The sequence below is a fragment of the Amblyomma mixtum genome, chromosome 4 (genome assembly GCF_055824585.1).
Source record: "Amblyomma mixtum isolate Tamu chromosome 4, ASM5582458v1, whole genome shotgun sequence".
NCBI classification, from domain to species: domain Eukaryota; kingdom Metazoa; phylum Arthropoda; class Arachnida; order Ixodida; family Ixodidae; genus Amblyomma; species Amblyomma mixtum.
Genome location: NC_143015.1, coordinates 160,795,998 through 160,940,176, shown reverse-complemented (window position 1 = coordinate 160,940,176; position 144,179 = coordinate 160,795,998). Strand labels below are relative to the sequence as shown.

Sequence of the window (144,179 nt, the reverse complement as noted above, 5' to 3'; positions counted from 1 at the left end):
ACGTGGTCGCGTTGGTATCAGCTGTATCAGCAGGTCAACGAATTTCAGAAACCGAAATGACGACGTCGTCTTGCGGCCGCTGCCTCGCTCCTTTCCTTCAGCTGGTTTATTTCGTCGCCGTGGCCTGGCCCAGGATTCCAGAGATGGCTGCAAAAGCAGATTCTTTTAGTTGCGTTCTCGAGGTGCACTGCTGCCGAAATGCCCATGCTGAAGCCCATGCTCGCTATCTGTCCACACCCCGGGATTCCTTCCTGCTGAGCTGGCCTTTTTCTTTTCACAGTTTTGCATGTCAAGCGGATAACCAGATTCAGCAGCCATCATGTCTAGACAAGATCGCCCTTCCCAATACAACCTTCTTACCCTGCACTGGGTCTTCCTGCTCGGAGTGAAGACCGTATTTAAACCTCGCCAATTTTGAACGTTTTGCCTCAGCGAAGACAAGTCCTCTTGTCGAAACGTTGGCAGGCATCCTGAAGCTTTTCCCTTCCTGTTAACTTTGTGATTATTGAGAACCATCTACCCGACCTCTCTCTACCCTGGTTTAGCACTGGTTTTTCCCCATCCTCTGCTACCGCCTGAAATGATCGCGCTTACAGGTCCAAGGGGTTCGGTCCAGGGGGAGTGTGTGAGGAAGAGCATTCAATTTTCTGAACGTAGCGCGGGTATTTGATTTCTGCCACGGTTCTGTGTAACGCCGTTGTTATGACCGCCTAGTTTCGTAATCGAATGTGTCGTTTACACGGGCTTTGCAAGGAGGGTAGCCTGCGCGAAATTGGTTCGCATAATTCGTACACTTTGCATACTGACAGAGCTATGCAAGTTATGTACAAAGTTAGCACTGTTATGATTGACTGCCTTCGGAGCAATGTGGAGCGAATGCGCCTGACAAGGTATCTTCTGGGACAGAAAAGTCATATCTGCAGCAAGATGCGCTCCATTTATCAAATAGGGATGTTGGAAGAAACGTCCCCGGAACATACATCTCAGGAAAAAAGGTCCCCTGAGGAAGCACCGTCTAGAGAAAAATGTCCTTAAGTGAGTAATAAGAATGTTTCCGGAAGCCACTTGACAGAAAATTGCCCTCTTTATTAGACTATTCTTTGGATATCAGAATACATGTAGGCTTCAAGTATTTTGTAGTACAAGACTCCGCCATGGTCATGCAGTACAGGTCATGCAGGCGACTTCGCAGAAGCGCGGAACGATCCAGAGACGCACTTGCTCTGGATCACTTCTGTTTCACCGCCATCATTGTTCTTCATGGACGCCCCGTATCTGTGCGTTCTTTAGTCGCTTCCGTGCCGACATCTGTAATCGTTGTAGCTTGCAATGTTACAGCTTGCCAGTAAGAAACGCAGTCCGAGCCTTGATATCCCGGTGAGAATGATGATGTAACATAAAATCAGTGAAATGCGACGACAGTAAAAGGAAATGAGTTGCTGGGTGAAAACCAATGCAGTTTAGCTTGTATTTAGTTTGCTTATCAAAGTGTCCTTCTCATCATGTGTTTTGTTGCAAACCTTCCAAACGTTGAGCGATAAACCACTGCCACACTGGCGTTTCTCTGACCATGCCGTTGCGTTTACGGGTCAGTGACTCGTTCCACCTTCAAACAACTTGTATCCGCCTCAAGCGAGCCGTACATGCATGCGAGTTGCATGCATGTCACATGCAAGGCGGCCGCATGATCAAATATGGCGGCTTACGATAGGTTTGATGTCACCCATTTGGGGACATTTTTTCTTACTTAGCAAATCAGGACGCGTTTTCCGGGGACGTTTTTTCTGGGGACATTTTTTTCCGACTCCCATCAAATAGCTGCATTCGTTCAAGAAAATTTACCACTTTCGCCCTTCTGCACTGTTCGGGAGTTGCGTTCGCCTGAACGGATTAAGCTGGAAGGTGACTCAGCGACACCTACATTCCAGAGAAAGTCAGAGATGTCACCTTCCAAGATTGCGCAACTGGTAGCGGTGGCCGGTTGCTGCCACCTCTCTTTGTGGAGTGGCACCACCAGTTTCCTTCTCTCGAGGCAAGCAAAAAAAGAATGTTAAGATATCTCAATCCTTTTTTCCACTTAAAATGCAGTATACATATCGGATAATGTGAAATCGAACGAAAAATTGACACCTTCGCTGCAGTTAACGTCACTTCTGAACTGACCGTTTAACATTACATGAGCAACGCCATTACATGACGTCACCATCTCAGCTATCTACACGGCGCGGAAGCCTACATCCTGTAACTGTCTAGTCGGCGACGGAGAACACGATTTGCATTCAGGGTCTGTCATGCCACATCTTCTTGTGCACCGATACTACTCGCTGCTTTCTGATCAAATTCATTATTAAGCCGGCAGCCAAAACATCTTGATGCAGCTGTCAAAGGCGTGTTGTTCTGCTGTCGATAAACACAGCCGTCAACTGCATATTGGCAATGAAAGCTTACAAAGCATGAATCGATGATCACTTTAACCACAAAGCTCATTTCGGCGCTTTCATCACTTTCTTAACGCAGGATGCCCTTTTTTTTCTTTTGCAATGAACTCTGCATCCAGCTGCGCGGTACCCGTGTGGCTCCGTAATGAGTGGGTTCAGAATGGCGGACGCCGTAGCAGACGACGCGGTTGTCCTCACCCTGCACTGCGGTTGGGTGAAATGCGCGCATCGAGGCACCCCATTTAATGGCGAACTGAATTCGCCTGGCGTGTTTGTTTTAGAGATCTGCCGATATTCTTCGGCAACCTTGGCGAGCGCAATGGTCGCAACTTAATAATTACCTTTTCGCACATGCACTAATGCAGAAAAGAACACTTCATAGCCACATGCGCAAGCTCGCTTGGTTCTGTCGATACAATTGCGGACGAATTCTAGGATATTAAGTCTTCGTACTTGTTGTATGTGTAAAGTGGCGAAGTTAAGAATATCGGCATCTAGGGGAGCATTTTTTTTTTCGGTCCCCCTTGTAGCTGTATACCGGCCTCGTTTTTTTTGTCTGTTGTTTCCACGCGTCTTGAGCGTTCGCATCGAATAATTATCAGACCAGAAAGGGCGGTGCATTAGAATGTGAACACTGGAATGACAGATTAGAACGCGAAAAAGACAGCACTCGACGGAAAGAAGCATATGTTTGCATACTGGGTACAAGCGATTCGATTATTCTCGGGCATTATACTCTGGGACAGCTTCCTGTGGCTATGCAGTGGAAGCTCCGAGTTCGCGCCGCCAGCTTTAATGTTTGTCTCTGTCCCTGGCGAGAGCATTATAAGAGCGCGCGTGTGGAAGCCTCGCCCTCGTACCTTGCATTGCACAGTCACAGAAAGTTGTCCCCGAGTATAGTTTATCTCGGAATGCAACATTTGGGCCGATATCTGCTTGGTCCGGAGACAAATCAGAGAGAAAATTCTGATACCGTAACTTAATTCTTCATGGTAGATTGCTTGCAGCAAGAGACATGCGCGTTTTTTCCCACCACTGCCATGGTACTGAGGTGCCCTACTTTAACTGGGTGTCGGCGCTGTGTTAGTCACAATCTATTTCACTATAAGATCCAGGCTCTCGCCGTATGAATCACGTGATTTGGGGCGTAGAATGAATTGCCGCTGGTTGCAGGGGGAAAGGGGTCTTGGACGAAGCTTGGACGAAGAGAGCCAATGACAACGCATGCAGCAGCCTTGGCCAATGGGGTCATAGCATTCCCGCTCTGGTGGGAGAAGGCGTAGAACACTCGCTTGGAGGTCGCGTTTTTTTCTTCTTAGTGCTATTCGCTCATCAGTGCGTGCGGCTCGTACAGATTGTGTCACGGTGTTCCCGCTTGTGCGCTACGATATTCGAAGATGGCACTCTGCCCCAAGGCGGCTGCAAGAAGCAGTCAAGGGATGCGCAAGCTCGAACGTCTGCGACATCTGCGTCCACGCTTCGGTTCAGTTGCTGTGCCATCAACCCCCGGGAATCAATATGACGGAACCATGCTGCCGGACAGGCATCAAGCTTTGCCTGCGGAGTTCGGCGCCTTCGTCGATGAACCTGGTGCGTACCAAATCGATAACATCTGCAACCTGTTCAAGGAAAGGGGCGCCAGGTTGGAAAATGCCTTCAAACAGCAGCTGGATAGGTTATTCGGCCTGCTGCGCAGCGAGTGCCGGAACGGTGGGCTTAGCGACGCCGCGCGAATGAAGATCCTCGAGATTGTCGAACTGCGGGCCATGGGTTGGAAGCTTAACTACGGCGCGGATGAAGTCCTCGGCCAGAATTCTGCAGGAGCGGAGAGTGACCAGTCGAGGAGCTTCTCTGCCCGCCAGCTGTCCAGGCCTCGACCGCTGAGAGCCATCCCACCAGCAGTGGCACCATCGCGGGCGCCGCTGCGGCAGCCAAGAGAGCCACCGGAAAGCCTCTGCAGCAGTCGTGATTAACGGAAGCCTCTGCCGGTGCCCAACTGGAGTGGGGATGACTCGAACATCATGCTTCACGGCCAGACGCCACGAAGAGCTTGCGGGTGCAGACCAGCTTCTAGCAGACTAACGCGGATACAAGACAACCGGAAGCTGACAAGAGTTCTGAAAAAGCCTGGATCAACTCAGTCAAGTACCTTCTGATCCATCGTTTCGTGCAGTCAAAGGGCAAGTGCTACACTCTTGATTTTCGTGACAATATTCATCACTCGCCGCACAGGTGCCCACCGACTCTCCGCAACACAGTGCTGGGGTAAAGTCGCATCACAGCATGTCTGACAGCAAGGCTAGGAACTGGCGCTGAGGCTGAAATTTTAATATTATGTAAAGAACCGGCCCGTTACGATACCAATAAATTGTGTGCTGTGTTCATACGATGCTGACTTGTTTTTCTGCTATTGAGGCATTGTATCATGCTGCCAATAGCTACTCCGATGGTTGTCATAAGCTACACTGGGGGCTGTGAGGGAGGCTGTGGTGGGGGGGCTTTGGAACAGTTTCAAGTACTGAAGTTCTTTAATGTGTGCTGAAATCTCAGTACAGCAAATGTTTTCGCCTTGAAGGGGTTCCCAATAAAGTTGCCGTATGCCTAGGATGTTAAAGATCCTTCAGCAAGAATGCGTTTTGTGGAAGCTATGTCCCGTCCAAATCTCCCTCGGTGGCCTGTACTCAATATAATGCAAGCGTATTATCGGCAACCTCGAACGCCCTTTTCAGGGCCGCTTTAATACATCTATAGCATGCACGCATGGTCGCAAGCCTATGTGCTCGACGCAGTCACTTGCCCGGAGGGGTGACCCCATCCCTATTGTGTTTGTTTTTCCGAATGGTCACAAGCGTATGTGCTGGACGCAGTCACTTGCCCGCAGCCAGGAAAGGTACATCCCTGTAGTGTTTGTTTTGCCCTCATAAAGATGTCTATCGTATTCGGATAGCGTTACTGCATAATCTTAAAAGCCACTCTCTTTTTGCAAGCAGATAGGCACGTAATTTTTTAGCGGTTATCACCACGGGTGTGCGAATATTACAATACGAATCGAGCATGTTTGATATTTGTATTCGAGGATTTGGGAATACTCGGAAATTACCCAATAGTCCGTTGGTACACCGCTCCGACATTCATAATATCGACCGGGGTTCAACGACATTATCTAGTCAGATCATCCGTCGATTATCCGTTCCAAGAAAACAATAAAGAGGCCTGTTCTCTTCCTTCGCCCTCATTTATATCGCGTGGACATATATTGCATTTCGAGGCCATTAGGGTTGACCTCGTGCGAAATTCCGCAAGTGGGCTTTTCCACATCACGCGTGCTGGGAACAAAAAGGCCGGCGACCTGCCTAGCACACTCGCAACTCGAAAACGCGTTTTTTTTCTATGCTTATATTTGCTTTAATATGTTATAAATTTAATGCCTACACCCATGGCATTCGTCTTTTAGCATTCATAACTATCTCAGTGGGACCTGCGCTGTCCCAAATTTTAGAGCTACGCTTTGCGGGAAAGCTTACAAGCGGAATTTCGCGTGAGGCTCCCGAAGGGGCGAGTCGAGCTGTCACAACAGGGCAAGCGGTACTGCAAAAAACCCGCGTGTTGCTTGGTGCATTGTAACCCGTGCACCTCTTAAATGCGCTTAACGGCGTGCGTGACGACATTCGGAGGCCCTTGTCGCTAGGCCAAAAAACGGCCTGGTCGCATAGTTTCAGATTCTGATCTTCGCCGCTCATCCGCGTCGGCTGCACCGGTCTGGCCATGCTTTCGCCGGTAATCCAATCCCATCTCTGCGTCCCTTTCGGATGCCGACTGGCGCGTCGCTGGTATTTTTTTTTTTTTTTTCAGTTTTAGAAGCAGTCTCGCCGTTCAAACGCCAATGTCTATCCCCCGCACCACCCTCCGATTCTTTCTTTTCTGCACCGTTTTTTATCTCTCTTTGATAAATTTATCCTTACACTATGTCCTGCATATCACGCTGTTATTTCTCACTAACCGTTGATTTCGTCATTTCTCCCCCCCCCCCCCCCCCCCCCTTTCATTTCATGCTTTCTCTGAACTCACTCTGATGTTTTCTTTTGTTCCTTCATTTTTTTTTTCTTGGTATTTCGTTCCGTCATGCTACCTAATTCCTTTATCGGTGTATTCCAGGCCAATGCAGCCAGTCATGCAAGGCACCTGTGGCAGCTGAACGCACAGCTTTTCAAGCCCCTGCTCGCTATCTCTCCACACCCCGGGATTCCTTTGTGCTGAGCTGGCCTTTTTCTTTTCACAGTTTTGCATGCCAAGCGGATAACCAGCTTCAGCAGCCATCATGTCTAGACAAGATGAGCCTTCCCAATACAACCTTCTTACGCGGCAATGGGCCTTCCGGCTCGGAGTGAAGAGCGTATTTAAACCTCGCCAATTTTGAACGCTTTGGCTACACGAAGACAAGTGCTCTTGTCGAAACGTTGGCAGGCATACTGAGGCTTTTCCCTCCTTGTTAACTTCGTGATTACTGAGAACCATCTTCTCGACCTCTCTGTACCCTGGTTAAGCAGTGGTTATTATTCCCCATTCTCTGCCACCGCCTGAGATATCGCGCTAACAGGTCCAAGGGGATCGGTCCAGGGGGAGGGTGTGAGGAAGAGCATTCAGTTTTCTGAACGTAGTGCGGGTATTTGATTTCTGCCACAGTTCTGTGTAATGCCGTTGTTTTGACAGCCTAGTTGCGTAATCGAACGTGTCGTTTTACACGGGCTTTGCAAGCAGGGTAGCCTGCGCGAAATTAGTTCGCATAATTCGTACACTTTGCATGCTGACAGGGCTATGCAAGGTATGTACAAAGTTAGCACTGTTATGATTGACTGCCTTCGGAGCAATGTGGAGTGACTGCGCATGACAAGGTATCTTCTGAGGCAGAAAACTCATATCGCAGCAAGATGCTCCATTTATCAATTAGGGGTGGAGGAAGAAACGTCCCCGGAACACACATCTCTGGAAAAAAGGTCCCCTGAGGAAGCACAGTCTAGAAAAAAAATTTCCCTAAGTGAATGAAAAAAAATTTTCCGGAGCCCACTTGACAGAAAATTGCCCTCTCTATTAGTCACTTCTTTGGATTCGAGAATAGATGCAGGCACGAAGTATTTTGTAGTACATGACTGCGCCATAGTCATGCAGTACCGGTCATGCAAAGGAAAAGCACTTCTGCAGGTGACTTCGCAGAGCGCCAAACGATCTAGAGACGCGCTTGCTCTGGACCACTTCCGTCGTTGTTTAGTCGCTTTCATGCCAACATATGTAATCGTTGTAGCTTGCAATATTACAGCTTGCCAATAAGAAACGCAGTCCGAGCCTTGATATCCCGATGAGGATGCAACACAAAATCAGTGAAATGCCACGACAGTAAAAGGAAATGTCTTGCTGGGTGAAAACCAATGCAATTTCGCTTGTATTTAGTTTGCGTATCAAGATGTCCTTCTCATCATGTGTTTTGTCGCAAACCTTCACACTTGCCACACTTGCGTTGCTCTCACCATGCAGTTGCGTTTGCAGGTCAGTGACTCGTTCCACCTTCAAACAACTTGTATCCGCCTCATGCGAGCCGTACATGCATGCGAGTTGCATGCATGTACACATGCAAGGCGGCCGCATGCTCAAAGATTGCGGCTTACGATACCTTTGATGTCACCCATTTGGGGACATTTTTTCTTACTTCGCAAATCGGGACGCGTCTACCGGGGACGTTTTATCTGGGGACATTTTTTTCCGGCTCCCATCAAATAGCTGCATTCGTTCAAGAAAATCGACCACTTCCGCCCTTATGCACTGTTCGGGAGTTGCGTCCGCTGGAACGGATTAAGCCGGAAGGATACTCAGCGACACCTACATTCCAGAGAATGTCAGAGATGTCACCTTCCAAGATTGCGGCGAGGAAGGACTTCCCCGCAACTGATAGCGGTGGTCGGTTACAGCAACCTATCTTTGTGGAGTGGCCCCACCAGTTTCCTTCTCTCGAGGCAAGCAAAAAAAGAATGTTAAGCCATCTAAATCCTTTTTTCCACTTAAAAAGCAGTATACATCTCGGGTAATGTGAAATCGAACGAAAAATTGACACTTTCGCTGCAGTTTACGTCAACGCTGAACTGACCGCTTAGCATTACATGAACAGCGCCATTACATGACGTCACCATCTCAGCTATCTACACGGCGCGGAAGCCTACATCCTGTAACTGTCTAGTCGCTGACGGAGAACACGATTTGAATTCAGGGTCGGTCATGCCACATCTTCTTGTGCACCGATACTACTCGCTGCTTTCTGATCAAATTCATTATTAAGCCGGCAGCCAAAACGTCTTGACGCAGCTGTCAAAGGCGTGTTGTTCTGCTGTCGATAAACGCAGCCGTCAACTGCATATTGGCAATGAAAGCTTACACAGCGTGAATCAATGATCACTTTAACCACAAAGCTCATTTCGGCGCTTTCATCACTTTCTTAACGCAGAATGCCGCTTTTTTTTTCTTTTGCAATGAACTCTACATCCAGCTGCGCGGTACCCCGTGTGGATCCGTAATGAGTGGTTTCAAAATGGCGGACGCCGCAGCAGACGACACGGTTGTCGTGAATGCGCGCATCGAGGCAGCCTATTTAATGGCGAACTGAATTCGCGTGGCGAGTTTGTTTTAGTGTTCTGCCCATATCCTTCGACAAGTTTGGAGAGCGCAATGGTCGCAACTTATTAATTAGCTTTTCGCACGTGCACTAAAGCAGAAAAGAGCACTTCATAGCCACGTGCGCAATCTCACTTGGTTCTGTCGATACTATTGCGGACGAATTCTAGGATATAAAGTCGTCGTACTTGTTGTATGTGTAAAATGGCTAAGTTAAGAATATAGGCATCTAGGGGAGGAATTTTTTATGTCCCCCTTGTAGCGGTATAACAGCCTCGTTTTTTATCTGTCGTTTCCACGCGTCTTGAGCGTTCGCATCGAATAATTATCTGAGCAGAAAGGGCGGTGGATTAGAACGTGAACACTGGAATGACAGATTAGAACGCGAGAAAGACAGCACTCGACGGAAAGAAACATATGTTTGTTTAGTGGGTACAAGCGATTCGATTCTTCTCGGGCACTGTACTCTGGGACAGCTTCCTGTGGCTATGCAGTGGAAGCTCCGAGTTCGCGCCGCCAGCATAAATGTCTGTGTCTGTCCCTGGAAAGAACATTATAAGAGCGCGCGTGTGGAATCCTCGCCCTCGTACCTTGCATTGCACAGTCACAGAAAGTTGTCCCCGAGTATAATCCATCTTGGAATGCAACATTTGAGCAGATATCTGCTTGGTCCTGAGACAAATCAGAGAGGAAATTTTGATACCATAACTTAATTCTTCATGGTAGATTGCTTGCAGCAAGAGACTTACGCGTTTTTTCCCACCACAGCCATGGTACTGAGGTGACCTACTTTAACTGGCTGTCGGCGCTGTGTTAGTCACAATCTAGGTCACTATAAGATCCAGGCTCTCGCCGTAGGAGTCACGTGATTTGGGGCGTATAATGAATTGCCGCTGGTTGGCAGGCGGAAGGGGGTCTTGGACGAAGAGAGCCAATGACAACATATGCAGCAGCCTTGGCCAATGGGGTCATAGCATTCCCGCCCTGGTGGCAGAAGGCGTAGAACAGTTGCTTGGAGGTCGCGTCTTTTTCTTCTTAGTGCTGTTCGCCCATCAGTGCGTGCGGCCCGTCCAGATTGTGTCACGGTATTCTCAGCCCGTACGCTCCGATATTTGAAGATGGCACTCTGCCCCGAGACGGCTGACAGGAGCAGTCAAGGTATGCGTACGCTCCAGCGTCCTCGACCTCTCCGTCCGCGCTTCGGTTCAGTCGCTGTGCAATCACCCCTCGGGAATCGATTCGACGGAACCATGCTGCCGGACAGGCATCAAGCTGTGCCTGCGGAGTTCGGCGCCTTCGTCGATGAACCTGGTGCGTACCAAATCGATAACATCTGCAACCTGTTCAAGGAAAGGGGCGCCAGGTTGGAAAATGCCTTCAAACAGCAGGTGGAGAGGTTATTCGGCCTCCTGCGCAACGAATTGCGCAGCGATGGGCTTAGCGACGCCGCGCGAATGAAGATCCTCGAGATTGTCGAACTGCGGGCCAGAATTCTGCAGGAGCGGAGAGCGGCCAGTCGAGGGACTTCTCTGCCCGCCAGCTGTCCAGGCCTCGACCGCTGAGAGCCATCCCTCCAGCAGTGCCATCATCGCGGGCGCAGCTGCGGCAGCCAAGAGAGCCACCGAGGAGCCGCGGCAGCAGTCGTGATTAACGGAAGCCTCTACCGGTGCCCAACTGGAGTGGGGATGACTCCAACATCATGCTTCACGGCCAGACGCCACGAAAAGCTTGCGGGTGCAGACAAGCTTCTAGGAGACTAACGCGGATAGAAGACAACGGGAAGCTGACAAGAGTTCTAAAAAAGCCTGTATTAACTCAGTCAAGTAGTAACTCCTGATCCATCGTTTGATGCAGTCAAAGGGCAAGTGCTACACTCTTGATTTTCTTGGCAATATTCATCACTCGCCGCACAGGTGCCCACCGACTTCCCGCAACACAGTGCTGTGGCAAAGGCGCATCGCATTATGTCTGACAGCGAGGCTAGAAACTGGCGCTGAGGCTGAAATTTTAATATTATGTAAAGAACCGGCCCGTTAAGATACCAATAAATGGTGTGCTGTGTTCATACGATGCTGACTTGTTTTTCTGCTATTGAGGCATTGTATCATGATGCCAATAGCTACTCCGATGGTTGTGATAAGCTACGCTGGGGGCTGTGAGGGAGGCTGTGGTGGGGGGGCTTTGGAACAGTTTCAAGTACTGAGGTTCTTTAATGTGTGCTGAAATATCAGTACAGCAAATGCTTTGCCTTGAAGGGGTTCCCAACAAAGTTGCCTTATGCCTAGGATGTTAAAGATCCTTCACCAAGAATGCGTTTTGTGGAAGCTATCACCCGTCCAAATCTCTTTCGGTGGCCTGTACTCTAATGCAAGCGTATTATGGGCAACCTCGAACGCCCTTTTCAGGGCCCCTTTAAGACACCTATAGCATGCACGCTTGGTCGCAAGCCTATGTGCTCGACGCAGTCACTTGCCCGTAGGGGTGACCCCATCCCTATTGTGTTTGTTTTCCCGCATAAATACGTCTATCTTATTCGGATAGCGTCACTGCATAATCTTAAAAGCCACTCTTTTTGAATGTCAACAAAATAGCTCAGAAACAAAACAAGGACAAGAAAGGACACACACGAGCGCTTACTTCCTCGTGTGTGTCCTTTCTTGTCCTTGTTCTGTTCCTGCGCTATTTTTGTTGACATGTGTTACCAACAAGCTAAAACTGCCACCTTAATAGATCTCTTTTTGCAAGCAGTTAGGCTACTTATTGCACGTAATTTTGGAGCGGTTACCACCACGGGTGTGCGAATATTAGAATACGAATCGCACATGTTTGATATTTGTATTCGAGGATTTGAGAATATTCGGAAATTCCCGAATAGTTCGTTGGTATACCGCTCCAACTTTCATAAATTCGACCGGGGTTAAACGACATTATCTAGGCAGATTATCCGTCGATTATCCGTTCCAAGAAAACAATAAAGAGGCCTGTTCTCATTCTTCGCCCTCATTTATATCGCGAGGGCATATATTGCATTCCCAGGCCGTTAAGCTTGACCTCGTGCGAAATTCCACAAGTTGGCTTTTCCACATCACGCGTGCTGGGAACAAAAAGGCCGGCGACCTGCCTAGCACACTCGCAACTAGAAAACGCGTTTTTTTTTCTATCCTTATATTAGCTCTAATATGTTATAAATTTAATGCCTACACCCATGGCATTCGTCTTTGAGCAGTCATAACTATCTCAGTGGGACCTCGGCTGTCTCGAATTTTTGAACTACGCGTTGCGAGAAAGCTTACAAGCGGAATTTCGCGTGAGGCCCCGAAGGGGCGAGTCGAGCTGTCACAACAGGGCAAGCGGTACTGCAAAAATCCCGCTTATTGCTTGGTGCATTGTAACCCATGCGCCTCTTAAATGCGCTTAACGGCGAGCGTGACGACATTCGGAGGCCCTTGTCGCTAGACCAAAAAATAGCACGGTCGCATAGTTTCGATTTCTGATCTTCGCCGCTCGTCCGCGTCAGCTGCACCTGTCTGGCCATGCTTTCGCCGGTAATCCAATCCCATCTCTGCGTCCCTTTCGGATGCCGACTAGCGCGTCGCTGGTCATTTTTTTTTTTTTCACTTTTAGAAGCAGTTTCGCCGTTCCAACGCCAATGTCCGTCCCTCGCACCACCCTCTTACTGAAATTCTTTCTATTCTGCACAATTTATCCTTAGACTATGTCCTGCATATCTCGCTGTTATTTCTCAGGAACCGTTGATGTCGTCATTTCTCTCCCCCCCCCCCCCCCCCCCGCTTTCCTTTCATGCTTTCTCTGAACTCACTCTCAGGTTTTCTTTACTTCCTTCATTTTTTTTTCTCGGTATTTGGTTCCGTCATGCGGCCTAATTCCTTTATCGGTGTAATCCAGGCCAATGCAGCCAGTCATGCAAGCCACCTGTGGCAGCTCAACGCGCAGCTTTTCAAGCCCATGCTCGCTATCTCTCCGCGCTCCACACCCCAAGATTCCTTTGTGCTGAGCTGGCCTTTTGCTTTTCACACTTTTGCATGTCAGGCGGTTAACCGGCTTTAGCAGCCATGATGCCTAGACAAGATCGCCCTTCCCAATTGAACCCTCTTATTCGTCACGGGGCTTTCCTGCTCGGAGTGAAGACCGTATTTAAACCTCGCCAATTATGAACGCTTTGGCTAGACGAAGACAGGTCCTCTTGTCGTAACGTTGGCAGACATCCGGAGGCTTTTTCCTTCCCTGTTAACTTTGTGATTATCAAAAACCATCTGCCCGACCTCTTTCTACCAGGGTTAAGCAGTGGTTATTATTCCCCATTCTCTGCCACCGCCTGAGATATCGCGCTAACAGGTCCAGGGGATCGGTACGGGGAGGCTGTGAGGAAGAGCATTCAATTTTCTGAAGGTAGAGTGGGTATTTGATTTCTCGAACGGTTCTGTGTAACGCCGTTGTTTTGACAGACTAGATACGTAATCAAATCTGTCGTTTTACACGGGCTTTGTAACCAGAGTAGACTGCACGTAATTTCTCCGCATAATTCGCGCACTTTGCATACTGATACGGCAATGCACGGTAGTACTAAATTAGTACTGTTATGATCAACTGTCTTCGGAACCACGTGGATCTACTGCGTATGACGGTGTTTCTTTTCAGACAGATAACTCAACGCAGCAAGATGTTGCGCATATCAAATAGGGGTGTAGGAAGAAACGTCCCCGGAACATACATCCACGGAAAAAAGGTCTCCTGAGAAAAAAATGTCCCCAAGTGAATAAAAAATTTCTTCCGGAACCCAGTTGACAGAAAATTGCCCTCTTTATTATTCTCTTATTTGGATTTGAGAACAGATGTAAGCATGAAGTATTGTGTAGTACAAGGTCGCGCTGTGTTCATGCAGTACAGATCATGCAAAGGAAAAGCACTTCTGGAGATGACTTCGGAGGAGCGCCGAACGATCCCTCAAATACATCAATAGCATTTGGGACTGGGAGAGCCCTCTCCCTCTCGATTGGAAATCGGCTCTTGTGACCTTCATCCCGAAGGCCGGCAAACCTATCGATGTGGAGAACCTTCGCCCCATCTCCCTCACGTCTTGTGTCGGCAAGCTGATGGAGAAGATGGTGCGCGACAGACTCTCCTATTCTCTCGAAACAAACATTTTTGCGGACACCATGTTCGGTTTTCGTCCTCACAAGTCAGCACAGGATATACTTCTGCAGCTCCACCACGACATTTTAGATTCTGTCGAATGTCCCCGCAACGACAAGGTGGTCCTGGCCTTGGATCTTAAAGGCGCATTCGACAACGTCAAATATGAAGTAATCCTGGACCACCTCAGTTACAACAACTGTGTTACTGTGCCACAAAACATTCCATTACATAAGTAAATTTCTTACAGACCGTCAAGCCTATATACGCATACAAGATGCGGAACACGGGCCATACACCATCGGCTCGAGGGGAACACCTCAAGGCGCGGTCCTGTCTCCCCTGCTCTGCAATTTGGCAATGCTTCGCCTTCTCTCCAAATTGTCTTCTCTGCCCGGGATACATCACGCTCTTTATGCGGATGACATTGCAATCTGGGCCCCGCAAGGTAACCTGGGCCACATGGAGTCCTGCCTGCAAGCAGCGGCGACCCTAGTCGACGACTACGCGGCCTACTGCGGACTCCAGTGCGCCCCAGCTAAATCAGAATTTTTGAACTTACGTCTCTCCTCTCGGGACACAACTCCGCTTCGCATCAGTCTCCCCTCGGGACCGATCCGGGAGGCCAAGGAGATCCGCGTCCTTGGCCTCTTCATACACCACCAACGCAGAGTCGAGACCACCCTAGCCAAACTTCGCACGGTGGGAGACCAGGTGGGCCGAATGGTCCGCCGGGTCTCCAACAAGCGGGGCGGATTACGAAGCAAGGATGCACTGCGGCTTGCCCACGCTTTCGTAACGAGTAGAATCCTCTATTCAACTCTCTGTTTGCACCTGCGCAAACACGATGTTGACCAACTGGAGGTCATCCTGCGGAAAGTCATCAAGCGGGCTCTCGATCTCCCGGTCACCACGTCCAACCAGAGACTTCTGGCCTTGGGCGTGGTGAAATCATTCCGGGAGCTTCGAGAAGCCCACTTAGTCAACCAATACATGCGTCTTGCACAGACCACGTCCGGTCGCCGCCTCTTGGACCGGCTACACATCAAACACGACTACCACATTGAGGAAAGGGAGAGAGTGCCAGAACCCTGGAGACGCGCCCTCCGGGTCCGACCCCTTCCCCGCAACATGTCCATAGAAGACCATAGCGGTCGACGCCAGGCGCGCGCGGAAGCGTTGGCGCGATACTAAGGTAACCAAGAACATGTGTATTACGTGGACGTTGCCGGCCAACACCACGGGGGGTGGTACACGGCCGCAGTCGTACACAACACAAACACAGTTAACGGGCTCACTTTCAAAGCCTACAGCGCAACACACGCGGAGGAGATTGCCATTGCTCTGGCTCTCACGAATCCCAAGTCAAAACACATCATCACCGACTCGCGAGGGTCCTGTCGGAACTACGAGTTGGGCTGGGCTCCCCCGCTTGCCTGGCGCATACTGGAATATAGCTGTCGATCTGAAGATCCAACTCCACGCAACCTGATTTGGGCCCCCGGTCACCAGGGACTCCAGGGAAACGAACAGGCCGATCAGTCCGCCCGCGCGCTCTCTCCCCGGGCTATCTCCCAGTCCTTGGAAGGGTACTCCCAATCAGACAATCTGGCCATTACATTCAAACAAATCACCGATAATACAAGGAGGAGTACGGAGGAGAATAGGGGCTCCACCTAGTACAGTGAGGGGAAAGGGCCAATAGGGTCCTACCCCAATCACCTTTCTGTAAAAACTTAATTGCCCATAAATGTTTTTCACCACCACCGAACGATCCAGAGACGCACTTGCTCTGGACCACTTTCGTTTCGCTGCCAACATTGCTCTCCATGGACGCCCCGTATCTGTTCGTTGTTCGGTCGCTTCCGTGCCAACATATGTAATCGTTGTAGCTTGCCAATAAGAAACACAGTCCGAGCCTTGATATCACGGTCAGACTAATGTAACATAAGTTCAGTGAAATGCGACGAAAGTAAAAGGAAATGAGTTGCTGGGTGAAAACCAATGCAGTTTAGCTTGTATTTAGTTTGTGTATCAAGATGTCCTTCTCATCATGTGTTTTGTCGCAAACCTTCCAAACTTTGAGCGATAAACTACTGCCACACTTGCGTTGCTCTGAACATGCCGCTGCGTTTACGGGTCAGTGACTCGTTCCACCTTCATAAAACTTGTATCGGCCACATGCGAGACGTACATGCATGCGAGTGGCATGCAGTGGCGGTCCTAAGGGGGGGAGGCCGCCCTCCCCCTCCCCAATAGCCTTTCCACATTTTCCCGAACGTCCGTTTTCGGGCTCTCATGGGGCGAGATGTAATTTTTGACGTAGAACTAGAAAGCTTTTTCGTCTGTGATGCATCAAGAAGTCCCCTACTTTGCACGTTCACCGTGTTAGCGGCTGTCTTATTTACGATATGCGAAATGCGCAGCGCCATCTCTCGGCGCTCCGAGAATTAAGTCCTCCATGTTGGTACGGTACAGAAAACGAAACCGCGGCCCTGCGTTGGGTTAAAACGACTGCGCTTCGTTTGAAAAGTGGAATGACGATGCGCTCTTACGCTATGCTGTCCACTATGCAAATAAACTACGATGCGTGCCAGAACTAGGTGCGTTCCAGCTTTTCGCTTTTCTATTTTTTCTTTACTCTGTCCCAACGTTTTAGTAACAGCAAATGCCATGTGAGGTATCGTGTGTCAGCAAGCCATTCAGTGCACAGCTTGTGCTTTCTGCGCTGATTTTTCACAAAGCTTTCAAGGTGATTTGCGTTTACATTGAGATACGTACCACATTCTTTGTTGCCTCTGATCAAAATTAGAAGCCGATTTAGTACATTTATTAACTCTCCGGTTGGGCGCGAATATATGTAGACGGATACTTGAGCAACGTAATAGAGAAGGTAATTTTTTTGAGCGAGCCTACGCCTCTGTTCCTCAAGCGTGTATTCCAGTCGCGAAGAAGCACGTTCATTAATGTGCAGGTAAATCGCGGCCATGGGCACTCATTGCGCTCCATCTAAAAACCTCGATTGCTCATGCCGTGGCGTACTAAGCGCACTCGAAGAACCACACGCACATTACTGCTTTTGTTACGTGTTCAATTAAGTTTTTCCCGTGTTCTATTAGTTTTGGAAGGGCCAGCAATCTCTCTGGACCATGGGGTTGTTGCAAGATCCCACACATTGTTTTCTTATAATGTCGTGCGTGATCGCACCCGCATGTTATGCGCGTTAACGCGTCTTTGTGAGGCAATACATTACGTATAAAAACTGAGGTGCGAATGCTTTATTTTTTGAGGATTCCTATAAATTCGATATCTCCGGCGGCGAAAGTCTAAAAAAAAAAAGCTACTTTATTGTGAAGGCGGGACGCATTTCCAAGCTAGAAAGTACGTGCAACATTGTACTCAGAACTCTTGAGGCCATCAGATTTTAACGTTGTGGCAAGCTGCAACAGCTGGCTTCGCAACGAAGATATTTGTGTAGGTTTGGGAGGAAGCGAATTAAGTGTCGGAGGCAACCGAACATGCGAATTTCACCCCGCATACACAGCTTGACCAGCGTAACGAGTCCGTGCAGGCGCCTACAGCTGTACGTTCTTTCTCTAATCAAGCCGCCGCGGTAGCTCAGTGCTTATGTGAAAAAAAAAAAAAACTGCATCTTTGCTTACAATATTTTGAATTATATGTGCCCACTTTACTCTTGTTAATATCGACTGACAACATCACAATACTCGCTTCAACTGCGTCTTAAGCAAGACGCGGTTTCAACGAATTGCGGCGAAAACCAGCCGGCGCCGGGCTCTGAAACGGTGACGTTGAAAACCGCGGATGTGCATTGTACATTGCACTAAAGGAATCACATTACGCAGCTGGTCGAGGGTCCTGTGTGAATATAGTGCAATGCACGAAGCTCCTGCCGTCGGCGCGAACGAAAGTTCACACTGTCACAGAAGTTTGTCAAGACATCTGTGCACTCAGCGCAAAATAACCGCTCGCTACCCCACCAGATGAAATCGCGTTCACCTGGGAATGAAATAGCCGTGATAATGCGTGATGCTTATGGGGGTTTTTCTTGTAGTAACGCTCAAAGGGCTAGAAGCAGTTGTCGCTCTCTAGCACCAGCGTGCCAGCCCAAGCAGTCAGAGCTGTGACCCCCAACCCGCGGTGCGGTGAGTCGCAACCACGGCGGGTTCGGGCCAGAGGGGACAAACACGAGCATGCTACTCGGAGGAGCGTTTATTGCTCACGAGCAATACAGTCCAGCAGCAACAATACAACCGCCGTAACGAGGGAGAGTGTTCCGCTCGCGTACGGGGGTGAAAAGCACAAAGGAAAGAACGCACGCAAAATGTGGGGGAAGAAGGTTCCGCTCACCTCGCGTGGCTCCTCGCTCACGGCCCGCGGCGGTCAAGTCACACACGGTGGCCGGGCGATAAGGGCAGCGGTCTCCGTGGCAGATCTCTGATCCATGCGTGTGCACGGCTCCCGCCAGAAGACAAGCGAGCCTCGGGAGAAACGCGTCTCCTCCCGGGCTAGAGTACCCGGGCTGTGGAGAGGAGGTCTCTCCGTTGTAAGAGAGGAAAGAGGGAAAGTCTCCGCGGCGGCGTCGCGGCGGGGATCGAAAGGAAGCGGGGGTGGCGAGAGTGCCCTCCCTCGCAAAACCTCCCGAACGGCGCGCGCATATCATCGCGTGATAATTACGCGCGGCCGTTACAATGAGGCAGGGGATTCATGTGTATCCCCACATGCTTGAACCGGTGCTTTAATGCGCGAATTAAAATGACAGTGGCGCAGAGTTCGACTTGCCAACACACTTCCCAGTGCCGATTCTGGCTATCATCAACGCCAGACTTCAAGCGAAGCTCAGGACGCGGTAGGAGGAAGTTGGCGCTTACTGAAAGTACGTACATTTGGTAAAAGATCGGCAGTGAAAACAACGAAGCAGCTGAAGCTTGCCTGTTGAAATTTCACACGCAAGATTCATGACAGCTATACCGATATCAAGAATGTAGGCATAGCAAACGATGCACGACGAGCTTGCCCGAATCAGGATGGAAACCGGAAATTGTGGGCGCCGTGGCGGTTTTTTTTTTCTTTTTTGATGTATGGAACTCTGCACCCTCCCCCCTCCCCCACCCCGCTCCCCCTAAAACCATTCTCTCGGACCGCCACTGGTTGCATGCATGCACAATGCGAGGCGGCCGGATACTCAAATTACGGCGGCTTTCGATACGTTTGATGTCACCCATTCGAGGACATTTCTTCCGGGGACGTTTTTTCTGTGGACATTTTTTCCGGCTCCCATCAAATAGCTGCATTGGTTCCAGAAAATTGGCCACTTCCTCCCTTCTGCACTGTTCGGAACTTTCGTCCGCTGGAAGGGATTAAGCCAGTAGGTGACTCAGCGACACCTACACTCCAGAGAAAGTCAGTGAGGTCACCTTCCACGATTGCGGCGAGAAAGGACTTCCCCGAAACTGATAGCTGTGGCCTGTTCTGTTACCTCTCCTTGATGAGTGGCACCACCAGTTTCCTGGAACTAAGACCTTCTCACGAGGAAAGAAAAATAAAAAAAATGCTCAGCTATCTCAATCCTTTTTCCTAGTTAAAATGCAGTGTACATCTCGGGTAACGTGAAATCAAACGAAAAAGTGCAGCCTTCGCTGCAGTTCACATCACCGCTGAATTGACCGTTTAACATTGGCAGAGCACCACAAAGACATGGCACAGCCATTACATGATGTCAACATCTCAGCCTTCTACTCGGCACGACCGCCTAGACCCTGTAACTGTCTAGTCGGTGACGGTGAACATGATTTGAATTCATTATCTGTCATGCCACATCTTCTTGTGCACCGATACTACGCGCTGCTTTCTGGTCAAATTCATTATTCAGCCGGCAGCCAAAACGTCTTGACGCAGCTGTATACGACGTGTTGTTCTGCGGCCGATAAATGCAGCCGTCAACTGCATATTGGCCATGAAATTTCAGAGAGCGTCAGTCTATGACCATTTTAACCACAATGCTCATTTCAGTGCTTTCTCCGCATTCTTAACGCACGATGCCCCCCCCCCCTTTTTTTTTTCTCTTTTGCAATAAACTCTACATCCAGCTGCGCGCAGTCCCTTAGGATCCGTAATGAGTGGTTTCAAAATGGCGCACGCCGTAGCAGACGACGCGGTTGTCTTCACCCTGCTCTTCAGTGGGGTGCAACGCACGCATCGAAGCAGCCTATCTAAGGGCCAACTGCATTCTCGTGTCGAGTTTTTTTTAGAGTTCTACCCATATTCTTTGAAAAGCTTGGAGAGCGCAATGGTCGCAACTTGTTAATTAGCTATTCGCACGTGCACTAATGCAGAAAAGAGCACGCGCAAGCTCAATTGGTTCTGTCGCTTCTCTTGCGGACAAATTTTAAAGATATTAAGTTCTCATGCTTTTTTTATGTGTGAAATGGCGAATTTAAGAATATAGGCATCCAGGCGAGCATTTGTTTCGGTTCCCCCTTCTAGCGGTTAACGGTCTCATTTTTTGTCTGTCGTTTCCACGCGTCCTCGTTCGCATCGAATAATTATCAGCGCAGAAAGGGCGGTGAATTAAAATGCGAACTTTGGAATCACAGATTAGAACGCGGGAAAGACAGCATTCGAAGGAGAGAATCATATGTTTGTATAGTGGGTACAAGCGATTCGATTATACTCAGGTGCTATACTCGGCGACAGCTTCCTGTGGCCAGTGGAAGCTGCGAGTTCGCGCCGCCGTGCTTAAATGTATATCTCTCTCCGTGGTGAGGGCATTATAAGAGCGCGAGTGTGGAAGCCTCGCCCTCGTACCTTCCACTGAATAGTGACAGAAAGTTGTCCCCGAGTATAGTCCATCTTGGAATGTAACATTTGGGCAGAAATATGCCTGGTCGAGAGGCAAATAAGAGAGAAAACTCTGATGCTATATATTAATTCCTCATGGGGTGACCTACTTTAACTGGGGGTGGGTCGCCGCCGTGTTAGTCACAATCTAGGTCACTATAAGATCACGGCTCCTTCCAAGAAAGGTACGCGCTTTATCTCACCACTGCCACGGCACTAGGGTGACCTACTTTGACTGGGGAGTCGCTGCTATGTTAGTCACAATCTAGGTCACTATGAGATCACGGCTCCTACCAAGAAAGGTACGCGATTTATCTCACCACTGCCACGGCACTAGGGTGACCTACTTTGACTGGGGAGTCGCTGCTATGTTAGTCACAATCTAGGTGACTATGAGATCACGGCTCCTACCAAGAAAGGTACGCGCTTTATCTCACCACTGCCAGGGCACTAGGGTGACCTACTTTGACTGTGGAGTCGCTGCTATGTTAGTCACAATCTAGGTCAGTATGAGATCACGGCTCCTACCAAGAAAGGTACGCGCTTTATCTCACCACTGCCACGGCACTAGGGTGACCTACTTTGACTGGGGAGTCGCTGCTTTGTTAGTCACAATCTGGGTCACTATGAGATCACGGCTCCTACCAAGAAACATAGGCGCTTTATCTCACCACTGCCACGGCACTAGGGTGACCTACTTTGACTGGGGAGTCGCTGCTTTGTTAGTCACAATCTAGGTCACTAGAGATCACGGCTCCTACCAAGAAACATACGCGCTTTATCTCACCACCGCCACGGCACTAGGGTGACCTACTTTGACTGCGGGGTCGCTGCTTTGTTAGTCACAATCTAGGTCACTATGAAATCACGGCTCCTACCAAGAAACGTAGGCGCTTTATCTCACCACCGCCACGGCACTAGGGTGACCTACTTTGACTGCGGGGTCGCTGGTTTGTTAGTCACAATCTGGGCCACTATGAGATCACGGCTCCTACCAAGAAACATAGGCGCTTTATCTCACCACTGCCACGGCACTAGGGTGACCTACTTTGACTGGGGAGTCGCTGGTTTGTTAGTCACAATCTGGGTCACTATGAGATCACGGCTCCTACCAAGAAACGTAGGCGCTTTATCTCACCACTGCCACGGCACTAGGGTGACCTACTTTGACTGCGGGGTCGCTGCTTTGTTACTCACAATCTAGGTCACGATAAGATCGCGGCCTCCGCCGTATGAGTCACGTGATTTTGGGCGGGGACTGAGTTGCCGCTGATTGGCAGGGTGAAGGGGGGCTTGGACGAAGAGAGCCAATGACAAACCATGCAGCAGCCTTGGCCAATGGGGTCATAGCACTCCCGCCCTGGTGGCAGAAGGCGTAGAACGCGTGCTTAAAAGTCGGGCATTTCGCTTGTTCGTGCTATTCGTGTAGCAGCACGTCCAGATTGTGTCACGGTGTTCTCAGCCCGTACGCTCCGATATTTGAAGATGGCACTCTGCCCCGAGACGGCTGACAGGAGCAGTCAAGGTATGCGTACGCTCCAGCGTCCTCGACCTCTCCGTCCGCGCTTCGGTTCAGTCGCTGTGCCATCACCCCTTGGGAATCGATTCGACGGAACCATGCTGCCGGACAGGCATCAGACTGTGCCTGCGGAGTTCGGCGCCTTCGTCGATGAACCTGGCGCGTATCAAATTGACAACATCTGCAACCTGTTCAAGGAAAGGGGCGCCAGTTTGGAAAATGCCTTCAAACAGCAGGTGGAGAGGTTATTCGGCCTCCTGCGCAACGAGTGCCGCAACGGTGGGCTTAGCGACGCCGTACGAAGAAAGATCCTCGAGGTTGTTGAACTGCGGGCCAATGGATGGAAGCTTAACGACGGCGCGGCTGAAGTCCTCGGCCAGAATTCTGCAGCAGCGGAGAGCGGCCAGTCGAGGAGCTTCTCTGCCCGCCACCTGTCCAGGCCTCGACCGCTGAGAGCCATCCCACCAGCAGTGGCATCATCGCGGGCGCCGCTGCGGCAGCCAAGAGAGCCACCGAGGTGCCGCGGCAGCAGTCGTGATTAACGGAAGCCTCTACCGGTGCCCTATTGGAGTGGGGATTAATCTAACATCATGCTTCACGGCCAGACGCCACGAAGAGCTTGTGGATGGAGACCAGCTTGACTAACGCGGATAGAAGACAACCGGAAGCTGACAAGACTTCTCAAAAAGCCTGGATCAACTCAATCAAGTACCTCCTGCTCCATCGTGTCATGCAGTCAAAGGGCAAGTGCTAGAAACAATCGTTATTTTCGCGAGCAGACTCATCACTCGACGCACAGGCACCTGACTTCGCGCAACACCCTGTGGAGGTAAAGGCTCAGCATGTCTGACAGCAAAGCTAAATCTGGCTCTGACGCTGAAGTTTGAAGATTCTGTACATGTTCTTCTGTGTGCATACGATGCTGCCTTCTTTTTCTGCTATAATGCTACCAATAGCTGCTCCTAGCTTGGGTATTGTTTGCTGAAAAACACAAGGGGGACCTCCCATATTTTGCTTTGCAGTGGGTGTACGAGGTTGATGGGCATCAATGGCGTTAACACTACGGTGGGGGTTGTGAGGGACGCTGTGGTAGGGGGCTTTCTAATGATGAGGTTCTTTAATGTGTGCCGAAATCCTAGTACAGCAAATGTGTTTGCTTTGAACGGGCTCCCGATAAAGTTGCCGTATGCCTAGGATGTTAGAGGACGCCGCTTCACAAATATCCTCCAGCAAGAATTTTCTTCATGCGTTTTGTCAAAGCTGACCTATCTCCCGTCAGAATTTGAGCTTGCGAGTCTTCGCGCCTTTCTCTCGTCACTTTTTGCACGCTGGCATGTCGGCGCTTTCGACGCACGCGGGAGGAGGGTGAAGGGTGCCGATGTTGCGGCTGCGGGAGTGCGTGACGTCAGAGAGAGGAATCGCGGCGAACCAATGGCAGCCCTTTATTTTATTTTTATTTTATTCAATACTGCCAGCCTCCATTTGGTGGCCAAGGCAGGAGCGGTACAAGGATACATCGTACATAGCGACAAAACAAAGCAAGTAAAAATGCGAATAAAGAAGCAAAAGCTAACACACAGGGTTTTATAGAAAGACAAAGAGCAAGGTTAAATGCACTCGGTTACCTAAAAATACAAAAGAAAGCAAACAAAAGAGCATGAATGAATACACTGCGCTTAAAATGACGATATGACAGCAGATAAAAAAGACTTCTGATCTGTCAAACGGACCACGTCACACGGAAGCCCGTTCCATTCCAATATCGTTCTTGGAAAAAAAAAAACTGATACGCTTTCGTTCGGCACCGTGGCACCATGATTGTCAAACTGTGTTTATTGCGCGTTGGTCGTGAAGTGTTGTATGCCATGTAGGTCTCAAAATGAATATTTGTTAAGTTATTAACAATGCCATGCAACATTTTTAGACGGTGCAACTTGCGACGAGATTGAAGTGTCTGCAGTTCAGATTGCCTTAATAGATTAGTAACCGAAACGTGCCTTCCATATACGTTGTAGATAAATCTAAGCGCCTTCCTTTGAACGCCTTCAATGCGCTGTACATCTACTTGGGTATGCGGATCCCAAACCACATCTGCGTATTCCAGTAATGGCCGTACGAGTGCAGTGTAAGCTGCCAATTTAGTTTTAGATGTGCAGTGCCTTAGACGATTTTTTAACAGCCAAAGCCTGTTGGACGCCTTTGAGACTATATGCCCGATGTGCGAACTCCAACTCAAGTTACTATTGAATACTACCCCCAAGTATTTGTATTCGTTTACGGGGGAGACAGCTGCACCGTTAATTGTGTATGTGTAATTAAGAACGCACTTTTTACGCGTAAATGTCATTTTTGAGCACTTAGACGTGTTTAGTGACATTTGCCAGACTAGGCACCACCTTGAGACCTCTGAAAGGTAGTCATTCAGCACATGGTGATCCTGCGCATTTTAAATAGGCAGATATACAACGCAGTCGTCAGCGAAAAAACGGCACCGTACAGGGGCGTCGAAGTTTAAGTCGTTTAAGTAAATAAGGAACAATAGTGGACCGCGAACGGAGTCCTGGGGTACTCCTGAGAGAACTGGAGCTGGCATAGAATTGGAACCTGAGATCTGGACGTACTGGTGCCGTTCAGAGAGGTAGGAATCGAGCCATTGAACAAGACGCTGATTTTGTAATAGATGTTTGAGTTTTATTATTAGATTACAGTGCGAAACGCGATCAAAGGCCTTCGCAAAGTCGAGAAATATTGCATCTACTTGCCCACCCTGATCAATGCATGCCAAAAGTTCATTGGTTGTGTGAATTAGTTGTGTTACGGTGGACAGGCCACGCCGAAACCCATGCTGGTTACTAGAAAAGAAGTTACTGCTTTCTAGAAAAGAAATCAAGTGCTTGAAAATGAAATGCTCCATAACCTTACCCGAGGTACACAGGAGTGAAACTGGCCTGTAGTTGTTTACACAAAGTTTGTCACCCGATTTGTGGATAGGGATGACCTTTGCAGTCTTCCAGTCAGCCGGAACTTCTGAATTTAAAAGACTTTCATTGTAAATGATGACAAGATATTTCGCGCACCATTGTGCGTAGCGGGAGATAAACGCATTTGGAATGCCATCGGGCCCAGGAGACTTCTTTTTGTCTAAACTGAGTAGAGCTGAAAAAACTCCTTCGACAGATATTTGTAGGTCTGGTAAGATAAGGCACGTGGATTGAAATTCAGGCTCCTGCCTACTGTCAGTAGAAAACACTGAAGTAATTATTGAAAGCTGATGCAATGTCGTAAGGATCCTTACTTTCTCTGTAATTCAAACGAATTTTACTAACTGTATCCTTCTTCTTTGTTAAGTGTATCCAAAATTTGTGTGGGTCTGCGGTGAGAAAGTTATGCATTTTAACGTTAAAAAAAGTGTACTTAGACTGTTTAATTTTCATGCGCAACTCTGTGCGAAGTGACTGTAGGGAAATGTTCCCTGTTTTAAATCGCTTGGATCCTAGACGCTTGATACGACGCTTGAGCTGGAGCAGTTCGCGAGTAATCCAGGGACTACTGCGATTCATTTTTCTAAGTTTAGTCGGCACGTATCTTGTGATACATTTGTGTACAATAGACTTGAAGTGCACCCATAGGTCATTAACTTTCATGAGACCAGCCGCGTGTTTCTCAACGAATTCATCGTAGTCTTGTTCCAATAAATCTAAGATACTTTCGTCTAGGGCATTGTTGAAGTCAAGAAATGGTTTTTTTAACTCACGGACAGGCGGTCGCATCATGTTACTTTTGAAGAGTACAGCTTTGTGATCAGAAATGCCTGGTATGATTTCAACGGAGAAGCCAAGTTTTTCAATAGTATCGGTAACAAACACAAGGTCTAGAAGGGAGCTTGAACCCGATGCAGTACGTGTCGGCCCCTGCACGACCTGCTTTAAATTAAATGCAAAGGCGATATCAAGCAAAAGATCAGAATGTTGACATGAAGCTACAGTACGCAGAAGTTCCCAGTTGATTTTTGGTAAATTAAAGTCACCACACATCATTACATAAGCATATTTTTACCATGTTCTAACAAAAATTCGTGCAGTCGTTCTAGAACCGAGACGTCTGCATCCGGTGGCCTATACACAGAACCAATAAAAATGTTCAAATTGTTAAACCGAAGCAATATCCAAACCATTTCGATGCCTGTATTATGAGGAATAACTGTGTAACCTAGTCCCTTTTTTATAGCTATGGCTACGCCCCCTCCCCTTCTGCTACGGTCGTGCCGTACTATCTCATGAGTGTTGGGTATTACTTCTGAATCAGGAATAGCTTCGTTCAACCAAGTCTCGGTTATGATTGTGATGTCTGCGTCGTGTGTGATAAGAAGACCTTCTAAGTCATGGCATTTATTCCATATGCTTCTGGCATTAATGTTCAACAAAGAAAGAGAGCCCGAAGTGGGGCGGACTTTGAGGCATTGGCTGGGTAACTTCACAGTCTGCGCATGTCTGTGACATTTGCGACCGTCCGAACAGGCTGGTCAGGGATCATTTACGGGCACTCTTTCCTCGAGAGTTTCATTCCATCGGAACAGTTTTCCGTTGATCTTTATCTTGTCAAAAAAGAGCCCGACCTTCGCACCATTTGCTTTTTGCTGTTGGGCGCTGTCCCAAAGCTTCTTACGTATCAAGAATTTTCTTCATGCGTTTTGTCAAAGCTGACCTATCTCCCGTCAGAATTTGAGTTTGCGAGTCTTCGCGCCTTTCTCTCCTCACTTTTTGCATGCTGACATGTCGGCGCCTCCGAAGCACGCGGGAGGAAGGTGAAGGGTGCCCTTCTCGCAGCCGCGGTAGCTACGTGACGTCAGAGAGAGGAATCGCGGCGAACCAATGGCAGCCCTTCGCTGCTGACGTAACAAGCCCGGCATGACGCGTTGCGCGCGAGGCGCGAATCCTTAAAATTATATTGTAAATGATCGGTTCGCTTTTGAGCGACCTCTTGCCAAGCTCTTCCCGGCGAATAAAATGTTTTACAATCAATCGCTTTTGAGGTCCAGTACGCGGCATGAACGCTAGGTGGTGGCCTGTACTCTACATAATGCAAGCGTGTTATAAGGCAACCTCAAAAACCCTTTTCAGCGACCCTTTAAAAGATCTGTAGCATGCAGGCATGGTCACAAGCGTATGTGCTGGACGCAGTCACTTGGCCGGAGCCAGGAGGGGCACGTCCCTATTGTGTTTGTTTACCCCTCATAAAGACGTCTATCGCATTCGGAAAGCGTCCCTGCATGATCTTTAAAGCCACTCTTTTTGCAAACAGTTCGGCTTCTTATATCACGTCATTTTGGAGCGGTTATCACCAGGGGTGTGAGAATATTAGAATACGAATCGAACATGTTTGATATTCGTATTCGAGATCTTGTGAATACTCGGATATTCCCGAGTAGTCGCTAGCGTTCGTATACCGCTCCGACTTTCATAAATTCGACCGCGGCAAAACCATATTATCAAGGAAAATTATCCGACGATCGAGCTTAATCTTCCACGAAAACAATGAGAAGGCCTGTTCTTTTACTTCGCCCTCGTTTATATCGCATAGACATATATTGCATTCCGACGCCATTAGGGTTGACCTCGTGCGAAATTCCACAAGTTGGCTTTCTCACATCACGCTTGCTGGGAACAAAAAGGCCGGCGACCTGCCTAGCACACTGGCAACTCGAAAAAGCGTTTTTTTTTTTCTATCCTTATCTTACCTCTAATATGTTATAAATTTAATGCCTTCACCCATGTCATTCGTCTTTTAGAATTCATAACTATCTCAGTGGGACCTCCGCTTTCTCATATTGGTGAACTACGCTTTGCGGGAAAGCTTACAAGGGGAATTTCGTGTGAGGCTCCCGAAGGGGCGAGTCGAGCTGTCACAACAGGGCAAGCGGTACTGCAGAAGTCCAGCGTATTGCTTGGTGCATTGTAACCCGTGCATTTCTTAAATGCGCTTAACGGCGGGCGTGTCGACATTCAGAGGTCCTTGTCGCTGGGCCAAAATATAGCCTGGTTTCGGATTATGAGCTTCGCCGCTTATCCGCGTCAACTGCACCTGCCTGGCTGCGCTTTTGCCGGTTATCCAATCCCATCACTGCGTCGCTTTCGGATGCCGACTGGCGCGTCGCTGGGCATTTCTTTTTCCGTTTTAGAAGCAGTCTTGCCGTTCCAATTCCAATATCCGTGCCCCACACCATTCTCTCAATGAAATTCTTTTCTGCAGCGGTTTTTTAATCTCTCATTGATCTTTTTTCCTTCATTTCTTTTATCGATATTTGGTTCCGTCATGCTGCTATAATTCCTTTATCGGTGTATTTCAGGCCAATGCAAGCAACCTGTCGCAGCTGAACGCACAGCTTTTCAAGCCCATGCTCGCTATTTCTCCACACCTCAGGATTCCTTCCTGCTGAGCTGGCCTTTTTCTTTTCACACTTTTGCATGTCAAGCGGATAACCGGCTTTAGCAGCGTCATGCCTAGACAAGGTCACCCTTCCCAATTCAACCCTCTTCACCGTCACGGGGCCTTCCTGCTTGGAGTGAGGACCGTATTTACACTTCGCCAATTATGAACGCTTTTGCCCCACGAAGACAATACCTCTTGTCGAAACGTTGGCAGGCATGCTGAGGCTTTTTCTTACCCTGTTAAGTTTGTGATTATCGAGAACCATCTTCCCGACCTTTCTATACCAGGGTTAAGCAGTGGTTATTCCCCTCTGCCACCGCCTGAGATATCGCGGTAACAGGTTGAGGGGTATTTGTATTTCTTCTGTCCTCGTCCAAGTTCGCGCTGTTTTTCAGAAGAACACTCATATCGCAGCAAGATGCTACCCATATCAAATAGCTGCATTCGTTCAAGAAAATTGTCCACTTCCGCCCTTCTGCTCTGTTCGGGAATTGCGTTCGCCTGAACGGATTAAGCCGGAAGGTGACTCTGCGACAGCTACATTCCAGATAAAGTCAGAGATGTCACCTTCCAAGTTTGCGATGAGAAAGGACTTCTCCGAAACTGATAGCGGTTTCTGGTTACTGCAACCTTTCTTTGTTGAGTGGCACCACCAGTTTCCTGGAACTAAGTATTTCTCACGAGGCAAGCAAAAAAAAAGAAAATGTTAAGGTATCTCAATCTTTTTGGCCACTTAAGAAGCAGTATGCAACTTGGGTAATGTGAAATAAAACGAAAAAGTGCAACCTTCGCTGGAATGACATGCCCGTTTTACATTGGCAGAACACTACTAAGACTTGGCAGAGCCATTACATGACGTCCCCATCTCAGCTTTCTGCTCGGCGCGGCACGGACGACATGATTTGAATTCATTGTCTGTCATGCCACATCTTCTTGTGCACCGATACTACGCGCTGCTTTCTGCTCAAATTCATTATTCAGCCGGCAGCCAAAACGTCTTAACGCAGCTGTGAACGATGTGTTGTCCTGGGGCCGATAAATACGGTCGTAAAGTGCATATTTTCAGTGAAGTTTACAGAGCGTCAATCAATGACCACTTAGCCACGATGCTCATTTCAGTGCTTTCTTCGCATTCTTAACGCACGATGCCTTTTTTTTTTTTTTTTTTGCAACGAACTCTACATTCAGCTGCGCAGTGCCCCTTGGATCCGTATTCAGTGGGTTCAAAATGGCGGACGCCGTTGCTGACGACGCGGTTGTCGTTACCCTGCTCTGCGGTGGGGCGAAACGCGCGCATCAAGGCAACCTATTTAATTGCGAACTTGTTTTTGAGTTCTACACATATCCTTTGAGAAGCTTGGCGAGCGCAATGGTCGCAACTTAATAATTAGCTTTTCGCACGTGCACTAATGCAGAAAAGAGCATATCGTAACCACGTGCGGAAGCTCAGTTGGTTCTGTCGCGGCTTTTGCGCACAAATCCTAAAGATTTTAAGCTTTCAGGCTTGTTTTATGTGTAAAATGGCGAATTTAAAAATGTACTCATCTAGACGAGCACTTTTTAACCGCCTCGTTTTTTTGTATATCGTTTCCACGCGTCTTGAGCGTTCGCATTTAATAGTTATCAGCGCAGAAAAGGCGGTGCATTAAATGTAAACACTGGAATGACAGATTGGGATGCGAGGAAGTCAGCATTTGAAGGTGAGAACCATAATGTTTTTATAGTGGGTACAAGCGATTAGATTATTTTCAGGCACTACACGGGGTCAGCTTTCTGTTTCTGTGGCTATGCAGGTGAAGCTGCGAGTTCGCACCCGCAATGATTAAATGTCTATCTCTCTAAATGGTGAGAGCATTATAAGAGGGCGAGTGTAGAAGCATCGCCCTCGTACCTTCCACTGCATAGCCATAGAAAATTGTCCCCGAGTATAGTGCATGTTGGAATGTAACATTTGTACAAAAACCCGCCTTTTCGGGAGACAAATTAGAGAGAAAACTCAGGTACCATTGTTCAATTTTTCATGGTTGATCGGAATACTATATCTTAATTCACCGTGATTGATTGGTTGCACCTAGAGACGTACGCGCTTTTTCTCACTATTGACAAGGTGCTGGGGTGACCTACTTTAACTTGGGGGGGGGGGGGGGGGGGGGGGGCTATCACCCCCGCCGTATCAGTCCGGCTTGAATCCTGCGTCTGATCTGTCCAGAGGGAGTGATACCCCCCGCCGTATCAGTCACGTGATTGTGGTACTGCCACAGTACTAGGGCTAGGGTGACCTACTTTAACTGGGAGTCGCCGTCTATAGTTAGTCACAATCTAGGTCACGACAAGATCGCGGCTCCCGCCGTATGGGTCACGCGATTTGGGGCGAACAATGAGTTGTCGCTGGTTTTCCAGGGAAACGGGGGCTTGGACGAAGAGAGCCAATGACAGCACATGCAGCAGCCTTGGCCAATAGGGTCATTGCATTCGCGCCCTGGTGGCAGAAAGCGTAGAACAGGCGCTTGGAGGTCGCGTCATTTGCTCCTTCCTGCTATTCGCGCATCAGTTCGTGCGGCTCGTCCAGATTGTGTCACGGTGTTCCTGCCCGTACGCTACGATATTCGAAGATGGCACCCTGCCCCAAGTCGGCTGCAAGGAGCTGTCAAGGCATGCGTACGCTCCAGCGTCCTCGACCTCTCCGTCCACGCTTCGGTTCAGCCGCTGTGCCGCCACCCCTCGGGAATCGATTCGACGGAGCCATGCTGCCGGACAGGCATCAAGCTGTGCCTGCGGAGTTCGGCGCATTCATCGGTGAACGTGGTGCGTACCAAATCGATAACATCTGCAACCTGTTCAAGGAAAGGGGCTCCAGGTTGGAAAATGCCTTCAAACAGCAGGTGGACAAGTTATTCGGCCTCCTGCGCAACGAATGCCGCATCGATGGGCTTAGCGACGCCGTACGAATGAAGATCCTTGATGTTTTCGAACTGCGGGCTATGGGATGGAAGCTTAACGACGGCGCGGCAGAAGACTTCGGCCAGAATTCTGCAGGAGCGGAGAGCGGCCAGTCGAGGAACTTCTCTGCCCGCCAGCTGTCCAGGCCTCGACCGCTGAGAGCCATCCCTCCAGCAGTGCCACCATCGCGGGCGCCGCTGCGGCAGCCAAGAGAGCCACCGAGCAGCCGCGGCAGCAGTCGGGGTTAACGGAAGCCTCTACCGGTTCCCTATTTGAGTGGGGATTACTCCAACATTATGCTTCACGGCTAGACGCCACGAAGAGCTTGCGGGTGCAGACCAGCTTGACTAACGCGGATAGAAGACAACCGGAAGCTGACAAGACTTCTCAAAAAGCCTGGATCAACTCAATCAAGTACCTCCTGATCCATTGTCCCACGCAGTCAAAGGGCAAGTGCTACACTCTTGATTTTCGTGGCAATATTCATTACTCGCCGCACAGGTGCCCACCGACTGCCCGCAATACAGTGCTGTAAGGCGCATCACAGCATGGCTAAAAACTGGCGCTGAGGCTGAAGTTTTAATATTATGTAAAGAACCGGCCAGTTACGATACCAATAAATGTTGTGCTGTGTTCATACGATGCTGACTTTTTTTCTGCTATTGACGCATTGTGTCATGCTACCAATAGCTACTCCTATGGTTGTGATAAGCTACGCTGGGGGCTACAACCCCAACCCCACCAGAGAGGACTGGGAGGCGGCCCTGCTCGGCTGTCAAGACCTAAAGAGCCAAAAGGCTTTTGTTGAACGGACGCGGGCGGCGTTGCTTGCCAATGGGCCCCGGAATAGGGGCTCCACCTAGTACTGTGAAGGGAAAGGGCCAATAGGGTCCTACCCTCATCACCTTTCTGTAAAAAAATTTAATTGCCCATAAACGTTTTTCACCACCACCACCACCTATGGTTGTGATAAGCTACGCTGGGGGCTGTGAGGGATGCTGTGGTGGGGGGGCTTTGGAACAGTTTCAAGTACTGAGGTTCTTTAATGTGTGCTGAAATCTCAGTGCAGCAAATGTTTCTGCCTTGAAGGGGCTCCCAATAAAGTTGCCGTATGCCTAGGATGTTAAAGATCCTTCAGCAAGAATGCGTTTTGTGGAAGCTATGTCCCGTCCAAATCTCTCTCGGTGGCCTGTACTCAATATAATGCAAGCGTATTATCGGCAACCTCGAACGCCCTTTTCAGGGCCCCTTTAAGACAACTATAGCATGGTCGCAAGCCTATGTGCTCGACGCAGTCGCTTGCCCGTAGGGGTGACCCCATCCCTATTGTTTGTTTTCCCGAATAAATACGTTGATCTCATTCGGATAGCGTCACTGCATAATCTTAAAAGCCACTCTCTTCTTGCATGTCAACAAAAATAGCGCAGGAACAAAACAAGGTCAAGAAAGGACACACACGAGCGCTAACTTCCTCGTGTGTGTCCTTTCTTGACCTTGTTCTGTTCCTGCGCTATTTTAATTGACATGTGTTACCAACAAGCCGAAACTGCCACCTGAATAGATCTTTTTACTAGCAGTTAGGCTACTTATCGCACGTAGTTTTGGAGGGGTTATCACCACGGGTGTGCGAATATTAGAATACGATTCGAACATGTTCGATATTTGTATTCGAGGATTTGGGAATATTCGGAAATTCCCGAATAGTTCGTTGGTATACCGCTCCGACTTTCATAAATTCGGCCGGGGTTAAACGACATTATCTAGGCAGATTATCCGCCGATTATACGTTCCAAGAAAACCATAAAAAGGCCTGCTCTCATTCTTCACCCTCATTTATATCGAGATGACATATATTCCATTCCGAGGCCGTTAGGGTTGACCTCGTGCGAAATTCCACAAGTTGGCTTTTTCACATCACGCCTGCCTAGCACACTCGCAACTCGAAAACGCGCTTTTTTTTCTATCCTTATCTTTGCTCTAATATGTTATAAATTTAATGCCGACACCCATGGCATTCGTCTTTTAGGGTTTGGTTTGGTTTATGGGGTTTAACGTCCCAAAGCGACTAAGGCTATGAGAGACGCCGTAGTGGAGGGCTCCGGAAATTTCAACCACCTGGGGTTCTTTAACGTGTACTGACATCGCACAGTACACGGACCTCTAGAATTTCTCCTCCAAAGATCTTTTAGCATTCATAACTATCTCAGTGGGACCTCCGCTTTCTCATATTGGTGAACTACGCTTTGCGGGAAAGCTTACAAGCGGAATTTCGTGTGAGGCTCCCGAAGGGGCGAGTAGAGCTGTCACAACAGGGCAAGCGGTACTGCGAAAATCCCGCGTGTTGCTTGTTGCATTGTAACCCGTGCACCTCTTAAATGCGCTTAACGGCGGGCGTGACGACATTCGGAGGGCCCTTGTCGCTAGGCCAAAAAATAGCCTGGTCGCATAGTTTCGGTTTCTGAGCTTCGCCGCTCAACCGCGTCAGCTGCACCTGTCTGGCCATACTTTCGCCGGTAATCCAATCCCATCTCTGGGTCCATGGAGGAAGAAAAACTAGGAGGGAGCATGACGTCACAATCTTGAAGCCTAGTCATAAAAAATATAATGGAAAGAATCATGGGAAATAGGCCCTCGTGTGACAAAAAGGCAGCGGTAGCTCTTAGCCGGATTTCGGTTTCGCTCGCTCGCTGTACGAGCAACTGCGCGACCATCTGCTTGTGTTCACTGACGGCTCCGTGGTGAGCGTAAACTGCTCGCTCGCCGCAGCGGCTACCGTCCCCGAGCGACACGTGCGCTGACTGGGGCGCAGTGGAGACATTGGAGCACATGCTCCTTCTCTGTGCCACTTCTGCAGTGCCGCGTCGCGAGATTCTCGCGGCCTGCAGGGCGCTGGGAATCATCCCGGACAGTCTCGAAGCGCTCCTGTGGCCGCGCGGCAGTGCGCGCACCCGTGACAGTGAGCCTCTGTCCGTTCGTCGAGCAGGCGGGCTTGACTTCCCGCTCGCTCTCCGCCAGGTAGTGCACGCGTGACACGAACGCTCCGTGGGTGCTACCTCGTACGGTATACGCGGCCGGGAGCCCCACCCCGGCCGCTAGTGCAGTGTGCCGCGCGCGCGATTAGTCCGAGACAGGACGCTACGAGCGCGCGGCTATGTATATGTCGTGTCCGGTCGCTGTGTTGAATGCAGCGAAAGACGCACACGGTACTTTAAGACTTCGTTTATTTAAAGCCGATGAGGGTGCGACCAGCGTCGACCGAGGCAGGAGCCGAACTGGCCGCCCGAAGAAAGGAGGGAGCGGAGAAGCGTCCACGGGAGGGAGTGGCTTCCCAAAACAGGAGGAGGATGCGGGGGCGCACCATGGGGGGGCATCTGGCGACAGCGTGCGACGAGGGGCAAGTGGTCGTTAGGAGGAGGATGCGAGTGGTCGTTAGGAGGAGGATGCGAGTGGTCGTTAGGAGGAGGATGCGGGGGCGCACACACACAAAAGCAATAAGGGGACACAACACTTCCTTCCCCCTTAGAAAGTTGCCTGGTATCGTGCAGGGGGTCGGCGCTCACGCGTGGAGGCGCGCTGGCTTTGTGCGCTCGGGGGAGAAACACTTGTAGGCTGGATGTTGTTCGCTGTGTCTCCTAGGTCTGTCCTGGGCGAAGTCTCTTCTTCCGGGAAGAGGTGCCAGGCTATGTGGGAAGATGGTGCACGTGCTCTCTCCGCTGGCGGACAGCTCTCAGACGGCGTCGTAAATCTACGCAGCTGGTTGAGATGTCGGCGTGCTACTGTGCCATGTATGTTGACGAGCCAAGAGCGCAGGCCTATGCGTCTGACAATTGTAGCTTCCTCCCAGCGTGGCTTTTTCAGAAACTGTCGGGCGAGGACGCGCTGCCCCTCATTAAGCGTGCCGCAGCGCGGAATTGCTTTTTCTTCCCGGAACGTCTCTGCCTTTGGCTCGGGGAGGATGGCTGTGAGCTGGGTTCGCATTTCACGCTCGAACATCATTTTCGAGGGGGTCTCGCCTGTTGTGCTCTGAACCGTCGTGTGCTGCTTGAAGAGAAAGCGCGCAAGGCGGCGCTGCAGCGAGCCTGTCTGATCTCTTTCAAGGGCGCGTTTTAGCTCGGCTACGTAGCGCTCGGCTTGTCCGTTTGTCGCTGGGTGGTAGGGGGCCGATGTAACTGATGAGATCCCGTTGTCGCGATAAAACTTGAGGATCTCCGCAGACACAAACGGTGTTCCGTTGTCAGATACTACCTTGCGTGGCAGGCCGAGCGTTGCAAATAGTGATCGGAGGATGGTGTGTCTGGCTTTTCCCATTCTGGGACAGGAGCTTTCGGCGGGGCGCTCCGGCTGCTCTGGCAAGGCTTGCATTCTCGCACCACTGTTTCGATGTCGTTGTCAATGCCAGGCCACCACATGTAGCTTCTGGCACACTTTTTCATTGCAACGATGCCCCGATGTCCGGCGTGGATGAGAGACATAGCTTGTGCGCGTAGTTCTCTCGGCATCACAACTCGGGACCCAAATATGATGCAGCCGCGATGGGTGCTCAACTCTGTAGCTCGCCTGCGGTAAGCGTCGAAGTTGTCCCCTTTGAGTTTATGCACGTTGCCTTGTTGAACAGCTGTGTAAACTAGCCGGAGAGCTGCGCACTTCTGCGTAGATGCTGCAACTGTGCCTGCTGTAAGCGGAGGTTCTGGCAGTGCTTCGAACATCAGAACGTCTCCTGGTGGAAATGGTTCGTCAACAGTTGCGTCTAGTGGCAGACGGCTTAGCGCATCGGCGTTTTGATGTTTACTCCCATTGCGGTAGACCAGAACGTAGTCGTACGCTGAGAGTTTGATGCACCAACGTGTCATTCGCGGAGACAAAGTTGGTGGCATAGGCCTTTGTGGTCCCAGAATGCCCAATAGCGGTCGGTGATCGGTTATAAAGGTCACCTTCCGGCCGGCAATGTACTGGTGAAAATGTGTCGCCGCGTAGACGATGGCTAGCCCTTCTTTGTCAAGTTGCGCGTAGTTGCGTTCTGCTTGCGACAACGTACGTGAGGCGAAGGCGATGGGAGCTTCCCTTCCTTGCTCGTCAGTTTGCGATAGAACCGCGCCGACTCCGTACGGTGATGCGTCGCAAGCCAAAAGCAGAGGCTTCCTTTCGTCGTAGTGGCGGAGGACTGTACATCTTCGAATCAGGTCTTTCAGGGCATCGAATGACTGCTGATGGCGTGGCGACCATGTCCATGTCACATCTTTCCGAAGGAGTTGGTATAAGTCGTTGGCCACGGTAGCTCTTTGTTCCAAGAACCGGTCGTAGAACGTCAAGAGTCCGAGAAAAGCCTGTAGCTCCTGCTTGTTTGTTGGAGCTCGTGCTTCTGTGATCGCTCGCACTTTGTCCTCGGTAGGGTGAATGCCTTCCGCATCAATTCGATGTCCCAGAAATTGCACCTCTGGCACCGCAAAACAGCACTTCGATTTGCTTATGCACAAATTAGCGTTTGCTAGCCTTTCGAGAACGAGCTCTAGGCGCACTGCATGCTCTTCAGTGGAAGTGCCACTGATGATGACATCGTCAAGGTAGACACAAACTCCTGGGATGCCCTGAAGCACTGTCTCCATGAATTTTCGAAATATGGCCGGGGCTGCAGCTACGCCAAAAGGCAGTCGCTTGAGTTTGTACAAGCCTTTCAGTGTGTTAATTGCCAATAATTCAGCAGTTGACTCGCTCACCTTCAGCTGCTGATACGCCTGGGTGAGGTCCAATGTGCTGAAGACTCTTGCGCCACGCAGTACACTGAATACTTCTTCAGGTGTCGGTAGCGGGTAAGAGGACGCTTTAGTCGCAAGATTGACGGTGCTCCGGTAGTCTCCGCAGAGGCGTATGGTTCCGTTCTTCTTGCGAACTACGACAAGTGGTGTGGCCCATTCTGAATGCTGCGTCGGCTCGATGACACCTTGCTGCTCCAGTTTGTCCAACTCTTTTTCAACTGAATCTCGGAGAGCAAACGGCACCGGCCTGGCCTTCAGAAATTTGGGTTGCGCGTTGTCCAACAACTCCAGTGTGACCGGGGGCCCTTCGTTTCCTGGAATCTCTTCCGAGAATACTCTTTCGTATTTCTCTTGCAGTTGCTCAACCATGTTCTGGCTCGGCGTCTGGTGTATGCCGCATATCATCACGCCTAGTGGAGAAAACCAGTTTCTCCCTAGAAGGCTTGATCCTGTGCCCTTCACAACAAGCAGAGGTAGCGTATGGGTCTGGCCGTTGTAGTTAACCTGCACGTTGGCAGAGCCCAATAGTGGCAGATTCTGTCCTGACCACGTTCGCAGGTGCGTGTCGTCTTGTTGCAGGGCGGGTGCGTCAGATGGCCATGAAGTTCGGAACGTGTCCTCACTGATCAGAGTACAGGCTGCGCCGGAGTCCACCTCGAACTTAATCAGCTGGTGATGTACGCTTACTTCTGTAAAAATCTTCGGTCGCGTGCCGAGATTCATGGTGTTCAGGTCGTACAACACAGATGGTGTTGCTGATGTTGTTCCATGGAGATCAGATAGCGGCGTATTCTCTGAGGCGTTGACGCTGTGATTAGGCTGGGAAGGTGACTTTATCTTGGCAAGTCTCCGTTTCGTAATGCATGCTCTTTCGATATGCCCTCGCTTGTGGCAAAAATTACACGTGGCTGACTGGAATCGACATCCCTGGGGGTTGTGTTGGTCGTCACAACGCCAGCAGCGTTGTGCCTTTTTGACCGATTTTACAACAACAGAAGGCTTGCGCACCTGGTTGCTTGTCTGGTGTACCGGCTCGGTGTTCCGGCGAATCCCTCTCTGCTGGTGACCGGCGCTCTCCGCTCGAACGGCGATGTCGTAAGCTTTGCTGAATGTGAGGTCCTTCTCAGCGAACAGGCGCTGCTGCAGTGACTCGTCACTCAGTCCGCACACAAATCTGTCGCGTAACATCACGTCCAAGGGAAGCATGGTGGTGTTAGCAGAAGAAGCTGCGTCTCCCTCCTGCCCGGTAGCTGTTGTCGACAGCGTTCCAAAATTGCAGTCGGCAGCGAGCTTCTTGAGCGCGGCTACGTAGGCGCTCACAGTTTCTCCTCCCAGTTGATCTCGTCGTTGGAAGCGAGCCCGGCTGTAGACCTCGGATGGCCTTGGGTCGTAGTGCTTTTGCAGCGCTTTGACGGTGTCGTCGTAAGACACTGCCGCTGGTGTGCTTGGCTGAATAAGGGCGCAGACAGTATCGTAGGTCTGCTCCCCGCACAGCGTCAGCAGGTTGGCCCTCTTCAAGGCTGGGTCTGTGATGTTGTTAGCTTCAAAGTAGAACTGAAGGCGTCCAACCCACGATGACCACGATGAGCCGTTGAACTCTGGTATCTGATTGGGAAACCCTCGCGTAGCCATGGCTTGTCAATAGCGTTGCGTAGCGCGGGTCGAATCCACTTTCTCGTCGCCACTGTCGTGTCCGGTCGCTGTGTTGAATGCAGCGAAAGACGCACACGGTACTTTAAGACTTCGTTTATTTAAAGCCGATGAGGGTGCGACCAGCGTCGACCGAGGCAGGAGCCGAACTGGCCGCCCGAAGAAAGGAGGGAGCGGAGAAGCGTCCACGGGAGGGAGTGGCTTCCCAAAACAGGAGGAGGATGCGGGGGCGCACCATGGGGGGGCATCTGGCGACAGCGTGCGACGAGGGGCAAGTGGTCGTTAGGAGGAGGATGCGAGTGGTCGTTAGGAGGAGGATGCGAGTGGTCGTTAGGAGGAGGATGCGGGGGCGCACACACACAAAAGCAATAAGGGGACACAACAGTATACATACAGTTTACTTCTTTTTGTAAGTGATTGTGAGCAGTGGCCGGGAGACCCCGCGCAGGGGCTGACGTAAAGCCGCCGGCACTCTCTCTCGACAGCGAGAGAGAGAGAAATATTTCACTGCTGCATATCACGTCGGAACCGCGTATGTGTGCGAGCGTATTCGGACCGACTTGTGCCGGGCCCATGGGCGGGCCGAAGTCCGCCTGAGAAATAGAATCTTGCGCAGCGCGCCGGAGCGCGTCCTCCGTGAGTGCTCTGGAAGCCGCTGCGCCCTTTTTTAGAGGCTCGTTCCTTCGTCTACTCTCGAGTTCTCCGCTTATAGCGTGCGCTGAAATAAACGCTCCGTATGTGTGTATAACGACGAAAGGAATTCCTCTCCATTCTCTTTATGAACCACAGTTGAACAGTGACGAGGTCGCGGCCGCACCCTTTGATGAAAAGTTTACCTGCAGTTTTATACAGTGCACCCAAAAACTCAAGAGTGTAATCAACAGAAGTGTTAAGACGCGGAGCCTTCAGACAACCTCGAGCTCGGTACGCATTCCGCCAAAGCTCCAACACAGGCGCTGCGCTTCTGCGCTACATCGGAGCACGGACGTTCACTAAAAAGCACCGCTGGTTGGCAGTCTGGTAACTGTGGAGGGCCTATTTCCCAAGAGTCAGTGCGCAAAAGGGCCCTCGGCAGCGGCGTCAGAGGAGGATGGCTTGAAGAGGCTGAGCGCACTCTCTCCTAGTTTTTTTTACCTCCATGTCTGCGTCACTTTTGGATGCCGACTGGCGCGTCGCTGGTAATTTTTTTTTTTTTTCAGTTTTAGAAGCAGTCTCGCCGTTCCATCGCCAATGTCCATCCCCCGCACCACCCTCTCAATGAAATTCTTTCTTTTCTGTACCGTTTTTTATCTCTCTTTGGTCAATTTATCCTTAGACTATGTCCTGCATATCTGGCTGTTATTTCTCAGGAACCGTTGAATTTGTCATTTCTCCCCCTCCCCCCCCCCCCCCCCCTTCCTTTCATGCTTTCTCCGAACTCACTCTCAGGTTTTCTTTACTTCCTTCATTTTTTTTTCTCGGTATTTGGTTCCGTCATGCGGCCTAATTCTTTTATCGGTGTATTCCAGGCCAATGCAGCCAGTCATGCAAGGCACCTGTGGCAGCTGAACGCGCAGCTTTTCAAGCCCATGCTTGCTATCTCTCCGCGCTCCACACCCCAAGATTCCTTCCTGCTGAGCTGGCCTTTTTATTTTCACAGTTTTGCATGTCCGGCGGATAACCGGCTTTAGCAGCCATGATGCCTAGACAAGATCGCCCTTCCCAATTGAACCCTCCTATTCGTCACGGGGCTTTCCGGCTCGGAGTGAAGACCGTATTTAAACCTCGCCAATTATGAACGCTTTGGCTAGACGAAGACAGGTCCTCTTGTCGTAACGTTGGCAGACATCCGGAGGCTTTTTCCTTCCCTGTTAACTTTGTAATTATCAAAAACCATCTGCCCGACTTCTTTCTACCAGGGTTAAGCAGTGGTTATTATTCCCCATTCTCTGCCACCGCCTGAGATATCGCGCTAACAGGTCCAGGGGATTGGTACGGGGAGGGTGTGAGGAAGAGCATTCAATTTTCTGAAGGTAGAGTGGGTATTTGATTTCTCAAACGGTTCTGTGTAACGCCGTTGTTTTGACAGACTAGATACGTAATCAAATCTGTCGTTTTACACGGGCTTTGTAAGCAAAGTAGACTGCACGTAATTTCTCCGCATAATTCGTGCACTTTGCATACTGACAGGGCTATGCAGGGTAGTACTAAATTAGTACTGTTATGATCGACTGCCTTCGGAGCCACGTGGATCGACTGCGCATGACGGTGTTTCTTTTCAGACAGATAACTCATCGCAGCAAGATGCTGCGCATATCAAATAGGGGTGTAGGAAGAAACGTCCCCGGAACATACATCCCCGGAAAAAAGGTCTCCTGAGAAAAAAAATGTCCCCAAGTGAATAAAAAATTTCTTCCGGAACCCACTTGACAGAAAATTGCCCTCTTTATTATTCTCTTCTTTGGATTTGAGAACAGATGTAAGCATGAAGTATTGTGTAGTACAAGGGCGCGCTGTGTTCATGCAGTACAGATCATGCAAAGGAAAAGCACTTCTGGAGGTGACTTCGGAGGAGCGCCGAACGATCCAGAGACGCACTTGCACTGGACCACTTTCGTTTCGCCGCCAACATTGCTCTTCATGGACGCCCCGTATCTGTTCGTTGTTTGGTCGCTTCCGTGCCAACATATGTAATCGTTGTAGCTTGCAATGTTACAGCTTGCCAATAAGAAACACAGTCGGAGCCTTCATATCACGGTCAGGCTAATGTAACATAAGTTCAGTGAAATGCGACGAAAGTAAAAGGAAATGAGTTGCTGGGTGAAAACCAATGTAGTTTAGCTTGTACTTATTTTGTGAATCAAGATATCCTTCTCATCATGTGTTTTGTCGCAAACCTTCCAAACGTTGAACGATAAACTACTGCCACACTTGCGTTGCTCTGAACATGCCGCTGCGTTTACGGGTCAGTGACTCGTTCCACCTTCATAAAACTTGTATCCGCCACATGCGAGACGTACATGCATGCGAGTTGCATGCAGTGGCGGTCCTAAGGGGGGGAGGCCGCCCTCCCACTCCCCAATAGCCTTTGCACATTTTCCCGAACGTCCGTTTTCGGGCTCTCATAGGGCGAGATGTAAGTTTTGGCGTAGAACTGGAAAGCTCTTTCGTCTGTGATGCGTCAAGAAGTCCCCTACTTTGCACGTTCACCGTGTTAGCGGCTGTCGTATTTCATACAATTGCACATTCAACACGTTGGTAGTTATACGAGCACAATACGTAGTGCTTGTCGAGGTGTCGTGCTCTTGTCTTGCCTTATCGCCGGCGCGGCAACCACGGCGACAGCGGTGCCATTCACCTGTGGTTGCGGTGACCAGCAACCTCGTCGGGGCGAAAGGGAGCCACCTATCCCACAATGAGACACAGGTACGCCAGCGAGGGGATCATCACTTTTGTTGGCTTGACAAGTAGCGCCACCAGCCGCCTTGTCGGAGGGGACTGAGGGCAGAACAAAGCCACTTCCCAGAGCTTGGTAATGAAGGCCGCTAATCCCACTGGTGAAATGTCCGGGCAGGTGCTTCGACCTTCGTGGACATGCCGTGGCGGGATATGTCAGCCGTCGGCTTGTTTCCCCTTGTATCGAAATGAATACTGCTCGCGTAAACGTTAACATTCAAATATTGAGTAATAGAATAACATCTATACCGTTCGCCATTCATTCCTCAACAACAAAACGCACAAAACTTTTTTGTGTAAAGAAAAAAAATAAAAAAATTGTTTTCTATTTTTTTTTTTTTTGATATACGGAAGTGTGCACCTTCCCCCCTCGCCCACCCCGCTCCCCCTAAAACCATTCTCTCGGACCGCCACTGGTTGCATGCATGCACAATGCGAGGCGGCCGGATACTCAAATTACGGCGGGTTTCGATACGTTTGATGTCACCCATTCGAGGACATTTCTTCCGGGGACGTTTTTTCTGTGGACATTTTTTCCGGCTCCCATCAAATAGCTGCATTGGTTCAAGAAAATTGGCCACTTCCTCCTTTCTGCACTGTTCGGAAGCTTCGTCCGCTGGAAGGGATTAAGCCAGTAGGTGACTGAGCGACACCTACACTCCAGAGAAAGTCAGTGATGTCACCTTCCACGATTGCGGCGAGAAAGGACTTCCCCGAAACTGATAGCGGTGGCCGGTTACTGCCACCTCTCCTTGATGAGTGGGACCACCAGTTTCCTGGAACTAAGACCTTCTCACGAGGAAAGCAAAATAAAAAAATGCTCAGCTATCTCAATCCTTTTTCCTAGTTGCAGTGTACATCTCGGGTAATGTGAAATCAAACGAAAAAGTGCAGCCTTCGCTGCAGTTCACATCACCGCTGAATTGACCGTTTAACATTGGCAGAGCACCACTAAGACATGGCACAGCCATTACATGATGTCAACATCTCAGCTTTCTACTCGGCACGACAGCCTAGACCCTGTAACTGTCTAGTCGGTGAACATGATTTGAATTCCTTATCTGTCATGCCACATCTTCTTGTGCACCGATACTACGCGCTGCTTTCTGGTCAAATTCATTATTCAGCCGGCAGCCAAAACGTCTTGACGCAGCTGTCAACGACGTGTTGTTCTGCGGCCGATAAATGCAGCCGTCAGCTGCATATTGGCCATGAAATGTCAGAGAGCGTCAGTCTATGACCATTTTAACCACAATGCTCATTTCAGTGCTTTCTCCGCATTCTTAACGCACGATGCCCCCCCCCCCCCTCCCCCTTTTTTTTCTTTTGCAATAAACTCTACATCCAGCTGCGCGCAGTCCCTTAGGATCCGTAATGAGTGGTTTCAAAATGGCGCACGCCGTAGCAGACGACGCGGTTGTCTTCACCCTGCTCTTCAGTGGGGTGGAACGCACGCATCGAGGCACCCTATTTAAGGGTGAACTGCATTCTCGTGTCGAGTTTTTTTTACAGTTCTACCCATATTATTTGAAAAGCTTGGAGAGCGCAATGGTCTCAACTTATTAATTAGCTATTCGCACGTGCACTAATGCAGAAAAGAGCACATCATAACCACATGCGCAAGCTCAATTGGTTCTGTCGCTTCTCTTGCGGACAAATTTTAAAGATATTAAGTTCTCATGCTTTTTTTATGTGTGAAATGGCGAATTTAAGAATATAGGCATCCAGGCGAGCATTTGTTTCGGTCCCCTTCTAGCGGTTAACGGCCTCATTTTTTGTCTGTCGTTTAAACGCGTCTTCGTTCGCATCGAAATATTATCAGCGCAGAAAGGGCGGTGAATTAAAATGGGAACTTTGGAATCACAGATTAGAACGCGGAAAAGACAGCATTCGAAGGAGAGAATCATATGTTTGTATAGTGGGTACAAGCGATTCGATTATACTCAGGTACTATACTCGGCGACAGCTTCCTGTGGCCAGTGGAAGCTGCGAGTTCGCGCCGCCATGCTTAAATGTATATCTCTCTCCGTGGTGATGGCATTATAAGAGCGCGAGTGTGGAAGCCTCGCCCTCGTACCTTCCACTGCACAGCCACAGAAAGTATTCCCCGAGTATATTCCATTTTGGAATGCAACATTTGGGTAAAATCTGCCTGGTCGAGAGACAAATAAGAGAGAAAACTCTGATGCTATATCTTAATTCCTCATGGGGTGACCTACTTTAACTGGGGGTGGGTCGCCGCCGTGTTAGTCACAATCTAGGTCACTATGAGATCACGCCTCCTACCAAGAAACGTAGGCGCTTTATCTCACCACTGCCACAGCACTAGGGTAACCTACTTTGACTGGGGAGTCGCTGGTTTGTTAGTCACAATCTGGGTCACTATGAGATCACAGCTCCTACCGAGAAACGTAGGCGCTTTATCTCACAACTGCCACGGCACTAGGGTGACCTACTTTTACTGCGGGGTCGCTGCTTTCTTAGTCACAATCTGGGTCACTATTAGATCACGGCTCCTACCAAGAAACGTAGGCGCTTTATCTCACCACTGCCACAGCACTAGGGTGACCTACTTTGACTGGGGAGTCGCTGCTTTCTTAGTCACAATCTGGGTCACTATGAGATCACGCCTCCTACCAAGAAACGTAGGCGCTTTATCTCACCACTGCCACGGCACTAGGGTGACCTACTTTGACTGGGGAGTCGCTGGTTTGTTAGTCACAATCTGGGTCACTATGAGATCACGGCTCCTACCAAGAAACGTAGGCGCTTTACCTCACCACTGCCATGGCACTAGGGCGGCCTACTTTGAACGAACAAACGTAGCGTTTAAAACAGGACACAGAAAGATGAGGACAGGACGGGGCCGTCCTGTCCTCATCTTTCTATGTCCTGTTTTAAACGCTACGTTTGTTCGTTCAGATTATGTATGACCAACTGGCCCCACAGTGTACTCTGTTAAACTTCGGCCTACTTTGACTGGGGAGTCGCTGCTTTGTTAGTCACAATCTAGGTCACTATGAGATCACGGCTCCTACCAAGAAACATACGCGCTTTATCTCACCACCGCCACGGCACTAGGGTGACCTACTTTGACTGCGGGGTCGCTGCTTTGTTAGTCACAATCTAGGTCACGATAAGATCACGGCTCCTACCAAGAAACATAGGCGCTTTATCTGACCACCGCCACGGCACTAGGGTGACCTACTTTGACTGCCGGCTCGCTGCTTTGTTGCTCACAATCTAGGTCACGATAAGATCGCGGCCTCCGCCATATGAGTCACGTGATTTTGGGCGGGGACTGAGTTGCCGCTGATTGGCAGGGTGAAGGGGGGCTTGGACGAAGAGAGCCAATGACAAACCATGCAGCAGCCTTGGCCAATGGGGTCATAGCACTCCCGCCCTGGTGGCAGAAGGCGTAGAACGCGTGCTTAAAAGTCGGGCATTTCGCTTGTTCGTGCTATTCGTGTAGCAGCACGTCCAGATTGTGTCACGGTGTTCTCAGCCCGTACGCTTCGATATTTGAAGATGGCACTGTGCCCCGAGACGGCTGACAGGAGCAGTCAAGGTATGCGTACGCTCCAGCGTCCTCGACCTCTCCGTCCGCGCTTCGGTTCAGTCGCTGTGCAATCACCCCTCAGGAATCGATTCGACGGATCCATGCTGCCGGACAGGCATCAAGCTGTGCCTGCGGAGTTCGACGCCTTCGTCGATGAACCTGGTGCGTACCAAATTGACAACATCTGCAACCTGTTCAAGGAAAGGGGCGCCAGCTTGGAAAATGCCTTCAAACAGCAGGTGGAGAGGGTATTCGGCCTCCTGCGCAACGAGTGCCGCAACGGTGGGCTTAGCGACGCCCTACGAATGAAGATCCTCGAGGTTGTTGAACTGCGGGCCATGGGATGGAAGCTTAGCGACGGCGCGGCTGAAGACTTCGGCCAGAATTCTGCAGGAGCGGAGAGTGGCCAGTCGAGGAGTTTCTCTGCCCGCCACCTGTCCAGGCCTCGACCGTTGAGAGCCATCCCTCCGGCAGTGCCACCAGCGCGGGCGCCGCTGCGGCAGCCAAGGGAGCCATCGAGGAGCCGCGGCAGCAGCCGTGATTAACGGAAGCCTCTACCGGTGCCCTGTTGGAGTGGGGATTAATCTAACATCATGCTTCACGGCCAGACGCCACGAAGAGCTTGTGGATGGAGACCAGCTTGACTAACGCGGATAGAAGACAACCGGAAGCTGACAAGACTTCTCAAAAAGCTTGGATGAACTCAATCAAGTACCTCCTGCTCCATCGTGTCATGCGAGGCGCGAATTCTTAAAATTATATTGTAAATGGTTGGTTGGTTTATGGGGTTTAACGTCCCAAAGCGACTAAGGCTATGAGAGACGAAGTAGTGGAGGGCTCCGGAAATTTCGACCACCTGGGGTTCTTTAACGTGCACTGACATCACACAGTACACGGGCCTCTAGAATTTCTCCTCTAAAGAAATTCAACCGCCGCGGCCGGGATCGAACCCGCGACTTTCGGGCCAGCAGCCGAGCACCATAACCACTGAGCCACCGCGGCGGCTTATATTGTAAATGATCGGTTCGCTTTTGAGGTCCAGTACGCGGCATGAACGTTAGATGGTGGCCTGTACTCTACATAATGCAAGCGTATTATAAGGCAACCTCAAAAACCCTTTTCAGCGACCCTTTAAAAGAACTGTAGCATGCAGGCATGGTCACTAGCGTATGTGCTGGACGCAGTCAATTGACCGAAGCCAGGAGGGGCACGTCCCTATTGTGTTTCTTTACCCCTCATAAAGACGTCTATGGCATCAGTCACGTATCAGTCACGTCGTATCAGTATCAGTCACGTGATTGTGGTACTGCCACAGTACTAGGGCTAGGGTGACCTCCTTTAACTGGTAGTCGCCGCCCTGTTAGTCACAATCTAGGTCACGAGATGATCGCGGCTCCCACCCTATCAGTCACGTGATATGGGGCGGAGAATGAGTTGTCGCTGGTTGGCAGAGAGAAGGGGGACGAAGAGAGCCAATGACAATGCATGCAGCAGCCTTGGCCAGTGGGGTCCTAGCATTCCCGTCCTGGTGGGAGAAGGCATAGAACACTCGCTCGAAGGTCGCGTCTTTTGCTCCTTCGTGCTGTTTGCGCATCAGTACGTGCGGCTCGTGCAGATTGTGTCACGGTGTTCCCGCCCGTACTCTACGATATTCGAAGATGGCACCCTGCCCCAAGTCGGCTGCAAGGAGCTGTCAAGGCATGCGTACGCTCCAGCGTCCTCGACCTCTCCGTCCACGCTTCGGTCCAGTCGCTGTGCCGCCACCCGTCGGGAATCGATTCGACGGAGCCATGCTGCCGGACAGGCATCAAGCTGTGCCTGCGGAGTTCGGCGCATTCATCAATGAACGTGGTGCGTACCAAATAGATAATATCTGCAACCTGTTGAAGGAAAGGGCCGCCAAGTTGGAAATTGCATTCAAACAGCAGGTGGACAGGTTATTCGGCCTCCTGCGCAACGAGTGCCTCAACGATGGGCTTAGCGACGAAGTATGAATGAAGATCCTCGAGGTTCTCGAACTGCGTGCAATGGGATGGAAGCTGAACGACGGCGCTGCTGAAGACTTCAGCCAGAATTCTGCAGGAGCGGAGAGCGGCCGGTCGAGGAACTTCTCTGCCCGCCAGCTGTCCAGGCCCCGACCGCTGAGAGCCATCCCTCCAGCAGTGCCACCATCGCGGGCGCCGCTGCGGCAGCCAAGAGAGCCACCGAGGAGCCACGGCAGCAGTCGTGATTAACGGAAGCCTCTACCGGTGCCCAACAGGAGTGGGGATGACTCCAACATCATGCTTCACGGCTAGACGCCACGAAGAATTTGCGGGTGCAGACCAGCTTCTAGCAGACTAACGCGGATACAGGGCAACCGGAAGCTGACAAGAGTTCTCAAAAAGCCTGGATCAAGACAGTCAAGTACCTCCTTCTCTATCGTGTCATGCAGACAAATGGCAAGTGCTACACTCGTGATTTGCGTGATTCACCACTCGCCGCAAAGGTGTCCACAGCTTCACAGTGCGGTGGTAAAGGCTCATCACAGCGTGTCTGACAGCAAAACTAAAACTGGCTCTGATGCTGAAGTTTCAAGATTCTGTACATTTTCCGGCTGTAATTGCAATATCAATACATGTTCTGTGTGCATACGATGCTGCCCTGTTTTTCTGCTATTGACGGATTTCATAATGCTACCAATAGCTATTCCGAGCTTGGGTTGTTTGCTGAAAAACAAAAGGGAGACCTCCCATATTTTGCTTTCCAGTGGGTGTGCGAGGTTGATGGGGATTAGTGGTGTTAACTCTACGCTGGGGGTTGTGAGGTACTGTTTAGTAGGGGGCTTCAGAACAGTTTCGAGTTGTGAGAACGTTCTTTAATGTGTGCTGAAAGCTCAGTACAGCAAATGTGTTTCCTTTATAAGGGCTCCTGATAAAGTTGCCGTATGCCTAGGATGTTAGAGGACGCCGCTTCACAAATATCCTCCAGCAAGAATTTTCTTAATGAGTTTTGTGGAGGCTGACATATCTCCCGCCAGAATTTGAATTTGCGTGTCTTCGCGCGTTTCTCTCGGCATTTTTTGCATGCTGAAATGTCGGCGCCTCCGAAGCACGCGGATGGAGGGGGAAGGGTGCGGATCTTGCGGCCATGGGAGCTGCATGACGTGAGAAGGAGGCATCGCGGTGAACCAATGGCAGCCCTTGGCTGCTGACGTAACAAGTCCGGCATGACGTGTTGCGCGCGAGGCTCGGAAGCGCGAATTCTTAAAGTTATATTGTAAATGATCGGTTCGCTTTTGAGGTCCAGTACGCGGCATGATCGCTCAATGGTGGCCTGTACTCTACCTAATGCAAGCGTGTTATCAGGCAACCTCGAAAACACGTTCCAGGGACCCTTTAAAAGAACTATAGCATGCACGCATGGCCACAAGCGTATGTGCTGGACGCAGTCACTTGCCCGCAGCCAGGAAGGGTGCATCGCTGTTGTGTTTGTTTTCCCCTCATAAAGACGTCTGTCTCGTTCGGATAGCGTCACTGCATAATCTTAAAGGCCGCTCTTTTTGCAAACAGTTCGGCCACTTGTAGCGTGTCAATTTCGAGCGGTTATCACCAGGGAAGTATGAATAATCGAAATTTCGAATACGAATTAAACATGTTTAATATTCGTATTCGAGAATTTGTGAAAATTCGAAAATTCCCGAATAGTCGCCAGCGTTCGTATACCGCTCCGACTTTCATAAATTCGACTGGGGCAAGCCCACATTATCTAGGCAAATTATCCGGCATTCGAGTTTAAGTTCCAAGAAAACAATAAAAAGGCCCTGTTCTCTTTATTCGCCCACGTTTATATTGCGTTGACATATATTGCATTCCGACGCCATTAGGGCTGAACTCGTGCGAAATTCCGTAAGTGGGCTTTCCCACATCGCACGTGCTGCGAACAAAAAGGCCGACAACCCGCCTCGAACAATCGCAACACGAAGGCGCGGTTTTTTTTCGATCCTTTTCTTTCCTGTAATATGTTACATATTTAATGCCTACACCCATGGTTTTCGTCTTGTCGCCTTCATAACTACGAGGGGGTACCGAAAAGAAACCGGACTTATTTTTGTTTGAACTTATTTCTTCACATTTTAAGCACAGACCTTCAATGTCCTTCAAAGTACTCTCCACTTACAATGATACGTTTGTCGAATCTTTCATTCCATTTTTCAAAACATTGTTTAAATTCATCTTTTGTGATGCTTGACAGTCCCTCCGTCGTTTTTTTCTTCACCTCAGCAACATCAGCGAAACGCTTTCCATTCACCTGTCCTTTCATTCTACGAAACAAAGAAAGTTGTATGTGGCAAGGTCGGGTGAGTATGGAGGTTGAGGAACAGAGGTCATGCCATTTTTGGTCCGAATTTGTCGTAGAGACAGGGCTGTGTGAGCAGGGGCATTGCCATGGTGGAAAAACCAGTCACCCGTCTGCCACAAATCAGGCCGCTTCCACCAAACACTGTTGCCCAATCTTATCAAAACATCCAAACAGAAAGCCTGGTTAACTGTCTGACCCTGCGGAACAAATTCTGAATGGACGACTCCTCTCAACTGGAAAAAACAAATCAGCATTGTTTTGAGGTTTGGTTTCACCTGACGAGCTTTCTTGAGGCGAGGTGAATTTGAAGTTTTTCGTTGGCATGACTGTTGCTTTGATTCAGGATTTAATTCAGGAACACTTGAGTTGTTCCCATAGCATCGTCCTTGAACGTCTTTCTGAATATTTAAAGAGTTTCCGTTTCACTTTTTCCGAGAAAAAATCAGAATTTCACCGGCGCACGCTGTTCACGAAAATCAGCCATTGCAAAAACGACACTCACACAAAACAGTCGTCACTCTAAAACTCTGCCTAAACTAGTCTGACCTCCTTGAGCGACGGCACTCGGCTTACTGACTCTGAAATGTTCGTTCTATGCGCTCCCAGCTGCAAAACGCGGTACCACAGAAGCTGTGCCGATTCAAAAAATTAGTCCGGTTTCTTTTGGGTACCCCCTCGTATCTCAGCGTGACCTCCGCCGTCTCATTTTAGTGAACTATGCTTTGCGCGAAAGCCTACTAGCGAGTTTCGCGTGAGGCTCCCGAAGGGGTGGGTCGAGCTGTCACAACAGGGCAAGCTGTGCTGCAAAAATCACGCGTATTGCGTAGTACATTGTAGCCTGTGCATTTCTTAAACACTTTGGAAATTCTAAATTGTGCTTGGCAATAGCCTTGTGGTCACACACTGCCGCTTCCCCGAATCGCTTGGGGCGGAATCACTGGGCCGCTTCGGAGCCATGCATCTCACACACTCGACTGCAACGAGAGGTCTGGCGAAGGAGCGGCGGTGCAGCTGCCACCGCCGACGCGCGCGCGCCCATTCCAGCGTTACTGCGTGACGTCACAGTTGCTATGCACAGCTGCGTCCCCCACCGGCGCGCCGGTTGCTAAGGAGGGGAGGAGGTTGCGCCGCTGCGCGGAGAAGAGGCCACAGTTAGCACGATTCCAGCGCATGGATGGACACCGCGAGCATGATCCATTAAAGGCATTCGCCAAAAGATAGCCTGGTCGCATAGTTTCAGTTTCTGAGCTTCGCCGCTCATCCGCGTCAGCTGCACCTGTCTGGCCATGCTTTTTCCCGTAATCCAGTCCCAGCTCTGCGTCGCTTTCGGATGCCGACTGGCGCGTCGCTGGGCATTTCTTTTTCCGTGTTAGAAGCAGTCTCGCCGTTCCATCGCCAATTTCCGTCACCGCCCCACCACCCTCCTCGCTTGCGGTCGCATCGAAATATTTTTTTTTGTACTGAACAGATATTCGACATTCGAAGCCATTTTCTCTTCATAATCGCATTCGAAAATTACAATATTCGCATACCCCTAGTTATCATGCCCATGCGTGGATCGGCGCAGCATACTGCCTTTTAACAGCTACGGTGACTGAAGCAGGCGTCTGCTAAGAAGGACTACAAGATGGCCGCTCATCCACAATGCACCGCGCCGCCGGCTTTCGTGCACTTCTTGAAGCGCTAGCAGTTACTATGAAAGCAAGAATGATAACTTAAAGGTGCGTAAACAACGGTGGAAGACCGGTAGCTCAAAGAAACTGAGCTATACCTCTCATAAGGCACGGTTCTTTCGTAATAAGGGAAGCTGTCGACGAGCCCGGTCAACAGTTTTTATGCGAAGCATACTACTTTAGCTACCACTTCAGCCCTTCACCGTGGTTATGCGCCTCCAAATCACGTGATACATGACGTCACACCACGTGACACGATGACGTCACGACAGTAGAGAAACAGGGGCCCACCTCGCGCCATCGCTGTGGTTGTGCGCCTCCAAATCACGTGATACATGACGTCACGACAGTGGAGAAACGGGGGCCCACCTCGCGCCGTCGCTATGGTTGTGCGCCTCCAAGTCACGTGATACATGACGTCACACCACGTGGCTTGATGACGTCACGACAGTGGAGAAACGGGGGCCCACCTCGCGCCGTCGCTGTGGTTGTGCGCCTCCAAATTACGCGACACGATGATGCTTCGCATTCTCCAGGCTTAACCAAGTTAAGCCTCAGCCATTTTTTTTTTGAAGCTGGAGTTAAGTTTGTTTTTTTAGGAATAGCGGTTGTAATGTGCAAGGCACTTTTACTGCAGACGTCTCCCGTGACGTCTGAAAGAATCTTACCAAAAGCCTTTCTTTAACAGAGATACGCGCGAAAGTTGGCTCGCAACTACGTATACAAATTGAGAGGCGGCTATTGGTTAAATTCTTTCTGACGTCAGCTAGCTACCATGTCCGCGGCCCATAAGCCGCGTAGCTCTGGTGGGTCAGGAAGCCCCGCCCCCGGAGGCGGGGCCGGCGGAGGAGTGCCGACCTTCCATCGCGCAAAAAGTGACGAGAGGAGAGGGAAAGGCGCCAAGACGCTAAAATTCAAAATTTGACTACAGGTAACTTAGCTCCTACAAAGCGCATCAAAAAAAAAAAAAAATTCTTGCTGGACAATATTCGTGACGCGGCGTGCTTTACCATCCCAGGCAGCCCCATCCAGAGCTCCTTTAATTGTGCCCGGCGGTTGTGTTTACATGTATTTTTTAAACTTCAGTTTAAATAAATTGCTGTTCAGTTAAGCAAGAAAATAAAAGTGCTGCGTGATCCAGATTGGATCCCATAAAGATATTTTTGGGATAAGCGGTCACGTACTTTTTTGAGAATTTCGCAGCACTTTTTTGAGCAGTACTTTTTTGAGAATTTCGCGATATTCAAGAATTCAAATCTATATAGGCTGTAGGTGATGCATGCCAAGTGTTTTTGCACTAGCGTTTAAAATAGTGACGTAATCGACGATTGGATTTTGCGCTTCTCCTCAATGCACCGGACGAGTGCAGGGAAATTCAGCATGACGTCACGGAAGGTATGATTTTAAATTACCGCTGTCGTCAGCCACGCCCTGCCGTGACTCGTTAGACGCTGCCAAACAACTCTAGGCAGGGTTTGCCTTCGGTGGCTTGGGTTTTTTTCTTCAAAACAGGTGTTTGTGCTTTGGAAATGTACCTATACCTTCGACGACGCTATCATGCCCCCCCCCCCCCCCCCCCCCCCACTTGGCGTTGTGCGATGCGGAGAAGCTTGAAGGGTGTCCGGATTTTAATCGGCGATTACTTCACTATTTCAAGTGCTAGCCTAAAAATACTTCGCATGCTTTACCTGCAAGTTTTACACATTCGACCCTCTTTAAGCTCGTTCATTTCTAACACCTATGCAGTTTCCCTTTAAGCAAATCTGCAGTGGATCCTGGACATTTTGGGCCATATATATTTGAGTTTATCCTAACTGATTTTAACTGTGTTTTGAAATTGCTAAATTTATGTGTAAATGGATGGGCTTATCTACGGGGCTGTAGGTTAACAAAGACCTTAACAACAAACGCAGTCTAATCATACCACGCCCAGTGAGAAAAAAAAACCCGTTGGGAATCATACTTGGTACCAATTGATTTTTAGACACTATTGGAACAGATTAGATTTAAAACCAATTTAACTCCAATTGGTTGCACATCCAGTTGATTCCAAATGGTTTCAATTGTGTGCAAAAATAATTTGGTTCCAATTAGATCCTATTAGATTTTCTCCAAGGACTGCAGTGGGACACATGTGCCTTCTGCCAGCATTTTTACACGGGGACTGAAATTATGAGAATTGCACACTTTTAGGGAAGTGAAGCCAAACTAAGCCCGCATCACACCGATGGAACATATTTTTTACTCCCACTTATACAGGGTGTTTTACCTAAGACTTTAAACAATTTTAAAAATACGCATTTTGAGTTAGAAGAGCGATTTTTTCGGCATAGTATTATTAGCGGTAAAATACATCAGAATACAGATAAGGTGTGCTAACTAGCACGCTGGTTAAATAATGTTGAATGGTTAACTTTTTAACTATAACTGTTAGGCTCCTTATCTATTGCGAGGAGTGTAGCCCACCGTAAGTATTATACGTATCAGTTTTTAGAATTTCGAAAACGCAGTTACCCTCGGCGTTGTGGCATCGCACCAAAATACACGCGCTTTCGAGAAGCTTGCAGGCAAAGCAACCTCTCCAGTGCACCTAACTCGTCAAAGTAGCCAAAATTTGTTGGGCCACAGCGCCGAGGGTAATCGCGTTTCGAAATTTTTAAAAACTGATATGGACATTACTTACGGTGGGCTACGCGCCTCTTAATAATTGAGTAGCCTAAATGTCATAGTTAAAAAGTTAAGCATTCAATACTAGTTAACCAGCCTGCTAGTTAGCACGCCTAAGCTGTATTCTGATGCACTTCACCGCTGACAATGCTATGCCTAAAAAATGGCTTTTATAAATCAAAAAGCCTATTTAAAAAAAAATTGTGTACAGTCTAAGATGAAACACCCTGTATATACTACCTTCATGGGACCCTTGCGCTGGAGCCACTGGCGCTTGTTCGTTGAACGATCGATGCATTTCACTGAATCGCGCCAGCAGTGATGGAGAAAGCAATTCAGCTGTTAATATCTTTTCCAATAGCTAATTAGTCAGCTGTTGTGTGTTAATAGACCCAGGTAACACCGAAACATGTGTTAAAAGTAATGTTACATTTTTGTTTTGTTCAAACGTTATTTCAGTGTTCTTAATTAATTAATGTCCTTCTTTTCAGACGTTTTTGTAATGTTACCAATAAACGTTCCTTCCCTTCCCATTAATGAAACATTTCAACAACATAAATGTATAACATGCATGTAACGTAATTGTAACCATCTGGAAAATGATGAAGCAGCTCTGCACAAGCATGCAGGCTTGCCAGTTGTGATAACGCACATGTTACATTAACAAGAACGACTGCGACATTTGAGCCATTGTTTCTCTGTGCTTGAGCTTCACTATAGAGATCGACATGCAACTCGTATTCACCCTCTCCGAAGGGATACCATGCAGTCAAGCTTAAAATACCCATTACTCAGGGGTGTCTCATGAGCGATAGTGGTGAATGGGTAATAACCAAGGTTTTCTAAAATAGTGGGGCTGTGCATGTAATCTATGGCGAGTATACTATCCAAGAGATGTTGTTGCAAAGCATTGCTACTTGAAAAACATCTTTATCGTAAGAACAGTGGGAAAAGATCCGGGAACCAGTGCTTGAAATATATTTGCAATTTGCATAGTTGACTCTGACATTAAAATAACGTTTAGCAGAGTATGTTAAAACGATGTTTATAATTTAATGTATAACATTATTTGTTAGTTTTTAACATTATAATAACATTCAAAATTCACCATTATAATAACATTTACTTTAAATGTTAAAGTAATGTTTTCTATATATTATAACTTATATGTTATATGTTAGTCTTAAACGTTGATGAAATATTACTGCAACATATAATACTACTGCAACTTTCATAACATTTTTATAACATATTGCTCTATTTGGGGAGAGCAATATATGCAGATCCTGTAGTCAAGGCAGTCATTGGCTTCTAATTAGAAAATTTCGCATTGCTATTTGAAATCCAGCTTTTAGAACGTCGAATTGGGCCTACCAATTGGAATCACTTGCAGTGCTCAAGACATATTCGAAAGCCTTGGACCCATTCCGGAATTCCAGTTGGAGCTCCAATACACAATTTTCTAATTATAGAAAGTCTAATTGGCACCCTATTTCTTCTTTTTACTACGACAGTACTTGAAACTCAAGCAAATGGAATGGCCAATTGGAATTACCCAACTGGTTTAGTGAATTCCACTTAATTGGTTCCTAATTCAATTGTTGTTGTCAGACATGGCACCATTGTAAATTTGTAACAGTTGGATAATTGGACCAATTAGTTTGCTGTGTCTAGTTCATTCTACTGGATCCATTTGGCTGTCCAATTGATTCCATTTGGATCCAGTTGAGAGTTGCGGCCTGCTTTGTACGCGTACGCGCGACCCAGGAAAACAGAGGCCTAGTTAAAAACAGCTACCGGCCACAGCCTTGCTGTTGCAGAGGCATTTGTTGTTTACGTGTTTTACCCACTTAAAATGTACGTGCTTGTTGATTCTGCATGCCGGTTCTATCATGCGCGCCTTTTTAAACAGGAATTGGCGCGTCACGGCCTACAAACAGTACTGGCCACGGCGCATAACGGAACTGAGCCTTTTAAGGCAGTGCAGTGCGCGCTAGCACTGCTTGTACTCGCTAGTTGGGCGCGACTCTGACTCAGGTCAACAGCAGAAATGCGCGATGCCCGGAATTGGTCTACCGCGGCGCGGTTTGTGGCACGCGAAGGGTTTCCGGTTGCTGCGATATGTGGGTTGTACGACTGCACGCACACGGCGTTTCGCCTGACTGGTTTGTCCGCCGCCGCTACTCAGCAGGCTGGAATTTAAAGAGCCAATGCTTTTATTGTTTTCTGAACTTTAGCCGCCTCGCCACCGCAATGCGGCGACCATTTCCGTCTGCTACTGGTCCTGCAGGTTGTCGGCCTCAACGCGCGCATCACGTGATCTAGCGCTGGGCGCGTTCGATTAATACGTTGCACCTCCACGGCTTGCGGGTTCGAAAGCGGGTAACGTTACGAGCGCAACGTCACAAAAGTTTTTTGCGACAGTTGTAAGTGACCCTAGAGAGTGTATAGGAGCGAGCTACATGGTCACGTGCTCGTAACGCGTCGTCGTTGCTCTGTTTGTTGCCTACGTTACGCGCTACAAATGCCCGTTGTCAAGGTGGGATACGGCGACCCTGCGAGATACCGAACAGGAACCAACTCTTCACGTGCGAGCACGAGTGATACTCTCAGGTTGTGCCTGCGGGTCTTGTGAAGTGCCGTGTCTGTTGTGGACGGGGCGCAGAACTTTGCTAATGATCGGCTGAAAAGTTTCGGGAGAGTTTTGCAACATGGCGGCGCACTCGAGTGCAATAACAATGGTGTTCCCGACCAGTGGCCCGATGCGCGACCGCCTTTCACGACGTCTATGAGGCGTCTGATTGCGGGTCGTGCTGGTGTGGAAGTGTCGCTCCACGAGTGGCGGGCGGGCATGCGAGACGTCGTAAACGCTTTGCCAACTTGCGACTACATATCGACTCCTCTCCGGGACCGTGTCGTGGTGATGTTTCTCAACGGCTTCGCCTTGGATGAAAGTGTGGACTGGTGTGCGCAAGCACATAGTACGGACGTTGAAGCCCACGCATGTTGACGGACGGCTCGAGCCGTTATTATGCAAGCCCTGGCTTTGAAACGCGGCGGCAACAAATCCCTAGCCATGATCTCCAACGACCTCCGCGCTATCTTCCTATGCACGTTGTTATGCAGCACGCTGCGGAGTGCCGTTTCACAGAGTGGTAAGTGAACTCGCGCGTTTCTTGCTTCAACATAAACCTCTCATAGGAATTGTTTAAGAGCAATGCCGATCGGTGTTTATCTGAGCCGGTTGAGGGGCCGGCACATCTGGCTACAGTGGATTGGATATGCTGCCACAGCGAGCACATGGTAGAGGTGAAAGTATCGCAGAACAGAAACATTTGCTGCTGCGCGAAGGACTTAGTCTTTATTTCGTGCGATCTGACCATCTGGTGCAGTTTCGCTACCGGCATTCATGCGGGCGACGACTATTTTTGGCAGCCGGACCGCGGAGCTTAGGGAGCGCGGTGCTCCTGGCTTCGATAGCGCCTGCGCCCAGCGCCTTGAAGCTTCCGCGCACCGAAGTCGAAATTTCGGTGTAGGCGGTATTCGAAGCAAGGGGGCAAGGAATATATGAAGTATTCATTCGAAAGACGCGTGCGGCTCGCGGAAGGGGATGTTACCTCAGGTCTGTTCGCTGAAGCGGGAAGTCGCATTGTTCAAGCGGCGGCGGTAGTATGCTTGACCACACTCGATCTTCCGCGTCTGGCGCCCAGACTTTTCATATGAGGCTGGCTCCCCGCTTTAGCAACGAAGGCTACTGCTTATTCATATTTTCTACTTATTTCGACATAGCAGAGCAGAAACGGGGGAACTGAGATATCTGACAGTGCTACTTTCTCGCTTGTTTTTTGCCATGCGTATGACGTTGTATAAAAACCAGTCTTAACGTCGGGTCGAGCGAAGCCGTGGTGGTGAAAATATTTTATTGAAATTGTAGCTTTGCTTGCAATAAAGCCTGCAGAGATTAGGAAGGTACTAAGAAAATTAGCGAAAAATTTGTGAAGTACGACTTGTACGGCTTGGAAGGTATGGAAAAGAAATACTCCAAAATTAACAATAATGAAACTATGAAACTTAACATGGCAGAAAGAAAAGCCTTGCAAAAAAAACATTTTGGTGAAAACGGCGCTTACACAAGGTAGAACATAAGTAGGGACTCAACGCGATTTGTTATGTTGTCTGCGATTTCTAGACTTCACGCTCACGTTTTCAGAGAGTCAGGTATGCTTTGCGAAGCAGGAAGGGACTACTCCCATATATGTCTTCTCGTTCCAAGATAATCAAGAGGGGAGTGGTGAAAGCAAGAATGAAAGCGCCCTTGAACCGATGTTGCTCCCATCAGTTTAAAGCTAGTTTTGATGCTCAGAATTGTCGGCTGAAAGCAGCAGGCTTCCTAATGTGGCTGATATCCAGTGCCGCAAGAGAACTTTGGAGCAGAAAAAAAAAAGCCAGCTTCAGAACAAACAACTAGCAAAAAACAGTACTACACAGTCATACCATATATTCACGGCATTTCACGCAACATTATGACAGCGTCGTGTTGTGTCTCTAGCCCCGTCCTATGAGAGTGCTGTTTTTGCCAAAAGGTTATGCACCATCCAGCTACACTGTTTTGTATTGTTAAAAAAAAAACAAAACAGGTTTTTACGCATCTTTTAGTGAGCTTACAATTATCTATTAGAGAAGCCAACAGCTACAGAAACCAAGGAGCACAGGGGATTTTTTTTTATTTATTTTTTTTGTGTGTGGTGTTGATCAAGTAAGAATATTACTGAATATGTTGTCGCTTAAAGCTAATTGATTAGAAAAGCAGAAGAAAAAACAACCACATGCCACCGGTGGGATCCGAACCCACGACCTCCGAATTACGCGTCCGGTGCTCTACCTCTGAGCTACGGCGACGGCTGTCAAACCTTCTGCTTTCGGGGGTATTTATGTTTACAAATAACCTAACCTTGAGAGTGTTCATCAGCGCCACCCACGTTCGTAAGCGGCGGACATGGAACGTCCTGAGTTACCGCTGGTGTGACGTAGAACGCCATCGAACGGCGAGGGTGGAAGCTGCGTGAGAACCCTCTTATGCTTCCTATGGCGTCAAGGCTGCCAGAACCGAGGCCCTCGCTAAGCAAACAAGGGAAGGGGAATGAGGGGCTCGTTATAAATTAGGCAAAACATTCCATCTTTTTCTCCAGGCAAAACATGCTTTCAAGGAGGTCAGTTCCTGAGTAGATTGAACCTTGTGCGATGGAGGTCAACCATGATGCATGCTACATAATTGGTGCACAGAGTGGCTCATCTTTGCTGCTGACTTGCACACATTTAGCTCCAGGCTTCTGCTTGGAGCATAAGCTGCAAGCAGTGGTCTCGATAGTCAGGTTTCGCTGGGTAGTAATCGCAAAAGTAATGCAATAATAAGCAAGCATGTAGAAGGAAAACATCTACTATGGACTGTCATATTACTGAACCATCTTTAGGGAAGCTGCGTCACATTTTTTTTATCTTCGTAATGGCGGTTGTGGGTGTTCATTTGATTCAAGTCCCTGAAATGTACTTTGGTCTGCAAACTCCGCCGCTGTGTGGCAGTTGTTCAGTGCAGTGCATAAATGGGCATAGATGTGCTTGCTCGCATTGGACACATGGGACCCGTTTTATTTCCTTGGTGATTTCTTTCTCCCACAGTCTGATACACTGACCCGGGTTGTGTTTTATTAAAGGAAAAAGATTGTAAACCACATGGCATTGTAGAGTTTGGGCAAGACTAATTGCCTTCATGGCCACAACACTTTAGTAAACTCATGGGCTCAGTGCTTTCACAGATGAAAAATTGATCTGTGCAATGTCAAAGCACAGCACATCTTGGAACTACCAGTATCATGCCGTTATGGATGTGCAGAGATAACCGTTGTTATGACATTATTTAGTTTGAACTCTTGCCTTATCTAAAGTTTGTCGTGTATCTGAGTGTTCATTTTCCATACCGGGTTGTTCAATGTTAAGCCGTGGTTTAACTTGAATTCACAACAACACTTTGGTAAACTCATGCGCTCAGTGCTTTCACAGATGAAAAATTGATCTTTGCAATGTCGAAGCACAGGACATCTTGGAACTACCAGTATCATGCGGGGAGCATGGATAGGTCTTAACTGTTATGCATGTGCAGAGAGAACCGTTATTAGGGCGTTATTTAACTTGAACACTTGCCTTATCTAGAGTTTGTCGTGTATCCAACTGAGTGTACATTTTCTACACCGGGTTTTCAGTGTTAAGTTGTGCTTTAACTTGAATTCACAGCGCAGTGGATGCATTGATGCACGTTCTTAAGAGCGCAGGCACTGAAACATTGTTCTGTCTCTTGTGTTCCTTTCACTTGAGGCTACAAGCAGCAGCATTGAAAATGTTGCACTAGAGGTCTACGCTATCTTCTTTGGCATGTGCACCTTATCTGACAGCCGGCTGTGTGAGTGGACGCAGGTGCCTTTGAAGGGACACTGAAGATAGCTCCATCCAGTATTTGCTCTTAGTGAAAAATTGATTCTACAGATCTTTCTGGATATGTTGCTGTTTGTCTGGCAGCAAAAGACACGTTTATCATTTAGAAAATTGAATTTAGAAACTTTCCCACCGCTTGTTTCAAGCTCATGACATCTGCAGCTAAAAGGACTCCGGGATTCCCTTTTGGAAGTGAATGACAGTGTAGTCACTAGGGATTTGTGAACTCGGCCTACTTGTCTACTTGTGAACTCGGCCTCTGATGGTGACACTTGTACTTCATTACCTTACAAAAACTCCGTTCTAAGTGAAGTTAGTGTCTTTGTCATTAGAATGGGGCAGTTTGTCCACACAGATCAACCTCAGTTTGTCCTTCATGTCCCTTTAACATTTGAGAAGTGCGTAGTGCGAGCAGGTATTAGTGGGACAACTTAAGAAAGGACGATGCCAATGGTACAGTGAAGTAGAATATGTGTAGTGTGCACTGCTGTGCCCCCCCCCCCCAATAGGTGCAGTGAAGCTGTGTGGTTTCGTAATAGTTTGCAAACACTGGGGTACTATTCATGGTGTGTGTCTGTTCTGGCATTCTTTGCTCCCCATTGTCCTGTGTACTGCCTGCGCTGGCGAACTTGTTACTGATGCAGGTCTGATCATCTTGTTGGCTTGCAAACTTGTGAGGTAGGGATGCAGTGTGCACATGTTAATGGTGCACGAGTTCCAGAAAACGGTTACAAAAAAAACAAAATACTCACCAGATTGCTGAAAAAAACCTTTGCAATGTGTGCTGGGCTGCAGAGTTGCATACCATCGCTGGTAAAATAGCACGAAGTTGCCAGCGTGCCAAAAGTTGTTCCTCTGTCGGGGGCAGCCCATTAAGGATCCTCAGGGAGTCTTCTGTCAACAGTGGGAACCCGACACAGATGATTTCTTTTTAATCATAGAGAGACAGTAGCAAGCAGCAATGGGACATCCCGCCAGTAACGAAAGAGCTTAGGAGCAATGGAAAGGAGGAAAGCAGCTGGTGAGGATCAGGTAACAGCAGATTTGTTGAAGGACGGAGGGGAGATTGTGCTAGAAAAACTAGCCACTCTGTATACGCAATGCCTTGAGACCTCGAGTGCACCAGAGACTTGGAAGAACGCTAACATTATCTTAATTCATAAGAAAGGCGACGTCAAGGACTTGAAATATTAGACCGATCAGCTTACTGTCCGTTGCCGACAACGTATTTACTAAGGTAATCACTAATAGAGTCAGGAAAACCTTAGACTTCAAACAAATGATCAGGCACACTTTTGTAAAGGATGCTCAACCGTAGACTATATTCATACTATCAATCAGGTGATATAGAAATGCGCAGAATATAACCGACCACTATATGTAGCCTTCATCAATTACGAGAAAGCATTTGACTCGGTGGAAACCTCAGCTGTCATGCAGGTGTTGCGGAATCAGGGTGTAGAAGAGTGTTATGTGCAAATATCGGAAGATATCTACCATGACTGCACAGCTACCATAGCCCTGCATAAAGTCAGCAATAAAATTCTAATAAGGAAGGTTGTCAGGCAGGGAGACAGGATCTCACCAATGCTACTCACCGCCTGTTTATATAGGAGGTATTCCAAGGCCTGAATTGGGAACAGTGGGGATAAGAGTTAATGGAGAATAATAGAATTATGGAGATGACTACCACCAAATACGCCTTCCAAGCACATAACATTGTTCGCGTTGATTTTTTATATAATTTTAAGTTATTGCAAAAAATGTATTTTTCCACGGCATCAATTGTCAATTTTTACTCGGCCCTATCATCTTTGGATACGCGTCGTGCTAACATACATACAAGAAGTACTAACTCGTGGAACATACCACGTTTTCGCACCGATTATAAATTACAAATGTTGTCTTATAATCTTCCCCATGTTTTAAACACATATCAACATACAACGGGATATAAAAAAGCTGAGCTGCGGAAATATTTTGTTCATATGCCATTCCATGCCTCCACTTCTTGATTTTTTTACGTTTGATTGAGTGTTAATCTACTTTTCCCTTCACCATATGTATGACCATTTTCAGTGTTCTCATCTTTTTTTTTCTTTTTTTTATTATTCGAGTCAATGTATATATGTGTCGAGTGTTTTCTGTATTTAATCTACTATTTTATGTGTGACTGGTTTTTGTAAATTTCTTGTGCTGCTTGTGTGCTACTGCTTGTAGGGGTTTCCTGGACCCAGTCAAGCTGCCCATGCAGCTTTTAGCCAGGAAACCCTCCAGTTGAAACTGGAAAATAAACTTATTGACTATTGACCTAAGCCATCTGCAATTCACTGATGACATTGCTTTGCTAAGTCACTCAGGGTATGAACTGCAAAGCATGATCAATGAGTTAGAAAGGCAGAGCAGAACGGTGGGGGTCTAAAAGTTAACATGCAGAAAACCAAAGTAACATTCAACAATCTAGCAAGGCAGCAATTCGCAATTGGTGGCGAGGTGCTGGAAGTAGAAAGAGAATATGTCTGCTTAGGGCAGGTAGTGACCGCAGATCCGGATCATGAGAGGGAAATAACTGGAAGGATAAGAATGGGATGGAGCGCATATGGCAGGTTTTCTCAGCTCATGAATGGCAGTTTACCTGTATCCCTCAAGAGAAAAGTATACAACAGCTGTATCCTACCGGTACTCACCTATGGGGCAGAAACGTGGAGGCTAACAAAGAGGGTACAGCTTATGTTGAGGACAACGCAGAGAGCTATGGAAAGAAATATGATAGGTGTAACGTTAAGAGATCGGAAGCAGGTGGATTTGGTGAGGGAACAAACGCGGGCTAATGACATTCTAGTCGAAATCAAGAGGAAGAAATGGGCTTGGGCAGGGCATGTAATGCGAAGGCAAGATAACCGTTGGTCCCTAAGGGTAACGGAGTGGATTCCAAGAGAAGGCAAGCGTACCACGGGGTTGCAGAAAGTTAGATGGGCGGATGAGATTAAGAAGTTTGAGGGGACACGTTGGGTGCAGCAACTGGCAAAGGACAGGGTTAACTGGAGAGACATGGGAAAGGCCTTTGCCCTGCAGTAGGTGTAGGCAGGCTGATGATGATGATCATGATGAAGAAATGCATTTTTCAAAGAAATTGTGAGAGCTATGCATTGGCTTTCTGGCTAAATGATAACGTAAGAACTCAGCTGAGGTAGCGGAACCACTTTTGTCGCCTGAGAGCAGAGGCTACAACGAAAATGACAGGTGGTCACTGCAGTGTGGTCGCTGCAGCCTGCATGTGGTCAAGACCCTTCACTGCTCTTCCACATTTCAGGCTTTGTGGCACAAAACAAGTGATGGTGATGACGGATCTATTGGCGCGTAGCTAAAGCATGTTTTTCTTCTTGGCTGAGATATGCTTAAATGGCACAAGGATGTATTTCCCTGAGGAAGTGCTAGTGTGGATAGACAGCTCATGGGTGTCCACTGATCCAGGGAGCCAGTTATGCGCGTTTCCTTTCCTTTTATGACTTTTGTGCACAGGTGGAAGTTGATGATGACAACAATGTGCAATGCATAGCTTGAGACCGTTGCAGTTTAACACGATGCGTGATCGGACTGCCAAGCAAATCTGGGAGTCGAACCTGTGGAAGTATCTGAATACGCACTACATGTAAAAGCACTTGCCAGAAATTCCATGGGTGATGCCAGTGCCGAAGTTTTTCACTTCCGATTGTTGCATGTGAAATGGTCCTGTGATGTTGAGAGTCAAAGGTTGGCACTTGTCACACGTCTAAGTCCTTGTCAAGCTGTGCTAGTCGTTCTAGTTGTCATGCTGATGTAAAGAGGAAAAAGTTGCAGCCCGATTCACTCCTGGGCCCTTACCCCAGCTTGCATCCCTTTTGAAAAAGTCCCTTTTGAAAATGTTGCCGAAAGGGACGCACATTGTGATATGGGCCTTGCTATGCTGCCCACTGAATCTATTGGCTGCAGAACACATTTCGTTTAGATGAAGTCATCGACGATCTCATAAACAGTGTTTGGTGCACGAACCAGTCGAACAGTTGCTGCATGAGTAGCCGAGTGAGGAGAGAAATGGGAGGAAGCAGGTGCTGTGGGGTCATGTTGTGCACTTCCACAAGCTTCCAGCAGTAACACTGATGATGGGTGGTGGGGCCCGTCATTCTTTGTGGTCCAACCGAGTTCATGGGTGAGCCATTGTCTAAAGAAGGTTGATACGCCTTGTTTAAATGAACAAACCAAAGTAATCCAAATGATGACTTCCATAACACATTCTTTCCACCTTTTTGCAAGGGTTCAAAGTATGAACACTAGGGGTGTGCGAATATTGGAAATTTTCGAATACATTTCGAATATTATATTTTTAGTATTCGAATTCGATTCGAAATCGAAGTATTTGTGTTGTTTCGAATATTCGACCCGACGCGAATATTCATATCTAGCCGAATATTCATTGTGAGCACCGGCGTTCATTTCGGTCCGCAAGCCCTATCGACAGATACATAACAACATGGCGGCGCCTACACGGAAGGAAAATTCTTTCTTCCTCCAAGGGCCATGCCGTAGCTGACTGCACTGGTGAGCTTTTTTGTGGCTATACCTGCGAAGCTGGTATAGTCAGAGCTGTGCACGAAGTACCTCGCAATACGTGCCAGGTCAGTGCCAAGTGAGAGGGCATTTTCAGTGGCTGGAGGAGTCGTTTCAGTTAGAAGGGAACTACTTCTGCCTGACCATGTGGTGCAGCTGGTTTTTCTTCACGACAACCTTTTACGTCATCCAAGCAACGCGTTTTTGTGCTGATGGCAAGCTAACCTTAATCAATGCTGTGTACTAGCCATCTTCTCTGATATTTTCACTGTTCGAAGAATAACGTTCGAGACTGATACTTTTTGTGCAGCCACACACACCTTTTGTGTTCATTTAATCATCAATAGTTGAACTGTGATGTTCTTGGGTCCCCAAATAAATGTTTTGTAGTGATTAAATGCGTCTGTCCTTGATTATTCGGTATTCGATTCGATATTCGGAACTGAGTATTCGTATTCGATTCGTATTCGAAAATATTGATATTCGCACACCCCTAATGAACACTCTTTTTCTTAAATTTGTCGGTACAGAGCACCAGCTGTCACCTCGCTTCCTCGTGGAGCCCGCGGGCGGGTATGCGGGGCTGGGCGAGCGCCGGGCGCTCCGCTGCGAAGCGGTGGGGGCGCCTGCACCACGCCTGCAGCTGCTCAAGGACGGGGAGCCCCTGACCAACTGGACCACACAGCGCCTGGTGCATGTGCTGAGCAGTATTAGCCACTCCCAAGCGGGTTCCTACCAGTGCCTGGCCGAGAACGCAGCCGGTGCGCTGCTCAGCGCCAAGGCCCGGCTACGTGTGGCACGTGAGTGTACCTCTTGTACAGCTAAGCTCATCCATGCAGCACCTAGGCTGTTTGAGAGTGGTCAATGAGACCAGCTCTTGCATGACTCACTGGACTTGGTGGTGTGCTATTGTCAGATACTGCTTAAGAGTGCACTGAAGAGGAATCTGAACTCGTCTTTTTGCCGCGGGAACTCGATCTACACGTTCCGAGCATTCTTAGAAACTTCGATTTATTGCCCTGTGTGGCTAATTTTCCTAATTAAATCGAATTAACGTCCGGCTCCGGCCTTTTTTTTTTTAATTCTCCCTCTTACGGTGGGCGTAGTCGACCAACGCGTGGAGTGCCTTTCAGCCAGTCCCACGGCGGCTTGCCGCTCTGCCATCGGTGGAGTAATACGTAGTAGTCCGTAGAAGCAAATAGTCCGCGCGTATTTTTATGTCTGCGGGCTTATTTTGCGGCTATATTATCTGCGAATGAAACAATTTATTCACGGAAACCTAAAAAACAAAATAAAGCGAAAGCAAAGCCTCCACAGAGTTGGCTGCAAGGCACTCCACGCTTTGGTAGACTCCGCCTGCCGTACGAGGGAGAATTAAAAAAAAAAAAAGGCGGGAGCCGGACGTTAATTCGATTTAATTAGGAAAATCAGCCACACAGGGCAATACATCAAAGTTTCTAAGAATGCTCAGAACGTGTAGATTGAGTTCCCGCGGCAAAAAGACGAGTTCAGATTCCTCTTCAGTGCACCTTTAAGAGTGCAGGGGAAAATGCCCTTCAGAGGCCTCATTCCAACTAATACTAGCGTTAGTCCATTGTCGTGGCACCTTGGTCAGTTGCTTCGCAGCTGCCAGCCACCTGCGATGCTACACTAAGAGGTGCATTGAGTAGATTGAGTTCCCGCGGCAAAAAGACGAGTTCAGATTCCTCTTCAGTGCACCTTTAAGAGTGCAGGGGAAAATGTCCTTCAGAGGCCTCATTCCAACTAATACTAGCGTTAGTCCATTGTCGTGGCACCTTGGTCAGTTGCTTCGCAGCTGCCAGCCACCTGCGATGCTACACTAAGAGGTGCATCGCAATTGACCATGACATCATGACAAAAGGTCAGTGCTGTGGGTGGAGGGCCGGCCTCCTTTGGGGGCATTTGCCTCTGCATTCTTTAGTTGTGTCCGTCTATAGTCGATTTGTTTCCGTGATTTCCTTATCTCCACACACGCCAAGACAAAGGACACTTACGGACCATACACCTATCCAGACAGGCTCAATCAAAGTTTAGATAACATTTCTCAAAAAGGTGCAAGCAGAGATAGCTTTCAATGCGACAACACTTAGCGGCACATTTCCTGATTCTGCTGTGTCGGTGGCATTGGCGTAGAAAAACGAAGGAGTGCGAAGAATAAAGCTGAGCAGTGCTGCACCACCAAGTTGACTTAGTGCTAAGCTTTGATTGGTGGCGCCCTCTGTAGGCAGCAGGGAAAATTAACATTTCTGCAGACTGTCGCTACTTGGACTAATGAAGTCCTTCGAAAGAGTGAGAAAATCTTGCTTTTGTGCCGCGATAGCTCAGGCGTAACAAAGATGATCTTCTCTGGAGGACAAAAGGTTGGGTGAGTTGGTTCGGGTCCATATTTCATCAGTGTGAAAAATGAAGGCAAAAGAAAACGCAGTGCTTGTCTCACCCTGTTTTCTTTTGTCTCCATTTTTTGTGCTGCTGAATTATGGAAGATGATCCCACTAAGTGCTGTCGCAGAATGTCGTGTCACACAGGTGTGGCAACCTTAAGCAATCTTTTCTGTACTGTAAGGAGCCAGTAACTTCTGTCATAGAGTGGTAGGATGGATCTTAAGTCCAGTGCTTGGTGGGGGTGCATACTACTCCGGGCCCATCAGTGAGAAAAATGAATGGTTCTTTCTTTGAGAGACAATGACATTGACTCAGATACACAAATGGGCATGTGTTCGTCAAGTGAAGGTGAGAGGGAATGTGTTCATGCTCAGTGTTTCTGACCGAGGAAAGTATGGGGCTCTGAGGCAGCATGAATATGGTGCAGCAAAATTGAGTTGGACATTTCTCTAAACCCCATGGTTGACTTTGCCGCAGTACTGACCGCTCAGCTATTGAACCACTGCTCAGAAATTGGCATTACTCAGATGATGGGCTCCCGTCATTGACGGCAGATACGAGCAGGTAAAACACCAAAGGAAATGTTATTGTACTGCAGTCTTGTGAAGTTTGTGTTTGGCACATCACACTGTCAGCCAACACAATTCTTAAGTTTTGATTACTGTAAATTGCTGTGTACAAGCCGACCTCTGCTACTTACAGCCGTCTCTGGTCCCCTCCCAAAAAAAAGACATCAAGTACAAGCCAACGCTCCTTCCCGTGCACCCCACTGCGCTCTTTATTGTGTAGTTCCCCTCATGGAGTTGAATAAATGGGATGATGTGCTCACAGGTGGCATTAGAAGTGACTCACATAGGTTAGGAAAGTTGTCGTATAAGGCATTGTCATAAGTGAGAAAGTTTGCATTTAAGGGCTAGTGAACTGAAACTTAGAAATGTCTGAAAGAGGCTCTGAAACACCTTTTGCCGCTACATTGTGTCGAATAAACACCTGATCCAAATAATACACTTCTACATGCAGCAGAGAAGCCACACTTGCGCGTGAAAGTTGGCGAGCCCTTTCTGATGACTTTTTCATACTCGCACCCTCTGCCATCTCATGCTCCTGCTTATGTCGGTTAAGAGATGACTGTTGGTTAGATTCTTTCAGGCATCACATAACTACCATGGCTGTGGCTAGTCAGTCACATTGCTCCGGCAGGTCAGGAAGTGCCATCCCCCTGGGACTAGGCCTTCCTGGCCTGAGTTATCAGAGAACAGAGCTCCATTGTGCGAGGTTGCTGTGGTTGGTGGTCCCTGCAAAAGTTCGTCTTAATGAAAGCTCACACAAAACAGTTTAGATGTTGTTTAACATTCAGTCCTATGGGAAAGCAGTTACATAGTCATACTTTGTTCATCTTATCTGAGGATTCGTATTAACACAGAGTTCTCGGTCTGATCCTGTTGTCTTGGTCCTACTGTCTGTCACATCTATCCTGGTCTTGTCTGTTCATCTTATATGAGTGTTCAAAACTAAACTTCTACTGCCACTTTTTCGTGTGGCCTCTCCGTGTAGTATACCGTATTTACTCGCATAATAGGCGCACCCCTAGTTTGGTTGTGAAAAATCAGATTTTTTTATTTCCGCGCATAATAGGCGCACCCCGAACTTGGCACTGTGATCAATACTGTATTTACACGATTGCAAGCCGACGCCTTGCCCCCTGCCCCCCAATCTTTATTTTAACAAAGTTTTTGCATAACTGACTACTAGTCCCTACTAGTGCTGCTGCCGTCGCAGCTGCTGCGGACCCACAGCACGTACAACGACATCACGCAGAACAGCCGCACACAGTTTTCAGGGATGCTCACTTTAAACGTCTGTTTGGAAAGCTTCATCTCCGGCCGGAAACGTTCTCGACTTAGGCCCACGAAAAGCTCGGCGCTTGGAGTCGCGTACGAAAATTTAGGCGTGCCGCAGTCGCAACTCCCGCACTTCTCGGCCACGTCGAATTTCCGACCTGTCGCACGCTTGCCGTGTTCGAGAGCAAACTCCCAGCCGTGTAGCTGTTAAGGTGCTTGCCCGTCAAGCTAAAACAGCAACGCTCGGCGGCAAAGCCACAACCACGATGTTCAATTTTGCGAGTCGAAAAATTTCCGGAAATTTTACCCCGCGTAATAGGCACACCCTGAACTTTGAGCCAGATTTTCTGGAAAAAAAGTGCGCCCATTATGCGAGTAAATACGGTACATCTAGCTTCTTAGTGGTGTTTGCTATGGTGGTGTTCATTTCAAGTGAATGCTGCAAGACAGTGCTCTTGGGGCCTCAACCTGATGGTCATTTCTTATACTCACTCAATTAAACTACCGGTGCGCAAGCTCTCTGAACCTGGTTATGCAGTGCAAGGTAGTATGTGAGAAGAGGGTTGTAAGTGGCGGGCTGTGGGGCAGTGGCAGCTGATGTGGCTGATGTTGCATCACTTGATGTCCATACCCGAAAGCTTTCTTGTTCGGTCAGGTATGGGACGCAGTTTGTTGAGGAGAAAACTGCTTGGTGTACATGGGCTGAAGCAGTTCTACCCCAGATATGATTCCTGTCATGCATGCATTTTTTGACGGACATTCCTTCGCATTCTTGCACAGACCTAACACCAGCTGAAGAAGTCCCTGAAACGGTTCCCGTGAACGCTCGCAAGGGTGGCGACGTGATCTTGGCACCGCCGCTTGTCGACAGTGTTCCGCCAGCGACTGCGGTCTGGACACGGCTTGACGGCAAAAGCTTGGACAGCAGAAACTTTGCACCCACACAGGTATGGCTTGATGTTCACTTGTCGCTGAGCTTCTTTCACTGTCTTGTTTTCTTTCCGGCTGAAAAAAACGATATTGGTGTGGATTTGAAGTTCAAGAACATTGCGTAAATTTACTTGTGTCAGTCAGTATGGAGTATTTTTTTTTTCATTGAACATTTCATCGTTCTTATTCAGATTGCGGTGTGTGAATAATTCAACTGAGACACTGCTGAAACCTGTGTCATACCGTGGGTTCTCTAGCTGGTTAGTTAATTGACTGTAGAATTTCTGCAGCTTCCTGAGCTGCGATGACACATGGTTTGCTGTTGCTTTGCATTAGTTACAACTTGGACATTGTTGTTTGTGTTGATCTGTTGTCACTGCTGACAGGAATTGCCTATTCCTCAGGCGTGTTTGTGTGTAGTGTAAACGTAGCAGTTTGTGTGTTGTTTAACCTCATTGCCTTGTGACCGTGCCTCGTGTGCCTTACTCAAGTCATACCTGGGACTTCAGCAGTGGCATTTCAGTGAGCTGTCATCGGAGTGTCAAAGGTTGTATTGCAGGCACACAAAGATGCACCAAAGCATGCGTGACTCTTCAGGAATGCATGGTCTTGCACCTTTTTGCAGCAGTGAAACATTTACTGGCATGCGATCTTCACTTGGAGTGTGCTGGTATTCATGTGTTTGAGTGGTACATTTGGAGGCTGTGCGTAACATGCTTACCCTCGCCCTTTCTGTTGCTAGGATAACCGCCTGGTCATTCTTGACGTGAGCCCCAAGGAGGCCGGTCAGTACCAGGTGGAACTGACCAATCCGCACACTGGAGACATCCTCTTGGGACCGGTGGTGGAGCTCACCGTTGATGACGGTAGTACTGAACTCTCTGCTTTCCTGACCGTTGGACGAAGCTACTGACCTTTATGCACATGTGCTGCCTGAATGAATCACTCTTTTTTTCTTCATTTCGTGGTAGGAATGCTCTCCAGTTCTTTAGTAATATCACAGCAGCATCCCCACAAACGACCACAGTGTTAAAAGGGAAGAGAATGTGAGCGTGCACACAGAGAGCTTATTGCCATTTGCAGTTAGGTCATGTGCTCAGCTGCTCTGCTGATGAGGCAGCCCCCTCTGCTTGTACGAGCAGTGGAGGGAGTGTCAGGTTGGGCTGTAGCACTTCGCACAACATTAACGTTGGGCTGTACATTGTCATGTCATCATCTGTCAGGCATGATTGTGTGATGTGCAGGTGCAGTTCTGTATGTTGTTTAACCTCGTTGTCTTGTCTCCAGGTGAGGAAGCCCAGGCAGAACTCTCCATTGTTGTCCCGCCATCAGACCGAGAGTTCAACAACCTTGGCAATGGCTATGACAGCACTCTCGAGTGTATCGCCTCTGGCAGGTGAGAAGGCCTCTTGGGACTGGCTTTGAAGATAGCTTTGATGCGTTCTGTTGAGGCAGCCTTTCCAAGTGGAAATTGCAATGTTTGCATTGCACATGGAGTATTGGGTGGCTGAAATGTGCAGGCGTGCGAATAAGAAGTTTCCGGTTGCAAAGGTATTGTGAACAATAAATATTGGTTGCAAATCAAACCGGAAAGTATAGCCATACTTGTTCATCAAATGCAGCAATGAAAAGAAGCAAATGTATTGCGCAAATCTTGCAGCCATCATTTATATGCCCCTAAGGTCTATGTTGGCGTCAGGTGCAAACGACAGATGGTGGCAGCTCCCAGGAACACAATTGCTGCTTCACAGGTGCAGTTGGCACCTTGTGCTGCCAGATTATGCCCACACTGCCCACATCCATTTGTTTTCAGCCAGTTTTTTAGTTAGTAGATGAATTAGCAGAGGGTGCCACATCTCATGAAAAAGGCAGATTACTGAGTGGCATTTCGAAATGTGATGTTTGGCTGCAAGTTTCTATGGACTGGAAAATCACAAGTTTTGAACGCTTGCAAGGTTTCAAAACTTTGAATAGCAGTTATGTTCTGTGAATTGAATGAAACAGCAGATGGTATTCAAAAACAGTTTCTAATACATGCACACCTGTTCGGAAATGGTGCCTGATGCGGAGGTGATGTCAGTAGGCTAAAAGAAACCATGATATGAGACCCCATTATGGAAAACCTGCTGCTCGAGCCCAGTGGGCATTGAACCTCCCCTGGACGTCCTGGGGACGTTCAGGATGTCTTCAGGACGTCCAGGGGACGTTCAGTACCCATTTTATCAGTGCCTCTTTTAAGGAGTCACCCTTAAAGTGGAGACCAAGTTAGTATGTAAATCTGGTTGCTGTGCCTGAGAGGTTCTATTGAGTTCACCCGCTTCTTCCCCAGCTGCTGAGCCATGGCAGGACTTCTTCAGATTGTGACCCCCTTTCTTCTTCATGTAGGCCCCTGGACCAGGTGCAGATTGAGTGGCTGAAGGATGGCCGGGCCCTGGGTGAGCTGCCCCACGTGCTCACCCATTGGAACCGCACCCTGACCTTGCTGCGCCTGGGGCCCACACACACCGGCCGCTACTCCTGCCAGGTCACCCTTCGGCTCGCCCCGGAGGACTCCTCCGCCGTCGTGGCCCATGCCAACGTCACCGTCTCAGGTTAGGGGCCCCCTGTATTGTGCTTGGGCATTATGCCGCAGATGCCTGTAGTTTGGAGGGCCATGGTGTTTGTGAGAGAGGAATACTTGCGAGTCATTCGGGGTTCCATGAGAGTAGTGCAGGGTCTTCAAGCTCGAGAAACCTCACATGTCCTGGCTTCTGACTTTTCCTGCCTGTCTTGCATGTAGATGCTCAGACTCTCAGGAAATGCCCAAAATCAATGAACAATGACTAGCTGTACAGTGGAACTGGCTGCTATGGCCAATTACAGTACACTTGTCAGCCCTAGATTAACATGGGTTAAGGAAAAGTGGAGTTTGGGGCATGCATGGATTTGCGTGCTCATCATCATCATCATCAGCCTGACCACGCCCACTGCAGGGCAAAGGCCTCTCCCATGTCTCTCCAATCAACCCTGTCCTTCGCCAGTTGCTGCCACCGTATTCCCCCAAGTTTCTTAATCTCATCCGTCCATCTAACTTTCTGCCACCCTCTGCTACGCTTTCCTTCTCTCTGTATCCACTCCGTTACCCTTAAGGACCAGCGGTCATCTTTCCTTCGCATTACATGCCCTGCCCAAGCCCACTTCTTCCTCTTGATTTCAACTAGGATGTCATTAACCCACAATTGTTCCCCGACACACTCTGCTCTCTTCCGGTCTCTTAACGTTACACCTATCATTTTTCTTTCCATAGCTCGCTGCATTGTCCTTAACTTAAGCTGAACCCTCTTTGTTAGCCTCCACGTTTCTGCCCCATAGGTGAGTACCGGTAAGATACAGCTGTTGTAAACTTTTCTCTTGAGGGATATTGCATGCTCAAGAAAACTAGAAAGCTCAACAGGGAACCCAGTCTTTTTCTCACCTGTGTTCCTGGTGTGTGTGCAGTGCTGCCCTCCCTGAGCCAGAAGGTGAACGAGGAGACGGCCGTGGAACTGGGGCAGGAGGTGCGGCTTCCCTGCGTGGCTGAGGGCCACCCCGAGCCCCAGGTGCACTGGCTCCTGAATGCACGGCCAGTCGACGAGAGCACAGGGCACTTCCACATTGGTGAGGGCGGCAGCCTCGAGATCGGAGCTCTGGCTATGGAAGATGCCGGCGTGTACCAGTGCGTGGCGGAGAACCCACTGGGTGAAGCGCGGGCTTCCACCTGGCTTCACGTCAAGAGTGAGTTGACCACTCGTTCGACTAAGCATTCATGAGCAATTGGCTGGGCTGTTAAAACTGTGGTGAAGCTTTTGCCTCGAGGGCTTTTGTTGCCAATGCTAGTGCTCATCTGTTTTTACCTTCCCTCATGGTATGTCAGCAGCGCGCACTGCTTTCATTGTTATCTGTTTATCGCACACATGTTGCTTGCCGCGCGTGGCCTCCCACAGACTAAAAGGTGCATACGCACGGTACGCACCCGATCATTGACATGGAGCTTAACCCTTTGAGGGTCGAATTATTTTGAAGAAAACTTTCCCAGGCGGTCAAATTACTTTAGTGCGGATCTTGAATCTACAAAATGTATATAATCGAGAATAAATAGTAAAAAAAAATTAGGAACAGTACTTTGGTGACAGCATCACTCACAACTGGAAAATGTTCAATGGAATAGAATAGCAACGGTGATAAGCAAGCTAAGAGCAGCACCAATAAAGATAGAAATCAACTTTCGCCGCCTCTGCAAAACAGTGCCCACAAAGAGAAAACACTTTGCGCGCGACTCCGTTGCGGGGATCCCGCAGCGGAATCGAAACCGCGTAGGTGCGTTGCCACAGAGGGCGAGAATACCTCGCGAGCAACGGTGATAAGCAAGCTAAGAGCAGCGCCAATAAAGATAGAAATCAACTTCGGCAGCCCCTGCAAGATAGTGCTGACAAAAAGAAAACTCAAATTTCGCGTGACTCCGTTGCGATCACGCGGCGAAACCAAAACTACAAAAGGGGTGTTGCCGCAGTCAGTGCCGCCGCGCTAAAGCTAGACATAAGTTCTGCTTATCTCCGCAAGAAGGCAGCACAAAATTCAAGCACTTCTTGTAAGTCCTAAGAGGTGGCAGCACCCCCCAGTGAGCACGCATTGTTCTTTTGGCGCAAAATTTCAAACGGAAGATCGAAACCGTACCCGTACGGCAAAGACCTTGCGGGACAGAAAACCGCCGCCGTTTAAAAACCTTCAAAGGGTTAAAGACTTTAGCGCTGTATTTTCAACTGACACAACGTTGCAACATGCATTATTATGGCACACAGACGGCCAGATATTGGCACCGTGCACATTGCTGGTGGCATGTGGAAAGGTGCATGGTGTGCCTCCTTGTGGAGTTAGTAACAGCTATGTTCACTGCACATTGTCTTTCTTTCTGGGTCACCTAGACAGTGTGAGGAAGCAGGCTTTCCGCGGCTTCTGTTCTCCCGCTTACTTCTGTCTGCATCTTCACAGCATTCATGGTCATTAGAACAATTGGGCTGATGTCTTTTGTCATTTGCACTCCATGACTGTGTCGCCACAGTGTACCTCCATGCCTGCTGCTCACTCCTTCATTCCTGTGTGTGTGCAGTCTCTCCGCCGACCTTTTTGCGAGCCCCCGAGAACGTCACCGTCCTGGACGGAATGGATGCCCAGCTGCTGTGTGCCGTTGTGGGGGCGCCACTTCCCAACACCAGCTGGACGTACAACGGTTTGTTACACCACCTCTTGTCGCCAATACCACTGCTATGTGACTGCTGCTGCTAGCAGTTTCCCAACAACTTTATGAATCGGAAGTAGTGAGTTGCAGCAAAATCTTTGCAAGACAGCTTGCCAGAGAGGATTGGTGAGGGCGTGATTGTGCCCCACTTACTGATGTAGCCGGCTTGACAATGCTACTGAGTGCTCTCCAAGCCTGTTTTAACATTTCACCATGATTAGGTGCATTGAACACGCTTACCCATTCTGTGTCTAGTGACAAGCTCCAGAATTGTGCGGATAGCTCTGAGACGGATAGATCATTTGACCAACACAGTTCCCACTTCGAGTTATTGATCAATTCGCTCTCGTCCTACCATAAGCTTGCCGTCCCGGTTAGCTCAATTGGTAGAGCGACTGCTTCGGTGAAGCGGTGGTCCTGGGTTCGAACCCCGGACCAGGACGAATTTTTCTTTAACTACGAAGTTTCTGAGAAAGCTGTATAGCTTTCCTTTGTAGCCGTATGGCTGTGCTTGGGTGGATGCCAATGAGTAATTACTCCCTTATTACAAATCCACTCCACCTTGGGGGATTCCCCTAAACATTTGAGATGTCCCGGAGACTGAAACAGTGTCAAGTTGACCTGTAGAAGTAGCCTTTGTGATTCAGTAGTGCCGGCTCCTTTCCTGGCCCCAGATGTGGTGCCGGTGCACAACGAGGGCCGCAGTCAGATTCTGGAGAGTGGCACGCTGGTGATTGCATCGGTGGTGCTGGCTGACGGAGGCAAGTACAGCTGCACCCGTGCCAACTCTGCTGGGTCCACCAGTGCCGAGGCCTACCTCACTGTGCTGGGTACGTGCTGCCATGCTGCTCCATACTTCTTGAAGAGGGTTTTCCAGTCGTGCATGTCCTTCTCGAGAGGTCATTACGGTTGGTAAAGCTGCATGTGGGTCTTTATGATCAAGGAGAGTCTTCTATCACTCTAGTTTTCGATTTGTAAAACTGTGTGTGGGACCCTGTGGTCAAGGAGAGGCTTCTATCACTCGACTTCCGTGTGCGGTGTGGACTTTAATTTTGTTTCGTGAAGGGTGTGACAGTCTGTCACAAATGAGCCTCGAATATGCGAGAAAATGCATTAGAATGCAGTTCCTGAGGTGGGGTGCGAATGAAGGCTGGACCAACTGGTGCTCGAGTGTTGTTTTGGCACTATGCAATTTATTTCAACCTTGAAACGTTAGCAGTAGCTGACACGTGTGTTCTGATTTGTGGATCCTTACTTGTGACTTTTTGTGGATGCTATATAGACCAACACCAATCTGGGATGCAAGCAAGATGCGGTAGTGATGCTTTTGCCAGCTAGGAGTAACAGTTAGGTTTAAGCCGTATTGGAATACACGTGAACAAAAGTTTTCGAAGTAGTTTTCTGATTTTGCACCTGTCACAGTAGACATTGGTTGTTGCTTTCTGTTTCCTGCCTGTGCAGTGCGTACCCAGATTGTGAAGCCTCCCGTAGACACGCGAGTCATCTTGGGGTCAACGGCCGAGCTGCAGTGCCGCATCTCTCATGACCCGAGTGTCCCCTATCAGGTGAGCTGAAGGTCTCGATGCAGTTTTGCGGCACTCTTCAGAGATCAGCGAAATGACTTCTGATCGTGGCTCCATGTTGTGGAACGATCCACTAAAGAGAGAGAGAGAGAGCCGTTATACCATTTGCAGTTGACAGGTGTGCTTGATTATGTACAATCAGGGACAAAAGTGTCCGGACCACGTGTTCCTCTAACGAAGCCGATAACTCTGCTATTAGTCGGCGGCTGGAGACCACACTTGTGGAGGTAAAAGTTAAATTTTTGTTCTTTCATCTCCACAAGTGCGGTCTAGAGCCGCTGTCTGATAGTAGAGCTATAAGCTTCGTTTGAGGAACACGGGGTCCGGAGACTTTTGTCCCCGACTGTACAGTTGTGTCTAGACAGCTCAGCATATTAGGTTGGAATGGAGCCAGAATCTATGTCGCGTGTGTCTACCAGAGGGGAATATTCCCGCAAGCGGAGAGGGTGACCACGGGTCTCCTCAATTTGGCTGCACTTTCTACACTAGTGCATAAAAATGCTGCGCCAGTGCAATGCCAGTTCTTGTCAAGTGAGTGTAGCCTGACACTAGTGCACCCAGTGCAGTGGCGAAGTTGAGTGCAGAAATGCGGGTGGCCCTAGTTGCACTGACAGATTGAGTGTGAGAGTGCTGCATTACCTGAACTGGTTCAGAAATGTGCAGCCAAATCGAGGGGACCTCTTTGGAAGAATGTCGCTGAAGATCGAGTATCAGTGGCTGCACAGGCTTAAAGGTGCAGTGAAGAGGAATCTGAACTTGTCTTTTTGCCACGGGAACTCGATCTACACATTTATAGCATTCTTAGAAACTGCGACTTATTGCCCTGTGTGGCCGATTTCCCAAATTAAATCGAATTAACGGCCGGCTCCCGTCCTTTTTTTTTAATTCTGCCTCGTACGGTGGGCGGAGTTGACCAACGTGTGGAGTGCCTTTCACCCAGTCCCGTGGCGACTTGCCGCTCTGCCTTCGGCGGAGTAATACGTAGTAGTCCGTAGTAGCAAATAGTCCGCGCATATTTTTATTCCTGCGGGCTTATTTTGCGGCTATATTATCTGCGAATGAAACTATTGATTCATGGAAACCTAAAAAACAAAATAAAGCGAAAGCAAAGCCTCCACGGAGCTGGCTGAAAGGAACTTCACGCGTTGGTCGACTCCGCCCATCGTACGAGGCAGAATTAAAAAAAAAGGGCGGGAGCCGGACGTTAATTCGATTTAATTAGGGAAATCGGCCATACAGGGCAATAAGTTGCAGTTTCTAAGAATGCCAGGAACGTGTAGATCGAGTTCCCGCGGCAAAAAGACAAGTTCAGAATCCTCTTCAGTGCACCTTTAACGTATGTGGCGAGCAGCAGTGATGCAGGAGGAGAAGCAGGATGAAGGGACTTCAGACTTTACTGCCGTCGCATCCTCCACGTGCAGTGTAACTAAGTGCCCCTGAAATTTCTCTTGCAGGTGAGCTGGTACTTTGATCAATCGCCAGTCAGTTCGTCATCCAGAGTGCGCCTGGCGCCTGACGGCACCCTGCGCATTGACCAAGCACGCAACACCGATATCGGCACCTACACCTGCGTTGTCACATCGCCAGGGGGAAATGACACCCGCTCGGCTAAGCTCGAGGTTATTGGTGAGTGCACAGGGCTGTGGCGGCTTTTGGGGGTCTTTGCATTCTCTTAAACACTGCGCCCTAACTGCTAGGTTAATGTCAGCAGGTTTAGCTTCATTCCCTCCTTTAGTTCATTTTAGGTTTATAACTGACACGTTGTTTCCCTTGGTAACAGCTTTTCTTGGCAGTAAACGAAAAGGTGTTGAGGCTGAGCGTCTGGAAATGTGCAACTTTCCCAAATAGCTCAGGCGTTCATGGTGTGATCTTCAAGTTTTGATTTAGTTTCATTTTCGCAGTCAAAATTTCCTGGCACACTCTAAATGCACCTTGTCTAGACAAGGGATGAGATAGAAGGGAAACGTGACGAATGCTAGACAAGAACTGTTGTGAAACCTTGAGGATTTGGTATCGGTTAATTTGAAATTTCTGATTGTGAAATCTCCAGTGTGAAGTCTGCTGTTTGGAATTCATCTGGGTGCTATCTCGTGACTTCGTGCAGAACTGCCCCACCCTCCAGGTCACGTGAAGGCTTCGGTCACAGACACCATGCCCAAGACGGTGAACGTGAGCTGGTCGCCTGCTTTTGACGGCCACAGCCCCATCACCCATTATGTTCTGCAGATGAGGGCCCTCCCCACTGGTAAGCGCAGTTTTAGTTATTCTTGGATGGATCATTGAACCGACGGGTGAAGTTACGCTCGTGTAAGGGCCGCACACCGGCGCAGGTAGTGACCGCAGATCCGGATCATGAGAGGGAAATAACTAGAAAAATAAGAATGGGGTGGAGCGCATATGGCAGGTTCTCTCAGATCATGAATGGTAGCTTACCAATATCCCTGAAGAGAAAAGTATACAACAGCTGTATCCTACCGGTACTCACCTATGGGGCAGAAACGTGGAGGCTAACAAATAGGGTTCAGCTTAAGTTAAGAACAACGCAGCGAGCTATGGAAAGGAAAATGATAGGTGTAACGTTAAGAGATCGGAAGAGGGCGGAGTGGGTGTGGGAACAAACGCTGGTTAATGACATCTTAGTTGAAATCAAGAGGAAGAAATGGGCTTGGGCAGGGCATGTAATGCGAAGGCAAGATAACCGCTGGTCCTTAAGGGCAACGGAGTGGATTCCAAGAGAAAGCAAACGTAGCAGGGGACGGCAGAAAGTTACGTGGGCGGATGAGATTAAGAAGTTTGCGGGGATACAGTGGTGGCAACTGACAAAGGACAGGGTTAATTGGAGAGACATGGGAGAGGCCTTTGCCCTGCAGTGGGTGTAGTCAGGCTGATGATGATGATGATGATGATGAAGGGCCGCACCCCCAACTTGGCAGCCGGTAACCCGGAAAAAAAGATAAGAAGTCGGCCAAAAGAATTGCTGCACGTGCGCATAATTTTGCCCGAGTGGTACGTTCTGCTGGGAGCTAATAGATGATAACTGCCCAACACTTGGCACAGCCATGCGTTGACCCATGCGCTGGACTCCACCTGGGAACATGAACACACGGCACCTCAGTGCTGCTAACTATTAAGAGCGTTGGCTCTTACTCATCACGTTTCGAGATTTTGTGGGGTCTGCTACCACCCTGAGATCACAGCGCCATCTGTGGCAGCAACTAGAAAACAGCACATCTCGCATCTCATTCATATCAATTCTAGTAAACCAAACAGCTAACACTCGTTACTTCAGTGTCTTGCAGACGGTGGCGGCCTTTTTTACGTGTGCTTGGCGCTTGCACCAGAAATGGCACAGCGTTATGCTGCATCTAAGCTAGAAGGAGGTGCTCCATGTTAACAGTATGTTTCCTTGTGCAACGTACCGCCCATCAGGCTTGTGCATCCGGCGTCGCTAATCCAAATGTGGTTTGCACCAAAACCACAGCGAAAGTGGTTTGAATCTAGTCACAGTTTAACATAACAAATCTAAACTTGTTTCCAGTTTGCCATCGCTCGATAACCTCGCGTTATAATTAACATATTGATTTCTGGAAAGCCTTCGTCATTGAAGCACATGGAAAAGTAGGCCAGGTGAAGGCCACTTTACACTGAAAACCGTAAGTCACACGCATGGAGCAGCGGTCCTAATGATCGGCGTCATTATTATCGGTCAAGCAACTAGATCTTCGGAGGAACTCAGTAACTTAAAATCACGTGCTGTTGCCAGTAAACCAGTCTGTCAATCTGTTTTACTCTGGTCGCGGTTAATTTGGGCCAATCGTTGGGTGCTCGTCCTATCATCCATAGCTGGGGCTACACTGTTCTTCAAAGAAATGGGTGTCGCAGCATAAAAGTATGGGCGTAATCTGGGCTCTGCTGTAGTCGGAAACATTTTTTGAAAAAATGCTAGTCCCGTGTTAAGGGCCACACCCAGCAAAATGGGGAAAAAAAAAAGTGCGACTCTTACACGGGTATGTAAAGTAGTATTTCATTGGTGGAGGATAATTAACAGATGAGAAAACAGGTCACCAATATGCCATGTGAAGTCCACGAGGTAACAGGAGTGCTTACTGACCTCTCTCAGCTGGGTGCGACCAGCTTTGCTGCTGCTGCTGCTGCTCGCCACATGCATGCTTTGGCTCTTGGTACAGATGATGATGTAGATGATGTATTGATTCATCACTGCTGCCAACTGGGGCAAAGGTGGATGGGAAAAGGGGCAGAGACCAGTGCGGAGTGGGGTGAGCGCTCAGCCTTCCTTCGGCGCTGAGGTAGCTGTGAAGACATTTGGCTCTCCTGTTCATCTCGCGCTGTTATCAGGTCACAGACAGGAGCATTCCTTACAGGCTGTTCAAGTGTTCTGAGGCCAGTGTGACTAGGGATGGAGATGCTGTGCCCCGCACTGCGTTTGCTTGGTTGAGAATGCATTGCCCTTACTCTCAGGTGCTTCCGCTTCTTGGTAATAAGTGCAAGAGTTATGCTCAACAGCTTTTTTTGGCAACGAAGGAAAATATACGGGGGTCAAGTGTGTGCAAATGTGCCGCTCCACCAAGTACTAATGTGGCTTCTGTGGCTTTGTGTTGATTTCATTTTCGGTTCTTTTTTAGCAGTCGGAAATAAGTACTTGTTCCAGCTGATTCCTTTGAACAAAAGCTGTTTCCAACATTCCTGTGTTGAGCTCTGTTGTTATTACATGTACGATGAGTTGAAAAGAAAAATGTTGACATTCGTAGTGTTAAACTGGCAATAGGTCTGCACGCACAGCTCGTATTCTTGCGATCATATGGCAAGATGTGTTGGACTACAAGATGACCCATCAAGGAGGGAAAATGTGGGGTGCTTTGTTTAGCTTGCTGTGAACAAATGAAACCTCACAGCATCCTACCAGAGTCTCACCACCATCCATCAACATTCTGGGTTGCCATCAAGATGACCAAATTATCAGGACATTGTAATGACAGGTGCAGTTCAACTTGAAGCAGAGTTTGCTCAAGAAACTGACAGCTGGCTTGCTGTGCTCTGTAATACGAATTTCAGTGACAGCTGCTACTGGGTGCGTACACTGCGGAGACTCGAGCAGTTTTATCCTAGCACGTTATGTCAGCTCATCGAGTGATGGCTGGGATGAGGACCGTTACCTTAGCCTCGCTCTACCAGACAGTGTGGCGTACATACATGTACTACTCTTTGCTTTCCCTCATTGTCCTCACTTCAGTGTCCTCTGGCCACCTTTCTCACGGCATAGATGCCACATCAGGTTTCAATTGTCGCTTTGGCTGGCGTGCCTGATTCTTGTTTGGCTGTCCTCGCAAGCTGTGCCTTACTCACCGAGCCTGGGCAAGTGTGGGGGTTGGGACTGAGCTGCCACGCAAGATCATCATCCCTGCACTTTCCAGCACTCTCATAGCACATCTTCAGAGCGGGAGTCACAGTGTGCTCATATCAGTAAGCTGGAAAACGTGCAGTGGTTTTAAGTACCTGCTCCTTGTACTCGGTCTTGTTTTGCCTGAATTGCCTGTGGTTTTTATGCATTAATCGTGCATCACAGGATATCGTTGGGGTTGAAAGATGGTGCAGGGTAGAGGAGACACAGGAGTACCAGACAACTGGACCAGCACTGGTCTTCCTCTGCCTCACTCACTTAAGTTCTAACTGGCATGGCCTTCCATCTTCATCACTTTGCATTCCATTCTTTACCATAGCAACTGGTGGCAGTTTCAGCAGCATTCTCTCTCTGTTGCTTTCGGCCTGGCTCTTTATTGTCTGGTCTAATGAATGGAAAGTTTTCTTGCCATCTTGTATCTTGTTACCCAAGTTGCGGTTACCATTAATCACATAAAAGTTCATCCGATCTTTTACTTTTACTTTTAGCCGTTAGCGTTAACCATTACCTCTTGTATGAAAAAATGTATGAGCAGTGATTAATTGATTGCTGCCTTCTTCTTTTCTTTTTTTCTTCCTTCCATTCCCTTCTCCATTTCCTTTTCCAAATTTTGACCTCTACAGAGGACATGTTTTGGCGTGAGTACAGTGCTAATGACTTTTGTCGCCTGCTGATCTTGATGTGGGTTGTACTGCTTATGCTGCTGTTTATTTCTTTTTTTTCTTTTTACCCCATCTCCTTTTCTGTTGTGTGGCGCAGTTGCAGAAATTCATTTGCAGAGCTCACAGACCTGTGTGCTTCATCGCCTTTTCTTTTTTCTTCTTCTTCTCCTCTTGGACTGTTGCATTTATGCTTGTGCACCGTTTTGTTTTGTCTTTTGTTGCCCAGTCTTTTTGCTGTGTTCTGCTAGTGTCGCTTTTGTGTTTCTTCCTCTTGCACTGAGCATCATGGTTTTAAGCTGACAGTGCAGTGTGTTGCAAGCATGCTGCATTGAGTCACATATGCTTGCCTCCAACACGCAGCTGTAAAGGAGTGACTCCGCACTTTTTTTTTTTTTTGCTTCGTAGCATTTCCACCTTGTGATGCAGAATCAGACCCAGGAGCTACCTGGATGTTTTGTGCTTGGTTGTTGCTCCCTTGTTGTGGGCTTTGGCCCCTGGTGTCGGGGAAAGCACTGCACTTCATGCTGCATACCTGCCAACTCTCCCGAATTTCGGCCGAACCTCCCGATTGTGTGAACTCGACCCTGTTTCTCCCGAAAACTGTCCCTGACCTTGTTCAGAATTATTTTCTCTGGAAAAAAAAAAAAAAATCACTGGATGATATATATGGGTGAGCCGGAATGGCTAGCGGAATGGCTAGCTGAAGCCAACGAGACCACAGCTGCTGCAGCTGCAGACAGAGCTTTGAAACTTCTATAATTTAGACTGCAGTTTTTCAAGAGGAGCGAAGTCCGAAAAGTCAGTTTTTCAAACTGAACAGTTTGTATCTGGTGCTGATCACATGGTGCAGAAGATGCCACGTTTAATTTTTTCTTGGTTTAGTGCATTTTTGTGAACTTCTGGGCACTTTTCTGGGCTAGTGGATGTTTTTCTTGTGTTGGTTAAGATGTGTCCCGAGAAAGTGAAAGCAAAGCGGAGGGTTCGATTCCAGGGGCATGGTGGTCACCCGAAACCATCTGGGTTATCTCACATTAAGTAAAAGGAAGGATGTAGTGTGTGGCCTGCAAAAGATAAGCACAGTTGAAACTGCCCAGGTGACACCCATGCATTCTGCAAGCTGGAAGGCCATTTTTGAACCCAGTAAATTTTGGAAAAGATGAAACGGGTGGTATTGTCTCCTAAGTTAGAAGAGAAGAAAGCAGCTATGCGTGCGTTGTTCATGAAGTCATGATACAACCATCGGAAATGGTCGGATGGTCCTCTATGAGTTGTCGTGGTGAATTGCGAATCTTGGGAATGAATTAGCTTAGACGCTAGCCGTCGTTTTGACCTCTTGTGACACACGGTTTCAGAGAAAAAAAAGAGTAATAAAGGGCACCAGGGACCGTTGGGTCATAACTTTACACTCCAAAACTTCTGTTTTTGAAGTGCCACCACATTTGAGAATCCGTTCGGAAAATGTGCTGTGGAAAATATGTGAAGTCAGCAAAGTCCATTGGGGCATAACTTTACACTCCAAAACTTATGTTTTTGAAGTGCCACCACATTTGAGAATGCGTTCAGAAAATGTGCTGCAGAAAATGTCTGAAGTCAGCAAAGTCTTGAATCAATTGCAGGGTCACTCTTAAGGGGGGACACTGGTCTTGAAAAAGAAAATTTTATTAATTTAGTCATAGTTATGAAATTTCTAGGGCACATGTATTTTTGTGCGCTGATTCTAGATATGTCATTTAATTTCATTTAAAACAATTCCTTGAGCACTTATGCACTTTTTATTCTAGTATTTTGTGGAGAGTTTTGAAGAAAATTTGCTGCGGGAAACTCGCTGAAATGTATGCCGTGGGGTTCTCTTGACACCAAGGACTACAATAAAGGGTGAAATTGTCTTCCTGGCTCTCATAGAACTTGAGTTATAGAGTTTTGAAGTTGTCGCTTCAGAAATGAGAAGGAAAGTGTGTATTCCTGTTTCTGAAGTGGCAGCTTCAGTACCCTATTACTCAGGTTCTATGAGAGCCAGGATGATAATTTCACCCTTATTGTATTCCTTGGTGTCGAGAGAACCCAATGGCATACATTTCAGCGAGTTTCCTGCAGCAAATTTTCTTCAAAGCTCTCCGCAAAATACTAGCATAAAAATTGCATAAGTGCTCAGGGCATTGTTTTACATGAAATTAAATGACATATTTAGAATCAGCACACAAAAATACATATGCCCTGAAGATTTTGTAACTGTGACTTCATTAATAAAAATTTTTTTTTCAAGACCAATGTCCCCCCTTAAAGCAAGTACCAATCCTGCACACATGCTGCTGACACGTGCATTCCCCCCCCCCCCCCCCCACCCCCTTTCATCTCTCTCAATTTTGACACTCTGGAAAGTTGGCACGTATGAGGCTGTGTTGTGCTTTGCTGCATGATGTAGTTAGGCAGAGCATGGGCAGCTTGAGAGGTGGCCGGCACTTGTCTGGGGGACGACGTGTTGAGTCGCTGTGTGTGTGGTCATGGACGTGCGCCCTGGGAGAGCTGCAGCCACACCGCTTATCCGAGCTTTTCAGGCGTTGGTAAACTGACCTTCCTCGCAATTTGCTGTTTGCAGTGACAGTTGACTCCCTGGCACCGTGGACAACGGCACGGTCCAACATTTCTGCGGATGCTACCTCCATCCTGGTCTCGCAGCTAAAACCTTCCGTAAGCTAATAACGAGTTGAAAACTTTCCCTCGTTCGGACAGCTGTTCTGCTGTTGTGAATTCGTATACTGCAGACTTGCACCTGAAATGCATACAGAGGCCATTCATTTTTAATTTTGCAAAAAGTGCACTTGTTGGCAGACCTTCTCTGAAGATGTCTGCTGTTTCTGCCTGTCACTTGTTTTCCTATGAATGATTGACTGACCAGTTGTTTAAGCTGTTGATTGAAGCCATTGTATCAGAGTATATAAAAATGGTAGCCATTCTCTTATTTCATTAGCATTGCATCATCTGACCAGCTGAGGTTGTGTGTGTGGCATTTGACTATCAAAATTAAGACAATACAAGAAATTGGATTTCATCAGTCAGCACAAAAGTACCCTCTCATCCGTCATCAACATGCGGTCAACAAGTTGCATTCCTGCACCACCCGTGTTTGTGTCGCCGGTGTTTAGCATTGTGTGCTTCAAAAGGTGTTTGCTATATGATGGCGGCCAGCAGTGTTGGCCAATCGCGGCAAGATAAAGTGAACAATCTGAACACCGGCCCCAAGGTTAGGTGCAACAGCCCATGTGTCACTTCAAGACATTGACCCCTCACACACTTATACCTAGTACCAGGTTAAGGACAACGTTGAAGACAATGTTGTCATTACATGTTGGTTTACCATAGCCTCAATTGGTTCACTTTGTTTTGACTATTGTGTATTTAGCTTTGTTCCTTTTTTCGTATGCACTTTGTTTTATTTATAGCCTTCTGCCATCGTACCGAGTTGCTTATTCAATGTTTCTACGAACGGTGACGTTCTAGTACGTATTTTTGTGTTTACTTGCAACGTTTTTCGACTGTTTTTGTGAATTTATTCATTTTGGTGTTGGTATTCCTAATTATTGTATTGTTTCGCTTTTTTAATCATATTTTCTTGCAGCTAGTTTTCTTTTTGCAATCATGCGTATCATTTTTTGCAGGCATGTCTGTGTATGCGTTACCCCCCCTTTTTTGTAACAGTTTCTTTTTAAATCTATGTACCACTCCCCTCAATAATGGCCTGTGGGCCATAAGGGTATCGGAAATAAATAAATACCGTATTTACTCGCATAATAGGCGCACCCCTAGTTTGGTCGCGAAAAATCAGATTTTTTTATTTCCGCGCATAATAGGCGCACCCTGAACTTGGCACTGTGATCAATACTGTATTTACACAATTGCAAGCCGACGCCTCGCCGCCCCCCACCCCCAATCTTTATTTTAACAAAGTTTTTGCTGAACTGACTACTGGTCCACACTAGTGCTGCTGCCGTCGCAGCTGCTGCGGACCCACAGCACGTACAACGACATCGTGTAGAACAGCCGCACTCACACTTTAAACGTCTGTTTGTAAAGCTTCATCTCCAGCCGGAAACGTTCCCGACTTAGGCCCGCGAAAACCTCGGCGCCTGGAGTCATGTACGAAAATTTAGGCACGCCACAGACGCAACTGCCGCACTTCTTGGCCACGTCGAGTTTCCGACCTGCCGCACGCTTGCCGTGTTCGAGAGCAAACTCCCAGCCGTGTAGCTATTAAGGTGCTTGCCCGTCGAGCTAAAACAGCAACGCTCCGCTGCAAAGCCACAAACCATGATGAACTACGCGCTACCGCAGATCCCGGCACTTGATAGCAACAAAAAAAAAAAAACCTGGAGCTGGTGATGCTGATGGCGATATAGATAGTGGACGCTCGCGGCGGAAGAAAACATTGATGATGATGATAAGCTTGGCCTTGGGCGCCCTTCGCGGGCGGCGTCTGGAAGCTCCTTTGCGTGTGTGTGGCCTGTGCGATCAAACGCCCGTTGCGCGCAGCCGGAGCTGATCGCGGAGGCCTGTAAGCATGCATTTCAAAGGCTATTCCCGCGTGGGTCATGGAAAGTTTCGGTGCGGCCCTTACACGTTTTTTTTTAAATATTTTCTTCAGGAAAACAGGGTGCGGCCCGTACACGAGTGCGTTTATGCGGTATGTTCAATTTTGCGAGTCAAAAAATTTCCAGAAACTTTACCCCGCGTAATAAGCACACCCCGAACTTTGAGCCGGATTTTCTGGAAAAAAAGTGCGCCTATTATGCGAGTAAATACGGTAAATAAATAAAAGAGGTATTGAATACTAAGCATTTGGATTGAATCCAATGTAGAATACTTTACTATTCCACTGATTATTCAAAATTATCGAATATTCACACAAGCCTACTTGTGATTGCTTGTTCATGCAACAGACAGCTATTGCAGCCATGGAGCAGACCTTGTTTGATACGGGTCATTATTACATTGAAGGATCTTTGAGATGTTGTTTCTGTTGTGTGCTTCTTTATTCCAAAGCGTGTAATTGACTGTGGCCTGGGCTTGCAGGTGAGCTACCAGTTTCGAGTGAGTGCTGTGAACGGTGTGGGTGAGGGAAGCCCCGGTGGGCCTACGGAACCAGTCTCGGTGCCCCCCGAGCCCCCAGGTGGTCCACCCCAGGGCGTGGTCGGGGCTCCGCGGTCGGCGACCTCCATCATGCTCCAGTGGCAGCCTCCGCTCGAAGGCGAGCGCAACGGTCGCCTCCTTGGCTACGTGGTGCGCTACCGGCTGGCGGGCTACTCGTCCAGTGCCTGGTCCACGCACAATGTGACCACCACTCGGGCCCTTCTAGAGGACCTGATTGTCTGGCAGAACTATGCAATCGAGGTGGCTGCATACAACGAGAAGGGGCTGGGTGTCTTCTCTCCTAGCATTCCAGTGCGCACACTGGAGGGAGGTAAGGCTTGAATGCTTCGTGCTTCTCTGTGCCCCGGCTGTGCATGAAATTTTAAATTTGGCTTGAAACCTTTGGCATAGTTGTTTACCTTGACTGATTTGTTGATTGTGTGTGTAGTGGCAGTACTGTTGTAATCACAACATGGGTGTATGAAAGGAAAAAAAAAAAAAAAGTAACGGTGTAATCCGTGCTCCGCCTAGACTACCACAATGCAGGAATATGTGCATGCTGAATCGCGTTTTGTTGCCATAAAGAAAGAACGGTTTTTGAGAAAATGTGCTTTTGTTCATGCATGTGTTTTGTGCTGTTGTCCACGATGGCAAGTAACGGCATGTGATAGCTGAAGTACGACACGTAATTCATGCTGGTTGCATAGACGTGTCGTGAAAACATGCAGTCAATGCAGTAGTGCTTCTCGTGGTCGTGTGGAAACAGCTGTTAACAATCATGACTCAGAGTAGTTTGTGCATGAACTCTGATGACAGCTGTGATTGCTTAGTGTCGGCGTTAAAGTCCCTGCGAATGACCCCAAGGGGAACGTTCAGTTTTCCCACAATGCATGTGTTGAAAAAGTAGAGGCACGTGTAGTGTTCGCATGGTAATGGTGGTAGCAACAACTGTACTTTGCTAAGGCGTGAATGCACCCTTGCCTTCCAATGAAGACGAGGCACAGGAAAGCCATTTATTGGGGTACGTTTATCGGTAAACCTCCCCCAACTTTCAGTATAGCATAGCCTCGTTCCACGGGTTACGAATTCTTTTCCATGTTTCGCTCTTAAACATCATTCCTCTCACAACAGTTACGGTGGGGTAGCATTGACGTAAGTATAGTAAGTACTTTGGAACACAGCAGACGAGGTAAAAAAAAAATAAATAAAACTACCTGCTTCAAGAAGCATTGGAATCACTAGGCCTGATGTGAAGCAACTTGGGGCATTGAGATATACGTATGGGCTAGTTTGAAGCACATCAGGTATAAGGATGAGACAGATGACAACACTGAGGGCATTTTCGTTTCTGTGGCTGAAAAATAAATGTGGAGCAGGTTCATAGACGCTCAGTGGCGGCTAAGTCCTTTTTTTTTCCATTCCCTTTTGCAGTCCCTCAGGCTGCGCCGACTGCGGTGCGAGCGGATGCGGTGAACTCGACCGCTGTCCGGGTCCGGTGGCTTCCGCCCGACCCGCAGCGTGTGAACGGCATCAACCAGGGCTACCGCGTTGAGGCGTGGTCCCGGGGCCAAGCGGTGGGTCTGCCGGGCTCATCGCCCGAGGCCACCCTGCTGGTGGCACCGAACGCCGGTGCGCCCACCACGGAGCATGGAACGGTCGTCACAGGGCTGCGCAAGTACCACACCTACAACATCACGGTGCTTTGCTTCACCAGCCCGGGCAACGGACCACGCAGCAGCCCAGTGCTGGTGACCACCAAGCAGGACGGTGAGACAGCCACTTTCACTTTTGTGGAAATGGTGTGCAACGAAGGAGGAAGACAATAGAAAGATTTGTTGTTCATGAGCCGCTTGACAAGCACACTGAGTCCTTCCATTTCTGCCAACTTTACAGTTTCCTGGTGCTACTTTTTATTATGCATTCTTTCCTTCAAAGCTTTGGAGTTGAATAAGTGTCATTCGAATAAGGAATCTCATTAGTTTTATACAGTTGGTTCCGTATATGTCGAATTATTGTCTGTATCGAACAATCTCAACATCCCCATGAAAATCTCATGCTATAGTAGAGCGCTATTGCTCGCGTTTATCGAACTCCTTTTCATCAGAGTAGTTGTTGTATCGAATCGAGCGTTGTGCCCTTGCAAGTGGCACTTGTATAGAGCCGGTCACATGATCACTGTTCACCTGTGTAGATGGGTCGGATGCGTGGCCTCAGGGACTTGCATGTAGTGCTAGGGCTGTAAAACAACATGGTGAGGGGAATGTGGGTTGTGCGTGAGGGTAGTCTTTGGTCTCTTCTTCTTGCTCTCCCTGTGGCACCGCTGTCACCTGAAAAAGGCAGCATTTGGTGCACATGTTGTCATGTGGTGAGGCCTACCTGACTGACTGAAGTCTGACAGCAGCCCGGCGGTTTTTATCCGCTTTACTCTTGTTGCATTTTTTTTTTACATTTATTCCGAAATAATTGACACTCTTTAAAAGAAAAAAGAAAACATGCAGCAAAAGATCAATGGCAAGTCTAGCATCTGTCTTGTCTGTCTCTTTTTGTCCTCGTCTGACTGCATTAGTCGAGATGCCTCTGACTCGAAACCAAAGCCAAACCTGGAGATTTTTACCTGAAGTTTCTATAAAAATCATCAGCTTCTATAAAGCCATCACTAGTGCAGTTGATGCATTCTCGACCTTTTGCCAACAGTTCCTGGACCTGTGAAGTCACTCAAGTTCGACGAAATTTTGGACGTGTCAGTACGTGTGCTATGGACACCTCCCGAGGACACCAACGGAATACTGCTTGGTGAGTTCTGCTTGTGATGGCATCCAACTTTCTGCCAGAGCGTCTGCAGTGAAATGAGTTGCTCAGGGTAATTTTCGTGGTGTCCATTTCTTGCACACTCTCTTGTTGCCTTCTGGGGGGATGTGGGAGAACTTAAGTGCATTTTGCTGCGGTCACTTTCATGTTTGATACCTCGAAATGTAATGCTGGTGCTCTTTCTGGGGGCTCATTGGTGGATGCCTTCAGCTTGTTATGTTGTGTAATGTGATATTTAGTAATTTTGTGTTCTGTGGGAGAATTGTGCCTGTGGCCAGAACAGCTCATGGCACATTCATCCCGTTTAGATTATGCTTGAAGCCTGGTAGATCAACCCTATTAGGGACATGCGATCACACAGAATCCACCTGATGAGTATGCCTATGCTCTTTAAAAAGAGGAAAAACAGAATGCTCAAAAGTATTCGAGCACACGGTGGAATTCCCCAAGTGCTTGTTTGTGCGCTCTCGGAATTGCAGGGGCCTGCTTGGCCTACTTGCCTCTTTGCTATCCAGAGCCCCAGAACTGCATCCCTGCACGAAGCACCACTGCTGCGGCCTTTTTTTTTTCATTCTTGGTGGCATCCTCAAAACAAGGCACAACACAGAAAGGTGTAACTATGGCTGAAATTTCAGGCGCGTTGCAACTCATTGCTCAGTTTACTGACCTCATTTATACGACATGCTGCCACAAGACCACGCTGTGTATCTGTGATTGCTTGCTTCAGCCATTGCCGAATGTCTAGGTTACGCAAAAGTCGAAAGTTAGCGAAGGCATCATGCATGGTCCAGAAGTGGCAAACCACGCGGATGCACACCAGTCAGAGGATGTGGTAACAGTAACTTCAGGAATGGGGCCTTGTTGTGTGGACCATTCTTGTAACTTGGTGCGGGTGCTTTGTCATCACGGGCCAGCCTGAGGAAATGTGTGCATGTCTCCCCTTCCCCTGGCAGACGTGCTACACTACAAAAGCATAGTGTGCTCCATGGAGTGCAAGCTTAAGCGGAACTCCTCTAAACTGGGTCCTTTTGTTGTAGCTTACGAGAACCCCACAGCACAATGTATGGGAGGTGTACCCTTATGTTGGTATGATCAGGGCAGATCTTTGAAGCAAAGACTGTATATCTGTGACAAAATGCTTTAAGGACCAGACGTTTTCATTGCAGTACCTATGATAGCTGCTATTTCGCCTCTTATATAATATGAACCAATGAAGAGTGTGAACAGTCTCATATTTCAAGTTTCAAAGTGGGTTTTCAGTTCTGACTGCAGCCAAAGCCCCTCTATGGTCGCCGACACTTTTTTCATGTACCGGCAATCTTTGAAGAACACCGCTGCTTTTTTTTCTGCATCTGTGTATGGCTTTTTCGGTTCTGATTTCTGCCTTCCACCTGTAGTCATTGTCCATTTTGTATCCGCTCGTATCCGTGCTTCGGCTCGCCTCGAGGCATACTTCAAACTCGAGCAGTTTTTGTATTGTGGCACTGCTATGCTGTTTCTCGGCCTCTAGCTGCTTAACCGACTTGTTTCGCGCTCAGTAGGCAATAGACGAAAACCACAGCAGTGTGACATCACCGCAAACAGACTCTCTCCTAAAATACAAAATGGCAGCGTTTCCGTTCAAGAGAAGCTGGAGCTGCCAGTACTTGTAGTAAGTATGGCTGCCTTGACAGCAGCATCCTAATGCCCCCCCCCCTCCCCCAGGCTACACCCTCAGGTACTGGATCAAGGATGACCCGGGGTCAGCAGTGTTGCGCAACCTGACGGCTGACGAGAGAGAGGCCGTGGTGCGAGGCCTGCGCCCAGTCACGTGGTACACCTTCGAGCTCTTCGCCTGGACAGTCATGGGGGCAGGACCCAGTGTGGAGGCATCCATCAAGTCCGGCATCCCACCAGGTGAGGAGGACTCTGCAAGCATGCAAACCTGGTCCTACTGGACATGGTTCCTTCATGGAGCAGAGTTTAAGAGCTGCACTGCAATTTTCACAGAGTGCCAACTGATATTCAGTGCTGAGAGTACAACCCACAGGAAAGAACTTGCTTTGTGCCAGTATAATTGCATTTGAAATCCAGTGCAGTGAAGTTCCCAGGATGCACGTGGTGACTAGTTGTGAAATAAATTTTCTTTTTTTTTTAATGGCATACAGGCCGTATTATGGATTGAGCCTGGCAGCGCATTGAAACTGCTCTCTAATCCAGATATTACCTAATCACTGCTCTCTTTTTGTTTGTATGTCAAACTGCGGTATTAGACTTTTTTTGACTGACAGCAGTTGTTATCCAAAGAACTGTAAACAAGACACTAGTCTGCAAAATAGTTTACTGCTCTTACTACAAACGAGTCCTGCTTCCTTATTTGATGCCTAGTGGGCGTCACAAGTATAGCAAATTCTGTTACGAAGGGTGAAAACAAAACTTGTTTGCAACATTTTTTTTTTATAGCTGTGTTTTGTGGAGAAGTGGTTCTCTTTATTTCGAACTACCTGTACTGGTATTCAGAATTATTCAAAAATATTCGATTCAATTTGCAACCAACTTTTATCATTCATATTCGCTTCGCACCCAAAAATTTGATATTGGCACACCTCTAATAAATTTGCTTTTTTCTGGCCATGTTTCGCAGATTTTATTTGTAATTTAACTTGGCAGTATTCGAAAAATATTTTGTTTGATTCACTCTCGATTTTTAATATTTGAATTCACTTTGCACCCAAAACTTTTCTATTTGCACAGTTCTAGTTGCCATTGGTTGTCCTCTACTTTCTTGTCAAGGTGGATGACTTGACTGACCTCGAGTTGTTATCCATCCCCCCTCCAACTTTCAGTACTGCCCAGTGCCCCCAGACGCCTTGCTGTGTCCAACATTGGGCCATTCTCGGTGATGCTCCAGTTCACCCCGGGCTTTGATGGCAACACCTCCATCACGCAGTGGACTGTAGAGGCCCAGACGCGGCGCTCCGAGCACTGGATACCAGTCTACGAGGTTCGTGCTTTAATTTTTGCGTGTGCTAATGGTGCTTTTGAAGCACATCTTTTGGCTTGCCCTCCGGTACTTTCACCTCTGTAGTGAGTGCAACGCAGATGATGCAGCTGCATAAGAAACTAGATATGATACATAGATGCCCTACTGTGTAGTCGAGCAAAAAGATGCAAATGATTGGGAAGAGGTTGGACGCTGAGATTAACTGTGCTCGAGATGTGTGAACGGGGCAGGTGAACTGGGCTCTGGCCATGTCAGCCAGCGTTCAGTCCTTTAGGGAAAGTAAATGCTGAAAAAAACAAACATACAATTTTCCTCAGACATTCAGCTACTGTTACGCAATAGCATCAGAGGTCCCATTCATGAGAAATCCGTTGTTCGTCCGTCCGTCTGTCCGTCCATGTCACGAAGAAGCAGATGGCCCACCTGCCGTGGTGGGCCATCTTCTATGTTTGGCTGTGTTGGTCGCACTGGCCATTCGAAGAGCGCAGCCACACCACTTGCATGTTAAGGGGGTATGAGGGTCTTAAAATTAATTTTTTTTTATTTGTTAACATATCTTGCTGAAACTTAGCATGCAGGTATATCATTGGATGCTGATTTCAAATATGCATTAAGATTTCAAATATCTCGCCTTGAAGGATATATATGGCAAAATAACATATCCCACTCAGCTCATTTCTTACGGGTCTTTATAATAATTTATCACTTAAAAAAAAGCGTTTTTCAGCATTCTATGGTACACCTGCGTGCCAAGTTTCAATAAGTTATGTCGACAAATAAAAAACAATTTTTTTAGACCCTCATTCCCCCTTAAAGCTAGGAGTGGACGACTCTGCACATTTTTTTTTCTATGCGCCCTTCTTGACCACTGCATTTCCTGGCTGGTGTGTTTTTTTTGTTTTGTTTCCGCGGTCCCTTGAAAAACGTTAACAGCGGGGTTCTACTGTAATGTAAGACAACAGTGATGTAACAGTGGCCATGTAGAGTGCAGTTGAGCACACTGGGCGTCCCTGGGTGCTGTGCAGACCAGTGCCCCCGAGGCCCGGACGCTGCGCGTGTCCCCGCTGGTGCCCTTCACGGAGTACCGGCTGCGGCTCGTAGCGGCCAATGTGGTGGGCCCCAGCCCCCCGAGCGAGCCGTCCCAGTGGTTCCAGACCATCCAGGCACCCCCTGCCCACCCGCCACGCAACGTCACCGTGCGGGCCGTCAATGCCCAGTCCCTGCGTGTCCGCTGGACTCCACTGCCCCAGGTGGACTGGTACGGTGTACCACGGGGCTACAACGTCTCCTACCGGGCCAAAGGTAGGTTCTCTTCCTTTGCCTCCGCTGCCTTCGAGCTCTTCTTAGTTCTTTCTCTGGTTTTACGGGGTCAGCATCTGCGAGCCAGGCGTGGCTCTGCTGGTGGGGCAGTGTGTGCCAGGTTGTTGCCTTGCCAATGGAAGCACGGCGTGATATTCAACTTGAGTAATTACTCCCTTAATTACTCCTCAGTAATTACTCCTCAGGGAGTAATTACTCCCGTAATTACTCCCTGATATTGAGTAATTACTCCCTTATTACAAATTTACTCCACCTTGGGGGATTCCCCTAAACATTTGACCAACACTGTTCCCACTTCGAGTTATTGATCAATTCGCTCTCGCCCTACCATAAGCTTGCCGTCCCGGTTAGCTCAGTTGGTAGAGCGACTGCTCCGGTGAAGCGGTGGTCCCGGGTTCGAACCCCGGACCAGGACGAATTTTTCTTTAACTACGAAGTTTCTGAGAAAGCTGTATAGCTTTCCTTTGTAGCCGTATGGCTGCGCTCGGGTGGATGCCAATGAGTAATTACTCCCTTATTATAGATATTCAACTAAGCGCGCTGGCTGCGATGGCTCGAAAGCATGCGAAGACGTTATGGTGGGATCACAAGGCTATTATTGCTCTCTTAAAATAAAGAAAACCAGCAAAGCGAGGCATGTTTGTGAAAAAATTTCTTTTGATTTCACTCCACGGATAGCCCTGAAAACATTACCGATACACACTCATACTGTATTTGCCGAATTCCAAAGCACACCTGTTTTGGGGAAAAATAGGTCTTAAAATCACATGCGCGTTAGATTTAGGTACAATCCAGCTTGCAGTTTTCTTTTTTTTCGGTCACGTAAATCGAGTGCACGTTAGAATTGGGGGGGCATGTTAGACTTGGGTAAATACGGTAACTATCCTGTGAGTTTTTGTTATCCCAGCACAGAGTGAAGCTGCGGGAGATGAGAAGGCTTTTGACGCTTAGTTCTTGGGAAGCACCTTGCCACAAGAGATGGAAGAGAGGACTAGAGAGAAAGGAGGATGAATGGCATCTATGGGAGGGCAGGTGCTTCACCTGATAGTGTGGGAGTGATGTATTGCCTTCATTTTTTGCAAGTTGAGCAGGGACCTTTAGTTGCTTGCGTAGACTACAGGGGGAGGCGTGCTGGCTTAGCTGCTTGTGGACTGGGGAAAAACAACTAGAGAGCCTCTTTGCCATTGTTTCAGCTTGCATATGTGTCTGCTACTTGCAGCCCTCTTAGAGTGGATAACAGTGATGTCAGTGTGATGAAATTCAAGAAAGGTGTGGACTATGTGCAGTGAAACAGAATCAGTTCACTATGCAAACCAAGGATGGGAGTCTAAGGCCAGTATTATTGGATTGTTTTGATTCTTTTCCTCTTGGTGGTGGTGTCTTTTGGTGATTGGCCTAAGTAGCGCCACTCCCCATGTTGTCTTTCTTTCACCATAGACTCAAACCCTGTGGTGATGTGGTCGTGATGTCATCTGCGCCATTCGGGAAAAGCGAGAAAGAAAGACGGATGTAGTAGAATTGAAATGTTACTGTTACGCTGTACTGACCCAGAAGGGCGTTCCTTGATTGGTGTGTTCTGCTTGCCATGCGCAGATGAGCCAGACTTCAAGTGGACGGTGGTGGAGGACCACAATGCCAACAGTGTGGTGCTGGATAGCCTGCATGCGTTCACACCCTACGAGGTGTTCATGGTGGCCTTCAACGATGTGGGTGCCAGCAGTGCCAGCGCCATCTCCTCGGAGCGCACTCGTGAATCAACGCCCACCGCAGGTCCATCTCAGGTACTGCACTGACTTCCTCTTGAAGGGGGGGGGGGGGGGGGGGGGTTTGCAGAGCGTCCAAGTTGTGAAAAAAAACTCGCCAATTGTTACCACACCTGTGTAATGTGACCTTCTATGTAGGCAATTTGTAGTGGTGAAAGCGATTGAAGCACTAGTGTGCTCCTCTCCTTTCTACTTGTACTTTGTGCTCCTTCTTCATGTTACGCCAGTGACGACATAGAACTGTAAAATGTGCCCTCAACAGGTGTTGCAGGGAAAAAGAAATTGTGGCGCTAAGCTTGCTGGCTTAACGCATTGTTAAATTATATTAATTCAGTAAAGAGTTACTGACTTATGGCTGATACTGTATTTTATGGTAGAGCGCAGGGCTATATCACTAAGCCAGAGCTGTAACAGGTATTGCTTTAAAAAAGTGAAGAAAGCAGTGCAACACTGCCATTATATAGCTTCCGAATGAATGTGCTGCGCTGTTTGAAGCAATCTTAGCGGCTTTGGCACATCAGCAGTGGAAAGAATCTTGAGGGGGGGGGGGGGGGGGAGGAGGGTGCATTTGGTGTTCCTGAAACTTTTGCGTGTGTTTGGCGGGAGCAAAGAGTTGGGTCTTTCTCCAGCAAGTCTACTCAGAAGAGGGCTGATTTCCAGTGCCTTCAGGGCCGCAGGAATTTCGGGGTGAGTGAAGGATGCATGGTGGTGCACGATCCAGTCTCCCATGGTCAAAAAGCTCTTCGAAAAGTGCAGAATTTCAAATGTCATGCATGGCACTAAGGATGAAATGCTTTGGGCCATTGAGAGTGACAAGGAAGCTTCGAACAGCGGTGATGAGTGATAACGATTTTGCCGGCCGGGTGGTGAAAGGTGTGTCAGTGGCACCTCTTACTTCATCGCGACATTACAGCAGTAGCAATAAACGTTAATTGTTCTAAGGGAGAACAAGATTCATTTCTTCTTGCGATCGAAAGCTTTCGCTTGCGATCTTGTGCCAAAAAGTTTGGTGCCTCTGCCCCTTTAAATCTTGGGGTTGCTAAGCATAATCGTGAACACAGTGTCAGAAAGGCTGTGAAAGAGCACCTGCATGGGGAGAACTATTGTGGGGCGCCTTGTCAGTGCTTGTGGGTTCCGTCGTGCAGGTGACGGCGAAGGCCACCTCGTCGACCACCGTGGTGGTGTCGTGGGGCAGTGTGCCCAGGGCCCACCGCAGCGGTGTCCTGGAGGGGTACCGGGTGGTGTACCAGGCAGCTCGAGAAACGGCGCCCACCCGCAAGCACATTGAGAGCAACGCCACCTTCACGACCACCCTGACGGAGCTGCGCAAGTACACCGTGTACACGGTTCAGGTGCTAGCTTACACACGTGTGGGGGACGGGGCCCTCAGCGTACCACCCGTCACGGTGACCACCTTCGAGGACGGTGAGTGTCATTCCTGGCCAATCACATTCATTCTGGTGCTGTCGTGATGGAAAAATACCAGCAGCAAACATACAGAGCAAATTGCTCCAACCTAAAGGACACACATGGGATAAGGCTGACAAGACATGAACGAAGTTTAAAGCTTGTGCATGTCTCATCAGCCTCGTCCCTTGTGTGTCTTTTATATTTGTGCAATGCATTCTAAATGGAAGCCATAGACCAACTAGACAAGGAAGAAGTACTTCTATGGTGAGTTGCATTGAAGATGAGAAGAAATATGCAGTAGTAAAAGCCCATTAATTTGGGCTTCAGCGGATCACAAGAAATGTTCGAGTCATCAAAGAAACTGAATTATTGAATGGCCCCTAAAGAACTGCCATGAAACCATTGACATCACAGTAAGTTAATTAAGTCTGGGCAGTTGGTCACCTGCTTTTGAGGTGAGAACTGTTCAGCAGCGGCTATTTTTCACGGCTCGGTCGAAGCACTGCTGTGTGCTCACTGCTGCGGGTTTAAGTGTTGCCTCTGTGTGTTATCTGTGTGAACATCATAGCCGTGCTCACGTCTCTTCATAAGGAGGGGCCAAAGTTCATGGTAGCGCCCGTTCATGTCTTCTTGGCATCAAGGATATGTATGTTAAAAATGTGCACCCCCCCCCCTTCCCCATGTCTATTGGGGGCCACGCCTCCTTTGCTCCCCCTGTGCGCATGCCTATTCACCGATCGCCTATTGTTGAAATACCTCAACAACTTCTTTCAGATTTCGTATTAATGAATTTTGCAATTGTTCATTCAATTTTTTTTTGTGGACTTGTGCAATGGTTCCTTGTGAGCTCTTCCTGATGTGTTTGGCTTATTGCTACTGGCTCACTCTAGAGCTCGAATAATATTTCCATCACTTCTTGTTTATTCTTTGCATTCCATCAGTGCTTGTGAACTTCTCTGTGGTGATCTGCCACTTATGTATCTGTTTGTTTTGTTTGGTGTGTCTGATACGCATGCGTCTTCTGGTGACCTAGGTTGGCCGTTTCTCGATTAAACTTCAGTTGTTAGTCCAGCGTTGTCCTGTGTTCTTCTTCTCCTCGTGTCTCGTTCTTTCGCTGGTGAAGTTATGTCTGCATAATACAAACTGTGCTTTTCCCTTGTGCCCGCTCTCCATCCAGTTCCGGGACCACCGTCGAACGTCTCCTTCCCAGACGTGACCACCACAACGGCGCGCATCATATGGGATGTTCCACACGAGCCAAATGGCGAAATCCTGGGCTACCGGATTTCTTTTTGGCGCCGTTCTTCCATGGATGCTGCTGCCGAGGACTCTGAGCTGGAGGCGGACGCCGATGGGGGCCGGGTGTCTCGGGAGGTGTCGGCCATGGACCGCACCCTGAAGGCCTTTGACCTTCAGCCACACTCGTACTACGAGTTCTCGGTGAGCGCCCGCACCCAGGAAGGCTGGGGCATGGAGGCCCGGGCGCTGGTGCTGACGACGGCGAGTCGAGAGAAGCCGCAGGCACCGTCACGGCCGCTGGTGAGCCCGTCACAGGTGCAGGCCAGGCACGTGACGCTGAGCTGGACGCCGGGCCGCGATGGGTTTGCTCCCCTGCGGTGCTACCTGCTGCAGCAGGTGAGGCAGCTGCATCTTTTTTTATGGGGTGCAGTCTTTGCTCACTAGGTGGCCGCAGGCAACTGTGTGCAGCCCCCCAGTTTAGTAGGACCTTAATGATGCGAATCTTGCGAGATCAGGAAAGATATTCACATCATCCAAGATGAGCAAAATTCATATGCAGAAGCACGGGAAATGCATCCACGCAGATCTGTTTACAGCTGATAAGATTATTTTCAGGCTGCTTGCCTCTGGTCACTGCTTTTCGTACGTACCGCATGCCACTCCTCACTCATGACATTGGTAGTGAGTAAGCCACTGTGCACTGTTCATGGCTTGTGCTGAACGACCAATGGTAGCAGCGCCGGCATTTGTAGTAGGCAATGTGTGGTAGAACTGCATGAATAGCAACTTGCTTATTAGGAATGAGGGCGGTGATACAGTAAAACCCCGTTAATACGTAGTTGGCGGGAACGCGGGAATAGTACGCACTATCCGGTAGTACACCTTAACCAACTAATAAACATTTGCCATTATTCACGCCCCAAAAGAGAAGAAATTCAGGCACAGTAAATATCCAACAAATACACGTACGTACGTGCACTTTATTCTTGTGCCGCCGACCAGAAATCGGTCATCTTCAGTTGCCGCCGTGGCGGCCGTGCGGCGACAACAGCAGTCTCAAAATTGGAGAGACTGGGGGCAAGCTTTTCCATGAGGCCCATCTTCTCGGCGAACGCCCTCATTACCGCCAATGCTTGCGAAGCTTCCGCTACAGTGGGGCTAAAATCTTCGGTTGGCAATTCGTCGCCGCTATCCTCATTCTCAGCGTCTTCCTCACCGCCTTGGGGTGGTGCAACTGCGGCGACAATCTCGCTGTCCGACCAGCCTGGAGTGGTTGCAACGTCGCTGTCGACCTCACAGAACATTTCGAAGTTCACAGCCTCCGCACCACCCTGTCGTTCCAACACCTCCGTTAGTAGGGTGTCGCAGTCATCGGCGGGATCGCAGACTTCGAAATCGCTTGCGCTTGCTATGAATTTTGCGCGGAAAATTCTTCCACTTCCGGAAAAGCTGATCCCCTCAAGCGGCACCTCTTCATATTCGATAGGGCCCCGCTTTTCAACTTCTCCCGAGCATTCCAAATGCCGCAGACCGTTGTTAACGGCAAGTCCCACGCACGCGCTTGTGCACTTTTCGTAGTTCCATTTTCAATTGAACGAATAATGTCCAACTTCTCCTTAACTGTTAGCACGCGATACTTCGGTCGCGTAGGCTTCGGCATGGTGCCCACCGTTCGCGTGCACACGGAACAAAGACGCGCTTCGCCTAACTGCAACACATCCACAACACGTCACGCGCGCAGCGAGGTTTCCTCGAGGTGTAGCGAGATCACATGACATGGGTAGAGTGGGGGGGTGACGGTGATGGTTACTGCGATAGGGCTGGCGACGATGCATTCGCGCGCAAGAACGCAGAAGCGGCCGACGCCTCTCGGGCTCCCCATTGACATGGACATCGCCGCGCTCGTCGGGACATGGCCGAAATGGCCGCAGTGTTGAATCGCCAGCGGTTTGCACGTTGACAATGCTCTTTGGAAAGGCGGAAAACGTTTTGCGTAATAGCATGGCGCCAGCCAAACCGCGACGGCAAGTACGCATTAAGCGGTAGGCAGTTCATGGGCTACTATGTTTTAAGCGGTCAGCCAATACATTGGTTTCAATGGTGGCTACGCCGGGGAATTCACACAACTACATTTTAACCACAACTACTTGGTAAGCGGGTACGTATTAATGAGGTTTTACTGTACTCTCAAAAGATGCGTTAGGGCAATGCGACTGTATCAGATACAACGAACAACCTTGGCGGCCTAACTTGTTTAGAACGAACAAGGAGGCTCCGTAAATGCTTCCAGGAAGCTTCCGGTTGAACTTCCGGTAAGCGCAGAGATTGAAGAGTGTCTCCGAGTCCCCTTGACGCCCGCCTCACCCCACCCCCCCTTGTTTCAGGAAAGAATGTGGGTACACAAAAGTTTAATAAAAAAGGCAAGACACTGTGGACAAAATGGCAGTCCCATGTGCTGCCATTACATACCCAGACATTCTGGACAAGCGCACTCTAGAACAGGAAATTGTATATTGTAACGTACTTGCTGACGAAGGGGGGCTTTATTAGCAGGCACGAAAGGGAAGGCCAGGCAAGCTGGGGCAACAACAGCGACAGACTCCACACGGCGCGAGCCCTACTTCGTCGTCGTCGCTCTACTTCGTATGCGCCACCTGGCAAGACTAGGTGGCATTATGAATGCAGTTTTTGCATATGTCGTAAGATTCCTCTATAACATTCAATATGCCCGCAGGTCTTGCCTAGGCAAGCTTGCATTTTTTTGCTACTTTTTTTTGCTCATCTGTGAGGCCTAGCTGTATTTGTTGCATTGAGCTGTTGAGTAATGCTAAAGTGGAAGTTTGAGTAGAGGAATCAGCTGATGAAATGAATTTTGCTTGTGTGGTAGATTGAGGGCACGGGACCCTGGAGAGAGCTGCCCCAAAAGCTGGACCCCAGTGCCACGACTTACACGGTGTCTGGGCTGAAGCCGGCCACCCGGTACCTGTTCCGGCTGAGAGCTGTCAACGACCTCGGCTTCAGCCCCTGGAGCGAGGAATCTAACGAGACCTGGACGCTGCCTGCAGGTCAGTCCGTCTCCTCCGCCTTGTAGCCAGCAACAACCTCAACCTCAACTCATGTGCCTAGAGAGATGAACTGCCTTCTAGTGCAAGCACTCTGAAACTGCAGCTTTGATTTTACAGTAGAATCTTGATGGTATGAACCTCACGTGGTGGTGAAAAATATTTGTTACATTTTGTTTTCCTATTTATTTATTTATTTGTTTATTTATTCAGGTTGCCTCACAGGCTCCAAGCGTTGGAATATTGTGTGAGGGGGGGATTACATAAATAGGGGTAATAACAGGAGCATGAATGACATGATTGTACAATGATGACATGATTGTACAATGCTGATTGACTGTTAGTACTCATTAAACAGCAAGAACATCATTACACAGTGCTAACTGACTGTTAGTACTCATCATAAAACAATAAGAACATCATTATACAATTGTCTCTCTATTTTGTTTCCCTACTTCTTCTGCAACAATTTTTAGAAAATGAGCAACGAAGAATAGTTACACACTGGCTTCAAGCCGTGCATTTGTACACACTTTTTCTTCACGTTGGTACCAAACATTCTAACTGGGCAAGCCCTGGCTGTTGAAAATGTGTTGACGTCAGACTTTGTGGGGAAGCTCCATGTAATACAGTTGAACCTGCATATCGAACTCGCAAAAAGATACCTACGAGTTCTATATAACATGTAATTTGATATGAAAGTAGCAGTTGGGAATTTTTTGTTTCATCTTTATTGCTTTTGAGAAAACACATTTTTCAATGTTAGCGATGGACTCCGAGCAGCTGAGACCGCAGCCTTCTATCAACATGCAATAGCGACGAACCATGCTGGTCGCACGAGTCACGTCGAAGCATGTGGGCACAGGTTCTCTCAAGTCCTCATCACAATTTGCATCAGTGGTGTCCTAGTTATCCGAGACGTTGGCAATGACGTCTGTGTCCGCAAGCTTTCCCACTGTCTCAGCATCGTCGTCCAAGAGACAATGTCACCTGTGGCTGCCCCATAAAAATAGAATTGGCAAATTTGGACAGCTGGTTCCACAAATCATCCAATACTTGCGATGGCTTCATCGGCTTACCAGACGAAGAATTTGTTCCGTCTTCTCCAGGAAAGCACAGACCAAAATGTAAGAAGCAGATCTGATGATGCAGAAGATGATGAACCCTCCTGAGTGAAAAAAACACTGTGCTAGTGTTAGGCCGCTCGGCTGCCGAGCCGAAGTTCCCAGGTTTGAACCCGGCCACGACGGCCACGACGGCCACACTTCGATGGTGGTGAAACACAAAAGGCGCCTGTGTATTGTGCGATGTCAGTGCACCTTAAAGGTCCCCAGGTGGTCGAAACTATTCCGGAGCCCTCCACTACGGCACCTCTTCCTTCCTTTCTTCTCTCACTCCCTCCTTTATCCCTTCGCATATGGTGCAGTGTCCACTGAGATGTGAGGCAGATACTTCATTTCCTGCAGACCAGTAATATTTTACCAAGATGCGATCATGTGGTGGGATACACCCCATGACCAAGTTTGTTTTATATCATTTTCAGTGCCAAGTTAACATGATAGATCCTCATTTCTTCGATATTACAGAGCCCAACTCTTACAATCTGAAGGAAGATATTGATACGAGGTGGCAAGCCAAGGAGCAAAACGACATGATGACGAATGAAATATGATTTTTAATGGTTGCGAGCCTAGCGCGTACGCTCTGTCCTGCGCCACTTGGTCATCTGCTTCATAACAATATTTTCTTTCCTGTCACAATGTCGTGACGCATTTTGGTCAGTTGGCAGTCCTTTCAATTGATTGTTCATGAAACAGTTACTTGCAGTTGTTTGTTGCTGGTAGTGCACCAAGTATTGCAGATGCTTGTCTTGCTTTCAGCTGGGCTTTGCGCAGCATGGTATTGAATGGCATTTTGTTTGTTCATTGACTTTTTCGTTTTTTACTCGTTTCAGCCCCGGAATTGGCACCAACAAATGTCGTCGTGACGCCGTACACCACCACATCAATCACCGTCGTCTGGAAGGTAATGTGTATTCTCAACCCAGAAAAGCAGGTGCTGGTCGGACCAGATGTTTTTAGGGGACGTTTTGTACATGGTCTCTTTTTCTTGGTCATTGGGATAAAAACAAACATCATAGAGCTGGGGTAGATTGCTCATGGGATGCTTTTGGCTTGTTAGCAGCCTGGTGGAGCAAACTGATGGGGCACTAACCAAAGAGTAACTTGACAGTGGAAGATTTTGCCATGTTTGTCTCTCTCTCTTCTTGTGCATGTGCTTCGTTTCTTTGGAAGCTGTGGTAATTCTTTCATTGTGGTGGTTGTTCCTCTAATAGCATTCAAAAGGCTAGACGCGGTAGTCACCTTCTACCACCTGTGTGCCAGCCCTAGCAATCAGAGCTGTGTCCCCGAACCTGCGGTGCGAACAGTCGCCACCGTGGTGGGTTCGGGCCAGAGGGGACTAGCACTGGTCTTCTACTCAAAGGAACATTGATACCTCTTGTGGGGTTTAAAATGGGAGAGATAAACACGTTCTCCCCCCGCTTAACCGCGGCTGACCCAGTTCAAAACCACGCGGACCCCACCCCGTGGTCGCGTATGCTACCAAGCGCACGGCGACCATGGCGGGCCTTGCTCTGTGGGAACAAAGGAACGACACACTGGCTGACACAAATACGACATTTATTGCTATAACAACAATAATGCCAGCTAGCAACAAAATACACTGAGGAATCGAGGATGTCCGACTCACCAGCACGGTTACAAGCGGACGTTCGCCCACGCTAGGGCAAAGGGATAAGCTCCGAGGCCAGACGGGACGGGGTGGCGGAGCAAGTTCCGACCACGAGGCGCCCGTCGACGAAGAGCGGAGCCGCGAGCTAAACGTCCGCTCGCTATCCCGGTCCCAGGGAGAAGAGACCCCGTCGCTGCCTGCGAGTGCGCAGCAAAACAGCATTCGTGGCGCTGGTGTCGCTGCGACGCGAGCGCCCTCCCCTGTTAGTTAAACACAACTAAGGGGAGTGCGTTGCGGGGAAGCTAACCACAGGGAACTAGTGCGTTGTGGGAAAGCGAACGCAGGGGACGAAGGCGTCCCCACACTCTTTAGCAGGTTCCTCAGTGTTCTGCCCTGTTCCTCAGTGTTCCTCCCGAGGAGTTTCCTGCTGAACAGAGGCTAGGTAGTTTCAGCAGCCGCTTCCCGCTGTACTATGTGCTGCAGCAATGCAGACTCAGGCCCAAGGATTTAGCAGCACTTGCAACCGAATGGGAGGCCACGAAGCATCAGGCATAAGCAAAAGTCGATGGAGCAACAGAGGCCTTGACTAGCAGTTCAGGGGGAATCCACTTGGGCATAGTTGCGCAGTCTGATGTCGCTGAAACTTGCAATACAGGCTACATTTGTTACACAGCGAGAGCCGATAGTGGGAGCCCACTCTGAGTCTGTAACTGAAGCTCATTATAATTGGCTTGGCTTGGCTTGCCTTAGTGCCCAAGCAGTCTGCCATGAAGCCAACGCAAGCCAAATGCAGAGAGAGAGAGAAGAAAGGGGAACAAGTTGAAAAGAAAAACTAGAAGGGAGAGAAAAAGGAGGGACGCTGTCATGTAGAGAGCAGTGAGCATGATGGCTTTCGCTGAATGTTTCACCTAAGATATAGTCTAGTTTAGCCAGTCGCTTTTTTTTTTTATTGCGAAAGCAATACTAGTTGCACTTTCAGCCCGTCGCATAGCGAGGCTGGTAGCTACCAAATTAGCATATTGGATTGGATTGGATTTTATTGGATTGGATTTGATTGAATTAGACTGGATTGGATTGTATAACCGATGCATCACCACAAGTCTAACCACAAGCACCACCACCAGCTACACTACCAGCTGTACCATGGCGTAGGTACGGACATTGCTTTCGCAATTACCGGGCTTAACCAAGCTAAGCCACAGCCATTTTTTTTTGTGTGTGCTGTGAAACTGTGGAAGCTGTGTGAAAGTGACAGGTGGTTGGGTGAGATAGCCGAGTGTCTCTATGGTGGTGTAATCCGCTCGCCCTGTGTTGTGCAACAACAGGGCCTTCCGGATGAGGCCTGGAATGGAGACCAGCGACACCCCGGCTACCGCGTGGAGGCCTGCCCCGTGGGTGCGCCCCCGCAGGACTGCCGTGCCCGGTCCCTGGAGGGCCTCGAAGGTGGTCCCCTCACCCTGGAGGGGCTGCAGCGAGACCGCATCTACGAGGTGCGCGTCATCGCCTACAACAGCCAGGGGGATGGGCCACCCACTCGGCCCGTCTCGGTCTACGTGGGCGAAGCTGGTGAGTAGGTCACTTTCTCTTGGGAGTGTTAGCTGTTCTTAGCTCTTTCCCTGACTTTACAGTGCCTGCTACTGCACCGGTAGTGGCACAGCATGTTTGTGTTTTGCTGAGCCTGCTGGTGGTTAACCCGCCGAACTTGGCAGCGAACTTGGCAGTCAGTTGTACTGAAAATTTCAGTGTGCTAGTCATGCATTTTAAAAATTTAGGGCTACTACATGTATTTTGTGCCACAAATTTTACCATGCAAACTTAGCAGTTAATTATAATTAAAGGAGCCTAGTGAAGCAGCACAAGAAACTGAGCCAACAAAAACCAGTGCATGGGTCACATGGTAGCATCGATAATGCGAGAAGGGCAGTGGTCGCTGGCGTCACCTCTCCAGCTCAGATTATGCCACTGTACTTGGGAGGGGTCTCCTAAAATATCCAGGTGTCATTGTCCTGGAGGATTAATTCCTCTCCTCATTGTAAGCTGGCACCAGATTCGTGACTGGGTTTTGTGAAGATGCTACTTTCTTAAAGGGAAAACTGTCTGTATCCATATCTGAACTGTTTGAAAAAAGTCAGTTTTCTTCAAATTTCTAAGGACTCGAACCAAAACACTGATATTCGCACAGCCTAAATGCATGAACTACTTCCTTCCTGCATACAGTTCCAACTGGCAGTCCACGGCAGGTGCACCTGGAGTCTCCAAGCTCGACCGAAGTCACTGTTTCCTGGGAACCACCACCTGAATCAGAGCGCAATGGTGAACTGCTTGGATACAAGGTAAGACCCCCACATTGCTGCGTGTGGTGATGTTGCGTCCCTTGAAGTGCTTGTTTGGTTAACACATAGTTGCTCTCATTTTTGGTGATATGATGGCTGGAAGGCCTAAGTTCTCTGAAAGAAACTTGCACATCTCAGACTGCAGAGTTTTCTGGAATCGCATTTCCTGTGTTATTTTGCTGGACTGGCAGAGTGCAGTGAACGCATTTGGCCCTCCTCAGTGCGGATATCTGGATAATTTGAACTGGTGGCGCGCTCCCGGCCAGCGCCCATGTAAGTCTATGGCATTGGACCCGTGCTGATTTGGACGCAGTGAGTCTTGTACCGGTTAATTTGAACAGACTCCCAAAGGGAGGTCACATCCATGGATGACCGGCACTTGGCAGTGGTGGTCGAAATAGCCCAACTCAAACCTGATTTTGCATGCTGTAGAATTGCCTGTGCAGCACTGACAGGCACACAACAGCAGGCATGATGAAAAATGGACAGCCTCAAATCCGATGGTAGTTGTACTGCTTGGTTTCAGTTTCGCTTTTCTGAACTCCGTGGCGGCCTGCGGCGATGGCGGCTATCTGCTGCGCATAAACCAGCCAGCGGAGCCCAGCTGCCTGCCATTTCGGACGCTGCCAAGTGCCGCTTCACGTTTCCCTCAGTTCTACCCGCATGGTTCTGTCATTCACCCATTGCGCTGCCATGATTGCACTCGTGTCACCTGCCGTTCACTCTTTGGTGAAGCCTCCTCACAAGCGATGCAGCCGGGATGAAAGAAGGCATGAAACTTGGAACATAATTGTGGCCTGACTGACGCATTCCCCGGAGATTATCAGAGGTTGCTCTCATGGTACCTACCGCTTGCCTGAGGAAGTGACCGCCAGTGCGAATGAGCTGGGTAAACGGTGCGCTGTTTGAATTTTTTATGCATACGAATTAACAGCTCTTTTTTTTTTAATGCATGATGCCTTGTGTGTCTTGCCGGGAATGGGCACCGGCACGGAGTGCGTACTACCTGCTGCTCGTCCGAAGCTACCTTGGAGCCCGCAAATAGTCTGGCTCCACGAATAGGTCAACATCCGCAAATTCGGATGGTCATTTTTCTGAAGAAAGGTCAACTGATGTTTGACGGTGCTGAAAGTAATCGGGATGCCAGTAACCTTCTAACGTTGGCACACAACTCAAGGAAACGGCACAGACCGGCTTTGTGTGCTGTCAACCTGCCGCAGGCACTAAGCAAGAATGTTCATTTCATGGGTTGGGAGGTATGTTGATGCCAGCAGTTCCGCTAGAAGCTGCCTTCACCATGGCCGCGCTTGAGAGGAATGACAAGTGCTCACATCGCTGCTAATAGCCCAGCTGTGCCCTGACAAAGTGTCGCAAGCATGTTACTTTGAATATCCACGGCTGTGTTGCCGCGAAGCACATCTTCTCTTCTACAGGTACGTGCTTCTGTGGTCCACTAGCCGTGCCATGGACTGGTCTTTGAAGCTGGAAGTACTGAGGTTGAGTAGCCTCGCATATCAAGCATCAGCATCGCTCTGCAGCGCTGCCTTACGGCCAAGGGGCCGTCGCTTCGCTGGTTTGAGCCGAAATTGAGATTAAGCATTCCTGTACAGCACCCAAGATTTTCAAATTAACTGGGCTGGTGCATGCCACCACTTCTAATTGTCCGGTCAAATTTACTCCAGAGATTTCGGAAGAGCAGAAATTCTCAAGTTATCCGGCATTTCAAATTAACTGAGATTGAATTACATTGAGGTTGTATTTCATAAGTTTCTTCTTGCAAAGATCATCAAGACGCCTTTAGACTAGCGGGTCCAGCATTGACGGCCACCATTTCTTCCTGTGTCGCAGATCTTCTACAAGGCCGAGGGCGACGCAGAAGAAGTGATGGAAGCGGTGCCGGCGACTCCCACCGCGTACACCATCACGGACCTGCGGCGTTTCACCAACTACTCGGTGCAGCTTCTGGCCTTCAACCCTGCCGGTGACGGTCCCCGGTCTCAGCTGCTGCAGGTCCACACCCAGGCTGACTGTGAGTGATGGGCTCCTTTGATGGGCTCTTGGGGAAGGGGGGCAGGTGATATGGTGTTAATGCAAGACCACCAATGTGGGCCTTCTTTTGTGTGAACAAAAAAATGTGACCTGCACTGGCACTGACACTTAATGGCCGCCGGAAATGTTCCACAGATGGGAAGTACTAGGGCATTTGACTCACTAGCAGGGTTATGAACATGTTTTCATGCATGCCAGGGATTGGGGGTGCTCTTGAGGTCAGATGCAACAGGCTGACGAAAAGCCACTCATCACTGTCTTGTGTCAAGCCATTGAGGCTGAACCAGAAATGTCCCAAAAAACCTGTTCTCCTGCCAGTGCCTGCTGGTAACGGGCAACGTAACCACTGATAACACAACCAAGGAAAGGAGGGCCAAGTACAGAAGCTGAACTTTGGGGACGCAATTCATGTAAAGCGGCTATAGCGGATGGTTGGTTTGCACATGGTATTTGATTGCACATGGTATTTGTGGTAGCGTGCGACCACAGAGACACTGCACAACGGTAGATGGGACCTATAATGAAAAACGATGCTCTGTTTTTGTGGTTGTCATTTTTTGTCCCCTTAAAGGTACACTGAAGAGGAATCTGAACTCGTCTTTTTGCCGCGGGAACTCAATCTGCACGTTCTGAGCATTCTTAGAAACTTCGATTTATTGCCCTGTGTGGCTGATTTTCCTAATTAAATCGAATTAACGTCCGGCTCCCGCCTTTTTTTTTTAATTCTCCCTCGTACGGTGGGCGGAGTCGACCAACGCGTGGAGTGCCTTTCAGCCAGTCCCGCGGCGGCTTGCCGCTCTGCCATCGGCGGAGTAATACGTAGTAGTCTGTAGAAGCAAATAGTCCGCGCGTGTTTTTATTTCTGCGGGCTTATTTTGCAGCTATATTATCTGCGAATGAAACTGTTTATTCCTGGAAACCTAAAAAACAAAATAAAGCGAAAGCAAAGCCTCCACGGAGCTGGCTGCAAGGCACGCCACGCGTTGGACGACTCCGCCCACCGTACGAGGGAGAATTAAAAAAAAAAGGCGGGAGCCGGACGTTAATTCATTTAATTAGGAAAATCGGCCACACAGGGCAATAAATCGAAGTTTCTAAGAATGCTCGGTACGTGCAGATTGAGTTCCCGCGGTGAAAAGACGAGTTCAGATTCCTCTTCAGTGCACCTTTAAAATGTAGTGACTCGGTCGTCAGCATACTAATTGAGCATCGTGCTTTAAGCAATGTGACTGTTTCAGTGTGGCCACTGAGAGCAACTCAACTCCAACTCTGAGAACGAAAATTACAGGAACACGTTATTTTGGCTGGTTACTACACCAACTTCTTGTTATGCATGGCGACTTTCTTCTGCAGCTTTTCATAGTGCATCATTTGTTGTTCAAGTTTCTCTGTCATCGTGGTGCGGGTGATGAGTTCATCCTTTGAATTTAAAATTTCTTGGCGGAACGAAATGAGCACCTTGACTGCTGCACTGAATTGATGCAGCCGTGATTGCAAGAGGCCAAGTTGTTTGCTTGCTCCAAAGCAGTGAAATTGCTCGGGAGCCTGTTCAACTATGCAGTCAATTGTTTGCTGAACTGCGTTTCGTTTGATTTGTGCAGTACCGGGGCCACCGGGACCATTGGTCTTCACGGACATCACGATGAATTCCCTGAATGTCAGCTGGAGTCCTCCGAAGGAACCCAACGGTGTCATCACGGGCTACTTAGTCAACTATGAGACAGCTGATCTGGATGTGGGTGAGTCTCCGATGTGTGCTTTTGTGCAAGGAATTAAAAGAAAAAAAACACGCATGCCTTCTGTCCAGACAAGTTTGATCGCGTTGTTTTTTTTTTTCAGGGTGCTAACTAGAGAGCATAAATGCTCCATTGTGAAAGCATATCTTTCTATTGTTATTATCTATTTTTTGCCTTTTTCTGCATAAATCGGCTATTTTTCATAGACGTGCATTTCTCAGGACATTAATTAGTTATCTTCATTGTTTTGGGCTGTTGGTGGTTTAGTTTTGAATGCCGGTTAGTGTTGAAAAGTGCTTGATAATGCATGTCACCTTGTAGCATGCCAGTACACTGCTGTTGGGGAATGCATAGAGGGAAGGGGCCAATACTGAGTCAAGCATTTATTGCCTTAATGTCTTAAGGCAACCATTGTTGTCTGAATGAAATACTTTGACATGAAGCACAGCTTGCTCGTTTGCATGTGCAGGCTCTCCATTGCTGAAATATTGGCACTTAGCAGCTCTGGTGAAATTGAGTTTCTGGGGCTCAGCATTTGTTAGTCGAATATCATCATTTTGCAATACAGTGAAACCTTGTTGAAACGCTCCGTAAATGTATGGAGGGAAAAAGAAAAAGTTTTTTCTGCGAAGATGTATGATCTAAACCACCTGATTTAAAAAATTTAACTCTTGAATGCAGTACACTTTGTTAACTGGCACTGTCACCTCATAAAAATGTCATTAGGCTTTCTTGTTGCAACACCCGAGCAGCTTCTTTTCTAGTGCTCGCGCAGAATTCAGTCCGCATTTGCATTTTATTCAGTGTCGAATTATTCAATCCGCGGATGGCAATGGCAAAAGCAGCCCGGATCTCTTTCGATTTTTTTTTTTTTGGAAGCTTCGCCTTCTTACATTAGTGCACTGCAGGTAAGCTACTGCAGCGAATGACTGCCGCTGCGTTCTTGTTCTACATGTGGCTTTCCCCAGACTCGGCTTGCTCGCATGCAAGCGCATGGTTGTAATTCTCCAATGCTTCGTTCCCTAGCCCTTAGGCACTGCGAAGCATAAGCCGTGTTTCTCCTCTGGAACGGCCAGCAGGTAAGTTAGTGCAGTTTACTTTTCGATGGTCATCCCCTTTGCACTTATGCACTGCAGAGAAACCATAATGGCAGGTAACTGACGCTGCATTTCAGCTCTCATGTGTGTCTTGGTTTGGCCCACTTGAATGTTTGCACGTGAGCGTTTGGTTGCTGATCGGCCTCGGCATTGGCCTCAGTATGACTGGCGGAGTGGATGAGGAGCAAATCAGCAGATGAAAGTATGGCAGGAGGGAAGACAGCACGAAGAGGAAAGTGATGGAGGAGGGTACAGGGAAATCAGTGGCTTTTGGCAGGCTTCAAAACTCTGCTGTGAAACGTGGCTCCCGCTGCTGAAGCAGAGGCCAAGCACCGCCATCATTCGGCTCTGCGTGTTCCGTGTGCGGTCACCTATCGTTCAAATACCTCGACAACTGCTCTCAAATTTCTCATTACCGAGGATCATAGGTGGGCCATCTAGGTCACGTCACATTGTGATGTCATCACCACCTGCCCACCGGGGCACATGGATGCTAAATTAATGATAGTCGTTAATGGAGTAAAATTTTTTTCATGTTGTCAAAACGAAGCACTGGGGTTCTCTGTATTTGACTTTGACAGTGATAGCTGTGACTGTGACTTGTGGCCAAGGCATCAGCAACCCCTCACTGGGGCCATTGCCAGTGAGATCAAAGTGGTGGTGAATTTTTTCTTCATAAATATCACTGCTGTACAAGAGGAGTGGTTGTAAGTGACCACAGCTCTGTCATGTTGACACGAGCGTGTGTGCTCCCCCTTTTGCAGAGTCGGGGCGGCAGGTCCGTCAGAAAGTGGGCCACACTTTCCTGGCCGTGCGCGGTCTTGCCGAGATGACTGCGTACCGGTTCAGTGTGCGGGCGGAGACCTCGCGTGGCTACGGCGCAGAGAGCCAGCGCAGCGTCACCACCGGTCCCCAGGAAGGTTCGCCTCTGGCACCCCTTGAACTAGCGCTCCAGCGCAGTGCCACTGCGGCCACCCTGTCTTGGAAGGAGGGGCCTCCGGGAGCCGCACCCATCACAGGATACCTCCTGGAAGCACGGGCAGCCGTACACTCAGGTGGGCACTGAACTACAACCAGGCACGCTGGTCAAGAGTGGTGGTGCCCTGGTGGACGTGTTGGTGACAGTTGTGATAACCTAACCTAACTTAACCTAACCTACTCTACCCTAACCTACCCTACCCTAAACTAACCTAACCTAATGGGCACTGAACTACAACCAGGCACGCTGGTCAAGAGTGGTGGTGCCCTGGTGGACGTGTTGGTGACAGTTGTGATAACCTAACCTAACTTAACCTAACCTACTCTACCCTAACCTACCCTACCCTAAACTAACCTAACCTAATGGGCACTGAACTACAACCAGGCACGCTGGTCAAGAGTGGTGGTGCCCTGGTGGACGTGTTGGTGACAGTTGTGATAACCTAACCTAACTTAACCTAACCTACTCTACCCTAACCTACCCTACCCTAAACTAACCTAACCTAATGGGCACTGAACTACAACCAGGCACGCTGGTCAAGAGTGGTGGTGCCCTGGTGGACGTGTTGGTGACAGTTGTGATAACCTAACTTAACCTAACCTACTCTACCCTAACCTAACCTAACCTACCCTACCCTACCCTAAACTAACCTAACCTAATGGGCACTGAACTACAACCAGGCACGCTGGTCAAGAGTGGTGGTGCCCTGGTGGACACATTGGTGACAGTTGTGATACCCTAACCTAACCTAACCTACTCTACCCTAACCTAACCTAACCTACCCTAAACTAACCTAACCTAACCTACTCTACCCTAACCTACCCTAACCTAACCTAACCTACTCAACCCTAACCTAACCTACCCTACCCTACCCTAACCTACTCAACCCTAACCTAACCTACCCTACCCTACCCTAACCTAACCTAACCTAACCTACCCTACCTTAAACCTAACACAACAAACAAAGAAGACAAAAACTGAAGCCTGCGCAGATAGCCTATTTCCTTCTTTGATAGTGAGAGCGAAGGCTTACTCACGCAGTTTCCGTACGAGGCTATGTGAACTGCTTCAATCACCTCTCTGGTTCTTTGTTGGGGTTGACGATACAGCACCTCAGTGGCCTCAAAGAGAGGACGGCAATTGTTGCATTGTTGCAATTGTTGTCTTCTTTCCTTGTCTCCGTTTTGTTTGTGCCCCCAATTTCATCACGAACAGCTTCCAACTTTCCCAACTTTCCATTCTGATGGTTTACATCCCTTGCCTATACATGCTTGCGTGCACTTGCCAGTAGTGCGCATTGATCGTGCCAGTCAGAAAACTTCGGTTCGAAATGCGACTACCATATTTACTCGCATAGTGAAGCCTCTTGCATAATACCACCCCTTCACTTTTGGCGCTGAGTAATTACTTTTTTTTTTTTAACCTCACATAAAAAACATGCCCCTGACCGTCAAGGGACTGTGTTCAGCATGCTTGCTTTATCTCGCCACGATTGGCCAACGGCATCGACTACGTAAATCGTCGGATCACACCGTGACACAGCAAACGCTCAACAAAGTGAACAACGCTCAACAACGGCGACACGAACTCGGTTGATGGGGGGACGCAATTTGTCGACTGCGTGCTTTTGTTGATGATGGATGGATGGACAAGCAAATGGGTGGGTGGGGGGACGTGTCGCGTGAAATTTCTACTCTTACAAAAAATCTGTCAACATTTTTTCCCCTGTGTAATGAATGAACTCATCCCAAATTGATGTGAACTCTTTTTTTTTTTTTTTTTGAAAAAAGGTGGGTTTGTGACTTGAGTAAATAGTAATTTTCAGGCACCCCTTTGTAGAGGTATACAGATGGTGGCGCCATCTGGAAGTGGCCACTGAAAGCCGTTGCCATTTGTAGCCATTATCGTGCGAAGAGCTGAAAATTTTTTTCACTTTTTTTCACTGCACTGATTTTGGTGCCAGGTGCTACCGTGTTTTCTTACAAGTTCTGAGTTTTAGTAAACGAGTAATTGCTCATTATCATCCACCCTAGCACAGCCAGATGCTAAATGCCGTAGGAAAAAGCGGGTGCGCTTACAGTGTGTGCTTGCACTATGTGGTTGCAGATGGGGAGGAAGAGGAGTGGCAGACGGTTGCCGAGTTGGACGGAAGCCCCCGCACTTCGCACACGGTCAGCTTCCAGAACCTGCTGCCGTCCACGGACTACACGCTGCGACTGTTTGCCCGCAACCGCCTGGGGATCAGCCCACCGGCCTACGCCCCCGAACACGTGATGACCCCCAGTGAGTTCTGCTGTTGTCTCTCGCCTTGCGGTCCGAAGCATGGGCTTTGTTCAGCAATAACAGATGTCCCCCCGTTGATTCAGATTTCACGAGACCGAAGCAACTGTCTGAATTAAGGGGGAGCCTGGTCTTGAAAAGAAAATTTTATTAATCAAGTCATAGTTATGAAATTTTCAGGGCACATGTATTTTTGTGCGCTGATTCTAGATATGTCATTTAATTTCATGTAAAACAATTCCTTGAGCACTTATGCACTCTTTATGCAAGTGTTTTGCGAAGAGTTTTGAAGAAAATTTGCTGCAGAAAACTTGCTGAAATGTATGCCATTGGGTTCTCTTGACACCAAGGAATACAATAAGCTTAAAATTATTATCCTGGCTATCATAGAACTTGAGTTATAGGGTACTGAAGCTGTCACTTCAGAAACAGGAATACACACTTTTCTTCTCATTTCTGAAGCGACAACTTCAAAACTCTGATAGGCAGGAAGACAATTTTACCCTTATTGCATTCCTTGGTGTCGAGAACTCAATGGCAAACATTTCAGCGAGTTTCCCGTAAGAAATTTTTTTCAAACCTCTTCACAAAGTGCATGCATAAAAATTACAAAAGAGCTCAAGGAATTGTTTTACATAAAATTAAATGACATATTTAGAATTCACACACAAAAATACATATTCCCTGAAGATTAAGATTCTTAACTGTGACTTCATTGATAAAAATTTTTTTTTTCACGCCCAGGCTCCCTCCTTGATTGAGATTTCACGAGACCAGAGGAACTGTTGGAATTAACTGAGTGTCGAATTATTGAGGGGGACTGAAAAAAAAAAACAGTTACAAAGTGTGCCACATGAACAGTTTTTTATTTCTTGAAGAATATCCGTAATCGCTGATTGCTTCATGTGAGAAATTTGTGCCAGGTTGGCTCCCCCAATTTCCTGTCACCATTTTTGCTGAAATTCAACACAGCTTCAATGAGTGCGACAAAGCGTCAGTGCGCTGTAACGTCCTTGTGTATTCAAAAACCACGATTCTGAAAAATGCTTATTGCGCCATTCAACCTTTTTTTGTGTGCCAGAAGTATTCAAAATACTCACTTCGAATTTATTTGGAGAAAATTACAATTCACTTTGGATTTGCTTCAGACCAAAAAATTGCTGTTTGCACATGCCTACATTTCGGTTGGACGCCAGTGCCACTTGTGCTATAGTGGCCACTTTTAGAGTGCAGCAGTTAGGCGCCCATTCCTGGTTTCCACACAGTCATTGGTGTTGGCGTTGTCGGCGTAACTGGTTGCCCAAGTAGCGGAGCAAAACGCCTCCTGGAAGGTGGCTTCCCGGCAAGAGCATGGAGGGTGGCTAGCAGCGTAACACGTCACTTGCCGCTGTGCGTTGGCGTAGTCGGTGTAACATGCCACCTGCCAGCTGTAGTAGGTGGCGCGGAAACAGCTGTGCTAAAACTTTGCATTACCAACTACGACAATTATCTGTAAATATTTTAGTCATTCACTCACTCACTCACCATCATCATCATCACCACCTGATCTCCTGTGCCCTGTGCACGTGTGAGTTCCGCTGCCTGTCCAAATTAACCTACGTGCAATAAAGATTCTTCGAACTTTATTCAGTTTTCTGAATTAACGGGTGTCAAATTAACGACGTTTTACTATAGCATAATTGTAGGCGGGGCCACTAGGGTGGAAGCTAGAGAGTTGTGCGCAGACTGGCCATTTCAAAAGCACTGTTGAGTGCTCATATGTGTGTTTGAGTGAAAGCTCATTTCGCAGCTCTTGAGGCTGTGAAAAGAAATCATAAATTGAATCTCCGAAAGATGACCAAAAATGACTGACATTGGTCACAATGATGTACTTGCCTTTTGCAAGAAGGCAGTGCACCTGCTGCATGCCTTTTTGCTGAAGTTTTGGAAGCTATGATCGTATTTTTAATTTGACACTCGCATGTCAGTGCTAATAAATAGAATGGAGGCGAACTCTTTTAGAACAGGCATACTGGGAAAGAGTTCACAGTGTTCATCCTGAAGGCAGTTTTCCTTGGGCAGTTATGATGAAACAGTTGCTGCAGTTACTTGCTTGTTGTTCTCAAAAATTCACGAGGAAACCTTCACTGCTAGTGGTCATCCATTCGTTGCTGTCTTGGCCGGTAATTGCACAGGGCATTCACTGACATCACAGTGGATGCCATATTTTTGTCTGTGGAGCACTGCGAAAGGCTGCGGGCATGTCTAATTGGATTATTGCCTCTTGCTCCAGTTTGTACTGCTGAAGCTGCGAGCTGGACAACAAAATGGCACCCGTGACGTCACATGACTACTCCCTATACAAGGACTGTGTGTCACTCTCACAGTTGCACATTCCGTGTATGTTGAGTGCCCTGGAAGATGATCATTGATTAGAGGCCTGCAACATCTTGCACTGCTGTTGTGCTGGATATTCTAGGATATAACATAGAATACAGTCATTTGAGATGTCCAGAAAGACAGTTGAACTGTATGACAGGATAACGAAGCAGTGGGCTCTCATGGCATCTAGCTGCTGACCCGAGATGTCACGTTCTATCCCATGGTTACGATTTGTAAAACTATGCCAGTTTTTGTAATTAGTTCTGTGGCAGAAATGAAAAATCGACATATATTTCTTCCAAGGTTTGTCAGATTAAGCGCTAGTTATAATTTTCGTTTCTCTGACTCCTTGCATTTCGTGAAGAAACCTTGGCTGGTCGCCTGTACTGAACTGAGGTCACCCCTTTTGCATTGCATTGCACGCAGACAAGTTGTTCCTGGAGTACAAGCAGCGATTGCCATTCTATCGGGAGCCATGGTTCCTGGTGGTGCTGGCCGCCGCCAGCATGGTGGCCATCATCCTGGTCGTGGCCGTGCTGTGTGTAAAGAGCAAGACTCATCGTTATAAGCAGGTACTGTTTTTTTCTTTTCCTTTATGCCTTCACTGCTCGAGCTACTTTTCTGTTATGTATTATGCATGTCTCAGGCCCTTTTCTCTCCTATAGCTGAGTATGGGCAGCAGAATTCAGGTGTCATGCTGCCATGGCTGAAGATCGACTTTCCAGTGCACCTAATGCGGACCTAAGTGTGAAATGCACACTCTTGTTTGCACTTCACTCAGCGTAGGGCATCTCAATGTGTTAATCCTTGCGTTAAACAGAGTACTGAAACTGCCATGGTTGTAAACTTATATAGTAGAACTCCGCTATTACATTCCTGGATGCTCTGCTTTTTCGTGAGCCAGTCCTGTCCAAGTTCCCATAGAAACCCGTGCAGTACAAACTCTGCTGTTGCGTCCCAACTGTGACAGCAGGGCTGCATGCTGCACCATGAATGTCACTTTGCAGTGGGGCTTTACCCTGTGCCGACATTTTGACATCTTACGTTTAGCGCACGTGGAACGGTGACAACAGACAGGCCATAGTGGGACTCCAGTCTCTCCATTCGGTGGCTGTCGGTGTGTGGCACCCACGGTGACGCCACGCACACTTACAGGCAGCTTGAATCTTGTTGCAGCTGTTAGTGCAGTTCCATCGCTGCAGCGGCGAGAGTGTGAACGACTGAAGGTGCGAAAACAAAACTATGCCGTGTGGACAGTGCTGTACGAGGTGCTGTTTTGTGTGTTGGCTCCGAGGCACGTTTCGGTCATCTGCGTTTTCCTTGTCTCTCGCAACTTAGCAACGCATTTCTAGGTTCTAATAGACGAGGATCTTGCAAGATTGAAGTGCACCTGCGCAAAAAGCACAGCAATCGGCACACGTGCCTCAACTTCGCCTACTTTGCATACTCTCCACCAGCAGCTGCTTAGGTAGACTGTGAGCTATTGCAGGGCATTCAGAACATTTTGCACATGCAAGCGTTAGCATGAACCACAGAGCCTTACAGATTCCAAAGCAGCCCGTATTAGAGGTAAAAACAAAAAAGTCATAGTCTTCGATGTGCAATTTTTTTTTGCACGCTTCCCGGCTGGTACGCTTTTTTTGCGCGATCTGTGAAAAACGTAACAGTGGGGTTCTGTGTACGTGGAACGTCTTTTGTGTAACGTGCGGTGTTCCCAGTGAAGTGGTTTTCTGCAGCTGAATTGACCTGTGAACCTCTATGGGGTGGGACATCTGTGACTAGATGACATGGCACGTCATCAGTGCGTGGCCCGTGCTCACATATGCTCAGTGTGCTACATGTAAAGAGTGTTGATATGTTTTTTTTTTCTTAGAACTTTCTCAATTCAGACATGTTCTTTACAGAAACAGTGGGGAAGCTGGTTTAGCGCAGCCTTACGGGACCTTTTCCCATATATGATTGGAACATACAGAATTATTGGAATACAGTATAATCTCGTTACTACGAACCTCACATTAACGAATTTTTCATATTTACGAACTTTTTCAAAATCTCCGCCAAAATATCTATATTTTCAATGTAAAAATATTTCACTACTACGAATTTTAAAATACCGAACATTTCAGAATAACGAGCATAATTTATTTGTCCACCTATTATAAATGCACCTCATTATTACGAACTTACCCCGGAGAAGTGAGCCAACTCCCTGAGAGGCACACGCTAACTCTGCTACTCGCCAAGGGCAGGCATCCAATACAATCCAGTCCAATCCGAAGCTGCCTCGCAACCGGAAGTTGGCTCGTCTCTCCTCCTCCTTTTTTTTTTCTCCCACGATGTGCATGTGACTACCTCCGCGCTTTTCTTTTTTCGTGTGCGGCCGCCGCGGACGCGAGGCCTAGGCGTTTCTCGCCGCTGCGTGTTGACTGTGCTGACGATGAATTCTGCGGGCGCCAGCGTCAAGACGAAGCTACGGCAGTTCATGCTTAAGGAAAAAGTGGATATTCTTCAACAAGTGGACGGCGGAAAAAAGCAGGTCGACATCTGCAAGGAACGCGGCATTGCACCATCGACTGTCGCGACCATCCTGAAAGATCGGGAGAAAATAACAAGCCTTCATCGGCAGTCACAGCTTGCTCCAACTAACTAGAAAACAGCTGCGACTGGGGAATTTCCAGGACGTTGAGGCGGCAGTATTGACGTGGTTTAAAGAAGCAAGAAGTCTGAATTTACCAGTGTCTGGCCCGATGCTTCAAGAGAAAGCGCGTGGATTCGCCACTGCCTTCGATTTCTTCCACCCAACAACACATCGTTGCTCCAACCCTTGGATCGGGGAATTATAAGGTGCATAAAAACAGTTTCGGAAGCGCCTAGTGCAGCGACTGCTGTTAAACCTTCGGCTCGGACTCCCGACAGCCATAAATGTCCGCCAGGCTGCCGAAATAGTAACTGGGGTGTGGTGGAACGTAAAGGCCTCTATCATCATCAACAACTGCCGGAGGAAAGCTGGCCTTGTGAAATCGCTGCTTCACACAGAAGACTGCGATGACGCTGATAGCACAGATGACGACAGTGCAAAACAGATGTGGACTGAAGTCACTGAGAAACTTTGTGTAGACTCTTCTGTAACTTTTGCCGACTACGTCGAGTCGGACAATGCTGCCTTGACGTCAGCAGAGCTGTCTGTAGAAGACATCGTGAGCAGCGTTCGCGAGAATGAAGAGCGCGACGAAGAAAATGAACTGGAAGATGATGCCGACTCACTGCCTGCAGACCAAGCGGACGAACCTGTGTCTAGTGCGAAGGTTCTTGCATCCATAGGCAAACTTCGCACATTCATCGGACGTTTTAGCGATGTGCCTGATTCTGTGCACCAAAATGTTGAAGACTTTGAAGAGTTCGTCCTGGGGCGCCTGTGTCGCACCTGCCAGAAGAAAATCACGGATTTCTTCTAATAAACGAGCGCTGAACCTCTCGTTTGCGTTCCTGTTTGGAAATTACATAGCTTGTCGTGTGCCCTTCCTGAAAGTACAATATTTTTATTGTCCAGTAACACTACTAACTTTTTTCGCGAGTCTTTCATTATTACGATATTTGAAAATAACGAACGACTATTCGCGACCCCGCAAAGGTTGTTGTATCAAGATTTCACTGTACAGAGTCTGTATGATATGAAAAATATACAGAAATCTGTAAGCTTTCTGTATAGGTATGATTTCCTGATGGTCTACTATCAGCAACAAATGAAATGTGAACTGGATAACTGAAAAATTAAAATGTGAAATATTTATCATAGCTGGTAGATAGGAAATACAGGAGGGCTTCAATTCTTCCACGCATTGGTCTTCTCACCGTCAAACTGATAATCAAGTGTGCTGGTACTATTTAGTTTCCTTGGGCTAATATATTCTTGTTTTGCTGTTTGTGTTTCAATTGTTGTTTATAGCTTATGATATCATTCGGTGTGCCACATGTATATGTTGTCCGTATAGTTCTCATAGATTTCGTATGCCCATGCCTGTATAGTTTTCATAGATTTCATATGCCTATGTCCGTAAGTTCTCATAGCTCTCATACGTCCAAAATCACTTCTGTATAAGCCATATGAAAACCATATAGAATTGTGCGCATATGGAAGGTTCTCTCAGATCATGAATGGCAGTTTACCAATATCCCTGAAGAGAAAAGTGTGCAAAGCTTGTATCTTACCAGTACTCACTTATTGGGCAGAAACGTGGAGGCTAGCGGAAAGGGTTCAGCTCAAGTTAAGGACAACGCAGCGAGCTGTGGAAAGGAAAATGATGGGTGCAACGTTAAGAGATCGGAAGAAGATGGAGTGGGTGAGGGAACAAATGCGGGTTAAGGACATGCTAGTCAAAATCAAGAGGAAGAAGTGGGCTTGGGCAGGGCATGTAATGCGAAGGCAAGATAACCGCTGGTCCGTAAGGGTAACGGAGTGGATTCCAAGAGAAGGCAAGCGTAGCAGGGGGAGGCAGAAAGTTAGGTGGGCGGATGAGATTAAGAAATTTGCTGGAATACCGTGGCCGCAACTGGCAAAGGACAGGGTTAATCTGTCCATAAATAAAGAAAATAGTTCTAAGAGGGGTGTCCCACCTTAAGGGGGGACGAGGGTCTTAAAACAAACTTGTTTATTTATGGCTAGAATCTCATGAAATTTTGCATACAGATGTGTTTTTCTCTTGTGATTCCAGTATGTTATTATAATTGAGCTGGCGGTCTTAAACCTTGAAAAGTCTAGAATGTAATAGGTCATTTCTTACGCAGCTTTAGTGAACTTTCTCATTGCATTTTGTTGCTTTTAATTACATGAATTGATAGCCAGAGAGTTCCCATACCCGATGACATTCTTCGTTTTTCTCTAAAGGCATGTGATCCTGATATACTGTGTCAAGAGTAAAAGGTCGCAGTATTTGACACTGCAAGTCATTAAGCTAATTGTAAATTGCTATTTATACGTGGCCTAAACAAAGAAAGTAAGAATGTCGTCGGGTATGGGAATTTGCTGGCTATCAATTCATGTAATTAAAAGCAACAAAATGCAATGAGAAAGTTCATTAAAGCTGCGTAAGAAATTACCTACTTACACTCTATAATTCAAGATAACTTTTTATCTAAGATCACCAGCTCAATTATGATTACATTTTTGGAATCAGAAGAGAAAAACACATCTATGTGCAAAATTTCACGAGATTCTAGTCACAAATAAAAAGGTGAGTTTTAAGACCCTCGTCCCCCCTTAATTGGAGAGACACGGGAGAGGCCTTTGCCCTGCAGTGGGCGTAGTCAGGCTGATGATGATAGAATTGTTGGAATGGTCGTATGGGACCATTTCATGGAACTTGGGGGGTCTAGTGCGTATACAAGGAGGGCTGCATTCCCACAGGAGATGCAGCAGAGTCTCCAGAGTGATGACCAGCTGAGCCTGGACGACCACCAGGCAGCCGGGTTTGGCAGCCCCGAGCCGGCAGCCAAGCGCACCTTGACCCGAGGGTCCCTGCGGAAACCGCTTCCCACTCTGCGGTCGCCACCACGGCCATCGCCTGCGAGCGTGACCTACTCGGACGAGGAGGACACCAAGGGGTACGACGACCACTGCGACAGTAGCAGCCTGACGGAAAAGCCCTCCGAGATGAGCTCCTCCGAGTCACAGGTGGGTCATTCGGGTCATTTCACATCCGTCTTTGGATATGCATGTGCGGATGCTTAGATGCAAATGCATTTGGGAGCAGACTGCGCAGGAGCTTTGGACTATAATAGAATAAAGGGATGTAGTCACATTTTCAGAAGTGCGTGGAACTCAAGAAGGGAAGGGAAGTATGCTCAAAAGATGTCAGTAATATGTGCCATGGTGTCGCAAAAAATGGTGAATAATATTTCATGAGCTGCTTCAATTTCAATACATCCTGCATCTCCTGCAGAAGAAAAATTGGATGGAAATATATTGGTAGGATTAAATAGGTACTATAGGTAAAGTCAATAAAATGAAGAGTGCATCATAGAGGGTAGAAACAGTGATGTAACAAAAAAAAACGATCCACTTGCATTGAGATGGAATGAGAACTAAACAGTGCCAATAAGGTATGTGAATAAATAAAATAAATGAATTTTAGATGAACAAGAAATATTTAAGGGCAAGCCTGTTATTTGGCTTATCTGCTAAATGAAGTGTAGCAGTAACATTACTCTTGTTGAAGTCAAGACCTAAAAACTGACTGCCGGTTGCTGCGCCCTTGTAATGCGAGATTCGGCGAGAGCTATTTGCAGTGAAGAAAATGAGGAGGAAGGGGGAGGAGCAAAGTGTTGTTTGCCGCGCCATTAAGTGGTGGCTTCTTTGCACAAAGATACAGATAACTCAGTTGCTAGTTTGTGACACAAAAGTCAGCACAAATTTTTGGCACAGTGAATGGTGCAGCATCATTCCCCTCTGTTGTTCATACTCTTTTGTGTTACGCCAACAACGCTGCAGAACCACGAAACGTGCGCTTAACAGCCGTCGCTGTAAAAGCCTACATTTCTTCCATAGTTTGTGAGGTACTACAGTCATGAGAGTTACACATGGGGAAATGGTTGTAACTTTTTTTCTCCTGCTAATTTTCCAGGGCTCTGAGAGTGAGGATGACACCAAAGGTGACCCACACTCGTTTGTCAACCACTACGCCAATGTGAACGACACCCTGCGCCAGTCGTGGAAGCGGCAGCGCATTGCCAAGCCGCCCAGCTACACCGACTCGGAGCAGGAGAGCAGTGCCGCCATGTGCCTCAACGGTGGACGGGTGGTCCTCAACAACATGGCTGGCTCACGAGCTCCGCTTCCCGGTTTTTCCTCTTTTGTGTGATGATGATGATGTGGCTGGACCATTTCTCCCCCTTTTTTTTTCTTTCCATCACATGAAGGGACTTTCTTGGAAAGTCTCGGAATGACAGTCCTTGGCCACGCGACCATTGCATTCTGCATACTTTGTGGCCATTGAGATGAGCTTTGCGATGGTTTGCACCATGATTCGCTGCAGTTTGCTGTGGTTTCCATGGTTTGAACCTGGTTATTGTCTTTAGTAGAGGAAGTAGTTTTATAAGAAGCGCCATTGTGTAGCCTGTGTAAAATGTGACCTTTTTGCTGCTATCTGAGACAGTTCCCGGGGCTGACATCACAACTGTAGCCTCTGCTCTCTGTGATTACCCTTGCTTGGCTTGTTTTTCCGCCAGCTGCCATTGCTTAGAGAGCATTCGTTAGTTCCCCCAGGTATGGCAGCTTCGTAGGCATGCAACATGCTTTTTACGTTGCCTGTGGGGTAGCCGCAATTCAACTAGGTAGCCGCAGTTCTACGAGTGGTAGGCATTGGCCTGCATCTTGCGGATGGCAACGACATAGCTGTGCTTTACTTGTTGTAGGGCCTTGTGGCAGTAGAAGACATTCAGTGCAAGGGGTCACAGCTCCATGATGGAGACGTTGCAAGAAAGGACTTTGCCTTACGGAAGCATTCACTGCCCCGGGGTTTTTCCCCGGCTGCTTTCTTCCTTAGACGAAGGGCAGTTCCAACTTGTTGTTTAGGGCTCAAGTTTTCAAGCCCAGTCGACTGATTGCCTCGACTGGGTCCCCCCCCCCTTCCTTTTGCTCTCATCCTCTGGACATCTTCCAGAAACCTTTCTATTGACTAGCAAGGACCAGCCATTCTCATCTGTGTGATTCTTCATTGTAAGCATTTCGCCTTGTTGTTTTTTTTTCTTGCGTGAGCAAATACATATTTTTTGTTGGGGCTTTTCCAAATGCTTTGCATGGAAACGAAAAGCAGGGTCAATGGGCTTTTTGCACCCCATCCTCGTTGGATCCACATTTTTAGACACCTGCTAGTATAGTTTACCCAAAGTACCGCGCACAAAAATTTATTGCGAGGAACCAGCACAGCTAAAAGGGCTACAAATCTATGGGACGAGACCTGGTAAAACTGTAAAACAGCACAGATTTTGAGCCATAATCACTAGGAAATGGAGTTCCATTCTTTGTTTCCATGTGTTCCCATTCTTTGTTTCCATTCCATGTTTTGTTCATGATCAGTACTTGGGTATACCTGCCAGCAGCCAGCCCTATTTTGTAAAGTACAAAAGCCACTGTGTGGTATTGAAGAAGTAATTTTCTACCTGTGAATCTTTGTAGAATGCTAAATGCTGTTGTCTGCACCTTTGCCCATATCTGTGGGTTGTGCCATAGGCACCTGAGTACACAACTCAGTGGCTTGCTGACATGTAGTGTCGTGCTCAGTTCTGACTAAGACTGCACACTGCCAGTATTTTGTTGCCGAATTTTTTTCTTTTGTGCCTAAATTCCACATGGGGTCAGCAGTTTACACCGGTGCAGAAACTTAGTTCATGATTACACATTACATCATTACATGTTGGTACGAGTAGGCTGCACAAAGTAAACCTATTTCCATACCGCTTTCGTGGCTAATGAAAGACTTGATCACCCCTCGACTTATTTTGGGAAGTCAGTTTTTCGCATACCATAAATTTCCTTTTTCTTTTGTGAATTCAGTATTCCGTGTATTCAGGGACAGTTGCACAACCAGAATATTTCGTGAATGCTAAATTTTGCGAAGCAGAAATGAGAGGCCGTTTAGTGCTCCATTTGGCCAAATTATTTGTGGGACAGATTTTTCGGCACTTGTGCGGGATGTGCAAAAACTGGATAATTAGGTCTTGACAAAAATTAAGTTATTTACTGCACTCATGATGCCCTTTATTTGAATGAGTGCTACAAATTATTTATGTAAGGACATCGTGAAAAATGCGCTGCGCTTATTCCAAGCACTGTATCAGTGACAGGTTAGTGTGTGCTGGCAAGTTTAAGGGGGGACACTGGTCTTGAAAAGAAAATTTTATTAATTTAGTCATAGTTATTCAATTTTCAGGGCACATGCATTTTTGTGCACTGATTCTAGGTTTGTAATTTAATTTCATGTAAAACAATTCCTTGAGCACTTATGCACATTTTATGCAACTATTTTGCTGAGAGTTTTGAAGAAAGTTTGCTGCAGGAAACTCACTGAAATGTATGCCATTGGGTTCTCTTGACACCAAGGAATGCAATAAGGGTAAAATTATAATCCTGGCTCTCATAGAACTCGACTAATAGAGTACTGAAGCTGCCACTTCAGAAACAGGAATACACACTTTCCTTCTCATTTCTGAAGCGACAACTTCAAAACTCTATAACTTAAGTTCTATGATAGGCAGGAAGACATTCTCACCCTTACTGCATTCCTTGGTGTCAAGAGAACATAATGGCATACATTTCAGCGAGTTTCCTACAGCAAATTTTCTTCAAAACTCTCCACAAAATACTAGCATAAAAAGTGCATAAGTGCTCAAGGAATTGTTTTACATGAAATTAAATGACATATTTAGAATCAGCACACAAAAATACATATTCCCTGAAGATTTCATAACTGTGACTTCATTAATAAAAATTTTTTTTTCAAGACCAGTGTCCCCCCTTAAGTTGTATTACATGATCAGAGTTTTTCTTGTTACAACAAAATGTCAATATGTTGACACCAAAAGTAAAAAGGAAAATAAAGACATTTCAGCGCTCAAATGGGATCCTTGTGCGCAGTGAAATGAAGTGAAAACAAACAGTGGTAGGTGCTTAAATGCGTTTCAACAAAGGGTGCCGATTTAAACAGCTATCATTGCTTGTTTCATTTCATTGCCAACAAGGTTCCCATATGGGAGCTGAAACATTTTGTTTTTCTTTACTTTTGGTGTCTGCATTTTCACATTTTATGATTGTCCCTAACCAGGCATGTTTTCATCCAACTCTTGACTCCATTCGTCTTTCAGGTTGCCAGACTTTGAGGCAGAGCTCAAGCATGAATTTTATACCGTATTGTGCGTTTTTATCGTAAAGACTTGCAAAAATTTTCCCGCCTCAACCGCTCGATCGTTTGCGGTGAAACTGCACACAGAGCTTGCGCAATACGGTAACTTTTGTATCGTAGCAAGTTTTACAACGGTACTTATTTAGTTGAGCCGTGCTTGATACGAAATCGTAGTTGTCTGCGTAGAAATCGTCGAACCAAAACCCGCAGACGCCGTTTTTTCGCTGAAAGGTGGCAGTGGCGCCATCTGTTTTCAGCAGTGAAAAGCGTCACGACAAGGTGCCGCCGCGATTTTGCAAATAATATCATCTGAAAGGTAAAGCCTCGCTAAATCAGTTGTTCTGATATTTCTTTTCGCTCAGTTAGCCGAAAAAAACGGCATATTCAAAGGGCACGCGTACAGTGTAGGCACGCGCTTCATGCAACGCTCACCTCGGCTACCTCGGCACCTTGTCGTGACGCTTTTCACTGCTGAAAACAGATGGCGCCACTGCCGCCTTTCAGCGAAAAAACGGCGTCTGAGGGTTTTGGTTCGACGATCCCTACGCAGACTATTACGTTTTTGCATTATGCACGGCTCAACTAAGTAAGTACCGTTGTAAAACTTGCTACGATACAAAAGTTACCGTACTGCGCAAGCTCTGTGTGCAGTTTCACCGCAAACGAGCGAGCGGTTGAGGCGGGAAAATTTTTGAAAGTCTTTACGATAAAAACGCACAATACGGTATACGTTTCATAGGTAGCTGGCTGTCTCAGAGGTTGGTACCTCAGCGTGCCGGCTTAAGTGAGGTTTTTCCTTGGGTAGAAACACGTACAGTGATCTCTCTATCCAAGTTTGTGGTTTTAGAGGCTTATAAAGTGTTCATCTGATGTCTGTTAGAAACAGTGATAATGTATGTTTAGCCTCATAAGTTTTAAGCGGTTTCCTTTAGAGTAAATTTGAAAAATTTTCTACATTTTAGAAGAAGCATGATGGCATAGTTACATTATAACACAACTATCGCTCGTCAACCGGCTGCATGGAGCAAGCCGTTGAGGCACAAGGGCAGCTTTACGCTTCCCTGTGGCCTAAAAGCGAGCGTTGGACAACCTTTATTTGTTAAGGTCGGTCAGCCCGTGTGTGGTGCACGTGTGTCGGTGCGTCGGTCATCGAGAAGGGACTCAAGGGGTTGAGGGTTTAAAACAAGTATTTACTGGAAGGCAGAGAAAAACACAAAAAAGGCAAAAACGAACAGCAGGAGTATCAGAAACACTATACAAAACACGAAACGCGACAAGTAGGAGACAGACAATACAAAAACAAACTCATCCAACTATAGAGAACAACAACAAGGCGTACAGTGCATTAAAGGAAGGAATATACAAAACGTTAGAGAGGTAGGAAAAGGAGAAAGTCCGGCGGACCATTCACATACGGGGGCCGAGGCGATGACTTCGGTTCGAGTGGCTGTCGATGGGGTGATGGCTCGACAGCGGCGGGCCTTGCGCGATGGAACGCGTGTGCCTCGGCGCGGTAATTCGGCTCTCCATGTCCGCAGACACACCACCAAACCTCTTTGGCTGCCTATTTCCTCCCGACTGTGCTCCCTACTACCCGGACGGGCCGGCAGATAGCGCACTTTCTCCCTTCGCTTCATCATCGGGGCGCTTTTTCCAACGCGGTGACGACGGGACAGAGGGGACGCATTAACCCACGAAGCTCCCTCGGAGCGCCGCGCGGGGGAGCAGGAGGGAACGCAAAAGACTTAAGTCTTCCGCGACAGTCGTCGCTGAGTCGGCCAGGCCTGCACTCTCCACTTTCACAAAAACAGCGCATCCGTACCACCGCCCTTGAACTTTCCACGCTTCCTGGAATTCCATTGTCGGCTTCGTTCGCCGATGGCCGAGCCCCGAGAGAGACCTTGACGGACCCCCAGCAACGGCCGTGCTACGAGCCTGTTACTGCGCTGTCCGAACGCCGTCTCTGCTCTCTCCTGATGAGACGCGTCCCGTTGGTCTGTGACACATTACATTGCCGATCGTATTTCATATCTTTGTTCTCTGTGTTGACTTGTGTTGTAGGTTCTTAGTTGTAGCTTAACATTGCAGTGTGCCATTCAGTGCTTTCAGGCAGTGCAGCTTGCTGCTTGTGCAATGTTTTTCTGCTTTTAGCTCATAGTTAGCTCATAGTTCAGCTCATAGTTTAGTTTGCAACGTGCGGGATGTTGACGAGACTTCAAAGGAATTTGCCTGTAGGCTTTTCAGGCACGTGGTGACCAAGGCAAGGATTCAAAGTGGCTCCATGCACTATTTTTTTTATTTTGTGTATTTTGTTTGATTCTGCAGGGTGTTACCTACTATTCTCTGGTTCTGTCTTAAGTCAGTGTTTTGCATGTCGCAACATTCCGTCCAGTGAATGAGAGCAGAGATATTCCTTTATTGCTATCCTCGTCCAAACCCTCACAGTGTGAAATGAAGTTCATCTGATAGAGTTCGGTGGAAAGACCATTGCTCACTAAGTATCCGTCCATGACATGTCCAGTGGCTCGAACAACGATTTTACAACCTAGTAAAGATATACTACCATTGCCATATCGTAATGAACAGTTGGGTGGCCATTTCATATGAGGTGCTGTTCTCACTGTATTTTTGGGCAAATTTTTAATTGTTCACACTATCGTCATTCCAGTTGTTTCAGCATCTCTACTGCCAGACAGTACTGGAGAATCTTTTCCTGACCTCATGACACACCCACAGGTTAAGGAGAGATCTTTTGTTGAAATTTCCTGTGGACCACGGCTTTCACTAAATGCTGTTGTAGCAGCTAAACAGTCACTGGTGTCTCAGATGCGTGAATATGAACATTTGCCAACAAAAATCTCATCTTTAGTTGTTAATATTTGCAATGATGCTGTAAAGTATGAAGCAATTTGTAATTTACACGAAGTGGTAATTTTTTACCTGCTGTAACATTCAATTTTCATTCTTTGTTAGACATGATGGTGCTAAACATAGGGCTGTTATGGGGGCAGAAAAAGATTCTTGATTATCTCCAGTACTGTCACTTGCCATTTTGTTTGATAAACTGCCATACTGGTTTTATAGTTTTGCATCAGGCGCCGAAGTAATGGTGAAGTCTGTTGCAGAATGTTTTTTTTTTTTTTTTGCACGAGTGTAGCATTTCTCTGTCTACATGTAAGTTTTGCTTGATTTGCAATGCTTTCAGCAGTGTATTTATTCTCGTGCATATGACACTCGCATTTGTAATGTGATGCTTTAAAGAAGTTGCAGTTTTTCTGTACATATGCAAATTTTTGATAAAAATAACATCTTTGGGGAACTATGTTCTCTGTTTTCTTGGGTCTGTGTGTAAACCTCAACTCCTTCAATGCTAATGATTGGTGTAGTTTTTAGCCAAGGATGCACAAATATTGGAAGCTTCAGATAGTTCACGAATAGTGTTTGCTATTTGATTCAATTCGCACCGTACCTCCAACATATTTGAGCCTTCTGAAGATTCCGAAATTGTGAGTACTCCTTGATTTGAACAGCAACATTGTGGTGCTTGCGGCTTTCCCTGTAGATTGACTCTCATTCGATCATTTATGGTTGCCCTAAAAAGAGTGAAAAACGGAGAGACCCGCGACGCTTACGCGCAAGAACTCTTGTGGTAATGCTAAGCCTAAATTGCGTGAAACCAATGCCACGACGGACATCGTGAGATGCTGTGGCCGTTGCGCACTGAAGGTCCGGAAAAGTACGCCGCCACATGACACATCACTGCATTTGCCCATGAGACAATCCCATCGTTCATACAGTGATTTATTATTTTTGATTGCTGTGATAAGAGACACAGCATATGACTTCTGCAGTTGATTCGCGGCCGACCGCTTCCTCTCTAGCTGACTTTCATCAATTATTGGGTCTAGAAACTGCGTGCTGGACCGCGAGGAATAAAAATTTACGGGTGATCATTCTGATTGATGCAGTGAGATCTGTGCTAGCAATGCAGTTCTGTTTGTATGACCGATTTGTGTTGATCGGCTGAATTCACCACTAATCACAAAGTCGTGTTCTCTAGGTGTCACGCATGTGGAAATGTAAGGGGTTATGAGTCAGCGTTGATCTTCGCAGAACCATGTACCTGGCGAGGTTGGTCAGTCTTCTCTCTACTTTCCCCCGTCCGCTCTCCTGCCCGCCGGCTCTGACTGGCCGCTCTAGTTTCCTCTTCACTCTCCCCAGTCTGCATGCACCAGCGATGACGTCGGTAATTGGCAAAATGGCTATTTAAAAGTGCAGCACGTAGGCACCTGATCCTGTGTTAAGCGTTGCCTCTGCATAAAGAGTGATCGAGGGGCAGAGCAGGGGATGAAAGTGTGACATTAACCAAGAGCGAACAAGGAGCACTGCAGAGTGGAAGTACGGCTGTAGAAAAAAAAGTTAGCCGAGGTCTAACTTCACTTAAACCAATGTGTGACGTGCGGAACTGCGGTGACACAAATGGTGATGCCACAAGCGACACCACAGCAATGAGATGGCGAAAATCTCAAAGCTGTGAACGTTTTCAAGGGTGGCCCGGGCCAAATTTTTGGAAACGACCCAGGTCAAATTTGGAGGTTGCCATCGTGTCGGGCACACTCAAGTATGGTTGGACATCGATTTTGGTCTAGGTCAACCAAGGTCAAATTTCGGGAGTCGCCCGGGCCCAATTTTCGGAAATAACCTGGCCCAGATTTGGAGGTCGCCATCGTGTCGGGGACGCCCAATTGTGGTTGATCATCGATCTTGGTCCAAATTGGCCAAGGTCAAATATCGGCGGTGGCCCGGCCAAATTTTGGCAGTCCCAAATTTTGGCGAAATTTTGCCCATATTTTGGCGAAACGCAACTGTGCGATGTCAGAGCAGGTAGAAGATCCCCAGGTGGTTGAAATTGTTATGAACCGGAATATTCCGGTTCCTTTCTTCTCTCAGTCCCTGCTTTATCCCTTCCCTTAGGGCGTGGATCAGGTGTCCACTGAGATATGTGAGACAGATACCCCGCCATTTCCTTTCCCAAAAAACAATTAAAATTTTTTTTTCCTGGCCAAACTTGGTGGTCGCCATCGTATTGGGCACGCCCAAATACGGTTGGACGTCGATTTTGGTCCTAATCGGCAAATGTGAAATTTCGGAGGTGGCCCGGGCCAAATTCTGCCGCTTTCTAGCTTAGAAATGCGTCCCTCCTTCATAATAAAGTAGCTATATTATTCGCTTCTTTTTTTTAGATTTTTGTCGCCGCAGATATCGAAGGTATAGGAATCCGCAAGAAATAAAGCATTCGCACCTCAGTTTTTATACGTAGGGTGTATTGCATGCTTCACAAATACTCCTTAACGCGCATAACATATGCGTATGGTCCAGAGAGTTTGCTCGCCCTTCTAAAACCAATTGAACACGGGAAAAACTTAACTGAACACGTAGCAAACTAAGCAGTAATTGGCATATGGTTCTTCGAGTGAACTTATTTCGCCACGGCACGAGCGATTGGCCGGCTCAAAAAAATTACCTTCTCTATTACGTTGTTCAAGTATGCGTCTAATATATTCACGCCCGACCGGAGAGTTGATAAATGCACAAAACCGGCTTCTAATTTTGATCAGAGACAACAAAGGCTGTGGTCCTTACCTTAATTTAAACGCAAATCACCTCGAGAGATTTGTCAAAAATCAGCGCAGAAATCGAAAGCTGCGCACTTATCCGCGTGCTGACACATGATACCTCGCATGGCGTTTTGTGTTACTAAAACGTTGGGACGGAGTAAAAAAATAGAAAAGCGAAAAGCTGGAACGCACCTAGTTCTGGCACGCATCGTAGTGTCTTTTCATAGTGGAGAGGGTCGCGCAACACTGCATCGGCATTTTACTTTTCAAACGAAGCGCAGCCGTTTTAACCCAATGCTGGGCAGCGGTTTCGTTTTCTGTACCGTACCAACATGGAGGACTTAGTTCTCGGAGCGCCGAGAGATGGCGCTGCGCATTTCGCATATCGTCTATTGCTCACAGGTACGGTGCATTTCGCGATAGTCGCGCAAGCGTGTTTAATTAAGCATCACTAGCCTAACTGGGAAAACTGGGGTGCGTCTTATACACGGGCGCGTCTTATATACGAACTTTTTCAGTGACAGCTTGCATATATGGCAGGTGCGTCTTATACAAGGGTGCGTCTTATACACCGGAAAATACGGTAAGTTGTATCCGACTGTAGTTCGTGTTCTGTCTGCGGTCGCCTATGGTTCAAATACTGCAACAGCTGCGTTCGAAAATCGCATTACCGTGAAGCGTAATTGTCGACCAATTTTTATTTATTCACAGTACATTAAAGGCCCATGTTCGGCATTGAGTAAGGGAGGCTACAGCAATATAAGTATACAGAGACAGCATGAAAGGAAAACAAGAAAAAGGTAATCATAATCAATGTAACAAACAAAGAAGCCTAAACAGGCAATAAAATAGCTCGCAAAAATTGCAGAAATTCATTTCATAACGAATGTAACACAAGAATACATTTGAGATTACTCGTAGAACCAAATTACACAAAAACGAACTGCTCTTGTAAAGAAATCAAAGTGAAAACGGGACGCAATCAACAATTATCGAGCGTAATATTGATGGCTGATGTGAGTAATGGTCGAACAACAATGGTCCAACCATAACTGGGCGTGCCCGACATGATGACGACCTCCAAATTTGGCCCGGTCCATCTGCGAAATTTGACCTTGACCGATTTGGGCCAAAATCGATGTGCACGACTGGCGGCCGTAAAATTTGGCCCGGTCGACATCCGAAATTTGACCTTCGACGATTTGGAGCAATCGATGTCCAACTATACAAATGACCGTGTCCGACATGATGGCGAACTCCAAATTTGGACCTCCAAATTATTCTGGAACTTTCCACTACGTCACTTTCTTCCTTCTCTCACTCACTCTTATCGCTTACCTTAATGGCGCAGTTCAGGTGTCTGCCGAGATGTGATATAGATATCTTTCCCCAAAAACAATGTGACGACCCCACATAATGCGCAGGTCCACACGGGACGGAGAGGCAAGAAGACACCGTATGGCTCAGTTTAAACAAAATGATGTAATCAATAATTATACATTGTACATCAGAGGCTGGGGTGCCCGAGCTTACGTGGCGACGCCGTCATGGGGGCGATGGAGGGGCTCCGGAGTTGCGATCCGTCGGTTGCTGGCAGAAGCTGCGCGCCGTCCGGCTTCGGCGCTGAAGGACCCTTTTTCTGTCCGATCTCGTCCTGAGCATGCGTTTCGTCCGCCCTCGCCAGCTATATCTGCTCCGCCGGCCACGCCCGATCTCCTGTCTCCCCGGCTGGATTGTTTCTTTCTTCCTCCTTTCCACGGCGGCGCCGCGGCACCCCCGACCTCCCTCGTTGGAATGTCGTTTGTCTCCCGCCGGCAGCTTTTGTACCATTGTACCCCTTCAGTGGCTTGCCGCCGCTGGGGGCTCCGTCTAGGCGGCGCCGCCGAACGCGGACCGTTTAAGGGGAGACAAGGGAGTAGGACGGTTGAGCACAGAGGAGATTCCGCCGAAGATATGGGCCCTGGCAGCTCACGCACGGAACGTCACACTCGCTCACCCTCCAGAAGAATGTTCTCCGAACATTTGAGTCCAGGCAGCTCCCCTTCTTTTTCTGAATCGCCTCGCACATTCCGTCCGACAAAACACTTTTCGCTGCACACAACACCACTGCACTGCACCATATGCCGCAGCTGTCATAACTGGCGTCTCCAGGGGCAGCACTGATCTTCTTTCACAGACAAACATGAAACTCAGCACCCAAGCCTCTCCTTGCTAGTCCAAACTGGACGAAATAAATTTACCACAGTTACAAAGGAGCTCCCACTTCCAGCACAATCACGGCACAGAGAAAAAAATATATAGATAACGAAAGGAAGTCGGGCATGTTCTGCATCCTGTGTAAAAGTGTTACTTAATGACAGAAAGGCTTAACTATAGCAACTCCGATATTTTAACACATAAGCACATAGCAATGTTATGAGCTGCAGCATTACACAGTCTTAACCAGTCCCCAACTCCGCTCTGTTTACGCCATTAGTCTGACTTAGCTTTCCGATTTCGAAGCGGATATCGGCGTTCATGAGTCGTACCAAGTAATTCTGTGACCCCTTGTCTGCTTTGAGACTCGCGAGGGCTCGTGGCAGGAGCCTCTCTTGGCGTTATCTGCGCGGCAACCTCGCGCGCTCCTTCCTCCAGCAATGCATGAAGTAAATCCGGTGGCATTCCTGCCGTAACCTCTGGCGCTTGCCGAACAAATGCAGGAGAGGGCGTTTCTTGCGAACAATCTGCGCGCTCCGCTTCACTTCGGTCCCCATCAAAATCTGCGCTTTCCCCCTCCTCATTTCGTGAATACTGAACCGGTGCCGACTTGAGGCGATTTGCGTGTATCCTTATCAAGCGGCGGTTCACGTCTCGGACCCTGAAGTTTACCGGAGAAAGCTTCTCGACAACCTCGCACGGTCCTCTCCACCTCGTCTGGAACTTACGAGCCAACCCAATCTGTCTGGCGTCGCGGCTTCAGCGCCTAGCGCGCGATACGCTGAGTAGGGAGGAGGAAGGAGACCAGCTAAAAAGAAATACGCGGAGGATCTACTTAAAGAGGAAATGACCGCTTTGTTTGTGGCTGGTCTGCAAGACCCCGTGCGCAGGTTCGTGCTCTCGCGCAAGCCGAGCAATTTCGACCAAGCCGTGGCGGCCGCATTGGATGAGGAACGAAATGAGGCGCTAACGGCGCCCGCAGCGAGAGTACGCGTCATAGAGAGAGCGGTGCCCAACCCTGAGGTTGCTCTCTTGGGTTAGATCGCTTAGAGCAGCTGCTATCTCAGCAGGTGGAACGCCAGGTTGAAGCGGGCGCTCAACGGCGCCCATTCGCTGGAAACCGGAGACCGCCACAAAGCTACAGGCGCGGCATGCGAGATTTCGAAGAAATCGCGTGCTTCGCGTGCCAGGGTCGCGGACACATCGCAAGGTTCTGCCCAAACGTGCGCCGTGGGGAGCCACAAAGAGAAGCAGGCGAGACACGCCCTAAGCAAGCCTACAGCGAGGCTCCAGATACAGGGACAAAAAACTAGGTTGTCCTCCCCATCCTGATGAGTGTGGGGAGGGAGCAGTGGGTAATGAGGTGGTGGTGGTTTGTATGGCCGACGAGGCATGCCCTGTTGTGCGTTGCAAGTTAAATGGTTGTTGCATGGAATTGTTGATAGACACGGGGTCAAAGGTGACCTTGCTTAAGGAAAGCAGCTTTAACATGCTTCGAAGGAAAGGGGATCGCGAGGTGTTGGAAGCGTCTGGTGGTATGGCAACCAAATTTGTAGGCATAACGGGGGATCCTCTTGGCATAAGTGGGCTCTACCGGTTACACTTCACTCTCGGCGGAATTGCATTGGAGCACCCCTGCTACGTATGCCCGGACACGGTGTCTCTGCCAAACGGAGTGTCAGGTATATTAGGGCAGGATTTTTTGAGAAAAGGGAAGGTAGTAGTCTCATTCTCTGAAGAAGAAGTTAATGCGGGGGGCTCAAAAGTTCCGTTTTTGAACAGGAGCAGGGCTGAGGTTCGCAGTACCGATATTGACACCCGTCAAACAGTGGGATCATTAGAGAAGGTATATTCGCGGGTTGCCGTAAAGCTGGTCGATGAGGCGGTCGTCCTTCCGTGGTCGGAGCACATTTTGTACGCTTATGTGCCTGCAGATGTAGAGAGCGGCGCCGTGGGAGTGCTTGAACCGGTCGACTCTCTTAGTAATGGCCTGAAGGCAGCCGCGTGCCTCGTGGCTGTTAATGACGCCCACAGAGTGCCTCTACGGGTGGTTAACTGTAGCCAGCAGCCACTGAGCCTTCCCAAGAACAAAACATTGGCTTTCTTCACCTCTGCGATAGAGAAACATGAGCCCACCGATACGGTACTCGCAACTGTAGAACATGCTAGTCCTTCGGCTCCTCCAAATGCGTTGTTCGATCTTTCCCACGTAAAATCCAGGGAGAGGGAGGCTCTGGCTGGTTTGCTGAACGACTACTCAGAGGTATCCGCCGCGTCCAACCTGGATTTGGGCTGCTGTGGCGTTATAAAGCACAGGATAGAAACCGGCACTTCATCGCCCGTTTACCAACGTGCGTACAGGATTCCTTACTCCCAACGTGAGGAGATGGAGCGGCAGGTGCAGGACCTTATTGATCGCGGCATTGTCGAACACTCAAAGTCACCATGGGGAGCACCGGCACTATTGGTGGAAAAGCCAGATGGCTCGTATCGATTGGTGGTGGACTACCGCAAACTAAATGCCGTAACTCGCATCGATCCATACCCCATTCCCAATATACAGGAGACGCTTTCTCAGCTGGGCTCTGCGAGGTACTTCACGGTAGTGGACATGGCGGCGGGATTCTGGCAGATAGCAATGGATCCGGCAGATGCTGAGAAAACGGCATTCAACACGCCCTCAGGGCACTATGAATGGAAAAGAATGCCGATGGGTCTGGTCAACAGCCCTGCTGTCTGGCAGAGAACCGCTGATGTTATCCTGGCGGGTCTTCTGGGGAAGCTGTGCTTCGTGTATATGGATGACATAATCATATACAGTGACAGTTTTGAGAACCACTTGCGCGATATTGAGCAGGTTTTGGTGCGACTAAGAGGAGCTGGTCTCAAGCTGAAGCCTTCTAAGTGCCAATTCCTCAAAAACGAGGTGAAATACCTCGGGCACGTTGTTTCAGCTGACGGCGTGCGACCGGACCCTGAGAAACTAAGGTGTGTCTCGGATTTTCCATCCCCGACTAGTGTCCGCCAGGTCCGGCAGTGTCTCGGCCTGATCGGTTACTACCGAAGGCACATAGAGGAGTTCGCCAAGCTCGCTAAGCCGCTCACTGCCTTAACAGCCAAAAATGTCGCCTTTCGCTGGTGCAAAAACGAGGAGGATGCTTTTGGGGCCCTGAAGAGGAAGCTAATGAGTGAACCGCTGTTGCGCCACCCGGATTTTAATTTGCCCTTCGTTTTGGCCACAGATGCGTCAAAGTTCGCAGTTGGTGCTGTGTTATCTCAGATTATCGAGGGCAAAGAACATCCCGTGGCTTTTGCTAGCCGACAGCTGAACCCCACTTCTGACACCAGTGTGACGACCCCACATAATGCGCAGGTCCACACGGGACGGAGAGGCAAGAAGACACCGTATGGCTCAGTTTAAACAAAATGATGTAATCAATAATTATACATTGTACATCAGAGGCTGGGGTGCCCGATCTTACGTGGCGACGCCGTCATGGGGGCGATGGAGGGGCTCCGGAGTTGCGATCCGTCGGTTGCTGGCAGAAGCTGCGCGCCGTCCGGCTTCGGCGCTGAAGGACCCTTTTTCTGTCCGATCTCGTCCTGAGAGTGCGTTTCGTCCGCCCTCGCCAGCTATATCTGCTCCGCCGGCCACACCCGATCTCCTGTCTCCCCGGCTGGATTGTTTCTTTCTTCCTCCTTTCCACGGCGGCGCCGCGGCACCCCCGACCTCCCTCGTTGGAATGTCGTTTGTCTCCCGCCGGCAGCTTTTGTACCATTGTACCCCTTCAGTGGCTTGTCGCCGCTGGGGGCTCCGTCTAGGCGGCGCCGCCGAACGCGGACCGTTTAAGGGGAGACAAGGGAGTAGGACGGTTGAGCACAGAGGAGATTCCGCCGAAGATATGGGCCCTGGTAGCTCACGCACGGAACGTCACAACAATTCTAATTTTTTTTTTTTAGATTTGCACAATCTCGTTGCTGGTGTCGCTTGTGGCATGACATTTTAGTCACCGAGCTTTCGCATTCCACTTATTGGTTTAAGCGGAGTTAAATCCAGGCTGATTTTTTTTTGCCATTGCCATACTTTCACCCTCCGTTATGCTACTCGTTCGCTCTTTAATCCGAGGCCAAGGTTTGTCAGCGCACTCTTTATCTGCGACAGTCTTAGAAGATAAGTAGGCTGTGACCAAAAAGAGGAACTTTTCCCTAATTGTCTCCCACAAGCCCTCTACGTCACACGTTTCGCTGTAAGTGAGAAACAGATAGTAGGCAACTAGCGTATTTTTATAGCATCGTACTCTCCTCTTTCCTACAAAAATACTTGTCTTGAATGCCGACAATGAAGTGCTAATTTTTTACAAAGCAGTGGCAGTAACCTCGAAAGATGCGGGTTTGATCCCGGCCGCGATGCTGTGGGCCTGCCCCTCCAACCCTGCTATCCCCCCTGCTCAGCTGCTCTGACCTGCAGGCCCAACGGGCCTTGGTCGCGCGAGCCCGGGCGGCGGCCGACGCCACTGGGGTCCCGAACTACCTCCACCTATAGTACTTGTGAGGGCTGGCCCCCTCTGGGTCAGCTCATGCATAACCTCCTGAAGTGTATCTGTACATAAATGTTTTCCACCACCACCACCGCGGTGGCCGAATTTCGATGAAGGCGAAATTCTAGAGGCCCGTGTACTGTGCGATGTCAGTGCGCGTTAAAGAACCCCAGGTGGTATAAATTTCCGGAGCCCTTCACTACGGCGTCTCTCATAGCCTGAGTCGCTTTGGGACGTTAAACCATAAAAGCCAAACTAATAAACCAAACCAGTGGCAGTCACAGCCTCTTGATCACTTTTTCCGGTGCCATTGTAATATACTCAACTATATCATTTTTGTTGAAAAGGAACGAATCTAATACATTTGCTTCTATGCTTTATTGGGGTTTAACGTGCCATAGAGACTCGGGCTATGAGGGACGCCGTAGTGAAGGGCTCCGGGAATTTCGACCACCTGGGGTTCTTTAACGTGCACTGACATCGCGCAGTACACGGGCCTCAAGGATATCGCCTCCATCGAAATTCGACCGCCGCAGCCTGGCCAGTGGTAACACTTGGTACGTCATGAATGTTTATGTGTCTCAAACATCCATGATGAACTCCAGCGCCGAACAGCATTCCACGAACCTGAAAAAGCTGTAGAAACAGCACCCGTAAATGTGAGGCCCTCATGTCAGCCGGAGTTCTCGAGTTCGAACCCAGCTGCGGCGGCGGCCTTTCGATGGCGGCGAAACGCAGGCGCCCGTGTGCTGGGCGATGTCAGCGCAAGATCCCCAGGTGGTCGGAATTATTCCGGAGCCCTCCACTACGGCACTTCTTTCTCTCTTTTTTCATTCACTCCCCCTTCCTCTCTTCCCTTACGGCGCGGTTCGGGTGGCGACCGAGACGTGAGGCAGTTTCATGTCGGCGTCGGATCCCCCCAATTCACCTTCTGAAGCAAAACATTGATTGTGATCTCTCCTCGCGTTTAAGTGATGACTACATTTTATTCTGCAAATTTTCCGATACTTTCAGCAGAATCAATTTCACAGAGGAAAATCACTTCGAAAGTATTGCTTTTTTACGTGCTGCTAATTTTGCCAGTCACATCAATGGCGTCGACGAAGAGGCAAATAGTTTGCCTTAAAAGACGAAAACTGATGCAGGTTGAGGTGGAGTACTGGTTAATAGAAGAAACGTATCGAATTATTCCATTATCTAGTAGTACGCTGCGCTTGCTGCATTGTTCCAGTAACTGTTTTGACAATCCTCTTTGGTTTAGCAATAGGAGAAATCCTCTTGCTTGTTGTGCTGTGAAAGGATTGTCTCATTTGACTTTACGGAATTTCATGTTTGCAATCACCGATACGTGGCCAAATGAGTCAGTGACAAGAATTAATACCTAGTCAACAGCGTTCGCGACTGCGTCCCCGTTGGAAAAAGAAATGCTATAATGACCAGATCTACTCACTTTTTTAAGGGAATAAGGTTCGTTTTATGTGCAACCCATGCGGGTTATGGCTGGCGCCTGACTACTGTAAATCAGGCGAGAGAAAAAAAAATACAAAACACAGTTGTCGTGGAAAGCAGGTTGCTACAATTGGTTATTAAGGCGGAAGCCTTTAATGCCTCATCGTTGTAAGCAGGAGTTGTCGACAGAAATGTCACGCTTTTCAATTGGTCGAAATGGTCGTGACGTCACAGCGCACGAGTTTCAAACGGGGCCAATTGTACTTTGGCTAGTAACCATGCAACTAGTTAAAGGGATGGTATAGTGATGCTTCAAGTAAGTGTGACTGAGTTTAGTTAATTGCTTGCTTAACCAATTGGCCTAATTAACCTTTCCAGTCAGACCAGATAAACAAATAAATCCGAGTAGGAAATATGTCGAGTTCGGGAATCGAACCAGGGTCTCCGGAGTGCGAGACGAGCACGTTAACGACTCCGCCATGCCAGCTTTTTTTTTTTTTTTTTGTCCTCGCTGGTTTGGAATGAACAAAGGCGCGTCTAGCTAGAGTACACTCTAGTCTAGCTAATACGGTGTATTCCTTCACTCCCATCTTCCTCCCTTCCCGTTACGGCGAGGTTCAGGTGTCCACCGAGGTATGCGAGACAGATACATTTCCTTTCCTCAAAAACCAAATTACCGACGAGCAAGGCGTAGAGTTGACTCCCTGGCAGCGTTGCAAGACGCTGCGGCGTTCCGCTCTTAGAGGCGAAGCTTAACATCTGAACCACACATCAGTGACACAAGCAGCAACATCGCGCTTAAGGCTTTCGCCTCACCGCACATTAGGTGAACAAAGTGCCCCCCTGAATTTTATATGTTGATAGGATAAATACGTTTTCGAACTAGTTGCGTCCAGTTCAGATTTTCATTAGAATCGCGCGTTTTGGGAAAGCACACATCACTGATTTCTTGCTAACGAGAACCTCGA

General features: G+C 48.2%; 1 protein-coding gene across 1 annotated transcript; it reads left to right on the top strand.

The window, feature by feature from the left end:
- The first annotated feature begins 57,573 nt into the window (after positions 1-57,573).
- sdk (sidekick cell adhesion molecule) lies at positions 57,574-128,527 on the top strand. The gene is made up of 33 exons (XM_089541115.1): positions 57,574-58,228; positions 66,677-66,946; positions 71,170-71,336; positions 72,062-72,185; positions 72,607-72,715; positions 73,705-73,910; positions 74,797-75,072; positions 76,445-76,564; positions 77,248-77,403; positions 78,035-78,138; positions 79,611-79,782; positions 80,261-80,401; positions 86,834-86,925; positions 89,305-89,692; positions 90,793-91,128; positions 92,056-92,154; positions 93,874-94,065; positions 94,995-95,152; positions 96,178-96,454; positions 98,066-98,253; positions 99,381-99,660; positions 100,823-101,280; positions 103,772-103,949; positions 105,901-105,971; positions 108,005-108,245; positions 108,897-109,012; positions 110,861-111,041; positions 112,663-112,800; positions 114,659-114,949; positions 116,980-117,156; positions 119,941-120,086; positions 124,919-125,185; positions 126,135-128,527. Exons 1-33 carry the CDS (start codon positions 58,105-58,107, stop codon positions 126,369-126,371), a joined length of 6,480 nt encoding a protein of 2,159 aa, XP_089397241.1. The 5' UTR covers positions 57,574-58,104; the 3' UTR covers positions 126,372-128,527.
- Positions 128,528-144,179: the final 15,652 nt, after the last annotated feature.

Bases quoted from the DNA above. Each gene is read 5' to 3' on its own strand.
- sdk (XM_089541115.1), top strand. From the start codon at position 58,105: ATGCAAGCCCTGGCTTTGAAACGCGGCGGCAACAAATCCCTAGCCATG. The intron at 98,254-99,380 runs GTACTGCACTGA...TCCGTCGTGCAG, and splicing joins CCACCGCAGGTCCATCTCAG to GTGACGGCGAAGGCCACCTC. The intron at 111,042-112,662 runs GTGAGTGATGGG...TGATTTGTGCAG, and splicing joins GGTCCACACCCAGGCTGACT to TACCGGGGCCACCGGGACCA.